Here is a 143,391-nt window from a genome sequence, read left to right as displayed (position 1 = left end):
CTAGCGACTATCATTGCGATTTTCAGGAAACTTGTGTGTTTGACTGTTTGGAGGTGGTTAATAGTCTTATCCGCTATGTTTCTATGAACCTCCACTCATGTACTGCTTATCTTGCAAGGCGAGAGTTCTCGTTGAGCAAGATTTGTAGGTGCGGTTTCAACATGTCCCTAGGAACTTGAATAAAGCATGCTCTTGCTGTCATGGGTCTTTGAGAGAAGGTTGATATGAAGGTATAGAGCTCCCCTCCAATTGAGCTGGTCGTGTTTCTGGATTCGGGTTGTGCTGCTGCTGTTTGTTTTTCCTATGTTGTTTTGTTGTAGTTTATCAATTTACCAAAAGAAAATCATTGTGATTTTCATCCTTGCAATCATTGTGACGAAACAAGCACCAACTCCCGATCATTGTTGCAACAATAATCAAAACTAGTAACTTCCACTTTTTTTTGTAAGGCATCTTGTGTTTTTCCTGTTAGGATGAAAAGGAGATGATAGAAGAACAAAGTCATCTTTAACTAAAGTGCTTTTATGTCAAATCATCAAGAGCATACATATAAATGATTAGAAAGCGGAAGCGTACCCGGATTCATAAAAGTCTAGATGGGGAAGCGGAAATGAATCCATTTAGTTTCTAATTGTAAAACATTTCAAATAGGATTATTTAGACAAATTTAAAAATATCAAGACTTTAAAATTTTGATATAAAATATAAGGAAAAGCACATTTAGTCCTCTTAAACTTTTAGGCTTCTTTAAGTAAGACATCTCCAATTTTTTCACCAATTGATATTGAAAGTGTTACATTTTTTTTCTGCATTGAAAGTGTTACATTTAGTGTAGTACATTCTTTTGTTAACTTTTGAGTAAATAATTTATACGGAATGAATTTGAATTGTGCATTTCAAGTCAATTTCACACATTGTTTCAAGAGAAAAAGTTTGATGCACCGACGGTGTAAAGTTTTTTTACACCGTCAACCAATCAGATTTTAAGGATGTGAAAAAATCTCTCTTTTCATTCAATTTCTTTAATTGACATGTCACATCCTTGAAATCTGATTGGTTGACGGTGTAAAAAAACTTTACACCGTCCGTGCATCAAAATTAAACTCTTGTTGTTTGTGTGTTTGATTATTTGGAGGTGGTTAATAATAGTCCTATCCGCTATGGTTCTAAGAACCTCCACTCATGTGTTGCTTAAAGCTAGGCGAGAGTTCTGGTTGAGCAAGATTGGTAGGTGTGGTTTCAACATGTCCCCAGGAACTCGAATAGCGTATGCTCTTGCTCTCATGGGTCTTTAAGAGAAGGTTGATTTGAGGGTATGGAGTTCCCCTCCCATTGAGCCGGTTGTGTTTTTGGATTCTGGTCAGTTGTGCTGCTGCTGTTTGTTTTTCCTCTGCTGCTTTGTTGTTTCAGTTTCTCAATTAAAAAAAAAATTGCAATTTTCATCCTTGCAATCATCGTGGCAAAGAAGCACCAACTCACGATCATTGTTGCAACAATAATCAAAACTAGTATATTCTACTTTTTTTGTAGGCATCTTATGTTTTTCCATCTTTAGAACTTATGTAAGGATTTCATCTTTTTTTTTTGAAATTGGGATTTCCAAATTTACTTGTACTCTTTATTGTGTTTGTTAGATTAGCACGTGTTGTTCACTTGTAGGCACTATACTAGAAGTGAAGTTCGATAATATGATTGATATTTTGTGAGTCATAAAATTTGTAGTACAAATTTCAAAAGGATTTTTATTTTAGAGTTGAGAGAACCATATAGTTGTGAACATATTTGTAGCTTTGATACTCCACAAGCACGCAAAGGGGGAAATTTTAGTGTGACTCCAAACAATTTTAGTGGTGCGTTGGTTCCCTCTTAAGAAGTGTTGGGTTAAACTCAATTCTGGGGGTTCCTTTTCTTCATCCTCTAATAAGGTTGAGTGTTGGTTGTGGTTTTGAAGATTGTTTCAGAGCCTTCATCTTTGCCTTTGCAAAAGACCCAGGGCTTTGTTATGGTTTACATACTGAAATGTGGGGTATTTAAACCGGATTGAAGATTTTGAAGGGCAGGGGTTTCAATATAGTTTTCATTGTATCCAATTCATCTTGCGCCATTAGTTTTTGTACGTGGGATGTACAATTGCTCTGTGAACTCTCTTCTTTGCATGTTCCTAAGGTTAGTAGATGACAAAGGCAATTTTGTTTGGGTCATATTTTTTGTGAAGAGAATTTAGTGGCAAATGCGCTTGCAAAGTTTGACCACTCTATCGGATGCGGGCTTAAATATTTTTATGTTTTTTTTTTCAAAATTGTTGTATTATCCTTTTTTATGTTTTTTTTTCAAAATTGTTGTATTATCCTTTTAACCTTTGATAGTACCTCTCTAGAGCTCTAGGATTCATAGGATGTGTGTTTATGTGTATTCGTTTTTAAAAGATTTATGTGTTTTTAGTTGTTTTTGTTGTTGCTGAGGTTTTTAACCGTGTTCTTTCACAAAAAGAAAAGGAAAAAAAAGAGATATAAAACAAAGTGAGTGAAAATGACATAAAAAAGAAAATAAATGTGAATGTATTAAAATAGAGTAATTTTTTTATACATATAGATGATAGCTCAAGTGGTAAGAGTTAGAGACATAAGAGTTGAGTGAGATAAAAGGTGAAGAGTCCCGAGTTCGAACTTGGAGGAGAGACTAATTTACTAACATTTCTAACAACTAACATTTGCTTATAAAAAAATAATAACAAAGATTGGTTTTTTCACCCATGTATGTGGATGATGTCAACGACCACTTATGCTCTTAGCCTCTTAAGACTATGAAGAGTCTAGCGTTCCGCTACGCCACTCCAACAAATATATGAAAAAAAAAAAGAAAACTAACAAATGTGATATGTTTTGTGATAAAAAAAGAATAACACTAGAAAAATGGATTGAAGATCATCTCATGGTTTCCTCTTCATAAGTATTAAATGGTTATGAGAATGTTTATGATGTGAAAAAATATGAGAAAATCCTCACATAAAATGATCCAAATAAATCCGGGTATTGTTACCATTTTGCTGTACAAATCGGGCCTAAATTGATAATTTCCCTATCCACAAACCCGTTTTATTTTATAAGCAACAATCCTCACCCGTAGGATCCAAATTGGATAACGGAAAAAGAACAAAATCACAACATTTGACTCGAATCAAAACTGCTCATTTTTCCATCAAATTTCACAATATTGCTGAATAAATAATTATTTATTACTCCTATATTCACACTCACAGTCACAAGTGTTGGTGTGCGTTGTTTGGTGTAGAGTGAGACCGTGAGTGTGGGGTTAGGGTGTCTATTCACATTTCCCATTCTCCACTATCACCACCGTTCTCGCCGCCGATCATTCTCCGTCACGGTCACCGCCGCCACCGCACCACCCCCTCATATACATACGCATGTGATACTGCTTAGATGGTGAACAAAAAGCGAAATCCTCGCTCCAAACAGCCGCCGCCGGCCACCACAACCGACCCGAACGCGGTTTCCGATGAAGCTATCAGAATCGTTACTTCTCAATCCGCCGCTGTGCCGCGCTCCGCGATCAAAGCGGAGTGCGAGCGAGCCCTAACTGCTCTCCGGCGCGGCAACAACGCTCGTGCTCTGAAGCTGATGAAGGATTGCTGCTCCCGCCACGAGAATTCGCCTCACTCGGCGTTCCTCCACCGCGTCCACGGCACGGTGTGTGTCAAAGTCGCGGAGGTTATGGACGACCCGAACGCGAAGCAGAGGTACCTGAAGAACGCCGTCGACTGCGGGAAGAAAGCGGTTGAGCTCTCGCCGAATTCGATCGAGTTCGCGCATTTCTACGCGAGCTCGCTCTATGATACCGCGAGCGATGGCGGCGAGTATGAGGAGGTGGCGCATGTGTGTGAGAGGGCATTGGCGGTGGAAACCCCTAACGACCCGGCGAAGGAGAGTTTGCAGGAGGAGAGCCAGCAGAAGATACAGACGGCGGAGGCGCGTGTGGCTCACGTGCAGAGTGAGCTTCGGCAGCTGATTCAGAAGGCCAACATTGCTTCATTTTCGTGCTGGATGAAGACATTGGGCAATGGGGAGGACAGGTTTCGGTTGATTCCGATTGGTAGGACCAGTGAGGAACCAGTGGATGAGAGGCAGGTTCAGGCTAGAAGGGGGAATGAGATCAAGAAGGTGATCAAGTCCCCTGAAGAGAGGAGGAAAGAAATCGAAGTTCGAGTTGCGGCTGCGAGGTTGTTGCAGCACAACAAGTCTGAGCCGCCGCCGCCGCAATCTCAGGATGATAGGGATGGAACTCATGAAAGGGCAGTGGATACATACTCTTCTGGTAATAGAAGAAAGTATGGACATGCTAGAAACAATGGGTCTTCGGCTGAGAGGGAGGGTTTGGTGCGCTCCTATTGGAATGGGATGAGTTTGGATATGAAGATGGGGTTGCTTAGGGTTAAAGTTTGTGATCTCAAGTCACACTTTGGGTCTTTGAAGGATCCTTTGCCAAAGGAGGTTTTGTCCGAGGCTTTGTCCTATGCTGAGGTTAATAGAACTTGGAAGTTCTGGCTTTGCTACTGTTGTGGGGAGAAGTTGCCGAGTGCAGAAGCTCATGGGCGGCACGTTGTGCAGGAACATATGGGGAATCTCGCCCCCAAAATGCAGAGGCTTTTGCCCCAAAATGTTGGTAGTGAATGGATTGAGATGATTCTTAATTGTTCTTGGAAGCCTGTGGATGTGGCTGCAGCTATAGAAATGATTGTAAATAGAGAAAAATTCAGAGATTCTTCATCACATTATGATTCTTACTTGGGTCGTCCTAGAGACGGGTACATTGATTGTTTTGAAGACGCAAGTGACATTTACGATGATGAAGGAAGTACAAATTATAGTGTTCACAACTGTACAACAGAAAATACTGACTATTGTAAAAGTGAGGAAAATGATATTAGAGGTGGTGTTGAAGCCGAAGGGTCTATAACATGTAACTTCGCTGATAGTTGGCCTATATCCAATGACTCTGAACGTGCAAAACTGCTAGGGAAAATTCGTGCAGTATTTGAGGTGCTTATTAGGCACAAATGTCTTGCTGCTAATCATCTTAGCAAGGTCATACAATTTACGGTGGATGAGATACAGGGTCTTATTGGCGGTTCTCAACTCCTAAACTATGGTGTGGACCAAACACCTATGTGCATTTGTTTTCTGAGAGCGGCCCAGCTCAAGAAGATGCTCCAATTTTTACAGGAAGTATCTTATGCTTGTGGTTTGGGTATCTACACTGACAAAAGTAATAGTCCCATGGATGATTTGCACAATGCCAGTGAAGTTCCTGAGATCAAAGAGAAGATTGTTCTCAATGGAGATGCATCATGCCTCCTACTTGATGAGTGTTCACTACCAACACAAGTCACTCTTGGTAGAGCTCAGGGGATTGTATTGGATGACGCATCTGCCCCGACTTCTACTAATGGGGTTTCACACAATACCGATGCTTTGCTATCATGGATATTTTCAGGTTCACCTAGTGGGGATCAATTGATATCATGGATGCGCACAAGAGAAGATAGAAGCCATCACGGAATAGACATTGTCCAGATGCTCGACAAGGAGTTTTATCACCTACAGAGCCTCTGTGAGAAGAAGTATGATCGTTTAAGTTATAAGGAAGCTTTGCAAGAAGTAGAGGATCTTTGTCTTGAAGAAGGTAATAGGAGGGAGAATGTTGGTGGATTCGTCCAGCAAAGCTATGAGTCTGTCCTAAAAAAGAGGAGAGATGAGCTCATTGAGAGTGAGAATGAGGCGATGTATGTTAGCAATAGGTTTGAAGCAGATGCTATTGCAAGTGTTCTGCAAGAAGCAGAAGCAATTAAAGTTAATCGATTTGGGTATGAGGAAGCTTATGCTAATGTAACTTCTAATTTACGTGATTTGGAATCTGGTGAAGAAGATGAGTGGAGAACGAAAGAGTATTTGCATCGAATGGATAGCTGTGTAGAAATTGCTGTTCAGAAACTGAAGGAGCACTTATCTATAGAGGTCAGCAATAACACTTCTTTCTTTCTTTCCTTCTTTGTTTTTTGATAATAAATATTGTCACAGCTCTACCATATGACAAATGCAAGATTGACCTTGTTTCTTGATGTTCTGACGTGCTCATTTACTATGCAGCTTAGCAAAATTGATGCACGAATAATGAAAAAAGTTACAGAGATGCAGAAATTGGAACTCAAACTTGGGCCTATTTCTGCTTATGATTATCGAGTGATATTATTGCCTCTAGTGAAGTCATACCTAAGGGTTTGTATCCAAACTGCTGAAACTTGCACTGCTGCCTCACCTTTCGTTTAACTATATGTGCCTTTCTTTTGTTTGTTTAGGCTCTTTTGGAAGATTTGGCAGAGAAAGATGCGACAGAGAAATCTGATGCTGCAAGAGAAGCTTTTTTGGCTGAACTTGCTCTTGATTCTAAGAAGATTGTTAAAGGGGGAAGTGAGAACACAAGACATTTGGAGAAGACAAAAGACAGGAAGAAGAATAAAGATCATAGAAAAGCAAGAGATTTAAATGTGACCATCGTGCATATTGAATTGATTCATACTGGGGCTTATTCCTCACAACTGACTGATATTTTTCTTTCTTGCAGGCTTCACGTGGTCATGAGCAGCTCTTGCTTCAAACTGCAATTCCTGAGTCAGTATATGTTTCTGTTCTTAGATCTTTTCATGTTGTTGTTATTATTATTATTATTATTATTATTATTATTATTATTATTATCTAGTCTTTTGGAGACATGGTGACTTCTCATGAATGGTTTTGATGTGCTTCTGCTGCAGTTCCTATCCAGTTTCATCTGATAGCAACTATCTAGACTCTGAGATGGTTGTTTCAATGAAAGGTGATGACTTGGATCCACAAGAAGAGGAATTTAGACGTAAAATTGAGCTCGAAAAGGAGGAAAAAAAACTTGAAGAAACTTTGGAATTTCAGCGGAGGATAGAAAATGAAGCTAAACAGAGGCACCTTGCTGGGCAACAAAAGAAATCATCTGGGACATATTTAGAGAAACTGGCAGACAGAACTCAAGATTATGAATTGAGGGCGGATGTTGATGTCCGAGGTGTAAATGAACACATAAGACCACCTATGCTGGTATGAATCTCTTTTTGAGTTTGTCCTATTTCTATAAGAGAAGAAGATTTCTGGTTGGTAGTCAATAAGTTATTGTTGCTGGGAACTTGGACCTTTGAGGCCTTTTGCAGGAAATACACCTCTGAACTTGCATACTTTTTCAGGTACAGTGCCCTAGCAATACGGATGGCGTGCTTATTACCAAAACAAATGGATCCATGGTACCAATTAAATCTTCACCTGATTTAGCTGCCCAAAAGAATCTTTGTATGCATCATTCAAAAGATAGGCAAGGTTGGTAATCATTTTCAAATGTGTCTTAAAATGTAGTATTTATGTATTTTATTTTCCTTGCTTGATGTTCTCGTCATTCTCTTTATTCCCCAGCAGATTTGGCTAATGGAATAGTTACGGAGAATGGTCTTCGCTTTCCTGATCGTCCTGTAGGAAAAAATCATAGGCGACATAAGAATTCTTCTAGATTAGTAAATGGAAATTTGGAATCTATTGGAATGGAAAAAGAGAATGAGGTTACACATACTGACAATCACTTCAGAGAGAAGGCTAAAGTCCACAACAACCAAGACGCTAATAATGGTTAGTTCTAATCTTGCCAGCTTGCCCATCTCTGGCTGCTAGTTCATGGTACTCTATAGATTTCACTGACAATTAGCGTACATTAATGCACTAAATTTAAATATTTAATGAGTCCTTGTGGAAGTATTTCTCTTGTCAAGGTCATTTCCGTGCTATATATGCTAGGATGCACAGATACGGTACTGGGTACGGATATGGGTACATGATATGAGAATTTTTAAAATCCTAGGTACAGGTTTAGTGTATATAAATAATGAAATAAAAAACTATATATAAATATGATCAAATTTTTTAAAAGATAGAAACAGAGTATACATTAAAATAGCATTCGTGATCTGAGTCACTATTTGAATGCATATTCTTAAGACTTAACTGCATGTTTGGCCGCTAATCTATCACAATTGTGTGATTTGACTCTCTTATGTTTAAAACAAGCGATTTTCGTCCCTCAAGTCGCTATTTGTGGAAATTGGGTCCAGCCGTTAAGTTGCCGTCCAAAATTAGTTGGAGTTTGCTTACGTGACACTGCTATTTACACCACCTTGATGTTTCTTTGCACCACTCTGCTAATGTGAATGTGTATGTGTGATGTGTGGTGCGAATGTGTTTTATGAAACGACACAGTTTAACGCAAAAGTATCCAGAAAGTACCCAAAGAATATCCAATGAGTTCACAAAACGTTCCAGAAGTACCTTTGTATTTTTGTTTGAAATTACTTTTGGGTACATACCGGGACGTACCGACGCTTACTTGGTACGTGTACGCCTCCATGTTTGACGTGCCCGTGCTTTGGAGGCTACATCATATCTTACAATTTGAGGTTTGAGCTTTAGTTGGTTTGTATCATTCATTTTTCAAGTGTTAGAACTGTGGTTTCAATACCTCTACACCGACCTTGTAGTTTGCCTTTTACCTCCATTAGTAAATATCCGAACTTTATTGTGTGACATTGAAATTAAATTCAGGTTAATATCTAAATATTTTAATTAAAGGTATTTTATGAAGATATTTTCGGAAATATGAAACATATTGATGCTTTGATTTGCTATCAGTTTCGGGAGACTATGGATCAAAGATGGTGAAAGTGGTGGAACTTAAAGATGATGAGGAGGAAAGATTCCAAGCTGATCTTAAATTAGCAGTACGCCAAAGTCTAGGTATACTGTTTACCAGTCTCTTAATATTTTGACTTGTTACAATTATCGTATGCATTCAATGTGTTTTATTATGCTGATTTCTATATAACCTTACTTTCATGGGGTAGTGAATGCCTATTTCTCTGATATTCCTTTCTCGTTTTCTGTTTCTGTTGAATCCCACTGTTGCCTTCTTTGCTAAATCTAAAGCTATGAAATCTGTACCGTATTTTGGATATTTGATAAGATCCACAGCGTAGGACCAGGATTATGTAGGGTATGAGCTTCATCAATTGCATATTCAGTTACATCATGATGGATAACAATTCAGATTATTTTTATTATTTTCATGGAAGGGTGTAGGCATCCATAACTAGCGTAAAAAAATGGCAATCCCAACCTATACATTGAATGACAATTCTTATTTTTGAAGATGAGATGAGATAACCACAAAACTCTTTTCCACATGCAACCACGTGATATTTTAAAAACTGTCACATCGGTTCTCTTATTTTTATTCTTTTTTTTCATTTTTGGAATTAAAATTCAAATGAGTTTCTACCACATTCTTTTTTGAAAAGTATTTTTCTTTTCCAAACTATAAAACATTAATTTCAAAAAAAACTATAAAACATTGGCATATTGAATTTACATTCAAATGAATTATCTCTTAATATCAGTGTATTGAATTCGAATTCAAATTAAGTATCTGCGTATATAATTCAAATGAAATATATTATTTTCTGTTGTCCCTATCAATTCAATGTTGAAAATACAAATTTAACTCATAAGCATAATTTTACGGTTTTGTTTTTTTTAAATCAACAAACTAAAATATAACTTTATAGTATTTATCTATGCATATTATACTTAAATATAATTTATATACATATTAAAAATTATTTAACTATTAGTTTAAAATGTATTAAAATATAATTTAAAACTTGTGCACTGCATGGATTAGGGACTACTAACTAGTTTGTACTTTAATTTCAATAAATCGAGTAGGGAGCTAACTTTGGCATGGCCCTAGTGTTGTCAAATATCTGCTATGGCCATGCCATGGCGGTTTCTCGTGGCGGTTTGTTGGCTTTCTTCCATAGCATATATCCCCGCCATATGGCCACCATACTCCTCCATTATTTGTCATTTATGGCGGGATTTCAGCTTTCCGCCATAACCCGCCATCCGCAACTAACAACACTGCATGGCCCTGATCCAAGTCACTGAGCCAATCCATTGTATATTTGATGTTATAGATGTATATTAGTTTTGTGTGTGTGTGTGTGTGTATCGGGGTTGTTAATGGCGGATAGCGTAGTGTAGCGGCAAGCCCAAAAAATGCTATTTCGAGCGCTATTGCGGCGCTATAGTGGCAAATAGCGGTGAATAGTGGAGTCACTCTGAACCCCCAGGGCGCTACGCTACAGGCTATTGCGCCGCTATAGCGCGCTATTAACAAGCCTGGTGTGTATATATATAAATGTGCCCTATCCTGCACTTTAAGAAATGAGGCGGTCACACCCACAGAAGAGAATTTTTTTCCTTAATATGTATTCAAACGTTATATCTGCCCCCTTAAAATATTTAAACTACCTTCTACTATTAGTCGTTGATTTTTCTTAATGTGTTAAATTTTCATTCTCCTGACCATTATTTTCTGGTTCCGTCTCTGTTTACCTGCACTTGGAAAGACTTCTTTTAATAAATGGTATCAAGTACAATGAGTTGTATTTGTATAATATATTCTTTTCCTATTGCCATTTTTCTAGCTATGAAACATTACTGTTGCTTAACTTATATGGGTTACAAGTAAGACTTGATTGTGCATAAACTAGTGACCAAATCCTGACTGTTAGAGCAAATATTTCCAGTTTGGCTTCAATTAAATTTAATATATATTCCAACTGCGTCATAAAGCAATTCTGGGTTCATCTCGTTGAAGAATTATGGAAACATTGATGACTCTCTAACCTTGTAATAATTGATGTTTTTTAGACACACATCAAGCACATAGGAAAGTGCCTTCAGTTTCCAGTTTGAACAAGCCTCAGAGTGCTTTAGAAGTGGATAGTGTGGGTTTTCCATTGGTGGAAGAAACAGCTGAGAATGTGAATGGAATTATTGGTACTGGGCTGAAGAATGAAGTAGGTGAATATAATTGTTTTCTCAATGTTATTATACAGGTTGGTTTTCCAACTCAGTTTTGTTAAAATAGCAGCTGCTCTACCTTTTTTCATTTGATGTATCACTTTCCATAGTGAAATAACTAGTCTCTGTACAAATTCAGTCATTGTGGCATTTAAGCCGCTTTAGGAAGGAATTTCTTGGAAGATCAAGATCAGAGCATGATCATGTGGGCAATCCTTGTGTTATCTGTGCACTGTATGACATCTTTACTGCCATGGATGTTGCATCAAAGGATTCCAAGAGAGAAGCAGTAGCACCTACTTCCCTGAGGATAGCTCTAAACAATCTATATCCAGATAGTAACTTTTTCCAGGAGGTAACTTCATTCACTTAGGTTTGTTTCACTCACTGTAAAATTATTTTAACTTGACTTTTGTCAACATATCCATGCATTATGGGAAAGTGGTAAAACATTTTTTTGTGGACAATGTGACTAATACACTTACATTTGACAGTCTCAGATGAATGATGCTTCTGAAGTACTGGCAGTGTTATTTGACTGCCTCCACCTAGCATTTACTTGTAGTTCAAGTGTTTCTGATATCGAATCAGTGGAAAGCAGCTGCATGGGATCTTGGGATTGTACAAACCGTAATTGTATAGTACATTCACTATTTGGAATGGATATTTTTGAACGAATGAATTGCTATCACTGTGGTCTTGAGTCCAGGCACTTGAAGTATACTTCCTTCTTTCACAATATAAATACCAATGCCCTTCGGACAATGAAGGTATCTTTACGAAGGGTATTTTGTTTTAACATTTAACAATTTATAGATTTAATATTTTTTAGCTTCTGGAAACCTTGTTCAGTACCTTAGCTATGTCCCTTCTTAACTTTCCAGGTTATGTGTGCTGAAAGCTCCTTTGATGAGCTTTTGAATTTAGTGGAGATGAACGATCAGCTGGCTTGTGATCCAGAAGTTGGTGGTTGTGGCAAGCTCAACTACATTCATCACTTTCTTTCAACTCCACCACATGTTTTTATGACAGGTGGCTCAGTAGTTACACGTGGAATGTTGTTCTTTTTGGTTGTTTTTTTGTGTGCGTGTGTGTTTTGGGGTAGCTCCTTCTCTTGACCTTCTGCATTTTTGGAATTTGCAGTTCTAGGTTGGCAAAATTCATGTGAGAGTGCTGATGATATAACAGCAACTGTTGAAGCCCTGAGCACTGAGATGGATATTAGTGTCCTTTATCGGGGTTTAGATCCTAAAAGCACCCATAGCTTGGTTTCCGTGGTATCTATTCGAATGATATTATTATATTATTTATTGAATGTTAATGTTTTACATGTATTGTTTGTTGTGTTTGTCTGAGAGGTGAGACATACCTTTTGTGACAGAAGGGGATACATGCAGCGTAAAACTTCATAGTTAATTTTTTTCAATAGTAGATTTTATGCACAATCCAGCAGCTTTAGGCATTCAAATTTCATATTTCTTCGCTGCTTTTTTCTCTCTGCAAAACCTGCACTCCACCCTAATTTAGTATTTTACTTCACGAGCTTTATAAATCACCCTAATTTTGTGTTGTTTTGTTTGATAAGTAGCCATTTTTCAGATGATGGAGTGAGAGTTCTACATTAAATTACTGGTTCAATGATGCTCTGCTATGCCATTTTTTTCATGCTCTTTATGTGCCTAATTTATTTTATTCAAACTTGTAGGTTTGCTACTATGGGCAGCATTATCATTGCTTTGCATATAGCCATGACCATGAACAATGGATTATGTATGATGATAAGACTGTCAAGGTGAGTATAATCTTTGAACAAAAGAAAATTTGTTTTGTACTTCTTGCTTTGTTCAACGTTTTCCTTCAATGTCCAGATAATTGGTGGATGGACTGATGTTCTTCAAATGTGTAAACGAGGGCATTTACAACCCCAGGTTCTGTTTTTTGAAGCTGTAAATTAGTTTTCTGGCTGAACTGATAACATCATTTACTGGACTGAAGAACATTGAGTTTGACACTTTGGCATCCAACTGGTTTATGGTAAGGCCTTGTTTATGCAGATGCATTTCTGCTTACACATGTGGCTTTGGAAATCAAAGCAAGTTTCAGTGATGTCAACAAATTTTGCTATGCGTTCTCAGTTGGGATATACATTTAAAATTTGTGAAACAATTCACATTCACAGTTTTAACAGTAAAACTGGTTCTCTGGGGAGAATCATATCCAAATCATTTTGTGACTCAGTGGATGAAATTTGACATTGAAGAGCCCGGATCATGGTGTATGGTACTGAGCATTGCTCATCACAATTGGTCTATTTTCAGAATATCTCATTTATTGGATCCATCCAATGGTTTTGGATGAGGAAAAAAGCACCACAATCAGTTGAGGTTTGCAAGCTGTGTGAAGACCTTAGGCTGTTTTATGATGGAGATAATTGCTAATTGTTGGCGAAAACACATACCTTTTGCAGGAGGGTTGTTAGTTGTTACAGTTTTTTCCCCTCTTCTGAACTCAACCCCCACAAAAAATAGAATGAAAAAAAAAAAAAACAGATACTTAGAGAAGATATGTATAGCTCATGTACAATGGTCAATACGGATGAACAAGGTGTTTTGTGTGCTGATCTTTTGATTTACTAGATGCAAGTGTCCCCTCTTTCATGATGCCTGTAAATTGTGAGGAACTTGCATCCGTTGTATCCGTATCATTGTATTCTTTTTTGACTTCCCACTTCGGGTTTGGGGAGGGGTGGTTACACTATCCGTAATCCGCACAAGCTGAGCTAAATGAAATTATAGTATCAAATAGCTTTAGTTACAGATTGATAATAGTAGAATTAGTGAGAGAAAAACAGGGGTTCTGGTAAATTGTGTCCTATATTGCTGACAATTAAGGTGGATTATTATTATACTTCACTTATTTAGATGTGTTATTATATTTCGTTGTTCCATGTATGTTCTGAAGGTGTGTAATGCTGCATCCAGAGGCTGTGATCTCGTTGCAGTTTGAGTTTACCGAATATTTTTATTTTCATTACACCGTTTCCTTTTTTTATGCTGTATACTTGTGTTCGAAAGGAATTTCTGGTAAACATTGACACCCTCTCGCTTGTAACTTTGATGCAACCCATTTGTGCTACTTCCTCGGATGATTATGTTATATCACTAAAAAAAACCTCAACCTAGGTTCCACAGGCTTACATGGAAGGATTCCCTAGTCGGATAATTAGCACTTAGCTATCACACATATTCATGATGGGGAGTGGAAGCTAGAGCTGTTATCCACTTCTCTTCCGCAGTTTGTTCATGACAGGTTAAGGCGATTCTCATTATTAATGACATATTGGCGGATATTTGGATCTGGAAACCACGTTCAAAAGGCTTCTATAGAGCTGATGCTTATAGTTTAGCTATGTTGTCAATGTGCTAGTTAGTTTGGATGATGTTGGTAATCATGGATGGAGGACGATTTGGAAAATTAAGGCTCCATAAAGTGTTCGTTTGGCTGATATTGCAGGGGGCTCTCTAGGTTAGTGCTTACAGGCATAGGTTGAATATCACAAATTCGTCGGCCCGGCCATGAAGTATACACGGGTATGAGAACATCCTTAGGGACCATCCTCAATAGCGGGGAGGATCATGGAAAAAATAAAATTGAGGGAGCCAAAATGAAATTAAAATACATAAAGCAAAATATTTTTTATTAGCAATAAATATATATGAACACAAATAGTAAAAAACACACTCATTAATATACATTTTTTTATAAGCACTAATTAATATACATGAGCATTTGAAAAATAATTATAATTTATTTTAATAACCTTTAAAATTTACTTTTCATTTTCTTCAATTTTGGATTCTTATGTCATTTTTAACCTTAAAAATATTATGATTATTTTATTCTTAATTATTAATTTTTGAGATAAATTTTTTTTATAGGCAAATGTTAGTGGTTAGTTGTTAGTAATTACAAATGTTCTTACTCAAGGTCGAACCCTGGACCTCCATCTCTAACACCTATTTCTACCCTTAGCTCAACCAAGTGAGTTACCCCCCACCCAATTTTTGAGATAAAATTATCACAATTATCTGCTATTATTATATTAAAAAATAGAGATTAATTTATATGCACCGATACTGTAAATAAGTTTTACACAATCATGCAATCATATCCCTCCATTTTGTTAGCTTATTATTACTTTTGAATTTAATGATATTTAAAATAGAAAATGAAATAATGTGATTGAATGACAGTGTAAAACTTTTTACACCGTCAGTACCTTGAAATTAATCACTAAAAAGTATTCCAAAGTCTTTTTTTTTTTTGTTACGCTAAGAAAACATATGTCGATGTAATTTGCTGATGTGGTAAATGATCTAACAAACTAGTAATATAAAATTAAAATCAAGACTAATGACACATAAAAAGATTTAAATGTAGTCTCAAATACATATTTAAAGAGTAATAGAAAAATAAGGGGTTAAAATCTATAATCGTCCCTGTACTTTGAGCGAGTTTTGAAAACCGTCCCTCGCCGGAAAATTATCTGAAAACCATCCTCAGACTATTAAAAATAATTTCAACCCATCCCTCTGGCCGCCTCAGGTCCGGCCAGCTCCTTACGTGGCTGTCCACGTCAATTGGGCTAAAACATATAATCGTCCCTGCACTTTGAGCGAGTTTTGAAAACCATCCCTCGCTAAAAAATTATCTGAAAACCATCCTCAGACTATTGAAAATAATTTCAACTCATCCTACAAAATGCACAGCAACACAGGACATGAACAAGCAACACATGGTGATGAACAAGCATGCATAATTTCAAGCAAATTTCAAGTTTCAAGCATCACTAAACACAAATCGCACACTGTCAATTCGAACAAACGAAACCCTAAAATAGAAACAAGGTAGAAACAATCCGATTCAACTCCAAAATAGAAACCAAGAACAACAGCACACAACTCACAAAACCAACAACAACAACACATGCTGCTCGCAATTCGTATTCAACACCCTCTCAACAACAAAAACTCTAACTTTCAATGGTTAAACGAGAAGGATTGAGAACAAACCTCACAAGCTTCCTTCCCAGTTCTTCGTCGCAGCCTCGGTGTTCTTCGTGTTCTTCGTTGCCTACTTCGTCCTTAGTTCTTGAAATCACCTTACCCAGTTCTTCGAAGGGTTCAAACGATGATGGTGAATGCAAAGGAGAGGGATGTGTTTCGGACATAAGCTCAAACAGAATGGATAATATGTTGATTTTGTTGTTTAGAGCTAATTAGGGGGGAAACTAGGGATTTAGGGTTAATTTGGTTTAGGGTTAATTGTGTTAATTCAGATAATTATGACATATTTTAAATTAAAGAAAAAAGACATGTAATCCTCATTAATTGAAGTGGACAACCACGTAAGGAACTGGTCGGACCTGAAGCGGCCGAATGGATGGGTTGAAATTATTTTCAATAGCTCGTGGATCGTTTTCAGATAATTTTCCGGTAAGGGGTGGTTTTCAAAACTCGCTCAAAGTACAAGGACGATTATATAAAAAAAATCCACGTCGGGTCTCATTAATTGATGTGGACAGCCAAGTCATCGATTGCTAGACCTGAGGCAGACGGAGGGACGAGTCAAATTTGTTTTTAAATGTCTGAGGATGGTTTTTATATAAGTTTTCGGCGAGGGACGGTTTTCAAAACTCGCTCAAAGTTCAGGGACGATTATAGTTTTTACCCCCCACTATCTCTTCCATCTCATATTCCACCCATTTATTTTATGAGTTTAATGGATATGCACTGACAGTGTAAAATAGCTTTACACAGACATCCAATTGAATTCTGCCAAATCAGAAAATATCTTATTCTTTTAATTAAAATTAAAGTCAAATGTAGTTATCTCTCCTATGTGGCATACTTTAATTGGATGACTGTGTAAAACTATTTTACACTGTCAGTGCATATCCATTAAACTCTTATTTTATTATATCTTTCTTACTTTCTTTTTCTGAAAGTTCTTTCTTACTTTCTTTCCACATAATAATCGTATATATCTCTCATTTATCTCATTTTTTTTTCTTATCACATATACAATTTTAAAAAAGTTTGGGAGCCCTAAAAATTGAAGCAACCTACTGCGCCTATATAGAACCCTCTGATCTAATTGTGAATGCCAATTGTGAGTTCGTTCCCCTTCACGAAAACAATGTCAGCAGATACATACTTACCGGAGGAGTGCTGGGAATATATCTTCACATTACTGAATCAGCCGCAGCAGCAGTACTTGGAGCCTGTCTCCCTCGTCTCCAAGCAATTCCTCTCCATCACTAACCGCCTCCAATTCTCCCTCGCCATCCACGACCACCCACTCCCCTTACTTCCCCACCTCTTCCACCGGTTCCCCAATCTCACCTCCCTCGACCTCACGCGCTTCCACGGTGAGCTCGACGCGCTTCTCCTCCAAATCTCCCGCCACCCCTTGCGCCTCCTCACATCGCTCAAACTCTCCCACAATCAAACCACGTTCCCAGCACACGTCGTTAGAGCCGAAAGTAGCAACCTCCGCCAGTTCCTCTGCATAGTTGTTGCTGCTGAGGCGGCTGAGGAGGAAGGTTTTTTGAGATTGAATGTTGTTCTTGGTGATGGAGGAGGAAGGAGAGCTTGGTTTCTTGTCTGGGTTCAATTTGGGGATGGGGAAGATTTGTAATTGGGTTCAATTTGGGGATGAAAGGGTTTAATTAGATTATTAGGTTAGTTTATTATTTAGATTATTAGATTGTTTAGTTAAAGGATTATTAGATTATATTTTTATTAAATTTTTTATTTTATTTTTTTCTGATTAAATAATTGAGTTGGAATTTTTTTTTTTTTTTTTAATTAAAAAAATTATAAAAGCCACGTGTAATTAATGACTATGGCAAAATTGAGGTCTGGCAGCATTTGGCCTTAATTGAATTAAAAAAAATTTCTTAGGGACCTAATTTGATGCGAAAATTTTACATGCCCTAGAACTGAATCCCTTTAAAATTTTAGGGGCATTTTGATGTATTAAGCCTAATATATATGATAGATAATGTGATAAGGAAAGAAGATAGAGATAGGAAAGGAAAATGAGTGAAATTGAGATATAAGAGAACGTGAGGTGAGAATGAAGTATTTTGCCTTAGTTTTTATGAAATACTAGTACTTTTGACCCGTGCGATGCACGGGGATATTTATTTTGTTTTTTGTGTTATTAATTTAAAGATATTTTACTGATTAAAAGAACAAAAAAAATTTCGATGTACCAAAAAAAAAATTGAAAGAACAAAATTTATTTTAGATATAAGAAATCATAAGTTTGTAAGAATTTTTTTGGTAGTGTATGTTTGTTTTTGTTTTTTTAGTTGCTATTTTTTATTTTATCTTTTGTATTCATTTTTGTTTATCACGTGAATTCGTTAAAAATCTGTGTAATTTTTGCTATGTTTATTAAAAAATAATTATGAATGAAAAGAATAAAATAAATTTCAGATATAGAAAAACAGAAATTTGCAGGTTTTTTTTTTTTTTTACTGAAATCCTCGATTGAGGGTTATGTTAAGTAACATATTTTTTTGCATCTACAGCATTGAGAATAATGATTGCTGTGATGATTTTTCTGAAATAAAAGAAAATAAATGGGGAAACATAATATGAAGTCATAATATGTAACCACTAAGTTTTACACTGCTATTCCCAAAATTTCAAATATGAAAATGCATGATCTTGTTCTAAAACCTATGAAAGATTGATTAGCCTTAACTAATCACTGAACATTGTCACTGCTTAATTCATGCACTGGTTAGCTCATTGACATAATTCCCCCTGATTATGGCATCACCTTCTTCAACATAGTAGCTCCTCTCCTTCTTCAATCATCCCAAAGGAACCTTGACCTTAAATGGCCAAAGGAAGGTTGTTTGCCTAGCCCAACAGTGAGGATCCCATGGATAAGGTCTCATAATTCCATACTTACCCAGAGCCTCCCCAATAACAGAGTTATCAATCAGGGCAGTTCTCTGCTTGAAGGTGAAACAATAACAGAGATAGTTATACTTTCCATACTTGCACTCTACAGATTTGGGCTCAACTTCGCAACATGTTCATTGTTGATTTGCTAACTTTAAGAAATACACCATTAAAAATCTGTCTCAATCTCAACAGTTGCAAGATCCTCCTTGTCTTAGGATGCAGGGGATTAATCCCATGGATGCGAATAATAAATAAGAGCTTAGCATCAGGATCAACATAAAATCAACTTTTCAACTTTCCCTTACATTTCAATCGAATCAATTACTTTTTCTGCTCATTGCACTCCTTGGCATACTGCTTAACCTTGTTGTGGCCAGCTTACAGCTCTCAGCTCTTTTCTTCTTAGCAGCTTCAAGCTCCTACTTTTTCACCAAGGCACATTCCTCTACCCACTTATGCTTTTCCGGGGCAGACTCTGGAATAGATGCCTTCACCTCTTCTACTTCTTCAACGCAATGTCCTACCTGCAAAGAGAGTTTGATCAATAATGGTAAACAATATGAGCCAAGAAGAGGTTTTTAACTTAGATGTTCATATAACTTTACTATGGAATATGTATATGCATTTCACATAGTAAAGAAGAACTTACCTAGAATAAATGACCCTTGAATGACTGAGTCCCAAAATAATTTGTACACTTGATGCTACTATTGTTTCACGTTCAACTGCTCTCAAGGTCAGCACTAAGAAATTAAAAATTGATTTGGACCAGTCCTCGTCAAATAACATCAACATAGCTTATCAAAATAGTGATGGCTGAAGAATTACAACAACCCTAACAAAAGTCATGCCATAGACCAATCACTTTTCAGTTTTTGCATCCTTCCATGTCTCTATGATAACTCCAGGAAAGCATGACTTTCTTTGAAGTTGTTCTCAAATCACAACATTAAAATCAGGGACTGTTTTCAAACACACTCAGAAATTGCTTACTTGTAAAAATGGAAAACTGTTCGTAATTTAACATGATAACCTCCGATGTTCAATCTTGAAAATTTATAAGATAAGATCATAGGATTTACCAAGAGGCTGATGAACCTCTCGCCTCCTTCTTGGCGGATTTCAAAGAAACCCTCCTTAAAATTTAAAAAATATTTTAAAGGTCTAGTCTCATCGAAAATGCAAAATGATGCCTCAAATATTACATTTGATTTCTTAGGTGGATATAAATATTGATTATCAAACAATACATTAACACAGAGCATAACTTTTTAGGATTCACTGTGACAGTGATACCAGGAATTCTATGCTCTAGAGCTTTTTTCACTTCATTCATTCATCCTACACATATGTTACATGAGATGATACTCCATTTATTAAAATAGTAATTTATAACCAATACACAACACCTCAATTAAAAATACTAAATAGATAAAGCTAATGCTTAATGGTTAGATAACAAAATAATGGTGGCCCTTAAACATACTTAATGCTCCTTAATGCATAATAACTCATGACCATTCATTTTCTAATTAAAAGTGAATTTATTTCTAACCGTAACTCCCGTTTAAGTGGCTAAACATAGTAATCAAAACAGAAGCCACAATGATTAAATATCAATATAATAAAGGTATATTATGAAGTGGTAAGAATTTTTGTTTAGAATCTCATTTCAACATCACTTTAGTTCTTGTGTGATTGAGTTTCTATATAGGACTAACCTGAAAAAATAGAACTAACCTCCTAGGACTCTTTCTAATTAAAGGCTAATAATCTATGCAGCAAAGATATATATAACATGACCAATATTTTAGTGACTTTCCAAATGAAATCTATAATGGAAAAATTTGTCAAAAAGAATCATATAATCATATAAATAAATGTCTAATAAGTAATAGTAGCTTAATATATATTTGTCTAATATGAAAAAGGAGAAGACTTTCCACTAACGTTTGAAGTTAATCCACTAAGAATTGGCTCGTAGCAACTGTGATTTCTTGAAGCTGAAAAGGCTATAAATGGTTTTTTATAACTTTCATGATCTGTAGTTGATAATCTCCACTACAGATTCATATATCCAAAAAAATTCGTGGCCAAAATAAGAATGGTGAATAATAAATGCAGAAATAGGGTGTAGTTGAAAGGGATCTTACCGGTGTTCTGGTCGGATTGGGCGCCATCACCGAGTCTCTTCAGATCTCCCTCGACCATGCTAGGCTCTTCCTCATCGTCTCCTCCTCCTCCTCCAATCCGATATTGAGCCCGTCGTCATCGCTGGGGTCGGATAAACCGATTGAGTGCAACATAGGAATAATAGATGCAGTGGGGAGCAATCATTCAGAATTGGAAAAACCACTTTACAATTAACGAAACATAAAATAAATAGAAATTGATCATTACCCAACAGTTCAAACTTCAAACTCCAAACATATATAGCAGTACTAAAAAATGAACAGTGCCTCTTGAAATGAAAAATCCACAATTCTTCCTAACCCATTAACCAAAACAAAACCACAATTGGAGAGTTAATGGGGAAAGAACTAAAAAATAAATGAATAAAGTTTATTTCATCACGAATTGCAATCTAAATGGCGGCATCCATGAAACAGAACACGCAGATAGAATTGAACCCTTGAATCTTAAAAGAAAAATGATGGGAAAAGAGAAGAGAATCATGAATAGGAGCACCTTGTTTTTCTTGAGCCTCTTGACGGCTACGCGATCCCCATTGGCCTTTATCTATTCCAATATAGGTGTAACCCAATAGGCTTTAGTTCTAACTTACAATTGAAACGGTTGTCCTGAGAACTCCCTAAAAATTTTGTATTGATTATCCCTACATCAGTAGTTGAGTCCAAACTATCTCTCCAAGTTCCTTAGCCCAACAACATAATCACACATATCGAAAATCTCCTATAATGGATACAATGAAAGATTAAAAAAAATTCATATACAAATGCAAATACTAAATTTTTTCATCTGACATGCTACTAAATTGCAGAATCAAGAGGTTTGCCACACCATATCCTCCCCAATTAAACAGTTCTCATATACATATGCAAAGTTCATTTCTATATTCTTGGTTAAGTGACCTCCTTGCCAACACTCCACCCTTTACCTTACATTTCAATGTTGCTCAATTTGACTATGACCCTACGCCATGTTTTGCCACCACAGATTTCACACTATGTCAAGTGTCAAGGATTGATCAATTCCCTTCGGATAATTTTGAAAATACAGCATGAAGCCATCCACCAAAAATGAATATTGATGATTATACCTGCAAATAAACATGGGCATAGTAAGTCATGCAAATACAACAATCAAGCATAGACTCACACAACATCAGATATTAAGGGTTGTTCAAAAATAAAAACATCAGATATTAAGGGCTCCATATATCAGACCACCACGGAACAAAAATAATAAATGATCACAGCAAGTCAGCAATTGTCCATGCAAGAGGAGAAAATATAAAACAATTATAGCAAAATTCTCAATGTATTAGAGATATGAGATATCTATAGGCAAAAGATCAGCACCCACTTCACACGATATTAAGCTAAAATAAAAGCATCAGGAACACATTATTGCTGCATCTGGCCCCTTTTGCACAAATTCACAATTGGCAAAGCCACAACACTAACTCTTTGCTCAATCTGCAAAATTGAGGAAAATAAGAAAATGTAGGAGTGGATATGCACGCATCAGAAGGGCAACATTCATATAAATAAACAGGCACAAAGAAGGAAAACAAATGATGGTTCTTACCGGAGCAGAGGATGATGAGAAGCATGTATCCTGGTAACTTAATGAAAAAGAAAAATGTGGGACAGATCAGTATGAAAAAGTCACAAAAAGAAGGGATCAGAACAACTAAATGATTGGAATTCGGAATAAATGGGGTGAAATCAAGAGAAGCAATAAGGAGGAAAATCAGACGTTCATACCGGGTGGAAGACGGTTCAGTATCTCCTAATTCCAAAGTTCAGACTGTGAAAACAGAATCTTCATTGAGAGAAGAGGCTCTCTAACCGGCGCATATCTTCCGTAGAGCCTCTATTATAGTCGCCTCCCCTCCGCTTCTCTCATCTTCCTTCATCCCTCCAACCAAACCGAAAAGACATAATAGATGGAGGGCAAGGCTCCACAATTAATTTCTCCTTCAAGTGCCTCTCTCTTTTCCCTTTCAGCTTTTCAGAAACGAACGATTGAAAATACGAAAGGTTGTCTTGTGAAGAATCAAAAAGTAAGCCCAAGAAAGAGAAGAATGTGACTACAGATGAATAGACGGCTGAGATTTCATCTTTGGAGAATAATATTTAACTTTACCAAACTATCCATACATGAAATTAAATCTCATCTTTTACTCAGTCTTTTCCACACCCACCATATCCGGATATTAACTAACTCAGTTCTGATCATCACACCATCACAATAATGCAGCCAATTTCATAACTAATTAATTACAATTGCCTCGATCGATAGTCTAGAATTTCTTCATGCATTTATCATTCTGGATTTAACCATGACCCTTAAGGGTGGAGTAACCCTAGCATGTGCAGCATGCAAACACCAGAGGAGAAAGTGTACCCCAGAGTGCCCTCTTGCTCCATACTTTCCAGCAGACCAACCCAAATTGTTCATGAATTGCCACAAGTTATTTGGAGTGAGCAACATTGTCAAGATATTAAACCAAGTAGAACCTTGTCAAAAGGGAATAGCCATGGACTCTCTCATTGCTCAGGCAAATTACAGGGAAAAATACCCGGTTCACGGTTGCTGCGAAGCAATAAACCGGGTTAGGTACCAGATATGGCAAATGGAAGAAGAGCTTCTTCTTCTTCGTCACCACCTCGAGATGTGTCAGCAACAACATCATCAGCAGTCTATTCTTGAAGATGTTACTTCTCCGTTAGAATTGGGAATGACACCATGTGCTAATTCCCTCCAGCAACAATCTTACTCCAATAGCAATTGTGTGGCCTACAACAACTCATGCATCATGGATTCCAAGGATATTAATGTCACAAATCCATTGTGGGCAAATGATCACAATAGCAATTCCATGTCTGGGCAAAAGCAATTGGTTACAACACAACTTCTTTCAATCCAAGAAGAAGTTGTTGAGAATTATGATGAGATGAATCCGTTTTTTGACACAATTGACGACAGACAATCATATATCTGTTCCAAGGAGTCTTATGAATCAAGGTATTACATTGATCATTTTTTGAATAAATATAACGTGTGTATGTGCGCATTGGAATGGGATCTGAGTGCAATGTGAGTGGGTTTATATCCCAATTCATAAGAATAGTTTTTTTTTATAATGTTAATCTAGAAGTGAAGTTAATGCCTTTTTACATAGGTGACAATGAGTATCCAAACATATATAGTCTAGATAACTTTTTTTTGAACTCATAGTCTAGATAACTAAACAAATAGATTTCATACCTATTATTTTTTATTAAGATTGAGAGTAGTATACCACATAAATTACTCAAAAAGGAACATAGAAGGGATCGATGTATGCAATCAAATTTTTTATCAAGAATAAATTTCAATATAATGAAAATCATGACCTCAAGAAGCAAAACGTGTGAGCTTAGAGATTTTCAAGTTTGATTCCTGCAGCTTATTGAGGCTTATGGCATGCTAGTCTTGAAATGTTCCTTCAAAAATTTTGTAGAACCTTTTATTTAGAAAGCAAAAATTTCTATATATGTATTTTGATCATGTACATTTTCTTGCAGTACTTCAGAAGAATCACTAAAAGATACGCGAAAATGCATTGAGCATGTTGCTGAGAATGAATTGAAGAATGCTGCTGCATGCTTCAGCCTTACAAGTGTTAGCTAGCTGATCAATGAGTTGTTCCCTCCCCCTTCCCTTGAACAAAAAGAGGTGTATTTTATTTTCCATTCTCGTTTCCTTTTTGGATTCTTATTTTCTTGAATTGTAGTACATTATTTCCATTGTCTATCAATTTACATACATGCGAGACGAACACAATTTGAACCTTAATGATGTTATCCTTAATATCTTAATCCAAAAGCAGTTTAAATTTAAGTGCAGTGACATTTGGTTAATTGTTTGAATACTCTTTTTTTTTTTCCTTAATCAAGGTACCGCAAAGGCCACTACAAATCTGTTAGACTGATCATTTACTCCACGGTCAAGGCACTAAGCAGTTGAGAGCTGGTCAATGAGTTTTTTTTTTTCCATTTCAAAACCCATAACAACTTATTTAAGGGAGAAAGTGCTAAATAACTACGTCAACCAACTTGATTAATTGTTTGAATAATCTATTGTTTCCATTAGTCGACATTTTGAATGTGTCAATATTTCACAGACTAAATTTTATAATGAAAGGATAATTGTTAAGTTGATAACGTGTGCAACAACATAAAGGTGTCCACTAGGGTGGACCACCCGGTGGTTCACTGTTAATTACCGTTAGATTTTGGAATTTATGAATATTTCTTAGATGGACGACTAGGATTGAAAGGATGATAAAAGGGTAAAAATGTAATATTCTTTCTTTTATTTTAGAAAAACAAAAATGTGATAATTGTTATGCCTCATGAACCAATTCCAGATCCCTCTGCAAATTTTATTGGAACAGATAAGAAGAATGATTGTATCCGAATACATATTATGTGAGGGGTGTACGCTACAGCTAATCCTCTGCTTTCTTATTTTAATGATTACCATTAATTAATATGAAATATTGGTATTTGGGTGAAATGGAACAGGGAAGAAGCATCATTGTTCATGAGCCACAACATGTGATCGAACACAAGAACTCATCCACATCCACAAAAATGATGAAATGGAAATGCTCCTTCTCCGCTGGAACAGAGGCAGCCACAGCAGTGGTAGTGACGAAAACCCCGCCGCCTGTGTCGTCAAGTGAATTTAATTTGTAATTAAACTAAACTAGTACTGGTTATGGTTATGAACTTATGATTATGAATGAATAGGAGGAATGCTTGCTTGCTTGCCTAGTAGCTAGCTGTTTGCTTGTTTGCTTCCCTCCCTCCCTGTAACATCAAATCAAATTGGGCAGATTAGATTTGTCTTGTTCCTTCCTGGTAAATTACGAGTATTTTGGTTTTGAGTTCAATCATGAATGATGATTCTTCCAATTCATATGTATGTTGTTTGGTCATATTTCATCTTTACAAGTTGAATCCAGATTTCTCGTTCTACTTCCAGATGTTTGGAGCACAAGAACATGATCAATAGATTGGGTTAGATCTGATCTGCTATAGTGGATGGTGTGAAATATTTAGGGTTTAACACCTTTTTAACATTTATCTATGGTAATTTACTTAAACACCCTTGGTCCATGGGTGGACCAAAAAATAAAATGTGCACCCTAGTGGGCACCGTATAAAGTATAACCCCAAAAAGATCAAGAAAACTTTGTTTCAAAAAAGTGAACATACTGCTCTCTCCAATAATTCTAAGGAAGTTGTTATTCGGACCCCCCACATCTATTTAGACCCAATGAAATGCTAGAAACTCGAAAATACCCTTTCGAACACACTCTAGGAGAGCGAGTTTGTCGCACGTGCCCAAGAGCGATGTAGACGCACCTTGTACGTGCATTGTTGACACATGTACAAGGTGCGATTAATTTGTACCAGAAGTGACGTGCCAGTGTCCTCGCACTTTATAAAAGTGATCATAACGTATGCTGAGAGTGCGTGAACAACGCACTTACAATGTGCGAATTTTAACAGAAACTTGACAGACAGTAACAAAAACAGAAACAGTAAGACAACCTCAAACAGAAACAGAAATTCAAACAGTTAAGGACAATGATAATGATAGTCACAGTTTTATATTATACTAATATTACAATGCTACATTACACTTGGACTATTACAACATCACCAAGCTAGTCATCAATGAGATCTACGATTTCATCGCTTTTTGGTATGTTTTCCACGAATCTGGCCATGTGATCCAGGTATTGTTGATTGTTGGTCAATTCGCAAGTGTACGAATACCTCCGGGTTTTAAATTATCGAACCACAGGGAATTGGTGTGGCAATTCAGTTTAAGATCCAAGTTTAAGGTTGAAAAGCAAGTAAAATTCAGTTTTAATAATTGGTTGTTTCTTGAGTTTGTAAAAAGACAAGTAATCAAGTAATAAAACGATTGAAAAACAGAGATGAGATTGCCTTGGGTTCTTGTTCAACTATTTTAGTTTTAGCAAACCTTCCTATTCAATTAATCCCGAGTCTCTCCTTGATGTTCTAGCCTAGTTAGCTATCTTTCGATGCCTCGCAAAGAAAACCCTTCCTAATCAAAAGATAGGTTCAATTCCTTGATAACCTAAACATTTGCTAGAAGCACTAAGCATACAAATCAGGCCAACAAACCCCAACCCTTCCTCTATTCCTAGTAGCAAGTATAGAAGGAGTAATCTCACAACAAGTCCCAATTCTATAACAAACTATCGTTATGATTATAGAAAAGTAAGAAGCTAGCATGCATTCAAGCTTGAAAGATAAAGCATAGAAGTGAGATTCAAGGGTTTACTCAGAACATCATGAATAGAAAAGGATTGATAGCTAAAACATTCAAAGTCTTACAAAGAACCCAAAGCAAAAGGGGTTTTTAGCCAAACATGGCTATGACATTCATGCTAGAAAATAAAGATAAAACCTGGAACATAAGACCTAGGGAAAGCTCCCAAAGCTCCAGAACTCAAGCTCTCTCTTCTAACTTATGAAAATATCATAAAATGACAAAAGGTTACAAAAGAAATGACAAAAAGTCTATTTATAGGCAAACAGGTCGAGTCTGGGCGCTCAGGCGCCAATTAACCACGCCTGAGCGCCAATTCCAAGCCAAAACAAGCTCTCTGGAAGGTAATTGGCGCTCAGGCGCTCAACAGGAGCGCTCAGGCGCCAATTCCTTTCTAGCATCATGTAAACATTGATCCAATTGGCGCTCAGGCGCTCAACACGAGCGCCTGAGCGCTCTCTACATGCTAGAAAACCTCTTGACCTTCTTCTTAACTCCCCTTTAAGCCTCCCTTCAATTTTCCAAGCCTTTGACCTTCTTTCTTCATCAGTTTTCAGACCTAGCTGCTTGGGAACAAAGCAAGGAAAATATCTAGGATTTCCAAGAGTTTATTAGCACAAAAGACCCTCAATTCAAGTAGAAAAGATATGCAAGTCTTAAACTTACTTAAAATGCATGAAAGGTCCCTATAAAACTATGAAATTACCAAAACAAAGTAGAAACACAAATAAAGATAAAAATGCATGAGAATGCATGAAACACTACATGAGACTCAACAAAAAGACTCAAAACAAACTAAGAAATGACCCTAAAAACACTACTAAAATAGGGTCATCACACCACTATACTCAACGGCAGCTCGCCCTCGAGCGTAAAAAACACTCGCTTGCCCTCAAGCGCAAGAAATGCTCCCAAAACAAGTGCCCAACAACGAATACTTATCACAAAAACCGGGGGATTTAGCAACCACAGCTGGTTCCAAAAGAAAGACACAACAATCCACTTCATGCAACTTTTAGATAAAGGAGAGTGTAGAGTCCATCATGAGAAGCATATAGATCTAAAATTCCTAGGATGGTATATATATTAAGTGCACTGAGCACACAAGCAGTTCATAGGTTCTGGATATCATTCACTCAAGAGAAACCAAGATTAAACATGCACAAATTCAATGAGACTTCAAAGGGTTGAAATGTTGGCTTGGTGAAGTACAAGGTGGTTGGTCCCTAAGGAAGTCTAAAGCTTCAAGCATCTTGAGTGTGGTCCTATTAGTAACCCCGGAGCTTTCAACAACAAACTTTTTAAGCACAAGTCTCTTGGCCCCTTTTTCAACTTTCTTTTTTTTTTTTTTTTTGCACTCCAACTTTGATTAGGAGTTCTTTTCTTTTTATTTTTCTTCTTTTTCAATATTTTTCACTTGGGGCAAGAGACACTTTCAACTTTACTTAGCTCCAAAACAATGCAAGGACCAACACTCCCCAAAATCCAACCAAACATCCGTCCCAATCACTTGGCTACAACAAATTCTCCAATAAGGCTCAAATGGGACAACTAAGGACAATGTTCAAACCAACAACTCTGAAGCTCAAAAACCTACAAGTCTCAAGAATTGTACAAGTATCACAAAGCATGCAAAGAGTGAAATCAATACAGAACCAAGAAGTACAAGTGAGTCAGGATCCTCCAGAGAAAATTATATGGTGAAGGGTCAAAGATGGACCCTTATGGACTCACACCAACTCTATCCTTAAGAAACACTCGGAAGACCGAAGTCTCCTCCTCTCTTCCCCAAAGCATGCAATCACTCATCCCCAAAAGAAACACAAGTATTCACAAAAACGTTTTCAAAACTAGCAACATGTTAGAGAGCAAAACAAAGTAGAAACACAAATAAAGATAAAAATGCATGAGAATGCATGAAACACTACATGAGACTCAACAAAAAGACTCAAAACAAACTAAGAAATGACCCTAAAAACACTACTAAAATAGGGTCATCATTGATGACCCTCATTTAGTCTTGTTTTTAGTGTCATTTATTTGGACTATTTGTTTCATGCATTTTTTTTAATATCTTTTTTGTGCTTTTGTTGCGTTTTGGTAATTTCATAGTTTTATAGGGACTTTTCTTGCATTTTAGTTAAGTTTAAGGGTCTTTTGTAGTTTCCACTTATTTTGGGAGCCTTTGTGCAAATTAACCTTGGAAATTCTAGATATTTTCCCTAGTCTTTGTGTGTGCAAGCAATCAGGTTGTAACAGCTGAAGAGGGAAGGCCAAGAGGTTTGGAGGCTTGAAGGAGGCATTGAAGTGGAGTTAAGTTGAAGTTGAAGATTTTTCCAGGTGAACATGTGGCGCTCGAGCACCCCTAATCAGCGCCTGAGCGCCACCTCAACAGATACTCTGGATGACAGCTTTTGGGAGCTAGCGCTCGAGCACCCTTGTCTAGCGCTCGAGTGCAAGTGTGAACAGAAACATTTTGTTTTGGGGCTTGAGCATTGGCGCTCAAGCATGCTATTCTAGCGCTTGAGCGCCCAGTGTCGCCCATTTTGTCTATAAATAAGATTTTGTCATTTCTTTTGAGAGACTCTTGTCATATTTGATAATTTGGTTAAGTTTAGAAGCTGGGGAGAAACTTGGGACTTGTGGGAAGGTTTCACTTTGTAATTTTCAGGTTCATTTTCATTATATTCTTGTATGGATTCTCTAGCCATGCTTGGCTAGTCTTTTCATTACTTTGTAATGAAAAAGAGAAAGAGACGTAAGAGAGAAAGGGACTAAGTGTTGTGTTGAAGAATTCTTGTTATGTATCTTGTCTATTACATCAAAAGATAATGTACATATATAGCATTACATGGTAACGGTAATAATGTATATATGGAAGGGATATTAAGACAATTCATAGCATTAATATGTAACGGTCATACTTTATATATGGAAGGGATATTAAGAGAATTCATGATGGTTATTATGATTTGATTCCATCAATCAATGCTCTGCAATTACTGAGATTTGCTTCCAATGGTTTTGCTTGATTGGATACTTTATTTGTGGGATATTCTTTATTCTCAACATCCCCCCTCAAGGTTGGCAACAATGGTGGATGAATGCCAAGCTTGAAACGAAAAGTGGCATAGGAATCTTTGCATAGAGCTTTTGTGAACACATCAACAATTTGTTGAGTTGTAGGGATGCATTGGACTCGGAGGTTGCCGGCAATGACTTTTTCTCGAATGAAGTGATAATCGATTTCAATGTGCTTAGTTCGAGCATGAAGCACGAGATTATGAGACAGTGAATAGCACTTTGGTTATCGCAAAATAGAAGAGGATGTCGCTCAAGCGGGATGCCAATGTCATGGAAAAGATGTCGAAGCCATGTGATCTCAGCAGCAGTGGTTGCTAATGACCTGTATTCCTCTTCGGTGCTCGAACGAGAAACAATGGGTTGTTTCTTTGAGGCCAAAGATACACAATTTGATCCAAGGAAGATGCAATAGCCTGTAGTGCTTCTCCTAGTTTTTGGACACCTTGCCCAATCTACATCACAAAAAGCATTAAGAGTTAGAGAGCTTTGAGATAATTATTGAAGGCCTTGTGTTAGAGTCCCTTTAATATAACGCAAAATGCGTTTGACTGCACGAAGATCTTTTTTGGTTGGATTTTGGAAATGCTGGCACACGAGATTAACTGCATGTGTAATGTCTTGTCTAGTGAAGGTGAGATATTGTAGAGAGCCATATAGGCGACGATATTCGGTGGGATCCAGAAGTTCATTGTCATCTGATAGTTCAATTGCTTTGGGGGTGATAGGAGTGTTAATCTTTGATGCTTCAAGCATGTTGGCTTTGACTAATAGATCTTGAGCATATTTTGTTTGGGAGATTGTAAGACCTCCAGGGAAGTATCTTACTTCAAGCCCGAGGAAGTAATGAAGTTTTCCCAAGTCATTAATAGCAAAGTCCTTGTTGAGACGTTGGGTTAAATCTGTTATAAAGTTTGGAGCATTTCCTGTAATAATAACATCATCTACATACACAAGAAGAAGAATGAAGACATTGTCATGACCATAAATGAAAAGTGAAGAATCTTCTTTACTGCATATAAACCCAATAGAAATAAGGCAAGTAGATAGTTTAGCAAACCAGGCACGAGGTGCTTGTTTAAGACCATAAAGAGATTTGTGAAGAAGACAAACATGATTGGGAAGTTGCGGATGTACGAAGCCAAGTGGTTGTTCCATGTAGACACGTTCATTAAGTGTTCCATGAAGGAATGCATTTTTGACATCTAGTTGTCTGAGTGGCCATTTGAAACGCACAACTAGAGAAATGACAACTCGAATGGTTGACGATTTAACTACTGGACTAAAGGTTTCTCCAAAGTCAATGCCATGTATTTGTGAATACCCTTTTGCTACCAAGCGAGCTTTATATCTGTCAATGGTGCCATCTTCCTTTACTTTGGTTCGAAAAATCCATTTGGAATCGACAACATTAGTATTGTGAGGTCGAGGAACAAGAGACCAAGTTTGGTTATGATGGAGGTCATCAATTTCGTCTTGCATAGCTGACCTCCAATTTGTATATTTGAGAGCTGTTTTGTAGGTTTTGGGCTCCTCTATGGATGTTATAAGGACATTGTTAGAGTGTGTAGAGTTCCGAAGGGGTGGGTAGTCATAGTCTTTAAGGTGGGAAGGTGGATGTCTAGTTCTATTTGGTCTATGAGTGGGTGAAGGATCATTATTTTGAGAAGTAGTAGTTGTATCATCTGAAGGTGCGATGTCTATGGGTTGAGAGGAAGGAGACATTGCTAGAGGTGTTTCTTCTTCGAGGTTGGAGGTAACATGCTCTTGATTGGTGGATGTTGAGTTCGAAGAAGAGGGTTCAATAGGGTCCAATCACTTTCTATCTCTCACCAAACACTCGTGTCTAACACTATTAATCTTACATTATTCAATCACTTTTTGTTGGATATTTTGATTTTGAAATCCACCATTTAATTTAAAGTTATTTTTTTTAAGAACCATTTAATTTAAGTTACGTTCATGTAGATCATATATATATATATAATTTTACATGTCCTAAACATTTAGTATGTCATTAATATATATCAAGACTAACCTCATAGACATTTTATGTCGTACACTACTAATTTTACACCATAAATATTTTCTTTGGATCGAAAACATATTTGATCAATTCAATATTTGAATACCAACTTATGAGTCTGGTATTCTTATGTGTGTTTTAGCTAACAAAGTGTGAATAATTTCTTTTTGAAAGACCAAATTGTAAATAACTTCTATTCATTTTAAATTTAATTATAATATGATAAAATGGAGAATTCTAATTGAATGACGGGTTCAAATTAACTTGTATATAATTATTAAACTCATAAAAAGTATATTGAAAAATGTGTGTAAAAAATGTGTGTGATTGTCCAATTCAAAAGAGAAGAACAACTAGTTCTACTAGAAGTCACAAAATAATTATTCTTACAAAACAAATTACTTATTTTGGCACAAGTCATGCAAAGAAATCTAGATTTATTTATAAAACTGAAATCTCATTCCCAAAAGTGAGGATATTCACTCACTCCACACTCTCTCAATACCTTTAACACTCTTTTTTCTCATTCTATAAAAACATGAGGATAGAATCATTAAGAGTGTCCCTACTACATATCATCTAAATTCAAGTGCATTCTTCTCATTCTTCATTTTGATCCTAGTTTTATAATTGTTCAATATCTTATCATCTTCTACCCTTTATTTCCAAATCCATGTTACTGTTCACGGGACCATTTTTTTTGGGCAACTACGTTTTACTTTTCCACAGGTTGGGCTTTTACCTGAATCAATATTCTGCCCATATCCTCACACATCATCACTCATCAGCCTAACAGTGTGACGTCGTCCCCTTGCTGCTGCTATTCATTTTCCTCCTCTACTGTCATAGCTTCGTTCAGTTGCAACTTCAGTCCTACATATTGCGTCACTGGCACAAGTGTGGCGTTTTTTGCTTGGCATCATCTGTAGGATCCTCGAAGAAAGGGCATCCTATAACTCTTCAAGCTTCAATTTTGTGGGATGCTACTCTACTCGATGGTCATCACTCATCATCTCCCCTCATGCTGCCAGGACCAGCTGTGTAATTTGCTTTACAGTTGGTTTCCAACAATCTATTTTCAAGGCTCCCCCTCTCCCTGTAAGCAACAAATTTCTCCTATAAATTTACCCCTGTTCTGAGTATGTTCGTATGCTTGGGTGGGGTGTTCAACCAGTTCCCTTCGTAGTTTATTTTTCAGTTTTCTCCAATTTTGTTGATCTGTTGAGTGTTAATTTGTTGATTTGTTCAGTGTTAGTGTGTATTGATTAATTTGTTTTCTCCTTTTTTCTCCAGTTTCGACATAAATTATGCCTCTGATCTTCTTCTTTCCATGTTGTGTGATTCTCCGTGCTTATAAATTGTCCCTTTGATTGTGAGGTTACTCATCCCTGGGCGTTCGTCCAATTCCTGATGCAGGTATGTGCTTGTATTTGTAGTTATGATATGATTGGTTTGTTAACTCTTATTCTCCAGTACGTGTAATAACCAAAGTTATTTGTGTATAAAAGATTATCTTCCTTCTGTTTTCAATAGAGAAAAGGAAGAGATCTGATAATTTATGTGGAGAAAGGATTGATTGTCATGTTTAATTTTTTTTTACACAAATAGGAGGTAAAGAATTAAAACGAAAAATAGATATGTAATATGAACATATGACAACATTAAGTTTCATGAATACAATTTTTGATAAGACATTAAAAAGTGTCATGTACCTAAGCACTTGCTCTTTGAATTTGAAGCTGAGGCCCGAGAGTGGAACTAAGCTCTTGCTTCACATGTCTGCATATTTATTTACAACAAGCTCTTACTACAAGTAAAAGGGATGGCTAGAGTGTGCTAGTTTGGAAAGCTTCATTTTGTTGAATATTACTGATCTCATAGTACTTACACTATGTTTTTTATTCATTTGAGTTCCTAGATGTGCCTGGTGTAGCATGATAGGAGCAGATGAAGTAGTTCCTTGAACTCTTGCAACCAAGTATTAGTATCTGCAAACAACATTCGAGATTTCTAAGATTGACAAGTTGAGAAGATGCTAAGTTTCAGGAGAATAGATTTTTGATTTTTGAGGTTGGTTTATGAAAAAGTTTATTGATTTTCTGTTCCTTAAACAGAAAAATTTTCTGATTTATATAAGCTATGCTTTTGGTCTTTATTGGTTTTGAAAAAATTTCATGCGTGAGGGTCTTATAATAATTGGACATGTAGGTTTGACATGATATCTTACTTTTTCCTCACCATTGAAGTGTACTTTGGATGGTCTTGATTCTTTCAAGCACCAAGGGTTCAATCCTTTCTTTGAATCATCAGTGGAGTTTGAGCTCAATAAATTTAGATCTAATTCACCACCTCCAAAATTCAAGTTCTTGAGGGATGCAGAGGAGAAGTTGTATAGAAGATTGATTGAGGAAGCTTAGAGAAAAGCAAAAACAAATCATGGTTATGTACCAGAACCTGAGGCTAAAGACTCCCCTAATCCAACAACAGTTCCAGATAACAGTAACCGGTCCTTGCTTAGATTCGTCAACAACAAAGAGGGAGAGCAGGTAAAGCTTCAACATCCTTCAAGTTCATCAAAGGTTCTTCCACTGACATCTTCTCCCACAACATTCAAACCAGTTGAGAAAGCATCCATGGTACATTAGATTTTCAAATTACTAGAGGCCTCTGTTAATTCCTCCCCTTCATATGTTTATTACTTTTTTCTTTATGTTTGGATTCTTTATCCAATTGATTCTGCAGTTAGAAATCAATTCTTATGGTATTAGCTTCTACATTTCATAATTGATTATGAAAAAGATAACATTTTAATCGTCTTGAACTCGTATCCAAATTAAAGCTACCAGTTGTAGTTCCTCATAAAAAATGTGGTTGAAAACACATCCAAATATGCACTATGGTGGTCATCAATATTCAGCTAAATTTGTCAACTAATTAAATTCAATCTAACATGTTCTCAAGGTGTTTGTCATGCTGTTATCAAACAAAGGACTTGGTGGGGGCTATGTGTTCTTGTCCATTCCCCATGTTGTTGTGTAATTAAGACCTTAATCATTCATGTGAATGATGCTTATGTGCTACCAATCAATTTTATAAATATAAAAGCCTCAATAATTCAGTTCTTTGTTTTAGACATTTCAGCCATCATTTTGCATGCTTATCCCCATTGCTATCATTTCGCATGCTTATACAATTTTCTATAGCTATATCTTGGTCTTTTTATCATCTAATATCATCATTTTGTTTTGTTGTTTCATTTCTAGAGTGTAGCAACGCGTACATGCACTCCTACGAACATGTGATTTAACTATTTCACTTGTACCTTCTGCACTAGCAAAGGGATATGAAGGAAATGAATAAGCATCAATTTTAGTGTGTGTGTATATAGGCAAGGACAACTGAATGTTGTCATTAGAGTCTTGACACCCAGTCTATCTACATCAAATAAGGGTTATCTCTAATCTTCAAGTCCCTTTCATTAGTTAAAACTTAAAAGCATGCCTAAGGAGCTTACTGAGGTTCCAAAAGGCGGTCAACACTTCTTGCTGGAATGTTAGTGTGGAAGAGAGTATTGATTTTAGAAACAATGCGGAATCGGTAAGATCCTTCTCTGACAAGCATTTTAATCTTTCAATATGCTATGAATGATTCTAGAGGTAACAATACTAATGAGTAATGACATCTCAACATACTAAGATTGAATCTCTTCCTAATGGCTTTGGTATTTGTTTTCAAGTATCAATTATTTGGATATTCACTATTATTAAACGTTTTTATAAAATTGAAACTATTGAAAAGTGAGAGTTTAGTTTCCTTTTTCTTTCATTTTGATGTGTTTTTTTATTACTTACCGAGCAATTTTTCGCATGGCAGGTCAAGCAATAGATGCAACGGACAATGAATTGTACTGTTTCTAATTAGTATTTTTTCCTGCTTTACAATCTAACCATTAGTTTTTCTTTTTAAGCTAAGTGTTATGATTTGCTAACCATGTCTTTTCTTGAAATTTGAATTTTTAACTTGACCTACTCCAATCAAGATCTTCACGGATTTTTTGTAGGTGCTTTTAATTGGACACTTAGGGGATCACAAACACGATAATGAAGGATGACAAGTCTAACTGAGTTTTTTTTCGTCGATAAGTCTAACTGAGTCTAAACAGTGAAGATGGGTGGCTAAAATGGATGGATTCATGGTGGTGTGGTTGTGCGGTAGCAGTTCAGTTTTCAATGGATTCTATAAGAGACATGTTAGCAGACCTATTTAGTAAATTATGACATGTACTTAGGGTTTTTATTTGTTTGTTATTGATGCTTACTGCAAGATAGGTAATGTGCGCATCATGGGTATCTCTATTTGGGAATTCAATTTCAAATTATTGGCAATTGACTTATCCAATTCTTTTGTTTATTAAATGGTGATATTTATTGATTAAAAATATTAGCAATTTTTTTCGGATAAATGTACCAAATAACTTTATAATTTTACACATGCATTCATCAATGGACATGAAAACTGATGTCTAAATTTATTGGCACATGATAACATTGACATACTTGGGTACTGGTTTACCTTCAATCAATGCCCTATTCAGAGTTGCAAAAGATTGTGTTCTTCTTTTATAGACATAATCATTCATTTACTTATGTGACTGTTTATGACAATTTTTATTGTTGCAGTAAGTTTATCAATCTGCAGTTCGGGAAATTCACATTTTTTCTCAACCCTGCTAAGCAATTACGTTTACTTTATTCAATTACTCACTTTGTTTTTCATAATATGATTTTTTAATTTTATTTTGTTACATTACCTTCCCCTATAAGAAAATTCAACACATGTAATTTATTTTTTGAAAAGAACATAGTTATCTACTTCTATTTTACATTCTTGATAATTATAAAATATCAATAATGATATATACACACCTCCTTTTTTAAACATGACTCCATTTTGTACCTAATTCATATCTGACATTGGAACAAGATAATATATATATATATACAATATAACAAAATACTATCATGCGTCCCGATAGTTAATTTAAATTTCATAATATTAATTATAATTATAGAAATTAATGTTAAATTTATATTATGCAATTTATGAATTTGAATTTTAAATGTTAAAACTAGAATGGTAGAAATCAATGTTACTTTGTACTTTGCATTCTTTAACATACTTGTTGTTCCTTTGTTGTCTTGCATTTTGCTAAAAACAACCTGATGTCGAAGCAGATGCCTTGGCATTTGATTTTGTGAAGCTAGGACATCCGTCCTCTGGTTGGCGTGCAAAGTGGGTTCCTTTGTTATCTGTTTAAAGATTTGTTTTGTTGTTACTTGAGGTTCAACTAACTGATTGAAGGGAGTTATTTGTTGGTTGTTTGTTGGAACGAATCTATGATTGAAGATTTGTTTCTATCTTCTATTTGAATGTTGCGCAAATCATATCTTGGAAGATTGCGTTTGATTGTGTGTGGATCAATCATGCTCTTCAGCCCAGCTAACCCTAGTGTCGCCTCTGCTGAAGTATAAAAAGAACAAAGACCTAAAACGTGAAGATACCGAAGCTCGCATTGAAGATCAAGTGTTTTTAGGATTGCTAGTTGTGCTTTGTTCTTGTTAGATGTGAATGAGTCTTGCTCTCTGATTCTATAAGGCAATCATGTGTTCTGTGTTTAGTTTGATTGTTCAAACACTCTTGTGATTTGTTGTCACCAATCACTGTGGCAGTGGTTGAGAGAAAGTGAGAGGGGCTCTCATACTTAGGTTGAGATACTAAGTATAAATGCACTGGGTAGATTAGGAAAAGAACTATGAACATGTTGTGTTTATGAGTGTTTGTAGTTCCTGAATCTTGAGATAGTGAATTTCCTTTCTTTGAGTGCAAACCCTCCAGACGTTGGTGAAGTTTCACCGAACTGGGTTAACAATCTTGTGTCTTGTTTCTCTTATGTTTTTTAGTTTATACTGTTATTAAGTAATAAGTTGTTCTAATCGATTTCCCCAACATCGCGTATGGCATTCATTCTAAGGGAACTAGAATTATAATTGGCATCAGAGCAGACACCCCTGTTCTGTTTGGATGAGCTCCAAGGAGATACTTTCTTGTTCTCATGGATAACAAGGAGGGAGGATCGGTTAACAGGGCACCAATTCTGGATGGCACCAATTATGATTACTGGAAAGTTCGCATGACTACCTTTCTTAAGTCTATTGACAACAAGATTTGGAAGGTCATTGTCAAAGGTTGGAAACATCCTACCAAGGTGCAAGCTGAGGGAAGTACCTCAAATGCTGAAGAGAAACCTGAGGAAGAATGGACACAGGATGAAGATGAAGCTGCTCTGGGAAACTCTAAAGCGTCGAATGCCATCTTTAATGGAGTTGACAAGAACATGTTCACGCTGATCAACACATGTACTGTGGCAAAGGATGCCTGGGAGATTTTGAAGATAACACATGAAGGCACCACCAGAGTGAGAATGTCAAGGCCCCAGATGCTTACTACTCAGTTTGAGAACTTAATGATGACTGAGGATGAGACTATTTTTGAATTTCACATGTGTGTGTGACTTGTCAAATGCTTTGTTTGCTCTAGGAGAATCCATGTCAGATGAAAAGCTTGTGAGAAAGATCTTGAGGTCCGTTACCAGCAAATTTGCTATGAAAGTCACTGCTATTGAAGAAGCTCAAGACATCAACAGTATGAAGGTTGATTAACTCATTGGTTCTTTGCAGACTTATGAGTTGAAGTTGGGTGATAAGCCTGAGAAGAAGAGCAAAAGCATAGCCTTTGTATCCAACACTGATGATGGAGATGATGCTGACTGTGAAAGTGAGAACTTATCTGAAGCTCTGACTCTACTTGCTAGAAAATTTAATAGAGCTCTAAGGAAGATTGATAGAAGAAACAGGCCAAATGTCCAGGACATTAAGTTAGACAGTTCCAAGCCCTTCAATTCCAAGACAAATCTGGTCAGAGTAAAGGTGTTCAGTGTCATGAATGTGAGAGATATGGCCACATTTGAACTTAGTATGCAACTTACTTGAAGAAGCAGAAGAAAAGCATGGTTGTTACATGGTCAGATGATGACACTGAAGATGAGGAAGAACTCTCTGCCAACAGAGTCAATGCCTTCTCAAGAACTGCAGATGATTCAGAATCTAGTGTTGAGGAGATGACATATGATGAGTTAGAGGAGACTTACATGCTTTTGCACACCAAATGGAAGGAAGCTTGCAAACTTCTGAAAGAGCAAGAAGATGAAATAGAGCAACTCAAGTCAGAAAATGAAAAACTGAGAGAAGCTATTGACAAGCTGCAGGATGATCTTGATGAATGGAATACAAAGCTTAAAGATGTTGACACTGTGGAAAAGGCTAAACTGATGTTGATCAATGTTGAACTTCAAGAAAACGTATCGACACTGACAAACAATCTTGAAGCTACTCATAAATCTATGCGTATGCTGAATAGTGGATCTGACATGCTTGATAAGATACTGAAGGAAACAAGCAAACAAGGGAGAAGCGTGAAAGGTATTGGCTTTAACTACAAGACTGCTAACAAGGAAAATCAGAAGGGGCCAAAGAAATTTGTTGGTGCTAAAACCAAATCTAAATTCAAGAACCCCACCAACTATCTGATGCCAGACCCGATGTCCCAACATGTGCCTCAACATGGGGGTTCTCAGCTGAAGAATGCTACATCTACCCCTTGGAGATGTAGGAATGGTCACATAAAGCCTTATTGCTTCAAGATTTATGGTTATCCTCAGACTCAGAACATAGTCAAGGCTTCAAAGGAAAAACAAACAAAGAAGACCTGGAAGCCCAAAGGTAAAGTCACATGCCTCATAGCTCACACATCTTTCAGAGCTTCATCAAGTGAAGATTGATACTTTGACAGTGGTTGCTCAAGACATATGACTGGAAACAAGGAATATCTGGAAAATCTCAAAGGATACTCTAGCAACTTTGTTACCTTTAGAGATGGAGCGAAAGGAAAAATCAAGGGTATAGGAAAGCTGGAAAATCCTGGATCCCCAGATCTGAATGATGTGTTACTTGTTAAAGGATTGACTGCAAACCTTATCAGCATAAGCCAACTCTGTGATCAAGGTCTTGATGTTTTGTTCAGTAAGGCATTGTGTATTGTTACTACAAATGATCATAAAGTGAAGATGAGAGGAGTCAGATCCAAAGACAACTGCTACATGTGGGTCTCACAGGAGAAATCTCAAGTCTCTAGATGTTTGATATCAAAAACGGATGAGCTAAACCTATGACATCAAAGACTGGGTCATATTAATCTCAAGAGCATGCAGGAGATCATTTCTTTCAAGTGAGCTCCTTCCAGCGGGGTAAAGCATCTGAATTCCATAGCTTCTTCCAAAAAACCGATGGTAATTGAGTAATAGACGAGGAAGATGTTGTCGATCCTTCTTTCACTCCCATCACAAAACGATATCCTAGCTTTGTAGAGTATATATGTGCATCTGGCCAAAATAACAAATCTGGTCCTCTAACAATTGGCAGAGGTATAGCCAAAATCATAGCCACCGTATCTGGAGGAAACAAGAGCTCTAGCAAAGAAAGATTCCACCCCCATGTAGAGAGGAGATAAAGTGAGCCATGTGCGTAATGCCATAGTCTGAAGCCACCGTATGGTTATACACCAAAGGGGCCGATTCTATAGCCACCGGTTCTCCCAAATACGGACTGACTCACCATTACCAATCTTCCACAAAACACCCGTTGGAAAATCCATTGAACACCATGAATACTGGACCAAGCATAGGAAGGTCTATAACCTCTATCAACACTAAAAAGGTCCTTCAACAGAAAATAAATTGCCTTAAAAATTCTCCCAAGAAGTGATTCTGGGTGAATATAAATTCGCCACCAATTCTTGGCCACCAAAGCGAAATTAAAAGACTTAAAATCCCAAAAACCAAGTCCTCCACTTTCTTCAGAACACACAACTTCTTCCATTTTCACCAATGCATACCTCTTCTCGTGACATCACCACCCCAATAGAACCTACTCACTATGCTCTCTATCTGATCATAGAGCCCATCCGGAAGCATAAAGCAAGACATCACGTAGGACGGGATAGCTGAGCTACCGCTTTAATGAGAACCTCTCACCCAGCTTTAGAATGAGACTTGTTATTAGAACCCCTACATATATTCCTACCCGATTAAATGAGCACAATGTCCAAAATTCCCTTAATGAATTTTTTTTAGAAAATACCCATAACCCCCCCCCCCCACATTTCCATAACCACCATCTTTCTCCTTCAACTTCTCATTTTCTATCATATCTCCTCCGTCTCTAGCCACCGCCTCCACCACCATTGATGAAAGGATATTTAATGAAGAAGTTTTCCTCCACTAACTACTATCAAATCCCTTTCAAGACTCAATCGTAGTATAGTATCGGGTTTTGTCGTCTCCACAAGGATTGTGTTGCTACGTAGTACGTACTAATCTCACTAGCTAGATATTGTTTGAAAATTTTAAATGTGATATATGTTTTATTTAAGTTTAAATAAAGGAAAACAATAAAGAAAGCGATAAAAGAAGTTCACAGAGGAAAACAAAGAAGAAAGCGTATTTGGAAAATGAGTTCACTTGATTTACAACTTATTCTCAATCAATATACTTTTATAAGATAAAATTAACATTTAAAATGTCGATAAAAGTTATTTACCTACTAATTCCTTAGCTAAGTGAACCTCCCAATTAAGAACCTAGCCTTAATTCCTTAAGCCCTAGTGATTATGAAAGGAGCACTATAACACATATCTACTCGATGAGACATTCCCAAGCTCTGTTCCTAACCCAAGAAGTTCATGTCCTAGTGGATAGAATCTCTGACTGTCACCCTAGAAATCCTAATAGTTCCTACTAGATAATCATATCCTAGAGAGGTGAGTATCCCGACTTGTCACTCAGTATAAATCTTTTTCTCAACTCATGATATTCATACCTAAGAGTTAATGTCTCCTATTGTCACCTAGAAAGCATCAACCCTACCTAAGACATGCCTTTCTTAAGATGACTGATGCAAGGGTGGTTTCACTCATTAACTAAATTCACACCAACTTCTCAATGGTCATGCAAATCTTAAAAAAGCGTCATATTGGCAAAAGATACATGAGCGCGCAAAGAGAATCAATAACCTAAGACATAGGAATTTTTCCCTTTCTATGAACTAAGCATATGTTAACTCATATCTTCAATCTATTTATGAATTAATATAAACTCTTTAAATCACCAATTGAAGCATTAAGCATAGAGAGAAATGAAAAATAATGAAAATTCACAAATTATAATTGCATAAAGATGTATTGAATAAGAGTAAAATCAAACTACATCATTCCAAATACTAAAATAGAGTCAAAAAGACGACAAAAAGTGGTAAAGAGAAAATTGAAACCCAAGATAGAACGGAGCCATGGACGTCCGGAGAAGCTGTCACCTTCCTCCATGATCCTGACACCGGCCTCAAGGGCCTAACCTCCCTCTTCACCAAGAAATTGCCTCCAAGAGTCTCTCAAGTGGTTATTAGGTTTAGAAGAAGAGAAAGATGAAAAGATCCCAAAAAATAGGTAAAAAAAAATGGATTTTATAATGTTTTTCACATTCTGGTGGGGTTGTGGTCTGGTGTGGTTGAGTGTAGCGTAAGAGCATGCACCATTGCAAATCTTGCGCGTCTGATGTAAATCAGGTGGTGCAGATGAGTAATGGTGCATCGTAACAACGGGTTCGTGAAGTAGGGAGCCATAACCACGCTTTTGTCTTTTTGCTGAAGGACTGATTCAGCGCTGTCGCATGGACTCTAAGCCATAGTCACGCGAAATCTTGTGCGTAGTATTCTAGAGAGTTGAAAAGTGGCGCGATCGCGTCGTAGGAACATGGTAAACTCGCGCCGTTGCTATAATCTATTGTACTCATGTGGTAGGAACATGGTAAAATATGACATAGTATGTAAAAAAGTTCAGAATTTACATGGGGGCATTTGCCCCACCCTCTTCCCAACTTCGTCCCTCGCTGGTTGTAATAGTGTAATGTAACCTCGTAATACTATAATCTATTGTACTCATGTGGTTGTGATTTTAAGCTCTCTTCTATCATGTGTTGTTGCATCACTTCCCGTAATAGTGTGATTATGATTTTGTATCACTTCTATTTTTTGCTTTTGGTCTATTATGTATTATCTCGGTCTTTAAAGTGCTTTACAGTTACACAGTTTGAAAGTGTGTAACAGTCGCACTTTGAAAAGGCTCACGAGTTTCTAGCGGTACGAATAGATGTGAGGGGGACAATTCCCTTAAAATAATGCCTTAAATTTTACTCTACTTTTCACATGTTTCTATATGAGTACTCATTTTATCTTTGCTCTCATTCTCACTTGAGGCGCTTAAAGCATGGGTGGATTTAAGGCCCGTCTAGCCTGGGCTCTGTGCAAAAAAAATTGATTTAGGTCGCAGAGGAAAAAATGATTTTTTTTGTTAGTTCAGCTTGGACAAAAAACACATTGTAGACATTCATTTTGTTTTCAGTAAAGCCTGGTCCATCCCATCAACGAAAAAAAAACTTGGTCCATCAAACAAACTTTCAGTCCACCCGTCTCTTCTTTCTCTCTTTCTACTCACCTCCTCCTTCCTCTTTCAAGATTTCCATTGAGCCGCAACACCACACACCTCTGTTTCAGCCGCACGGTGGGCAACCTCCGCCGTCAAGACCGCGTTCTCCTTCGTCGCCGACTCGCCGCCGTCACACTGTGTTCTTAGGTAAAAGCTTTGATTCTTCCATTGATTCCACTCTCTTTTCTGAGTTCTCTAATCTCTCTCACTTTGCCACAGCCCACACGCACTCGCACACACTCCGTTTTATTTTGAAACTAATATCATGTGATTAATTTTTTTTTTGAAAGAATCATGTTATTAAACTTTATAATATAACTTTTAGATTATTAAATTCAAATATAATAGAAAATTGAATTACTGATAAGGTTTTTAATAGATTTTTTTGTTACATTTTAATAGATACTTTACTAGAAACATTGCTCACACGCCTTATCATTTTAAAATTAAGTGTGTCTTTAAATATCAGTTGAGTCACATGAATGAAATTTCATCTCAATCCATAAGAAGAACTTTTTTCACTATTTAACTTGAAGTGAGTTTCAAAAAACTCTCTAACTTGAAGTGCGTTAGCGGTAGAACATTTTTAAATATTTGAACAAACCCAATAAAATAGGGAAAATCAATTTTCTTAAATTGACAAATCAAAAGCATGAATTTTTGTGTATGATGTGTTTCATAAAAGAAGAAAATTGTATCTTGATGAATTTTTTTTGGCTATAATCAAAATTGGATGTTTTGATTTTTTTTAATAGGAAAATTAAACAAAACAGCTACAACCAACAAATTCCTTGCCATAAGAGCCTAAATCCTGTGAGGGGAATCTCCGAAACAATGGAATCACATTGAAGATTAGCTCCTAAGCTAAGCCTACAAGATAATTTTCTAGATCATTAGCACTTCTAAAATTATATTGAAGACGAACATCTCAATTCTGGGATAGTAGTTGATGAATCTCCACAAACTCCCTGCTAACACATGGAAATTAAGCCTATCATTTGCAAGGGTTTCCACAATCTCTAAACAATTTGTCTCACAAATGACATGTTTAATATGAGCCATGGATCATGATTCTATCTTGTGAAAACTCTCTCGTGTACTAGTATGTTAAGTTTTTATGTTTATCTTTCTCTTCATATGTATTAAATATGTGAGACCCTTTAAATATTTACGAAGAGATAAATAGACACAATTTCCACTTGACGTTGTCATGTCACATGAGAGAATTCAAATTCATGAACTAGCCACTTTTAGAGATTAGAAGCTCACTAAAGGCGGCAACCATCTCATTTGAATCCTAGCATCCAAGTCATTTACCCGATGCAGCGATGCTTACTTAAGACTCGCAAATAATCTTTATGCTCGTGCACTATCCACTCAACGATGTAGGCGAAAGATCCTCTCTTAACATCTAATACCATATTATTCCTCTATTTCCAAAAACCCCAAGTAGCAGTCAAGATGGAAGTGAAAACCTTCTTAAAAAGATCTCTTTCTTTTTTTTGGGACATGCATGCCTGATTTCCATTTCGTCTTGTGATTCTTTTTTTTTTTTTCAACTTGAAACATACCAACAAAGCCAAGATGAAAGTGGGCTCAATATGATGGGCCAACGCTGACCCGTCCAAGTTGAGCCCAACGACCTTTCATTACATTCTCATTCTGCGCTGTTGCGGCGTGGGACGCCAAAAACATCGCCGTCTCCGCCGTAGGTACTGCTAGGTAACCACCCTCTTCCTCTTCCTCTTTCAATTCACTTGTAGTGATTTTAATTTTCATATAACTTTTTCTGTTTAATTCCTACCTCTACCACACACTATTTTCGTTTCTCTGTAACTCATATCAGTAAGCAAGCTTATTCGTTGTCTCTGCGGAGTAAGTAACCTTTTATTGTTGTTGAAAATTGATTATGATTTATTCCTAAGTTGGTTCCGGGTCTGAATCAATTCAGGGAACTTGTTAATTACTTTTGTACTCATGTGGTTATGAATTTTTAATAATTTGAATTGTTTTGTCTGGCTGAAACAAACAGTTGCAGCTTCTCCATCCATTGTCTGCCTCCAAGTGCCGCCGGACCGCTCCCACCTTGTAGAAGGAGAACGCAATGAAGCTCGATGTAGATGTCTTGAGATATCTCTCCAAAGAAGATTTTAGGGTTCTCACTGCTGTCGAATTGGGCATGAGAAACGTGCGTCTCTCTCTCTCTCTCTCTCTCTCTCTCTCACCTTTCTCCATCTACAACTGTTATGGTTTTATGATTCGAATTGAATTGCATCCCACTCACTCAATTTTTCCTCCTTGCAGCATGAACTTGTGCCTACTGAACTCATTGATCGAATCGCTCGTCTCAAGTATGTTTCAGTGCTTTTTTTTCGATTTACCTTCTTTTCCCTGCTTTTAATGGTTTGCAAACGTGAACTTGTGCAGGCATGGTGGCACGTACAAGGTTTTGAAAAACCTGCTCAAGCATAAGTTGTTGCACCACGACTCTTCTAAATGTTGGTACCTTCTAAATAACTATTTAATTTCACATGCAAATTGGTCATGAACTTATTGGTACGTTAAGGGATTAAGTTGTATAGATGCAACCAAAGCTACACAAGTCACATCTTTCATGGATCAAATTGTGTATTTACTTTATTTAAGTTTATCTCGACCGCCCTCTGATCTGTTAAACCTTACTTTGCTTGTAGATGATGGGTTCCGCCTTACTTACCTTGGTTATGATTTTCTTGCCATTAAAACTATGGTCAACAAAGGAGTGTTTGTGGGTGTTGGTCGCCAGATTGGTGTTGGAAAGGAATCCGGTACTCTTTTTTCATTTATGGCGTTGATGCTCTAATGTCATATTTCAGTCTTTTCCTAATTATAGTGTTTGTGCTCTGCTAGATATATTTGAGGTTGTCTGTGAAGATGGAACAATTCTAGCTATGAAGTTGCATAGGCTTGGTAGGGTTTCTTTTAGGGCTGTCAAATCTAAGCGTGACTACCTCAGACACCGAAGTAGTTATAATTGGCTGTATTTGTCTCGTCTTGCTGCACTTAAAGAATTTGCTTTCATGAAGGTTTTCCCTCCCTGTCCTGTCCCCTCTTCAATATATTTACCTTTATATTTGAATTATTTTCTTCTTTTATGATTTGCTAATGAGACAGGTTTGCTTGACCAGGCTCTGGAAACACATGGCTTTCCTGTTCCGCATGCTGTTGAAAATAATAGACATTGTGTAGTTATGTCACTTGTCCAAGGTTACCCTCTGTAAGTGTCCTTTTCTTTGCTAATGACACTTTTGTTTCACATCTCACCTTTACCATAATATTTGCTTTAGATCATAAATATTCTTGTAAGCTGTACCATGAAATTCTTGTTACTAGTACATTAATGCTTACAGATTTTAGGGAACTGAAATGTATTTTGGTTCAGAAAAGAAATTTTGGGCCCTCATTCATGTTACATATGTCTGCTTTTGTAAAAATCCTGGCCAATTCTTGTTGGACACGTTTTCCTAGCTGTTAGTAGTACTTTTTGGGGCTGCTGTTTATATTATTGCTGTGACAATTTGTAAACATTATATTCATGAACTTCTGATTGGTATCATAACAGTACATGGATACACTTTAGAGCTTAGATCCTTGAATTCTCTTTATCTCTCATCTTAGGCAGATCGATAAGCATGAAACCATTGTATCATTCTTAAAGCAGTGTATTACTTTATTAAACGTGTGCTGCATTTTTGCCGAAAATCACTGCTTTCAATTCGTATCTTTTAGTATTCTTGTGAAGAGATTACATAATACAAGTTTCTTAATGATCTTTGCATTTGTTAATGATCTTTATTCCTTTTTGTGTTTTATACATTGTCTGTTAAGCTGACTTTCCCTTATTTTGTTGGTTTTTGGGACAAATTTGCTTGAATTTGTCATTGGGTTCTGCTAGTGTTCAGGTGAAGCAATTGGAAAACCCAGAGACAGTTTTTGAGACAATCCTTGGTGTAGTTGTTCGACTGGCAGAGCACGGTCTCATTCATTGCGATTTTAATGAGTTTAACATCATGGTATTATAGAATTACTTCATCTTTATATCTGTTTGGGGGGCTAATGCATTTGTCAGCATAATTGTTAAAGAGTATTCTAAATTTCATGATAGCTGTTATTGCATTGGCTTCTGCTTCTGCTTTACACTCTGCTTTCGTTTCATTTAGATCAATGATGATGAAAAGATTACCGTGATTGATTTTCCACAAATGGTATCCGTGTCACACCGTAATGCACAGATGTAAGAGTCTCCTCCTTGTATGATACAGCATTTTTCTCGTGATTTATCATTGGTTTCATGCTTGTATAAATGCCAACTTTTGTTTTTATCACAATTATAAGCAGAACCTATGACTTGCTGTATTTACAGTTTATTATTATTTGTTAAGGAAGTGTAATATGCACGGCATTTGCATTCCAATATACACCTACATATTTGCATTCTTTACACAATTACACCTATATATTTGCATTATGTGTGAACAGTTCAATACTTTTTTTTGGGGGGGGAGGTTTAATTGTTGATGGATATAACTGTACACTATGTTTCAAGGTAATTTGGATGGATGGAAGTTGGTCAAAAGGAATATGATTGAAAAATAGTATCTTGATGTGTTTGGGTGAGGGATAAAAATAGAGGGGGAAGGAAAACTGACCATGAATAGTAGCATGTCAGGTTTCCTTCCATTCATGCCAAGAAAATGACAATGAAGAGGGAATTAGTGGTAAAATTACATTATGGTCCAATCCACTTACGCTAGGTTGCTTCCAGGATTTTTACTGTCTACACTTATGTGGAGTGGTACCACACTATTTTGAACACTTTCACATAATTCGTATTATTAATTTATAAAATATTAATAGTTTTAGGGAATTTTGTATAAATATTTGTAGATTTTTATATTCAAAAATTATAAATTGAATTTGTCACAATTTATTTTGATTTTTTATTTAGAATATAATTTTAATATTTAATTAAAGTTTGTGAATTTGTTTTCAAGAATAATTTTAAAACTACTTTGAAAAATGTTAAAGAATTTTTTTAAATATTGTAATTTTAATTTGATATAAAATCTACATTATAATCATTTGAAATATAAAATAAAATGTGTAGCAATAATATTTTGTTAAAGGGTAAAATAGTACTAATGAAAACATCACTTTCACTTTTCCGTACACTGTCCCTTCTTTTTCTCTCAATCCAAACAACTTAAAAATCATCTCATTTTCCTTTAATATTCTTTCCTCTTATAATTTGTTCTCTTATATTCCTTCCTCTCATATTCACCTCTGTATCCAAACAAAGCAGTATTTCTAGGTCATCGAATGTATTGTATTAAGGGAAAATCCAAATTCTTTTTTTCTTTCTCATTTTCAACACCTTTATCAAATATTATGTGGCTTAACTGCTTATCATTCCTTGTTTTAGGTACTTCGACCGTGATATTGAATGTATCTTCAAGTTTTTCAGAAAGAGGTTTGTACTTATGTTTGGATAGCTTCTATGAACTTTGGAGTGGCCTTTGCATATATACTGTACCATATAATGGTGGTCTTGGTGACTCATATTGTTGTTCAAAATTTGAAAATGATTTTATCTGATCACTTGTTGAAACTGCTGGCTGAACTTCTATAAGTTAGTAACTAAGTGTGTCTGGTATTTTAAGTTGAAATAACTTGTTAGAAGTTGCAGTTAGTGCAAGATATCAAGGACATGGTTGGAGGACTTGGTATCATGATTCTTCGTGTGTATTTTCTTTTAAGTCCTTTCATTGTCTTGTTTTCTTCAGATAAAGAGCTTCGTCTAACGTTACATTTCAATAAAATGTTGTAATTATATCCTTTATTGTTTTTATGTGGCATGACAGTATGTTGGACTTCTGAATGAAACTATACGTGATCTATGCCCTGAACTCTTTTATATATTTTATGCCTTTAGCTTACCTATTGAATTAATTGTTAATTTTTAGTATATAGTACTTTAAGCATATCACATTACCTATTGATTGAAATGATAGATGTATCTTTGGTTGCTTTGAAAGATTTTGGATCTAGTCTGTGGCTGCTTAATCAGTTACCAGTCTGCACTTCTCTATTTCAGGTTCAATCTTACTTTTCAAGAAAGCATAGATGATATTGATGATTCTGATGAAGGGAAAGATGAAGGTGGAAGGCCCTGTTTATCGGAAATAGACAGAGGCACTGGTTCTCTAGATAGGGAACTTGCTGCCAGTGGCTTTACTAAAAAGGATGCAGAGGATATTCAGAGGGTATAGTGGTTTTCTTGTTCTGTGTGAGAAGGGGAGGAAACCATAGAGACCATTTTGTATCGAAATCCAAGATTATTTTGCATTTGTGTTTTCCACCTGTTATTGCTTAGCTGCCAATAGCCAACATGAATTCTCTATTTGGCAAGCCAAAATATCATTATCATACTTAGGGATTGGATTTACTTAATGCATTGTGAGTTAAGCTTTCATCTTGCATTTGATATTGCCTCAAAGATTGTCAAATTTATGTGCAGTTCATTGAAGGAACGGCAGAGAGTGATTCAAATTCAGATAGTGAAGGGGTTGACTCAGTGGAAGATCTGAATGAAGCAATCATTAAAGATGATGATTTTTCATATTTGTCGGAGCAGGTAATATTTCAATTAGCTTTCATTGTTATAAAAGAGACACAAGCTATGGATCTCATGTTCTGAGGATTTGTGTGGTTTTCTTTCTGAGTGCTTTGTGTTTTGGTGTAGAAAATGGAAACCGGAGTTGCTTTTTATTTATTTCATTTGCTAAATAACTTAGAGGACAGAAGTATGTGTAAAGAGATGGATATGATATCCTTAGCAATGGCAGCTCGAGGAAACAAAAGAAAGAAATAACAAGCTCATTTGTTAGATATTGCCCGGAGTTCTTCAAATTAGTACTGTACAACTGAAACTATTAAAGCCTTTTCTCACTAGGTGGAACTTGATACATTGATCAAATGACGTCACAATTTGCTATAAAAAATCATGCCTAGTGATAGACTATTTAAATCTAAATCTCCCAGTAACATGGTATTGTAACGTGACAAATGTAAGAATTCGGATGTGTTCTTGAAAATGATTACTTTGTTCAAAACATAAACCATAAAAATAGCTAAGATAGCACATTGCTTCCATAATTTTTCTCTCCTATGCTCTGCAAAATCCCTTGAAAAATTGGCCAAGAAGGAAAATGTTCAGCTAAAATGACTGATACACCCAAGATATCAGTCACATTTTTATTCTGTTATTCATGCAAATATCTGAGCTTTAAATTTCTACTTCTGATGCTCAGAATATTCTTAAAATTTCAAAATTTGTATTTTGAAAATTTTGTAAATATCATTCTGATCACCCTCCTAAAATAGAATTTTTAGTAAACTTGAGAACAATTATTCTTGTACTTATATTTGTTCAGGAACAAATAACCACTAGTCTGTTACTACACAGGTTACTCATTACTTTTTCTTTAACTGAATATTTTTGCTAAGAGTTCCTTTTTTCCCCCAAAGAATTTTTTCTTCAGTTGATTGAAAATCATACTGGGTAGACTCCATTAATAATGGGAGAGAATAAAATTCTGTTAGTACATTATCGGTGCTTAGTTTTGTATCTGCAAAAAGGTTGGAGTGGATATGAAAGCCTTGTCGACAGTAGTGGAAGTGGCCATGTGCAGTGGAGATAACAAAGGTGGATATGGACAAAGGAAATCACTTACATTTTATCCAGCAACTTCTGCAAATGAAAGGGGAGGGTTCAAGTTAGCTATTAATTTAATCGTGGTAAATGTTACACATAAGCCAGATTGAATGGCAACATGGGAAAACTTAAGACAGCTTGGTCTTTAACTTCAAATGAATAATGATCTGTTTATGAAAGATGTACTAAAATAGGTTACATAAGTTACTTAGTTTTAAGTAAAGAACAATGGTCGTCAAAAATCTGTTGATGCCTTTACTCAGCACAAGCACAAATATAATCAATTGTGGATGATTATGGGCACTTGTTGAGCAAACTAGTGCTGGAGAGTATAGAACGATCTGTTTTATGTTTGAAGATACCAACTTGCGATCTGGGCTTGAGGAGTTTGATATCAAAGCTTTTGTGATAAGAATATGTGATTTAATGTGAGAACTTCTGTATATGCTAACTGAACTTGTTAGATGTATACATGAACTTCTGATACTTCATATGAAATTTGCGGATAGTTCACCCACCGACTGGTCTGCAAAGATGGTCTGCCTATGATTTTTCTGCTTATATAACTACTTGTGCCATTCTGTTTTCTGCAATCTTTATTAAAAGAATTGGTATTTTACTCATAAAATGAAAACATGTTTTAATTAACCAGGATGATGAACATGAAAGTAAAGGAATAGAGGAGAGCTGTGAAGCTGGTCAAAGCTATGCATCTGACAAGGGAGATGCTAGTGATGAGGTGAGTTATCTCAATTTTACGTTTACTTCCTCTCCCTTATATTTCAAAATGAGGAATTTCAAGTCCTCAAGGGTTATTGATGTGTTCTTTGCGAAATAGCGTGTCTTATCAAACAAGAAATGCTAGGGCTTCTCTTTTAATTTCTTTACTAATGCTGAAGTTAGCCATCAATTAGTACATGATTCATGGAACCTAATATGGGCAAGTTAAAAATGGGAGCTCAATGAGTTTCCAAATGTAGTTTTTTTCTTTATCTTAGGCTCATTTTATTATTGTAACTGTGTTTAGTATAGAACATTTCATCCCTGTATTACCTTTTGAAAGGTCAAAGTATTTAACTATATTGTAAACCATTATCAATGTGGATTTGATTCTTTGTCATGATATAAAGGATAATTTTTTTATTATTTCAATGAATATATGTTATTTTGTTCATATAGTATTTGTTATTTGGGGTTTGCATCAGAATCGTAATGGTAGTGATTCTTATTTACAGGAAGAGCATGACCAAAATGAAATTGAAAATGACGCTGAACTGAATAAGAGCTTGAATAAGCAGAGACGACATGCGATAGCATCCGCCCGTCGGGGACGGAAGACTATTGCATCCAGGAATTCTTACAAAGACAAAGGTGGCAGGTCATCTCACAGTTCTAAAGTACAGAAACAGTTAAGCAGCTGGTGAGATCTGGTAGACAAAACTCGATCACATGGCGGTTGAAAATTTAAAAAGAACTAAAAAGAAAGTTATTTCATCAGTGCCTTTTATGATGTTTGGTTGGTTATCAGGCTCATGTACTATCAATATATGTTAAATTCGGGGATAGGAAAGCAGATAGGTTGAGTCTATTATAAACAATCTTATTTTATTTATGGGATAGTTATATTTATTTTACGTCTGATTTTTTTTATTCTGAAAGAAATTTTTGCCTTTAACATATTACTCTCTGGCCCATATGTGTCCCTGTTTTGGCTTGAGATCTTACAGTTTCAATAAGCCTGAACATAGCATAGAGAATTAACATAATCTACTGTTTCTCTGGCCCATGTGTCCCTGTTTTGGCTTGAGATCCTTCTTATTTGAAAAAGACATCATATTCTAACCTGAAGTGAGTCACATTGTCCTAGCTAAGGGTGTTCGCAGATTAGATTAGATCAATTTTGGAGGGAAAAATCATGTTTTGTTATATTATTTCCAATGGACTTGTCTCTATATTCAAATCCAATCGGATCCAATAGTTTGAATTGAATTTAAATTTTTCAATTTTAGTTTAACATTTTTCCCTTTGAGATTTAGTATATAAATTTTAAAAATATTTAACATGTAATAAGTGCAAAGATAAATAATCTATTTCCATGACATAACCAATATTTTTTTAAAATTATGATTATATAAATATTTGTTTACTAATTACAAAACTATTTTTTTAAATATACTTTTATAAATAAGTGAGTGCCATATACAAAATGTGTGAACATGATTGCAATAAATATGAATCATATACTATACATATAGATAAAATTGCATGCGTGAAAAATATGTAGCTATGAATTATACGAGATGATATTTCCACCCTAGCACCCCAATTCACACACCCATTTTTTAAAGAGTTTAATGGTTGTGCACTATCCGTGTAAAAATGTTTTACACAGACATTCAATAGTTGAGTGCCACATATTCAAAAGTATTTATATTCCTTTTTATTTTAATTAAATTAAAAACTTATTTTCTGATTTGGCAAACCATCATTAAATGTCTGTGTAAAAAATGTTTACAGTGCATCACCATTAAATTCTTTTTTAAAATGTTCTAAAATCACATTCTTCCACTTCCGCGTTCTCATCCTCTCAACCTCCTCATCTATCGGATTTTAAAAAATTCCATTATCTTAAAAACTCATCTATTGGATTTTTGAATTTCTAGTATATTTATGTTTAAATTTCGGGTTCTAAAATTTGGTACATTAAAAACACAACTAGAAATTCAAAAATCCGGTACGTAGGAAGTTGAAAAAAATGAATTGTGCACCTAGAAGGATTGAGGGACTCATGGTTCTCGTTCTATTATTAGTTACATGGGAGAAGCATGAAACGTTATAAAGTAGAACTGCTCTCAATCTAATGGTAATGCGTGCTTTTCACTCTTGCTAAACTGCCTAATGAGGAAACAGCATATATACTATCTAATGAGATCACGTCCTCTCATTAGACATAGTTATCAGAGTGAGGGGTAGTTTTGGAAATTAAAAAAAAAGAGTGGGTATGATTTGGGTTGGGTGGGGTGGGAATATCAATCCTGATTACCAAACTATTCAACTCCCATATTATGAGATATGTCCGAATACACGTCGATATCTACCCAGCCGGAGCTCATAATTATCCAGCCAGAGCACAAACTCAAGAATAAGTTTGAGTTAGATGAAAACATTTGCATTATTCTAACATGTCATTATCATGCCTTAAATAATTTGTAGCAATTTTCATTCATGTATGTTCTCCAATCATAATAACCAATTTGAATTTGAATTCATTCATTGAATCCCAAGTTGATGGAGTGGGTGGCGAATCGTTGGACAGGCGTAGCAGCAGCGATATGGATCCAGTGGAGCTGCGGTGCATCCTACACCTTCAGCATCTACTCCCCAATCCTCAAATCCACACAAGGCTACGACCAATCCACTCTCGACACCGTCTCCGTCTTCAAAGACATCGGAGCCAACTTCGGCGTCCTCTCCGGCCTCCTCTACTCCGCCGTCACTCCCTACTCCAACCGCCGTGACACCAAATGGACCTCCTCACTCGCCGGACCCTGGATTGTTGTTGCCGTTGGCGCCGTCCAGTGCTTTGTTGGCTTCTTCTTCATCTGGGCCGCCGTCGTCGGGCTGATCGACCCGCCGCCGGTGCCTGTTATGTGCTTCTTCGCCTGGCTTGCGTCTAATGGCCAGACGTTCTTGAACACTACCAACGTCGTCACTGGTTTGCGCAATTTTCCCCAATTTAGTGGCACCATCATTGGTATCATGAAGGTGAAATGAAATGTTACGTTTTTGTGCCCTAATTTAACATTATGTCTTTACTGTTGTGTTTGGAATCATTGAAAGTTGAAAATTCAATGAGATTGAATTGAGTCAAATAAAGTGATTCCATTCGATTTCAGTTTGATTTACTAGTATGTAACTTTGAGATTCCGAAGTCCGAACTGAGTTTGAATTAGGTGGAGAGAAGAGAGATTAGAGAATATAAGAGATGTGATAGGTGATATGATTGAAAGAGAAGAGCGAGATAAATAGAAAATTGAAATGTAAATGAGGTGAGAGTGTGAATGAATCAAAGCTCTGAGATTCCACTTGCAAAATGTTGTTCAATCTTTGGATGGGTGCAAATAAAAATTGTTAAGAGGGTTTAAGGCTATGTTTGGATATTCAGCATTAGTGGAAATTTATGTTAGTACTAACTCTGAGACAAAAGAATGAACTGAATTCCTTCTTATGAAATTGGAATTCAAACATATACTTGTCTTTGTAAAACTTATAGGAGATTTCATTTTTTCTTTGTGCAGGGCTTTCTTGGGCTCAGTGGAGCTATCCTGATTCAGCTGTATCACACATTTTGTGATGGTGACCCTGCTACTTACCTTTTGATGCTTGCTTGCCTACCTGCTTTCATTTGTGTGTTGCTCATGTTTCTGTTGAGGATCTATGAAGTGCACGGGGGTGATTACAAGAAGCATTTGGATAGTTTCTCCGTGGTCACGATGATTATTGTTGCCTATCTCATGTTCATAATAATTTTGCAAAACTTTGTGACTTTATCATATTGGGCGCGGATGTTTGTATTTGTGTTACTTGTGGTTCTACTAGCATCGCCTTTTGGCATTGCTGTCAAAGCCCAGTGGGAGGAGTCGCGGGAACTCGCCGCCGCTTCAATGGAATATCAACAGCTGCCTAGTGATGAGGGGGGAGCACAGGTGGGTCCAGATGATGTGATGCCACGTGAAGAAGAAAAGAACCTCTTGCAAGCTATGTGCACGGTTGAATTCTGGATGTTGTTTGTGACCATGATATCAGGATTGGGTTCTGGGCTTGCAACTATAAATAATATGAGCCAAATTGGGGAATCTCTTGGGTATAGTACTATTGAGATTAATAATTTGGTGTCACTTTGGAGCATGTGGAATTTCCTTGGCCGTTTTGGAGGTGGTCACGTATCGGATTATATCATGCACAAAAGAGGTTGGCCTAGGCCCCTGTTGATGGTTGTAACTCTAGGGGTAATGATTATTGGCCATGTAGTTATAGCTTCTGGTTTCCGTGGGAATTTGTATTTGGGTCCTGTTCTGGTGGGCATCAGCTATGGTGCACATTGGTCCTTAATGCCTACAATCACTTCTGAGATATTTGGTGTGAAGCATATGGGTACCATTTTCAATACTATTGCTGCAGCAAGCCCAATTGGGTCTTATATACTTTCTGTGAGAGTTGTTGGATATATTTATGACAGGGAAGCTATTGAAGAAGATAACTCATGCTTTGGCATCCACTGTTTCATGTTGTCATTTTTTATTCTGGCTGGTGTGGCTTTTCTTTCATTTTTGGTTGGTCTGGCATTGTACTTCCGGACACAAAAGTTCTATAAGCTAGTTGTTCTTAGAAGATTAAAACATTATGCACGATGATGAAGGAAACTTTGCTAAGCTCTATGCCATTTTAATATTTTCAAATCTCACTATAAATTTCTCTTCTGTACTTAATGTTCCATCTTCATTTAATGTGTTTGAAGGAAACTTTGCTGAGCTCTATGCCATTTTGAAGGCAACTGACAAGGTTTGTAATCCTCCCACACGAGTATGGCTCAGATTGCCAGAAGTTCATAGATAGCTCTTTTCATGCCCTCAAAGACACACTATTCTTAGCATTCTTATATCTGGGGTGCCTGCCACCATGCTGCTGCTGCTGCTGTCACCTCTGCTTTCACCTCTGTTACTTTAAAAGATGAAAGAATGGATTGCACGGTTAGCTAAGATGGGAGCAGCAGAGTCAGCAGAACAACAGGCTCCACACCTTCACTTTGATCTTGAGTCTTCTTACAATTCCTTTATGGTAGCTCTGTCCAATGCACTAGCATGATTGAATGAGGGTATGCTTGTTAATAAATTTATTTACTGGTAGTTTTTGTTTTTTTTTTTCCCTTTTTTTATTGTATTTGTTGTTGAGGAATTGGCTATTGGTGAAAACTTACATATTTTAAAGGCTGTACTCTTACATATTATTATGGCTTTTTTATGCTTATCATTAAAGCTTTTAATTTGTGGCGTGAACGAGGTTTGACATCTTGATTTATTTCCTGTAGTTGTTTGGTTGAGTTTCCCTGTACTTTTGGCAACAATCCTATATTCAGACACCCCGACCTCGTTTTGGTTTGATATCTTGGTTAAGTTTTCCTATATTCTTCCTTTTATTTTCTTTAATATCTTTTTCTTGATTGAGGGTGCTATGCTTTAACCATGTACTAATGAGATAGAACCAGTGATCATTATCCTACTTATGATTAGAAATCCAGATTGTGTTTCATGTGACAATGAAACGGTTCCATGATTCTGATTCCTTATCCCACTCACTTCTGTTTTTCTGGTTTATCTTCTTTTTTTTCCTTTAATTGTCCATATTTTAAAGATGTTTTGTTCATATGGCAGTGAACATTGGATAAAATGTATAGATATTTGGAATATGTGCTAACTATTTAAGTCCAGTTTTTCATGGTTTCCAGATTGAAGAATCTTTTGAAGAGTTGGCACCTTAAACTCCTAACAATGCCAATTACCCCTGGAAATGTTGATACTAACTGGACTTGTACACGAGAGATGTACAATTACCTCAGCTTCGAATGTCCTGTACTCACTCTTCTCTGTCTAGGAGATTGATAGTGCATAGATAGATTTTTTTAGTTTATTTGACACCAGATGTCATGATTATTTTTTCGTAAATAGTAAAAACCAGATTAACTGTTTTAAACTTGTTAAACCTATGTTGTCAATCCTGGAGGGATGCCGCGGGATCCGGGGATCCCATCCCAGCGATACCCTGGGATCCCATCCCAGCCCAGAATGCTGTCGCGGCCAAAATCGCGACCAATCCCATGCGATCGTGATTTCCCCCTTTTTTTTGAAACTCCCATTTTCCTAAAATACCCGTAACATTTAAACGCTAGGGTTATATTTTTAGGGTATTTTCAATTTTCCCTACGAGAAAAAACCCTGAACCCTTTCCCTCTCACTTTCCCCTCTCACTCAACCCTTTCCCCTCTCTTTTTCCCTCTCATCGCCGCTGATCTGTGAAGAACCAGAACCGGCCGGCGACCACCGCTCCACTTCGGCGAGTTTCTTGTAAGGTAGTTTCTCCTCGCTTCTGCTCTCCTCTGTTATTTTTTCCTGTCCTCTGTTATTTTTTTATTTATCTCCTCATATTTACCTTGCTTTTGATGGTGTTTAGTTGTATACTTGTAATACTTTTTGTTCAAGACCTATGAGTCTATGACTTTAGTATTTAACTAGTTAATATGTTCAAGACCTATGACTTTAATTGCTAGTTTGCTACTATGAAAGTATGCATTTATTATGAATTTTAAGTAATATTTATCATTGATTTAGTACGCATATACTATATATGTATGGTATAAATTATACAAAATATAGACAAAATTTATATCCCAGCCATCCCTCTTTTCGGGATCCTGCTATCCAAGTTTTGAGGGTGACTGGGACGGGCTGGGAACTGTGATTGACAACATCGGTTAAAACCAATTTTAAACCACTCTTTCCCTTTAAACCAATTTCAAGAATCGGTCGAAACCATGTTTACCAGTTTTAAAACTAGTTTAAAACCGGTTCAGCCAGGAAACGGTTGAAAACCAGTTTAAATTAGTTCGGAGCTAAAACCAGTTTGAAACTAAAGCCAGTTCACAACCAGTTACTGGTTCCGAACTACAACTGGTTTTGGGGAAAAAGAAGATTTGGATTACAAAACTGAACCATAAAAGTGGTTTTTCTCTATAAAACTCTCTGAAAAATCCAGTGATGCATAAGAGGATAAATCATATTGATGTGAGATTATTTTACCGTTATTTACGTGATTGTACAAGTCAAGAAGTTTTGAAGTTAGTGTTTTCTGGGACTGGAGAACATGTTGAAGACATTATGACAAAACCACTGAAGTTAGGGAGACATTTGTTAAGTTGTGAGGTTTGCTTGGGATACAAGTTTGAGAAAATTAAACTGGATGGTAAAAACGAGGAACAGCAGATGAAGATCAATAACCTCACGCAAAGGGGAAGAAGAGTGAGGCTTCTTGTTTTCGACACTAACAACTTTTTCCTTGGTGCACAAATAGTTGCAACGGCTTGGACGCGACACTCTATAAACACCAGTGGTTGTCAAATAATAAATGTCTTTGTTGTTATCTTCTGCTAATGAGTAGACATACCCCAGTGAAGGAGTAGCACTTCCCTGCACAAAAGAACATGACATTGGAGAGTCATGCGCACACCTAGAAGGAATCTTAACGCTGGTGAATTTTCCACTGTTTTCAGAACTTTCTGTACCCACCAGCACAGACCCTGAATACATATCTGTGTACAAGTACCTGTAATATCAATAACTGGTGTGTTATTTTAAATTTGAATTACTGAGAGATAGCTTCTAATATGAAGCCCACATTGATGCATATGGGAAAGTAACTAACCAACCTTCCATATAAGCAAGGATCTGTCATGGCCCTGTAAAAATAGCCACCAACTATGGATGCAGAGCCTGATTCATTGTCAATTTCAGAATGATTGTAACCCATTACAGGGAAGATTGGGTGTATGGAACTTGTAGAAGTGTTTCCTCCCGGAGATTCTGATGGATGAAAAATAAAAGGACCTTCATAGACTCGCCAACCATAGTTTTTTCCTTTTTTGATTACATCAATCTCTTCGTACTTATCCTGTCCAGCGTCTCCACAGAGAAAATAGGATGGTCTCTGAGAGTCAAAACTACAGCGCCACGCATTCTTGAAACCAATAGCCCATATCTCTGGCTCAAGCTCCTTATCATCAAGGTATGGATTATCTTTAGGTACAGAGTAATTGCCCCACAAGTTCATGCCACTTATTTCTTTGCTACCTGTTAACAACGTGAAAATAGAATTACCATTGCTGCAGCATCAAAAGGTATTATGACAGAGCAGAACCTCAAAGTAGTTGGTCTCACAATAGAACATAAACCACTAAAAAGGGATTGTAAGAAAAGTCAACCAGGGCATTATTTTCATAGTTGGTCCTCATATTTGTATGACATACTTATTTGGAAGGATTTTGGGGTGGGGTTATGATACAGTGAAATGTCTAGAGATTAGAACTGTTTAGACTAGGGAAAGCTTTTCAATTCTATAGTAGTAAAGACTGCCCCTACTTTAAATCATGAAATATGGGACTAGGATCCTTTCGTGTGAAAACTTCACATCATATTGAAATTTTGTCGCTTTCTTCATAGCTATTATAAAGAGTAGAATAGAGTCAGAGGACTTACTGGGTATATTGTCTACATCAATTCTCAAAATCTTTCCAAGTAAGGATCTCTTGTTTTGGGCAAAGTTGTAAGGATCATCAAGATTTGAGCCATCAGACATCATAAGGTACAAGTATCCATCTTCAGGTCCAAAGAGAATTTGACCAGCATGACCTCCACTGTAGGGAACACCAATTGAAAATATTCTTCTCACCTCATATGGATTGGCACTTACTGCCTGTCAACAGAATACAGATATACCTCATAAAAAAGCAACAGATTATTTGTTAAGTATTACATTGTCTAGAGATATGGCTTATGATGTTCTTATAATTAATGGCAGTGAAATCCTATCTCTGAGCTATCTTTTAGGGTAGAGTTAGCCCCGACCTGAATTTTAATAGTAGTTTTTAAACAAATTCGGAAAGTGGTTCAAATGTCAATACATACATACCAAGGAAGGCTTTGATGATGTGCCATTGACTGTAAACTCTGCTACTACAGAATGGTACTGGCATGGGAGGATACCATGATCAGAACCAAGTTTTGAAGGATCACAATTCACATCTGAGTTACAAGCACACCTACCAGTACATGCAGGGTTTTTCATCTGATCACAGTTGTAAGAGAGAAAGAAGCGGCCATTTTGTGCAAAGTTTGGATGAAATGCAATTCCCACTAAACCATGCTCAGAATCATAGAGAATGTAATCACTAATGTCTAGGAAGGTTTTGGATTCATCAATTTTCAGCATCTCATTGGATCCCTCAACAGGAACCTTTGCCATCCAGATCTTGCCTTGTACATTAGCATAGAAGGCGCGGTTGGAACCATCAGGATGTGGAACCATGGTAACATAAGACCCATTCCCAATTTTCTCCAAACATAGACCCTTAGGAAGGAGAGTTTGTTCATTGTTAAAGAATTCAGCAGAAAACTGATCATCACTTGTCTGCAAAATAGTGATGAAAGAAATGTGATATGCCTACCAAGTTGCACTCAAAACAGCAACATATGAGTATGCAACGCAAAACCACCCTAATAGTCAGAATGAATGCTTACATTGCATAAAATGGAGTTGAGGTAAGAAGCACATTTTGGGTCAGTGGCATTCAACTCCTGGATTTGTATCTTTATCCATGCTTCTTCACTAATGTCACAACAAGCCTTTCCATTGTAAGAACAGAATTTCAAGGGATCATCAATTTCAGAAGGGATTCCTGCTCCATCAATCAACAAGAGCTTAACTCATTATGAGAATGATTAATATGCGCTGCTTGTGAATTAAATAAAACTAGGAACAATAAAGCAAAAATGAATTAGCTGAAGTGCATGGAAAGGAAAAGAGAAGGGTAAGTGATGGCAATGAGAAAACCAGAAGCAGTTGAGTTGGTGCAAACAGCCCTAGATAGAGAGAACTTGAGAAGATGTGACACAAAAAAGAGGCAGAGAATGCAACTCATGATGCCAATATGTCTTGTGTGTGTTTCGGTATCAAATCAGAGCATAAAGCCATAAAGTACAATTATATATACTATGAATAATTAAGAATTTCAATCTTAGACCATATACAATGGATGGTTGAAACCATTGTTTAAGTATGTTGAATTTTGTTGAAATGGTTTAATGGTTGTTGAAGTTTGTTGAAAGGGGGGAGAGAGAAAAAATTTGTTGAAGATTTTCAACAAGTTTAAAGAGCCTGCGGTGTGCCACGTGGCGCGAGGCCAGTGGCCACCGCAGGCGCGTGTGCCACACGCGCAGACAAGGCGCGTGAAGGAAAGAGAAATTATTTTTTTTTGCTCCTGACACGTGGCTCGTTCTGATTGGTTGCTCCAGATTTCGTTTTTCCTTATCTTTTAAACTCGATTATTTCATCAAAAAAAATATTTTCTGAAAAAAAAAATTATACCAAAATTCATGATTTTTTTTTCTCTATAAATAGAGACTTGGTTCGTTTGATTTGGACACAGAAAAAAAAACCAAGTTTTTTCACTCTCTTTATCTCTCTCACCATCTTATTTATCTATATATATATTAGTATTTGTATTGAAATGGATCCCAACAATCACCATTTCAACACCCAGAATTATAGTCTATATTTAAAAAAAAATTGTTAAGTGTTTATTGTTTTAATTTAATTTAAATCGATAATTGTAATTTTATGTAATTATAAAAACAAAAATATAAAATTAAATAAAAATGTGAAATAAAAAAGTGGTGGGGTAGGGTGAGTGGTGAGTGGTGGGGTAGGGTGTTGAGAATTAAGTAAAACCATTGGAGTGAGTAATTGTTGAGAGTTTGTTGAATTAGAGAGAGAAGATGATGTGGAGTGTTGGGAAGAGAAAAAGTGGGGTAAAAAATGGTTAAACAAAACATTTTTTGTTTAACCATTGTATATGGTCTTATATAGATTAGTTTAATGGCTCTTGGTGCGCGCGCCTTAGATCTAAGGTGGTACATGGAAGACAGAGTCATAGTGAGCAAGCATTGTTACTCTACGTTGTCACCATTAAAACTCATGAACTGTGTTGTTTATTTCATCAAACTTCTCAAACAACTCATATGGGAGAAAGGACATTAAGAAAAACAATAATTTTATATTTGAGGATACTTACAGCAGTACCAAGCATGCTATAAACTAAGAAATATTATGTTAAACTTTAATCTTGGCCAACCAACTGAACATGGTTTAATGGCACAAGGAAAGGTTATAAACGGCCAAAAGATGGGTTTCCGACAAGTTTACGAGTCTGGAAACAAAAGTACTTCCCGGCTTCATTTCTTCTTATGCGACAATTTTCTATTGTGTTTTGATGGTTCATGATTTGATGGTGTTGAGTTTATCTTCTTCTCCCTTATTTGAACAAGGACACAGAGAAAATAGCTAAACAAAGAAGATGAGTAGAGAAAAATAAGTGTAAAAGAGAGCAAAATTTTTTAGATTGTTTTTTTTTCTAAAGCAGAATGTATTATATTTTATAGAAAGTTGAGGTCTCCGAATGATAACTCAAGTGGTAAGAGTTAGAGAACATATGAGTTTGGTGGAAGAGGTCCAGGGATCAATCCATGGAGAGAACAATTTATCTTTCCGATGTACCAAAAAAGGAAGTTGAGAAACAACCCCTCTAAACATGGGTAAAGTAATCTAGCTAACAAGTAAAAAACTCAACCACTACAACAAAAGCCCCGAAAAACCTCAAAACAAACCCTAGAAGCATACAACAACAGGTTCAACCAAAGTGGGATCCTATCAAGCCGCACGAGACTTGCAGAATAGAGACCCAGCCATGCAACCTAAAAGACCCACCAATATAAAACCAAAACGCCTAGTGTTGAGACCCAAAACCTAAAAAACAGAAACAGGAAATTAATAAAGACTAGAAAAGACAACGTAACTCGATGACTAAACGAACCACCATCAACATCGTGAACACAGTCTCCAAACCACACCAGCTGCAGTGGCCTACAAAGAGATCGCCAAGCTAAAACCTTACAGAAAACAGTGTTGAGGTCGAAAACCGATTGTAGCCTCAACGATCTACACACAGGTTCGAGAAACGATGACTAAAATATCTACACGAGGACCTACAAGTCGAACCACACTCCACCACCTTCCACCCATTACGGCAAAGACCCAGCTTCACCCCTCGAGCACCACTACCATCGTCAAATTGATGCCTCTGAAATCCCTATTGCAAAACCCGAAAAACTAAAAGCCCACAGAAATCAGAATCGAAGCCAAGAACTACAAAACACCATCCTCAACCACCAAAGTACTCACCAACGACCCCTAAACTACTCACCTTCCACGACCGAAGATAGCCACCACGACGACGCGCATCAATAAGCAAGGCCAACCACATATATGTGGAGACAGAGCAGAGAAGGGAGGCGCTAATAGAGCAACGATAGTGGGGTGTCGCTCAAGCGGCGTTAGAGCGGAGTAAAAAGGCCAACCTAGAGGTGTGAGAAAGCTAGATGGAGAGGACAACGAGGCACATCAGCGTCCGACGGCCACTACTGACACGTCCTTGTAAAACACATCGAGAAAGGAGGAAGGACCAAGGGAAATGAGAACACAAGGAAGAGAGGGGGGATTGCCTCCGCGCAAGGAAGCGTCACAGCTGCCATCTAGCTAAACACTAGATTTGGACCAGAGAAAGAATAGAGAGGAAAGTTCTAGAGAGAGAATTGTCATTAATTCTAGAGTTATTATGATAAAAATAGAGGAGAACTAGAAGAAAAAAGTCAAAAGTAAAATTTTATGTTAAAATACATTTTTATCCAATAAATATATATTATAAAACTTACATGTAGGGTTTAAAAGGAAAAAAAAAAAGGAGAAAAAAGAGAGTTGCAATATGCATTTCTCTCCAAATTGAAGAGGCAGTGAAAAGTTGTTGACACACCTCTGCAAACTCCTCCTCTTTAGTCTTTCTTCACATCATGTGCAATAACCAAATAATGCTTTAATGAATCTATTAGTAGTATCATGGTTTCAAAGTTAAATGCTCTAGAGTTACTTTTGTTTAGTAGCTTTTAATTAAACATGTCTTAAATTGGTGTATACTGTGAAACCAACAAACCATACACTAAATAGGTAGAAGGTTCTTGTCTTCCACTTCTTTATGTTTGATTGTGTTGGTTTACAAAGAGTTTTGGGGACTAGATAACGATTTCCTAATCAACTGATTATGTGATGAAGGGAATCTATTCCTCAATGCAGGTTCCTAAGATACTCAAAAAATATCTTACTGATCGCTATTGGAGAGTTTGTATTGAAAGGATGGCTATTAACTAAGTTAAGACAAAAATGGTAAAAAAATGCTTAAATTAGCTTAAAGTAAATGATATAAAGTTGAATAAATAAAGTGTTAAAAGGGTAAATGGCTGAAAGACTGTAAATGAAACTTAAAGGCCTCAAGAAAAGGCATTGAAATGTAAAGGAAAAGATAAATGCGGGAAATTTGTAGTTTGATTGATTGATGAGTGGTGTTTTTATTTTTTTTATAAATGACCTCTATTTAGTATTTACAGAGGGAAATTCGGCAAACCTACAACAGTTCCCGCCCTTACCCGCATATCCAGGTATAATTACATTTCATGGGGGTGTAGGAAGTAACTTCATCTGATCGGCCTAGAAGCTTTGGTTAAGTTGAGCTTTATGCTTCGGCTGGTTCTTCAAACGGTAACCGCTTATCTTATTTTCAAGGGACGAAACATCAGGTGATTTTCTGCATGTGCAGGCTTTAGTACCTATGCAAAATATCTTCGTTGTGGACCTAAGGCCCGTGCACTTTCCTTCAATTTTGTCCAAGTTCAAGCCTTTAGTCAATTCCCTGATTGACCGCTCACTTCCTTCGGCTAAGAACCTCTCATCTGCCACGTTGACAAGTGAGACGTTTTGACTGTTTGCTAGCTGTTACACGTTTTTGGGTGCCAATAAATTTTTTTATGTCATCAAATTTTGTTTTGAATTTGTTTAATTTTGAACTAAAATAAATGTTTTATTGTTCAAGCATAGTGATAAGTTTCTTAATTCTTTGCAAAGATGAGCAGTGGTTTTATTTTTGTAATGTTTTCATTTTGTCGAACTCTTTTGTTTCTTGGTTTACAATTTCCTAATGCTAGTTGGTCTTAGGTTAATTAGTTTGAGATAACTTTCTATTTTTAAATTTAAAAAATTTCAGAGACTAAAAATTTAAAAGAGAAATTTAATGCAACCTTATATAACAGAGATCTAGAACATATTTAACACTTAACTAATATTTTAACTCGTACAATGCGTGAGAAAAAAGTATGTTTCTAAAATAACTAAAATATAATAAAGTAATAATAATTTTTAATATAATTTATATTCTGTTTAAAATTAAATAGATAAAAATAATAAAAATATAAAATATTATTAGTTTAAATTTAATATTTAATGATAATTTTTTCGAATTAGATTTAATATCCATTTAGAGCAGCTAAGATAAGAATTAAATATTTAATGCTATCATATGGATGTGATAATAAGGACCATATAAAATAAAGTAACAATTAAAAAAAATCGCATCAGTTTTTTGAAAATATTAGTGATATATATTTTTTGATGGTAATATAATGATATATTTGAAATTATTGAAGTGTTGTAATTATAAAATAAAATCTTTAAATTTAATTAATGTTATATATACAAAGTTAATAAAATAAGAATTCATGAAATTAAAAATTATTTCATTAATCATATAAAACTAGAAAAAAAATAGGATAAAAAAATTGAAAATACAATGTTTATTATTTAACAATCTATTCATTTTCTACTTCATACTGTAATGACAGGTTTTTTCATTTTATGTTATACATTTGAATTTCACTATATTATTTCTTTTTCCATGTCTAACAAGATAAATTTCAAGAAAAAAAAATGATTAACAAGATAGACAATACTTTAACATACATGCTACTATCATGATGAAAATAGTAATTGTGTTTTGTTTAATAACCAACATATCATGAGTGCACAAAATAGAATGACAATAAAATATAAATAGATATAAATTAAAGGTAGTTCCAAATGTTGAATAGCAAAAAATATTTTCAATTGCTCTATATAACATGAAAAAATTACCACAAATTACTAAGATATTTGTCTGACATTATCAATATATTTTCTTCCATGAATCAAAGAGGAGCTAGCATCCCCTTGAGTGATAACACTTCCCGGTGGCATCATACCAGCCGGTCCTCTTCTTCTTCTTCGACTTCAGGGTAATTCATGGAAATGAGTACAACTTTGGCTTCAACCTACAAAATAAGGGTAGTCAATTGTATTGCCAAATTATAGTCTCATTTTTGTTCTTTGAAAAAAAGAAGGGTATACCTGTTGCACATAAGATAAAGATGATGTTTTACAATATGCTCTCTTATTCCTCTTCTTGGAACCTTTCTTGTTTGAATGATGCTTCCTTTTCTTGTTTGACATGTGCTCCATTGTTAATCTGGTGAAATCAAAGCAATCTTTTGACATCAAATTTCACCCAATCACAAATCAGTCAATTTACATTAGGGTTTTAGCCATTTCAGACTTTCTGAAGTGTGTCATTTCCAAGATTTGTCGTCCGACTGGAAAACCGCCGCACAACGAAGGACAACATGGGGAAACTACGCAGTTGGGACGGATCCATAAGGACCATGACATCGAGATCGATGTCGATGCCGCCGATGTCGATGTCGATCTCTAGTGTTTTCGTTGGATTGGATATGCTAGTCGGTGATGAATTATGTATATATATACATCATCAATGTACATGTTTTTGTCATTTCAAAAAAATATTGTCATATGCTAACGAACACTGAGAATTGAGGAGAGATTTCATTTTATTTCTTGTACTATTTTTTCTTGTTATAAATACCCTGTGTTCATGTCATCTGGTTTCTTGATGCTGGCTGTTGCGGTACTTTCCGATCTTACGCTTTGAGTAAGGATTGATGATGCTTTGATGGTGATCGAGAGGGCCTAATGCTGGTTCTGGAAGCTGACACGGGTTCCCCTATGTACTCTGTGTACTATGTGTGAAGCTCTTTCCTAGTGATGTCATATTTCTTTTTGGCTTGTTTTATTTGTTGTTGATCTGTTTCTTGTTATTTTTCAAATGTTTTTTTTATCTTTCTGTTTCTTTCTTGTTGATCAGACTTGTTCTCACTTGGTGAGTGTGTTCCCAAGATTTATTTTTTTTATATATTGAATTATGTTTTAAAAAAAAATACCCATGTAATAGCATTCTGATTAACGTCAGAATTACTATATAGAAATTCTATCATTGAGCTGTAGGGTTTGTTTGATTTTTGTTTTTAAAAACAGTTTTTTATTTTGTAACATTTGAAAAAAGAAATTTGTTTGATAAAGTTGATTTCTGGTCTTTGGTGCTGATTTATGGAGCGTAGTGGAGCCAGATGTAAGTGGGGTTGAGTGCTGATGTTTTACGGTTAGTATGTGGTATATATGCTACGGATACAGAATTTGGTAAGGGATTGCAATTGATAAGAAGAGGCTCATATATGATGTCTGCTGTGAGTGTTGGCTTTTGTTTTTTAAATGGTGCTGATGTAGTGGGCTAGTAGCTCAAAAGCAATATAATGTAGGAGGAAGGTTGTGTTTTTTCTTGATCGTAGGCAGGCAAATGGAGTGCTGCAGATTGGATGGTGGACGCATATATGCTTAGCTTTTTGGGGATTGTCTTGGAATGAGTTTCAGATGGAGGGGTAATTATATGGTTTGTTAATGTAAATGGCTCCTATTTAGTGTCGTGGGGTGTTATGGTATAAGGATTGGTTGCCTGGTTTCTATTATTCATTTTGGTTGCTGGTTCTATGGTTGTAGTATCTTGGTGGGTTTTGTTCAGAAATATTAACAACACATTTTGGGTAAGATGTTTATTCATTTTGATTTTAATGAGACACTTATTCAAAGTGTAGTCTTCTTTGTCCCTATTGCATGAGATGGTGGTCCTCATGTATCTAACTTCATTAATAAAGCTTTTGTTGTCTAAAAAAAGGTTGTCTAAATAACCCAAGGTAAAAATTGGGTTAAATAACCCAAACTTAGATGTCCCAATAGTATTATTACATGTGTCTTAAAAAAATTACAACTCATATTACATGTGTCATCATAGAATCCAAGTCATTTCATTATTAATTTTTTTTTATATTTTTGTCAACTTGATTTTATTAAATAATTTATTTATACTTTGAACTCATCAATTAGAATAAACTACACAACAAACCTCTTTTCCCCAAAAAAAATAAAATAAAATCAAGAACCCTAATCCTAATTTTGAATATTCTGTCTCAAAATTCTTTGCAATTCCATTCTAGCAAATCCAAAAAAACCAAACCAATTGTGCTTCAAACGATTCCTCTCATGTCTTGAATGAAGTTAGCCAATGAAAAGAGCTAACAATGATTGTATTTGAGTCTTACTTTTCACTATCTTCACTACTGCAGTGCATTTATAGCTACGCAAAGAACCAAACCTTGATGAAAACTGCCAAACCTATTTGCAAGAAAAATGCAGCAACAACCCACTTGAAGATCAATGCTTTCTAAATTCTATGTAAGACCTTAGGTTTAATGCAACAAAACTAGTTGACGCACCGCACAAAGGAGTATTACTAGAATGAAACTGAGATGAGAAGAATTTTGAAACATGACATTCAAAATTGGGAATTAGGGTTCTTGTTTTTTCTTTTTGAAAAGGGGTTCGTTGGGTAGTTTATTGTAATTGATGGGTTCAAAGTATAAATAAATTATTTAATAAAATGAATTTAATAAAAATATAAAAAAATAAATAATAAAATGACTTGGATTCTATGATGACACATGTAATATGAGTTGTAATTTTTTTAAGACACATGTAATAATACTATTGGAACATCTAGGTTTGGGTTATTTAACCTAATTTTTACCTTGGGTCATTTAGACAACCCCTAAAAAAAGTTGTTTTCTCATAATTAATTTAAAAATTATTTCCTCTATTTTTGTTTTTAAAACAGGAAAACTAGAAGAAGAAAAAAAGTTGTTTTTGTATTTAATTTTGAACCTTTTGTTTTGGAAACAATTTGACACGGAGAACAACTTGTGTTCCTTACTTTCATTAATGGCGCTATTGTAATTTAAAGAAATCATAAAAGAGCTAAAAGTTTGAAACGTAAACATAAACCTCGTTCTTCTCTTGGCTGCACTCTAACTGGTTGGCCTCTGATTGTGGGAGGTTGTGTTCTGATGGATTTCCTCATGAGTGAAGATCACCTGTCTCCTATTCCTGTCATTTTCCCTGTCCTTCCACTAAAATTTTGACACATCAATTAAATAGACACGTCACCTTCTTTATCAAATCTAACATTGTTAATTTTCCGTTCATCTTTTTCAACCTTCATCAAAACTTCAGCCCCAAATCCCAAATAAAATAAAATAAAACCTTGCATTTTATCGCACCGATTTCCAACCTATCTTCAATATGGTTATGGGGCACCCAATTTCTTTCAACCTTTAGCACCTTTCTTCAATTTCCAACTTTCAGCACCTTTCTTCAATTTTCATAAAATTGTATGGTTTATTGGTGCGCATAACGATCCAGAAGAAGATGGGAAAGGGAGATAAACCCAATTTCTTAACATGAAATCTTGGGGCTCTGTTTTTTTGCGATGAAGCAGATCTAGATAGTTTTGCATCATCGCTTGCTTACTGGGTCGACTTTGCGTTGAAGATGATCTGCACTGTCAGCAATGGGAGGATTCAAGTCAAGAAGAAGAAAAAGAAGAAGAAGAAGAAGATGAAACGAGAAAGGGAATCGGAGGAGGAGGAGGAGGAGTTGGGTTATCAAAGAGTGTGCGTGACTTCACCGGATGAAGGTGTGATTTCATTGGATTTGGAACAGGAGCGTGGCTTGGATTCTACTCTCTTGCTTGTTCCTGCGAAACTTGAGAGACAGGTTTTTTTTTCTTTTAATGAGAGACGGTGTTAACCTTTTTTTTTATGGAAGAGAGACGGTGTTAACTTAGATGGATGTATAATGTGGATTAATTTAGTGACGTGTCAAAATTTTAGTGGAGGGACAGGAAAGGAGTCAGGAATAGGAGACAGGTGATCTTCACTCATTGCTCATAATCATTGTCATTTGTTTCTCTTTCTTAAGATACTTTCTTATTTAATGTTTCAGATAGAGAATATATTGACTAAAATTTGCTTCTCCTCTTCTCATACTTTTCTTTCCAAAAGATTAACTAATCTTCTTCTCTTATTTCAGGTGATTTACGAAAATACATAGATAACATGATTGATGATTGATAAAGTTAAAGTCATGGTGGTGCCTCTATAGTCCGTGAAAATTTTGATTTTATATATGTTTGCTGATTGTTGATCTTAAAATCGCTCAATGCTCATAATATTTTTATTTATAAATATATATATATATTTTACTAGTAAAAGATCAAGAGATCCCCTTGGCAGGCCATACATGGGGAGTGAGGATGGGAAAAAATATTTATAAAAACCCTAATGCAATGGTTCAGTAATTGTACCCTGTAATACATTCGAACGATTTTTCACGGGTAATATATGGATACAATAGAAAAACCGTTTCCGTAAAAGACTTAGAAAACCGTAGCGCTATCATAGATAGGAATACGTTTTCTAGTCAGGGTTGCGTTTGATCCAAAAAACCGTTTTCTTAGGTATAGGCAACGCCTTAGACTACCACATATTCAAAAACGTTCCAGAAAGTCTAAGGAAACGTTTTTTCACTTTTTGCCACGGTTTTTCGTGCGTTGCCATAGAACTAAACTGTTGTAGTGTAACTTGTTTGGCAAGAAGGTCGAAGCTAGGGTCTTCCCTCATTCAGATGGATGCTATTTTGGACTTTTGGTTTTAGTATTTATACTTTAGCGTCTGCATTATTTTCCTTCGAATTAGTCATGTTTTGCTTGACTTTAGTAGTTGTCAAGAACTGGACGTAGCCCACCAATAAGTCAATAATGTCCAGTCCTTGAAAACTACTAAGATTTCCACTATTAAGTATCAATGACTTCTCCTTACAAGAATTATGTATGCCTCTTCAGGTATAGATGAGTATTCTTTTTAGACATGCCTCTCCAGGCATTGTTGAGTATTACTGTACGAGCTTCTTCAAGCTCAAGGAGTATTCTTTTTAGACATACCTCTCCAGGCATTGTTGAGCATTCTTGTATGTGCCTCTCTAGGCACAACGAGTCCCTGCCTCTACAAGCATCCCACATATTCTTTGCTCTCGGTCTCTTCATGCATTCTAAGTATTCTTTGCTCCCGACCTCTCCATGCATTCTAAGTATTCTTTGCTCCCTGTCTCTCCATGCATTCTAAGGATTCTTTACTCCTTGCCAATCCAGGCATTCTAAGTATTCTTTACCCCTCCTCTCCTTCTCTCTTTAGCTCACGGGTTCTATGGCTGAAATGGGAGATTTTTTTTTTATTTTTCCCTTTTATAGGGAAGAGAAAATGTGGAAAAAGAAAGATTTCGTGGTTCCGATCGTTTTGGTACTTTGTCCGATGATTTTAGGCGAGTATTCAGCGACAGAATGACAAAACTCAAAACGAGATTCTTTAAATTGGAGAAAACGATCCAAACGCAGTATGAATCAGTTTAAGCCGAAAAACTACTTTTTGTAGCTGACGTCGGATGCAGAAACTTCATTCTGAAGAAAGATTGAAATCGTCGAAATAAATGAGATAGCGCGGATGGAAACTTTGTTAGAAGCTCCGAATAGAAAAACTCTTCATTCAGGGTGTTAATTAAAGTCCCCGAGAAGATAAAGCCTAGCTTCGACGGACTTCCGGGAAGCCAAACCTATTGTGTGTACAGTCTAGAGTTTCGTATCGAAACACTGGTCATGGGAAAAATACCCGAAGGTTCTTATTTTTCTAACGATTTTGAATTTCTCTTAAACAGTGTTCTAGGAGCGGAAATAACTTTTTTTGGACACTCTCGACCTTAGCGGGGTGTGGAAATGGCTCGAGCTATCACTTAAATTGACTACAATACTATCGTTAGTCATTTTTTGAAGTTTCTTCTTCATTAAGTTATCCAAAACAACAAACTCTTGTTCAGGTTCCTTTCACGATACACTAAAACCTAAGTGTGAATAAGAAATTAATTTATTTACTCTAGGTCTAGAATCAGGGTCTTACAGTGGCAATCTCCTCCTCAACCACGTGAACCAAGGGTTGCACGCGGTATCCACGAGAGGAAGTGGACGCACCCAAACGAGTCGAAGGTATGGCGACTGGCTTCTCCTTTGGCTCAACGAGCCTGGAAGCAGACGCGACGTCTGTAGGGTCCAAATCAGCAGGAGGTGTCATCCAGAAGGTGTCTCAGCAACAACATCAATCTCGGAAGGATCCTCATCCTCAGAGGACGACGACGACAGTGGTGTAGGTGGTCGCATCCCACAGCCAGGTCCAAAGCGAACCATTGGTGGCAGGTCAAAGGCTACTGTATACTTCCGCAGTACTCTTGTCGTCAGGTCTCCATGTCCATCAATCACATCCTCCATCAATCTCCCCAAATAGGTCGCGCGGTGGTTGGCGGGGTCTAACTCCCATGCGGCAGGGTCGATCCGGTCAATCATCCCGTACCTGATTCCCCCGAAAGGGCGAACCAACGTGAACCACTCCCCCAGAGGCATCTGGCAGTTTGTCGACCGCCCAAACACAAACAATACAAACAAGGCAGGGCGCGAGGGTCAACTCACAGAATAGAGTAGAGAATACAGACAACAAGTAAAGCATAGGGATAGATACATATAAGTTCGATAAATCTTATCATGACATATATTATCATATCCTCAGGTTACTATGTTAACAAACAGTAAACATCAATTTATCAAAACACATAACGATGTTTATCAACATCAAATCATCAAGTGCGTGGTATGAAATGCAATGTCATGCTAAAAGAATGCTCCGGACAGGCTGGGCACGATTGAGTCGGTCTTTTCACTGGCCTTTGTGTTAACCATAACGCTCGGGTGTCACTTACAACCTAAATGTAGTCAGATCGGCCTTAACCCGTAGGTTAGCTACTAAGTCTGCTACTTAAGAAACACTCTTGGTGTTCTTATGTGGTAACCTGATCTTTTGATCACCACTGGCTCCACTGAGGCCCAACATTCTGCCGTGTAACCTCAAACATGAATGAATGATACAATATGGTTAGCCAAACATCGTATTATCCTCACAAACGTAAGTGTCTAGCTAAGAATATTGTCTCTAAGATACCCTAAGGTAATGGTCAAATTATCAACCTCGAATTCCCATAACAAAGAGGGCAAACACCCTTGATGACTACTCGAGTCATCTGAATCATCTTTTGGATGGTTGAACTGCTCTGTGAGCAAAAAGTACATCGTCCTTAGAAACATATTGGTTTCCCAGACTTATCCTTTAGATAGCCTAAACATTAAACTGTCGGTTGGGCAAAGTGCGAAAGCACACAGGGTTTCCCCTAACTAGGATCATCGACACTTCTCATATTCCCAAAACTCATATTCAAGCTCTAAGCCTTCTTCAATAGGTTATCAATATTTTTAACTGTTCGAATGTTATTTAGCGTATTATGAATTTCATTTGTAAAACGATTTCTAATCCTTTTTGTCTCTAACTCTATAAGTTCTAAGATTTCCCTTAAATCCGTATAATTCCCTGAGAAGGTCTCGATATCCTACAACGTCAAAGGTTCAGACCTTGGTCCGACCTGTTAAACATTCCCTTAAAAGTTCTGTCACTGGCATGGCATAAACTCTCGTTACCCACACTCCGACGATTCCCCAGTATATATGTAAGTAATTGCACAATCAGTTAGTACAATCCAACAAAAATATTCACATATATCAACACATCCTACGATTAGCCACTTAGCACATATAAACATGTGATTCAGTCAACATCAAACATAGAAGCAATCAAATCATAAACACATGTCGGTCGAAGCCCAGAAAACTGAAACAAAAGTCTCAAGTTTAACAACGACTGAAGCCTTAGAAAACATTTTCCAATTCAGCTCAATCAACACGAATCATAATCAAATAAGCAATTCGAAGTTATCGACGCCTATGTCATTAACTAGCAAGTAAGTTTCCCTCACCTCCCACTCTCCAGCTTCACCGCGTAAGGGTTCCTCACTTGGTGAAGGTTTCCCGGATCCGGTCGTCCCGGTACTTTCATCTGCTGATAATAAGTGAATATTTGGCGATAGAATGCCAAAACTCAAAATGAGGTTCTTTAAATTGAAGAAAACAATACAAACGCAATATGGATTGAAATACACTGGAAAACTACTTTTTTGCAGTTGGCGTCGGATGAAGAATCTTCCTTCTGAAGAAAGATCGCAATCGTTGAAAGAAATGAGACTACGCGGATGGAAACTTTGTTAAAAGCTCTGAATAGAAAAACTCTTCATTCAGGGTCTTAATTAAAGTCTCCGAGAAGATAATGCATAGCTTCGACGGACTTTCGGGAAGCCAAACCTACCGTTTGTATAGTCCAGAGTTCTGTAGCGAAATACTGGTCATGGAAAAAATACTCGAAGGTTCTTATTTCTCTAACGATTTTGAATTTCGCTTAAGCAGAACTCTAGGAGCGGAAATAGCCTTTTTCAGACACTTACGACCTTAGCCGGGTGTAGAAATGGCTCGAGCTATAACTTAAACTGAGTATAGTATTATCCTTAATCATTTCCTGAACTTTCTTCTTCATAAAGTCATTCAAATCTGTTAACACTTGTTCACCGAAACTTAAGTGTGAATAGAAAACTAATTATTTAATCTATAACTTAAAAACTAGGGTCTTACATTAATTATGCAAAAAGACTTTTGGTACTTTTTGATTGCCAAGTTAGTGTTGCAGGCTTCTTAATTTCATGCACCATTAAGGTGCGTCTGAGTCGACGCACGTTGAATGTGTGACATACCACTCGCACATTCAACGTGCGTCCGAGTCGCACATACAACATGTGACTCAGAGGCACCTTAATGGTGCGACTTAACTCAGGATACCAGAAACAATATCAGATGCCGAAACATTGCAAAACTTGTTTTAATTTGTTTATAAAATGTCTGTTTTTGAATGGTAAGATGATACATTACAAAATTTCAGTTTTGGAATGCCATGATTTCTGTTTCGGGTCTTGTAGTGTCACGCAAATTCAACGTGTGTCTATGTCGCACATTCAACATGCGGTGTAGATGCTCCTTAAGGGTGCGAGTTTTCTTAGGATACCAGAAACAGAAGTAGAAACAGTAACGGAAACAGAAACAAATACTTCATTTGTTAACAAAATTCATCTTTATTATTAATAATGTTTGATGATACATGATACATTATATAATTTCCTAACATACAAGTACAATGACCCCTAAACCCTAAGCCCTAAACTTAGTACTTTAAAAATACAAGTACAATGACCCCTAGGGGATACAATCTGGAAGATTTCAATCTTCCTCTTCTTCAGGTCCTCGTCCTTGTCTTCTACTCCTTCTTTTTCTTCCGATCCTCCTCCTCTTATGGTCCAACCATGTTCTTCAAGGCCTAGTTGGGGAATCCAGCAGCGCCGCCAACAGAGCCTAGATGTTTCCATCATTACAAATGGTCTCCAAAGAGGCACTTTTCCCAGGAGCTTGGACCATTCTATTTAGCAAGTTTGGGTACTTTGAAATAACCAATGTTGATCACCCCTACATTAGCAAGTTTGGCACTCTGAATTTGAAATATCACTCTCAAAGTACTCAAACTTGCTAATGTTGGGGATAATATCCGCATCACCCCAATCATTAACAACTCTAAACCATAAGAGGTATGGAAAAGAAAGAGTATAAGAGGATGAAGGGAGAGATTTGTGTGAAAATGAAGGAAGGAAGAGACCCTATTTATAGAGCTCGAACCAGCATAGATGGTAACAAAAAACATAGGAAATTACGGAAGCATTTAATGGCTTTTACCGGTTGTTGAGTTATGGTCAACGGCCGGTGCGTTTTAATCGCACGCCCAAGGTGCGTCAACACCGCACTCTCAAGGTGCGTCTCTGTCGCACTGACGAAATGAAGCTTTAAGTGCGACAGAGACCTACTATGAGAGTGCGTTCGAAAGGGGTAATTTCGAGTTTCAGAATTTTCCTTGGTTTTGAATAGATGTGGGGGGAGGGGTCTGAATAGCAATTCTCTAATATTTATATTTTAACATTATATATTTATGTACTTGTGTGCGTGTATATTGCTCCCACGACTTTAATTTTCTTGATCTGCCACTACTGCATGTAATCAATTGATTTTCGCATGTTTGAAGGTTTCTGAGAAGAACTCTGACTACGCAAGCTATCATGAAATGCAGCATAGATATCTTGTTACACAACTAATTACAGCAGTTGGCAGATCCCCTTCTACTTCTCCTGAATTTGTTTTGAAAACCCTTTGTAGGTGCTCGATAGATGGCAAGCATTCAAGTACGTGGAGCCAATAGCATCTAGAGAAATCTTGTATTTTGGGAAACAGTTTTTTATTTTCCATTTATTTTTAGTGCTCTTTACTTGTGTTAAAAAGTTTTTAGAGATTTTGTTTGACACATCACACTCTCTTCCCTGCATAGGACACCTGGTAAGACTTTCCTCTAAATGAGGCTCTATTTGTATGGATATATAGATATGGATATAAATAGGGCCGATAAATTATTAAAAAGTGTTACTTAGGTAGCACTTAGAGCATCTCCAATGGTTAGGAACTTATTTTGGGACTTAACTCACTTTTTGTGGGTCCAGAATCCCACATAAGATTTAAGACACTCATAAGGTCTCAATGCATATTTCACTCTAGTTGTTGTGATCTTATTTTACTTTTGACTGGACACACTGTACCTGTTCCTGTCTAAGGTATGACAATGGTAATAATGTACCCTTGAAAAACCCTAGCAGAGCTAAAAGAGGTAAGTAATACGTAAATAAGGAAATAATCTCATAAATGATTCAAAAGGTGCCTAGTACAAGGTGAGGACATCCTTTTTATAGTAGGAATGATCCTTATCTAGAATGTTCATGGATTTGGGCCTTACATGCAGGCCCAAATCTCTATGTTGAATAAGACAAATGCATGTGTACCATATAACAAGACAAAACAACTCGGGTCCACATCCTCAAGCTGGGGTCCATGTCCTAATCACCTTTCTGTTGGCCTTACCGGGCGGGTCAGTGGACTTATAACGACCCGCCCGGCCCATAAGCCCACAAGACATGAAGCTCCATCTTTTCTGGAACTGAAATGTCTTAGTCCAGATAGAAATGTTCTTGCCGCCTTTTCCGCAGTAAGCCCGCCTTATATGACCTAACCCACAAGCCCACAAGAAAGAGACCACCTCTTTTGGAGTCTGCTTGTCTTATGAAATTCACGCCTGGTCGCCCAAACTGCTTGACTTGTGCGGTTTCTTCTATCGTTGCACCGTTACCGAAAAATTGCCATCATTAGCTTTCAACTGCTGCAGTCTTTTCACGCGGAATCCTCGATTTGTGAAAACGTTTTAAAATGGTCACGTCTTTTCCACTTTCCTTCTCTCTCCTTACTTGACTTCCCTATATAAAACACCAAATCTTCATTTTTTCATTCTTTTACTTCTCCTTACTTTCAACCCTTGCCTTTGTTGAAGCTCTCTGCACTTGACGGCTGCTTGCTACTCCGGTGACCTTTTAGTATTCCGACCACCATTGCTCGCTGCATTCCCATTACTTCTCCTATCTTCGGTCAGTTCCTCTCTTTTCTCTTTACTTTTTCCTCTTGTTTTTTTTTTTATTCATCTCCCTTTCCTGAAGCTTCTCCAAAATGTCTGCCAAAAACCCCTCTTGTTCGTCTCTTTCTCTTGATCCTGTTTCTGATGATGACAAAATTTATAATAACCAAGAGGTTATTACGGTTGACTCTGATTCTGAGTCCCACACCCCGCCCTCTTCCTCGGAACCCGCCCAAGAAAGAGCGGCCTCTATAACCTCTCACCTTTCCACCGATAATCCCTCAACTTCTGAAAGTTGGCGTACTAGTGATAAGTGTATTGATGACAAGTGCCTCTTACGTTCCGTTTGGAACAGTGTTCAAGCACTGAACAATAACCGCCTTAACGCCCGAGGCTTCACCAGGGTGAATCCCGAAACCGGCCATAATGACGACCTGGCCCTGAACGTCGCCCCTTGTGATGACAGTGAAGTCGTCACCCTTAAACCTAATGGAGCCAACGGAGAGCCCGCCTGGTTCTATCTTCATGGGTATATTTTTACCGAGCTTTTCATGAAGCTTCCTTTTTCCAGTTTTGTTTGTGATGTGCTTACTTTTTTAAATGTCGCCCCCTGCCAGCTTCTACCGAACGCCTGGGGCTTCATCCGTTGTTTTGAGTTGTTGTGTGAGCAACTAAACGTTGTCCCCACTTACCCGTTATTTTTCTTTTTCTATAAGACTAGCATCGCCAAACCTTCTTGTGTGTCTTTTGTTCCTTTATCGGCCCGCCCTAACATGGCCATTTTCAAACCCTTGAAGAGTAACTTCAAACACTGGCAAAAAAAGTTTTTTAAGATCGTTCACTCGCCCGACATTCCAAACCTCATTCTTGACCAAAAAGACTGCCCCATGTTTCCTCTACACTGGACTGTGAATCCTCGGCGGGACATCACTGTCGTGCTTGAGGCGCTGACCGAGGAGGAGAAACAGGTCGCCTTTTACATCCTTACCCTCCCTCAAATTTCCTGTACCGACCTTCTTCAGGCCGCCAAAGACGAGAAACTTCCGCAATTTTTTGTAAGTCTGGATTCATTATGCATGCCTTGTAATGAGCTTTCTTCGATCGCCCCTTACTAACTTTTTTTTTTGTTTGCAGCTGAAATGGGCAAGACCAAAGGCGGCGTTAGTGCTGATAGCATGCGAGCCTTAATCGCCAGTCAGATCGACGCTGCTAAGGGGCAAAGGAAGAACGCGAAGAAATATTCGAAGAATGATAGGAAGAATAAGTCACCCTTGGTTGATGAACGTGACCCTAAACGGCAAAAACCTGGCGGTTCTTCCAAGAGTGACCCAAGCAAACAACATTGCATGATGCCTTATCCAAGGCTTCAAAAGACAGGAGGTCTTCTAGCAACATTCCCCCGCCCCCGACTCACACTCCTGGCGCTCTTGCCAATCTGATAGCTGCCGCCAGCCCTGCCCCTCAATCATCTCGGGACACGGTACCTGGGAGCGATACCGGCGCTCTTCATAGCGTCTTTGACCCTAAATTCAATGGCTTGAACTTTATAGAAAGGAATTTCAACACTCAAATTCCGCTTGATGTGGCCTCCAAGGGCGTTCGAGCTGCTGTGACCCTCGCCGTGAACCAAGCGCTCGCCGCTGCCAGCTGTGCCGCCGGTCTTCTTCCTCATTTGAAGAATATTGAATCTGATAAGGCCTGCGCCCAGCAAAAGTTTGAGGATGCTAGGGTGGCCTGTGCTCAATTGAAAACTGAGTCGGAAACCGCCGCCAAGCGCGCAGATACTGCCAAGAAGCAAACTGAAGATGCTTTGGCCGGCGTCCGCCGTCAGCTTCAGGGGGCGACTGAGGATCTTGCTAAGGAGAGGGCTGCCAAATGGACTCTTGAAACCAAACTTCACACTGCTGAAGAAGAAATTAACAAGTTGAAGGCTGAGTTGCAAAAAACTAACGAGACACTTTTAGTGAAGAGTTCTCGCCAATATGTTTTAGGTCATCTCAGCGCCAAAGAGCAACTTCAGATTCTTTATCCGAAACTTGATTTTTCTACGTTTGGTTTCATGAAGAAGATCGTGGATGGCAAAGTTATAGGCGATCCTGATCCTGAAGTGAGCAGCCTCCCTTTTATGCAGGAGTCCGACGACGAAGATGAGGGCGAGGACGCGGAGAAGGTTGCTGTAAGTGAAACAACTCAGGGCGAGGGCGTGGAAAAGACTGTCTCCACCGCCGACGCAAATAACCATGCATAGGATTTTAAGAATATTTTCATGTTTGTAACTTAACCTTTTGTTGCTTCTGTTTGGATTTCGGGCTTTCCCCTTTTATTTTGCAATGACGTATGACATTTGTGCGTTCGTTCCCTTTTTATTTTCAATCATATTTTGCTCAATCATTTTAATTTCGTTATAGCGTGTTTGCTGAGACTTTACTCGCCTTTTGGCGAGGTGTTTGGCTTGGTATGATAACCAAGGCTTAGGCACATTTTACTGGCCTTAGTCGTTTTACGGACGAGGCTTGGTTTCTAGTGGCCACTAGAATTGCCAAGGCTGTGTTTGCTCAGTGATGACACTTTCTGATTGCGAAAGTTTTTTGTCATTTTGGGTCATCGCCATAAGAAATTTGTTTAGCAAAGTTTATGAGTTAGATCTCGTCAATTGTAACAAATATCAAACTTTAAAACATTTTTCATTTCTGTTAACAAGAACTAGGGTTTATAGACCCGTACATGAGAGTTTCCTCCCTTCTTTTCATTGGTTGCCTCATTAAAAACCTTTTTCAAGGAAAAAAGAGTGCGACCTTCTTTTTCTTAACTATAGTATTGCCTCAAACTAGAGGCGTTCCACGTGCGGCGCACTGCCACGCCATCCAATTGTTCTAACTTGTACGCCCCCGCGCCTACTTCAGCTTTAACCCTAAAAGGGCCTTCCCAATTGGGTGTCAATTTGTTCTTTCCTGAAGTTAGCTTCCTTTCGCGCAACACCAGGTCTCCCGCCTTCATTTTTCGAGGGACGACCTTAGTTGCGTACTTTCGGGCGACCCTAATCTTTCCAGCTTCATTACGCAAGTGCGCCTCTCTTTGCAATTCTGGGAGCATAATCAAGTTTGCAATTAAGTTATCATTGTTTTCTTCCTCATTCCTGTTTGTAACCCTCCAGCTTTGGTTTTCTACCTCAACGGGTAACATGGCGTCTGAACCATAGGTTAGCCTATACGGCGTTTCTCCAGTGCTGGTTTGGACCGTGGTATTGTACGCCCATAAAACACCGGGCAACTCCTCCGCCCACCAGCCTTTCGCCTCATCAAGCTTCTTCTTCAACCCATTTAATATGACCTTGTTTGGCGCCTCAGCCTGGCCGTTCGTTTGAGGGTGTTCAACTGAAGTGAATCGCATGTCAATCCCAAGATCAGCACAGAAGTCCCTTATTAATGTGCTGGTAAATTGAGTGCCATTATCCATAACCAGTGCCATTGGGACTCCAAAACGACACACAACACGCCTCCACAAGAAATTCCGCACCTTGACTGCAGTGATTGTGGCGAGTGCCTCAGCTTCTATCCACTTGGTGAAATAATCCACTGCCACCACAAGAAACTTTAGTTGAGCCTTTGCTTTTGGAAAGGGTCCCAAAATGTCCGTTCCCCACATGGCGAAGGGTCATGGGGCGGTCATTGTTGTGAGTTGCTCTGGTGGTGCCCTGTGTAAATCGGCAAAAACTTGACACTTTGAACACTTTTTCACATACTCCATGCAATCTTTCTTGACGGTTGGCCAATAGAATCCCGCTCTAAGGACTTTAACGGCCAAAGACTGCCCCCCAATGTGTCTTGAGCATACTCCCTCATGAACCTCAGCCATTATTTCTTGAGATTTAGCAGTGTCCACGCATTTAAGCATTGGAGACATAATTCCCCGCCTATACAGCTGTCCACCCACCAAAGTATAAAAGCTAGCCTCGCGCCTTCTTTCCTTTGTGTTTTTGCTTTCATCCTGCGGTTGCTGACTTAAAAATTCAATGATTGGATCCATCCAAGATGGTTCTCCATTTGCTATAGCCTTCGCCACTTTGAACTCTACCATGTCTGTACTTGGATGAGGCAACACTTCTTGTATTACAGTTTGATAGTTTCCGAGGCGCCCAGTGCTGGCTAATTTAGCCAATGCATCCGCACGCTCGTTTTGACTTCTTGGTATGTGCTCGATCCTTACATGTCCAATCGCCTGCATAAGCCTTTGAACAATTTCTAGGTATTTGGACAATTGTGCATCCTTCACTTGATATTCACCGCGTACTTGCTTCACTACCAACTGAGAGTCGCCCTTTATGTACAGTTTTTGCACTCCCAATTCAATGGCGAGTCTCAAACCTGCTATTAATGCTTCATACTCAGACTGATTATTGCTCGCCCTGAATCCAAACTTAAGTGATTGCTCAATCAGCATTTTGTCCGGACTTTCAATCGACACGCCTGCACCACTTCCTGATTCATTGGACGAGCCATCCATCGAAAGTACCCACTCTGCATTTTCTTTGTCACCCTCTGTGGGTGTTAACTCCGCCACAAAGTCAATCAGACTCTGGATCGTGACTTGTCCTCTCGGTTCATAGCTAATGTCATATTCCGACAGCTCGACCGACCAACTCACTAGTCGCCCTGACAAATCAGGCTTTTGCAAAACTTGCCTCAAGGGAATATCTGTCTTGACCTTTATCTGGAAACTCTGAAAGTATGGCCGAAGTCGCCTGGCCGTCTTTAGTATTGCTAGAGCTGCCTTTTCTATTTTTAGGTAACGCGCTTCCGCCCCTTGCCGTGTGTGACTAACAAAGTATATGATTTTAAACTGCTTGTTTTCTTCTTGAAGCAAGACTGTGCTAACCGCCGCCTCGGTGACCGCCAAGTAGAGAATTAAAGGAATCCTGGGCGTTGGCCTAGCTAGCATAGGGGGTGAAGCTAATAACTCCTTAAGCTGCTGGAAGGCCTCCTCGCACGCCCCTGTCCACTGAAAAGTTGTATTCTTTTTCAAACACGCAAAGAATGTCGCTGCCCTATCACCTGCTTTTGGCAAAAGGCGAGATAAGGCCGCCAACCGTCCTGTTAATCTCTGAACTTCACGAATATTAGATGGGCTTTTCATGTTTACTATAGCTTTGCATTTGTCGGGATTAACCTCGATCCCCCTTGACGTGACCATGAATCCTAGAAACTTGCCACCTAAAATTCCAAAGGAGCATTTTTCTGGATTCAACCTCATATTGTACTTCCGGATCTGTGCAAATGCCTCCGCCAAGTCTTCATGATGGGCGCCCCCTTTGACAGTCTTAACAATCATGTCATCCACATATACCTCCATGTTTCTTCCTACCTGATTTACAAAAACCTTGTCCATCAACCGCTGATAGGTCGCCCCCGCATTCTTCAAACCAAAGGGCATCGTCCTGTCGCAATAGTTCGCCTGACTTGTCATGAACATCGTTTTCTCCTTATCAGGGTGATGCATCATTATTTGGTTGTATCCGGAATATGCATCCATTAAACTGAGTAGTTCATTACCGGACGCCCCATCTACCAACTTGTTCACATTTGGGAGCGGATAAGAATCCTTTGGGCAAACTTTGTTTAGACTTGTGTAATATGTACACATTCTTCATTTACCATTAGCCTTGCGCACCATAACAACATTTGCCAACCATGTTGGATATTGAACTTCTCTAATGAACTTTCCGTCAAGCAACTTTTGAGTTTCTATTTGTACTGTCTTGTCCTTTTCCTCGCCCATCCGCCTACGAGCTTGTACAACAGGTTTTGCTCCTGGCTGAATTGACAAATGATGGGATATAACGTTGGGATCAATGCCTGGAACATCCTTAATTGTCCATGCGAATAAATCCAAATTATTTTTGAGTAACTCGACCAATCGGTCCTCATGTTCCTTTGACAAGGTGCTTCCAATTTTCAAAGCACGCCCAGATAAGTGAACAGATTTGGTTTCTTCCGCCGGCTGAGGTCTCAACTCTTCTGAATCATCCCGAGGATCCAAATTGAAATTATCATGTGGAAAAATCTCCGTGACGCGATGTGCTTCCTTGGCTGCCTTCTTGCCATAAAGTTCCAGACTTTGTGCATAACATGCTCGGGCGGCCTCTTAATCCACCCTTAAGATTCCCACCTTTCCATTGCAAGCTGGATACTTTACTGTCAAATGGGCGGTTGAAATTATTGCACATATTTTGTTCAAAGTATCACGCCCTAGAAGCACATTATACGTCGCCTTACACGGAAGAACCAAATACTTTACTTGAAATTTATTCACGTATTCACCCTCACCAAAAGCAGTGTTCAACTCCACGTAGCCTCGGACCTTGGCCCGATCGCCTGTGAATCCAACTAGACATCCCGTATATGGCTTTAATTCCGACTCCTTTAAGCCCAATTTTTCAAATGCATCACCATATATGATGTCAGCAGAACTGCCTTGGTCGAGAAAAACTTTCTTGGTAACATAGTTATTCACGCGCAGAGTCACCACTATTGGATCGTTATCATGCGGAATCACATGATCAAAATCCTTTGGTGAAAAAGTAATGGGGGTATGGTTCAGCAACCATTCCCCCTCGTAAGCGTGGTGAACCGAGTTCACTGCCTCCACAAATCTTTTCCTTCCCTTGCTAGATATGCGCCCGCCGCTAAATCCCCCTGCGATTGACAAGCAAGGCTCGGCGGGTACCCCTAACTCCTCAACGACCTCCTTTCCCTTTGCCGAATCACCGCCCTTATTCTTGGCTGCATCAAGCTGTGTATTGTCTCCTGAGACAAAATTGGACAAATGCCCCGCCTTGATCAGTCGTTCAATCTCTTTGCGCAAAGTCCAGCAATTATCTGTATTGTGTCCCATGGCTTTATGGAATTCACACCACTTTGTTGTGTCCACGTTCGCAGGAGGTCGCCTGGGTGGCCTTGGGTACTGAACCACATTAGTTTGCCCTACTGCTCGCAGTATTGTGCTGAGAGGAGCGTTTAATTTGGTTTGATGACCTTGGGCGGGAGCATGTCCTCCTTGGGCCGCCGGATTCACCGAAGCAGGTTGACTGTTCCGATGCCAAGTGTTACTTTGTGGCCCCTGTCTCCCTGCTGGATAGGGCGCTGGCCTTGGCTGGCGCGGTGTCTGAGCGGGTCGTTGATCTTTAGGAGCGCGGCCTTTCTCATCTGGTTGAGCTCGCCAGTCGTCCCTATCTTTTTTAGTTTGCTCATCCTATTCAACCAAGATAAACTCTTGTACCCGTGCACGCAAGTCCATCATATCCTTGGCAGGCCGCCTAGTTAAATCTTTGTTCAGTGAGCCGCATCTGAGCCCATTTTTAAAGGCCGCCACACATACATCCGGACTGGCGTCCTCTAACTGCACTGACACTCGACTAAATCGAGACATGTAAGTTTTAATACGCTCGCCCGCATGCTGGCGAATATTGAACAGATCAGCTGGGGTCGCCTTTTGTGCTTGATTGGCCGAGAATTGTGTTAGAAACTTGGTTGACAAATCAGTGAAGTTGGAGATGGAATATGGAGGTTGTTTAATAAACCAAGTCATGGCCACGCCCTTAAATGTTGAAGGCAACAATCTGCACTTCACAACATCGGTCGCCCCTCCAATGACCATTTTAGTATTAAAATACCGTAAATGATCAATTGGGTCGGTATCCCCCCCATACATGTCCAAAGTCAGAGTTTGCAAATGCTCTGGAATCTCAACTGCGGCGACTACGGGCGCGAAGGGCTGAAAATCCACCACATCCTCAGCGTCCACACGTTGCCCACGCCTTAAGTCACGCATTTGATTAAGGTACTCCACCTGAGCCTGTAAATGTTCATTCTGACGTTGAACCGCCTGGATAGTGTCCAACACCTGCCTGAGCTCCGCAGATGAGGCTCCTACCACATTGTCTGGTGCTCGCACAGGTGTGTCAGCCTGCTGATCTCCCAAAGCATCCGCTTCCGGGGTGGGAAGCTTAGCTTTAAGATCCAGTCCCGATCCAACAGCCGCATCTGATCGTGCCTGGACATCTGGAACCGTGGTAGCATGAGATCGTACCGCCACCGAGGCTTCGTCTGAAGAAGCTTCTCCTTCCAACTCAGGTTGTCCTACAGGAGCCTGGCTCCTGACTCCAGTAAGACGACCTCCACCACGACGGCGGGTAGCTCGCCCACCACAAGAACGTGTCTCCATAAGCAAAAATATGCCTCTCACGTCAGCAGAAGAATAATCACTGAGTCAGAGCCACAGACAGCGCCAATGTTCCTGTCTAAGGTATGACAATGGTAATAATGTACCCTTGAAAAACCCTAGCAGAGCTAAAAGAGGTAAGTAATACGTAAATAAGGAAATAATCTCATAAATGATTCAAAAGGTGCCTAGTACAAGGTGAGGACATCCTTTTTATAGTAGGAATGATCCTTATCTAGAATGTTCATGGATTTGGGCCTTACATGCAGGGCCCAAATCCCTATGTTGAATAAGACAAATGCATGTGTACCATATAACAAGACAAAACAACTCGGGTCCACATCCTCAAGCTGGGGTCCATGTCCTAATCACCTTTCTGTTGGCCTTACTGGGCGGGTCAGTGGACTTATAACGACCCGCCCGACCCAGTACCCAATATATTTATATTATTTATTTCTCTCCCTATTTTTCACTTAGGTCATGGTATTAAAGGAGAAAAAAATATTATTTTATTTAAGATCCCAGATTTGAGAGTACATGAGCTAAGACACGAATCTTAGTTTTTGCTAATATCTCATGCCATGTAGGACAGCTTCAATGGTGGGATCTAATAAGATCTTATTTTAAGATCTTAAAATAATGACTTCATTGGAGATGCTCTTAGAATACAAATTAGAATACAAGAAGAAAGGGGACATAACATGACATACTGTTACTTTTTGTTTTATACCATTGTATCAGTGGCGGATCCAGGACCCCGGGGTCAGGGGTTCAAATTTTTCAAATAAGCACATCGATAAAAATATAATGATGAAGTTTTATGGAATCTTTTACATGAAAGTAAAACACTAAAAGTTCAAAATACTGAAGGATATGAAGGATATGAGTAAGAAAAACAAAAATTATACAACTCAATCAGATTACAAAGTGGAAGCTTAACTTCAAATCTAACACAATAACAATCATATATGCAAAACAAGAATTTATTGAAATAAATTGTAGCAGAGTACAAATTTTCTAACACTCAAGAGGACCTTCAAAGAGACCAATTGAACATTATAAGATTAATAAAACCATCCACTAAAGCCCCAAACTCTTACACGGCCAACAGATACAAAACCAACAAATATGGATCACGAACAAGGGTCCCTTAAAGGGCCAATATCAAATATTCAAATCATTGCCTGCTTAGTTTGAACTGATATCAATGTCCTGCTGCAGACCAAAATCACCTCCTCCAAAGATTTCTTTCAGTACATAACCCACAAATATACCAAGAATTCCACATCTGCAACTGCAACCAGCTTCAATTCCCTCACAGAGAGTCAAGACAAATTAAAGGTTCATTGATCCATTCAAAAACAGAATAAAGGAAAGAGCTACATTTGGCCCTCAACCATTCCCACACCTTCAAACGACACTTCTCAAAGATTTCCTCTGAGTCAAATCCTCCTCCCCTAAAAATCATATCATTCCTTACTGTCCAAATGTGCCAGATTACACATAACCAAATAGTTGATACTCCAACCTTCCTGGACCTGTAAATGATCCAAAAAAGAGAGTAAAATGTTCTCTAACAGAACCCAGAATTACAAAACAGAAGCCAATCCATTGAAAGACCAAGGACCATAATTGCCATGCGCACTGACAAGTGAAAAATATATGCAGAACTGATTCGTCAGATATCCCGCAGAGTGGGCAACGATCATCTGCTACCTTACACTCCCAAGCCCAAATTTTGGTTTCCCAGAGTAGAATTTCAAAATTTCTTTGCAAAGAACATAACTTTACTAAAACCCCATTTGCCTCATAAACTGAGCACATCTAAAAACTATGATTATAGCAAAAATACACAAATATATACTACAAAATACAAAGTGAGAATCAAGCTAAGGTGATGGGTAGAAGGGATTTGAGTATTCTAAGGCTGCGATTATGACCAAATCACAAAACATGTCATAAAAATCCAGCTTGAGAAGAGAAAGGAAATCAATTTAGGGTTAGGGAAATCAGCCATACCTAGGGTAAAGCCGCAACAGAGGGCCGGCTGGACCGGTGGTCGGTGGACGGTGGTGGCGTGGTGGTGGCCGGTGGTGGTGGTGCGCCGTGCGAGAGTGTGAGGGTGTGGTGACTGGTGAGCGAGCGTGAATCGTGAGTGAGAGGGTGAGAGCGTGAGTCTGTGAGAGAGAGGGGTAAGTGAGGGTCTGGGTGCAAATATAAAATCTCAGGGGGTTCAAAAAAAAACATTACAAGGGGTAAGTAGAATTTTTCTTTTTCTCAGGGGGTTCATCTGAACCCCTGACTTGGCTGTGGGTCCGCCCCTGCATTGTATTATGTTTTTTACCATCATCTTAAAATCTATTTTTTTGGGTGAGTCCAAATATTACCGACTACAATAATGACTAATTCTTACGTGGTGGGTGGTAGCACTAATTAACACTATAAATAGTTGATCAAGAAATATACTTCATTTTCATAGGTAATGGTAGAAATTTCATCCTCATTAATAGATGAGGTAAGTTAACCACCATAACAATATCATCCATGTATTTATTTTTGACATTCAAATGAAATTTTTGTCGCCAGCACATGGTGGTTTTCCTTAATTTGGAGGAGGAAACAAACAAAACCCAGGTGGTAGAGGTGGCTAACGAACAACACCCCAAGTTCCAGGTGTCATGACCCAAACGAACCTTAACATCACAAAACGAAGAACCCAGAAATTGAGAGAGAGCGTGTGAACATGAACATGGACATGGATTTCTACCACCTTAATTCAAAGTGGGTATCAACAGTAGCAAGCATATGGATTCAATGCACAAGTGGGTCACTCTACACATTTTCCATCTATTCCCAAACACTCAAGTCAACGCAGCACTACGACCAGTCAACGCTCGACATCGTCTCTGTTTTCAAGGACATCGGAGTCAACGTCGGAGTTATCGCCGGTCTCCTATATGATTTCCTTGCCCGCCGCCGCGGAAACACGACTGGACCTTGGGTCGTTCACTTCTTGGGCTCGGTCCTATGCTTCTTGGGCTATTTTCTCATGTGGGCCGCCGTCGTCGGCGTCCTTTCGCCGGTTCCGGCGCCGGTGATGTGCTTGTTCATGTTCGTGGCAGCTCATGCTCAGAGCTACTTTAACACTTCTAATGTTGTCACCGGCGTTCGTAACTTCCCTAATTATAGCGGAACTATCGTTGGGATTATGAAGGTTTGTTTCATTCATTCATTTCTATTTTTAATAGTGTATTTTCTGAGAGAAATTTTTAATGAAAAATTGTTCATTGCTATTTAACATGTTAAAGGTATAATATGAAAAATAAATGTGTTTAAATAAGGTTTTAGGCTATCGTTTTACACAAAATTGGTTTTGGTCTATCATACTATCATCTAATTTTCATGATTTTGGTCTCTACTATCATAGATAATTTTAGTTTCAGTATCTATATTCTAATATCTTACCGTTAACCAGTGTTCAGAGTAATCCTATGTGACATTTTCAATTAAATCATATCAATAACTAGCCCATTTTATAATAAAGAAATTTTACTCTATGAAATTTTCTCATAGTTGGTTTATGTCTTAAGAATTCATGATAGACTTAACTCTGCCCAAAAACTGAGAATAGTTGGTTTATGTCTTAAGAATTCATGTTAAACTTAACTCTGCACCAAAAACTGAGAAGAGTTGGTTTTTGTCTTTAGAATACATGTTAGATTTAACTGCTCCAAAAACTAAGGTTTATCTATGCTCCAGAAACTAAGGTAAGCTGCAAATTTTTGATCTAGTGAATGTCATAACTTAGGAAAAACTTTTCATATAAAAAATTCCCCTTTGACTGATAAATAAAACATAGGGAAAAAACATTCTGTAGTGAACCAATTGTTTTGTATGTTTTCTGCAACATTTTATGGGTACCATACGAATTGTTTTCTAGTATCCATGCTTCTTATACACTAGAGCCAATATGTTGCTAAACTAGACAGTATCTCTGCCTTTAACTACTTGGTGTCTTGCATTGTTTTCATGTTTGGCATTGCATTTTTCCCCTCCTTAATAGGGCTTTCTTGGTCTCAGTGGAGCAATATTAATACAAGTGTACAAAGCAACATTCAACAACAAGCCTATGAATTATCTGCTGATGTTAGCACTCTTACCACCTATCAATACTCTGTTGCTTATGTGGTTTGTAAGAATCCACAACACTCATGAGGGAGAAGAAAGGAAGTATCTAAACATATTTTCTTTGATGTCTCTGGTTATTACTGCATATCTTATGGTGGTTATAATTCTAGAGAACATCCTCAGCCTGCAGTTATTTGTTCACATCGTTATAGTCATTGGGCTTATGGTGTTGCTAGCCTCACTTCTTTGCATTGCATTTAAAGCACAAGAAAGGAGCTCAACTAGTGCTTCAGAAAGTTTTCTTGATGAGGGGTCCCAACTAATTGTGGAGCCTGAGCCCCTGGATACCGAGAAGATGGATGCAAGGCCGGATTCTTCCAGCAACCCTTTGCTTGATACCAAGAGTCAAAGGGCCCTGCAACTAGGAGAAAACCTGAATCTTGTTCAAGCAGTGCAGACGGTGAACTTTTGGATCTTGTTTGTTTCTATGGCATGTGGTATGGGAGCCGGACTTGCAACAGTTAATAATATGGGCCAAATAGGGGAATCCCTTGGTTATACCAGCCATGAGATAAGTTCCTTGGTCGGTTTATGGAGCATTTGGAATTTTCTCGGCCGTTTCGGAGCTGGTTATGTGTCAGATTATTTTTTACACACTAGAGGATGGGCAAGACCTTTATTCATGGTCATCACTTTGTTGGTCTTGAGCATTGGCCTTGTGGTGATTGCTTCTGGACTGCCGAATGCGCTATATGTTGGTTTGATATTAGTTGGTATTTGTTATGGCTCTCAATGGTCCCTAATGCCCACAATCACTTCTGAGATATTTGGTGTGGGACATATGGGTAGCATATTCAACACCATTACAATAGCAGGTCCAGTGGGATCTTATATATTCTCTGTAAGAGTAGTTGGGTATATATACGATAAAGAAGCATCAGAAGGAAATACATGCACTGGAACTCATTGTTTCATGTTTGCTTTTCTCATAATGGCTTCTGCCACTCTTCTAGGTTCTCTCACCGCTTTAGCTCTGTTTTTCCGGACCAAAAACTTTTATGCTGAGGTTGTACTCAGAAGAATTCGAAATATTCTGTGATGGAGTAAAACATCATTTGGTAATATACTGTAAAGGAGTGATGAATTTGTTGGGGTTCAGTGACTTATTGGTAAGGTCTTTGCTTCTTTTACTTTGTGTGCTCACGTGCAACTTTGTTAGCAACTCACTTTGATTCTCATGAGTCATGACACATCACCAAAGCAGGATACAGATGGGGTGAGGAAAAATTTGGGATTAAAATCACTTTGTACTTGTATGGTACCCTTATAAAAATGTGGAAAGTTGGAAGTACAAAAACAACTCATTTTTACTTTAGACCATCTTTTATGGCTACTCCTACCATGGCATATGAAGTAAGATGAACATTAGGGCTGGTTTGATCTTTGATTATATTCTCCATAATATCTCTTACATATTTTCACTTTTTCACTCACACCAAGGAAGAGGGGAAGTAAGTTATTTCAATCTTTTTTTTTTTTTTCTACTCTTTTACAAGCCCCGTGGATTACCCACTTTTTGCCATATGCACTGTGGGGGTGACAGGGTATGTGCTTGAATGATTCCTCAGATGTTAAATGGATCAACAGGGATAGGGGAACAAAGTCCAACTAGTACTTCTCTGGTAAACACTGCAGTAACACTGTAGCTATATATGCACTTTTGTTTGAGCCATAATTTTCAGATGTGGTCCTTGTATAATGAATGGAACACCAATTTTCGTTTTTCTTCCCTTATGCGCCTGTTCATATTTGTTACTATACATTTTATGTTATGAGCTAAGGAAGCATTTGTATAGTTTGGCAATTCACACCCGAGAAGCAAGTCTCACTCACATAATTTGTTTGACTCAGGTGAATGACTTAGTGTAGTGTCTGATTGGTTTTTAGTTCAAATCAACATTCGGTACTGTGAAAATCCAGATCACGAATTTTCGACGCACATATACCCAATGGAATGCAATTATTGGATTGGACGAATGTGCTTTCACATTCACCAAACACAATCACATTCACCAAACACAAACCCAAACAAATGGGTTGCTCATAGTTTCTTGTAACTTGATAAAAAAATGAATATCATCATATACAGAAACCATAGAAACCTAATAAATACACTGTAGTCTGTATGTGTTTATAAGATTATTTGTACATAATGGAATGGCATATACCAGCATTGAATATGATCATCATTTGTAAGCATCATGAAAATTCACAAAGTACAATGATCTTTAAGAACTTGTCTAGCAAGATCAAGAGCTCCACTCTTCTTGTAAATCAGATGCAGATTAAAAGCCGCCTCTCTACGAAGGTCGCAGTAACCGGGTTTACGATTTTCCATGACATCTGGAGCCTCATTGGGAAGTTTTGGGATTGGATAGTCTTTCTCGCAAATAGCAATCACTTTCTCATAATATAAAGCTGCCAGAGTTACTAATCCAACATGATGGAATGCGCGAGCTATGTTGTACAAGGATTCCTGTATAAGAGCATAGCTTAAACATTGCTTAATTCAAAAAGGTATAAAGAAAGAAACTCATGACTAGAACCAACAAGCTATAGTTTTATATCTGACAAGCTACACGCCTACACCAGTTATTTCAATGTGTTTATTCATTCATTGAACGTGACTCAATGAAAATTTGAATATAGTGAACCCTCAAAAGGAAATATCAGCTGATTGAAATTTTAACCAAATCAGAGTTCATACACCCATATCAGGTTAGAAAGTAGAAACCAACATATACGATGAAAAACTATGATGAGCCAAAATCATGGTGTAAAGAATTAACTTTCCCTAGCTGTCCATCGTGATTTTCGACCATGTATTCAAATTTCAAACATGCACTAAAAATGTGTTAAGTTGTAAACATTTGATAAACTATGATTCTAAATGGAACAAAATTGCTATCCCCGGAAGTTAGAGTTCAGTCGCCAGTGGTGGTGACAACGTTGGATATAGTTCACTAGGGAGTGTATCAAGTGAGAGCAATGTTTATTGTGAGAGATGAGAGCATTAAATCCTGACCGTTTGATATATATATAGCCCCGATTTCTCGAACGTCACGAAAAGCCAAATAACATAATTTTCGTAAAGAATTTTCGCCGATTAATTTGCTAATCTTTACTTAGTGGTAAAAGTTCATTTTACGTAAAACTCTTCAATAACCATTAGTTTCAAAACGCGCGGAATCATTTAACAAAGGTAATCGACATGTCCAAAATTAAAACTTCATAAATAAATAAAATCCGCGGCCACACCCAGGTGTGTAAATAAACCACATTGTAATACTCGTTGATTTGATTACATCAAGAATTCAAAAACTACTTGCAAACTAAACTTTAAAGATAAATCAACGCTCTCATTTCCACCCATGGTCCTGATTACAGTCTGCATAGTGTCCAGCCCACATATTCGAAGGATCTGGCGTTTCTGCTCCCTGTTGAATCTTCGCTTGCATTTCCAGATTCCACTGCTTTAACTCCTCTATGGTCCATTTGAAACCTGGCGGCACATCTGGTACCTCGGGTGCAAGATCCTTGAGTCCCTCATCGAGTCCATACTCGGGTGGTGCCACTGGGCTCATAGGCTCCTCCTTTGGTATCAGAAGTCCCTCCGCAGGGTTACGATACTCCGAATTCACCGAAGGCTCTCTTCCCTCGCCTGGTTCATATATCGGAATCTCCTCTGGATCGGACTCGTTACTTCTTGTTTTAAGGTATTTTGAAAGTTTTCCGCAGTGAGGATGGGTAGAATTTTGTGTGCTAAGATGTTTGAAGTGTGATCTTATCTAGAGTGGAGTATCATTGCCATGATGCTTTGGTTGAAAGTTTTTACTGTTAGATGATCTCTCTGACTGAGGAACTGACGTTTGGTTGTGGTTTTATCAACAAGCAGGTTTGACATCATGCCTCCTAGACAAGACCCAACCAACGCTCAGCTCGCTCAGGCCATGGCTCAATTGGCCCCCAAGTGGTGGCTCAGCAGGCCAATGCTAGTGTTACGATGGCTGCTGCACAAGCTCAGAGAGAGGCTGAAGAACATGCCAGGAGGGCGCAGAGGTTGGAACGGGAGCTGAACCAGGATCAGGTCAGGATGAGAACTGATTTCAATCGGCAAAACCCGCCAAAGTTTGAAGGGGAAGCTGAACCCGAGAAAGCGGATCTTTGGATCCAAGAACTGGAAAAGATTTTTGAGGCTTTGCACACAACTGATGGAGAGAAGGTGAATCTTGCTTGATATAGAAGTCTTGGATTGGCAATTCCGATTTATGAACCAGGCGAGGGAAGCGAGCCTTCGGTGAATTCGGAGTATCGTAACCCTGCGGAGGGACTTCTGATACCAAAGGAGGAGCCTATGAGCCCAGTGGCACCACCCGAGTATGGACTCGATGAGGGACTCAAGGATCTTGCACCCGAGGTACCAGATGTGCCGCCAGGTTTCAAATGGACCATAGAGGAGTTAAAGCAGTGGAATCTGGAAATGCAAGCGAAGATTCAACAGGGAGCAGAAACGCCAGATCCTTCGAATATGTGGGCTGGACACTATGCAGACTGTAATCAGGACCATGGGTGGAAATGAGAGCGTTGATTTATCTTTAAAGTTTAGTTTGCAAGTAGTTTTTGAATTCTTGATGTAATCAAATCAACGAGTATTACAATGTGGTTTATTTACACACCTGGGTGTGGCCGCGGATTTTATTTATTTATGAAGTTTTAATTTTGGACATGTCGATTACCTTTGTTAAATGATTCCGCGCGTTTTGAAACTAATGGTTATTGAAGAGTTTTACGTAAAATGAACTTTTACCACTAAGTAAAGATTAGCAAATTAATCGGCGAAAATTCTTTACGAAAATTATGTTATTTGGCTTTTCGTGACGTTCGAGAAATCGGGGCGTTATATATATATATATATAAACTGTTAGGGGTAATTTTGTTAGTGTAAAATATTGTAAGTGTTCATATGTATGTTCTCTTTGGTTCCACCATTTTCGAGAGAGGCAAAATATATTGTTCCAAAATCTTATGTCCTATTATGATTCATCCTAAACATAGGACAAACCTAGAATAGAACCCATGTCTCATTCCAATCTGTCTACTAAATGCTACCAAGACCGCTGATATTTGGGTTGAGGCAGGTGCGACATTTTCGTATGGTAACAGCTAGCTTCAGTGGCGTATGCTTGCTATGTAATAGGTAGACACCAAGTGTTAACTACAGGTACATAGTTTTGTATTGGTTAAGAACTAGAACAATATATAAATAAAGGTGATGTCTTCCTTTTTCTTATTTTCATTTTTACTATCAATCAAATATTTTCTCAAATGGGCACAAGGAAACACATGAAATATTGAGCTAGACAAACCTGGCTGTTCTCACAGATCCTCAAATTATTGTAGAGGAATGCTAAACCTTGTAAAACACATTGATGCTTATTTTGAAGTCTCAAACCCAATGCCAAGTTGATCAAGGCTGTTCCTGAGAAATATTGATGCATGAAAGTTTACTAATTGCTTGTTCTTGGCTAGGAAAGAACTATGCAAATAGAGCATGAAATGAAAGAACATACCAACACAAAGATTAACCAAAGGATTCTCAGGCAAAAGTTTATAAGCTTCAAGGTATTTCCTTGCGGCATCTTGGTGATGGCTAAATATGGTAAACTGGTGCCCAGAAATGAGGATAGGAGGCACACAATCTGCAAATTTTCCTTGCATACCACGTATAAATTTGTAGTGTCTTGTATCTCGATTTTCCAATCTATCAAACAGGAGAAAAGTAAATGAAAGAAAAACTAGGTCTAACTTTTTCTTTCTATTGCAGCAAAGTAGGGAGCCAAACTAATGTTTGGCCAAGAACCCAGGGTTCCTAGCATCCACATATTTACCTCGAGATAACCTTGTAGTAGCAATTCCAAGCTGCGACACTGTGTGGATACTGCTGAACAATGTATTTTACACAATCAAATCCATGTTTAGGATCTGTGTTGTTGTATGCCATTTCTGTGGAGAACACAAATTTGCTTTGTCAGCAAGATATGCATTTACCATCCCTAGAACAAATTAATTTTCTCTCTTTAAAATAGCACTGACATTATGAGTGGCAATAAGCCAATAACAGAAATATTCAAAGAAATAGATGAGAAAAAACAAACAAATAAGTAACAATAGTTATTTTGATTTCTTGGAAACAGAAAAGCCGGATGCAAATAATCAACAAAAGGAAGAATAAGCCTGTCAGGATTCAGGACTTACGAGCTCCAAGAGATCGAAGCTCCTCTTTCTTCTCAGCAGATAGGGAAGTATGAGCCAATCTTAGAGTGAGATTAATAATCTCCAGTGCTTCCCCATACCTTCGCAAGGATGATAAAGCTTTGCACAACTGTAAAATAATATTTTTGAGTTGCACATTACAAAGGAAAGGGGGTGCAAGAAAGAGAGATAGAAGTACTAACATCAATTATTAGCTGGTGATGTTCCTCAACTTTGAGAAGATTATACCTGGGAGGTTCTTTGTTTTCTTTCTGAGAGTAACCCAAGCAATATTAAAAAAAGGTAGTCAGCACCTTATTGTCCTCAAGACGTTTGTTCTAAAAAGAGAGTATAGACAATACCGACAGATTACCTGAGGCTCATCATCTGAATCATCACTTAGCCAGTCAACTCCAGAGGCTAGTGCCTCAGCCTTTCTTTTCTCCTTCTCCATTGCCTTCTTCTCTAGCAACTTCTTTGCCCTGGAAGCTTTCAACCTGATTATATAAAGCAGTAATAGAAATTATTCACTTTGTAACCAAGAGTCGTGAGTGCAAAGATCATGCAAAAAAAAATCCACTATGTAGATTATTTACTATTAAATTTGTTATGTGAAATCTGCAATGGATTTAAAGAGAATAGTGACCATTGATCTATTTGAAACACATACTAGAATAGAGTTTTTCTCTTTCCTTTTCTATACTTCTTTAAGTATTACCAAGATACAGTGTAATTATTAGAAACATTTTTATACTTTCTTTCCTTATTTACATTAATTAAAACTCATGTAAGCCTATACACAATAGAGTTGTGTGATGCATAAATCATCACTGAATTAAAATACTATTATACAGACTTTTTAACCTTAAGGGTCAACACTAACTGACAACATTCTTTAATATTTTTTATGCTCAGCAGCATTAGATTTAGATGACCAATATTAGAGCAACTGCATACATCAATTTGCCTCATTGACTGAGTGTACATGTGATAGTAGAACTAGAAATATGATTACAATATGAGAAACAACACTCACAGATCAGCAGGTGTAGCTATCGGCCTGAATCCTTGAAATACATTATCCTCTTCTTGAACATCCAGTACCCTGACCCTTTCAACCAGATCTCTCTTGGAGAGGCGCTTTTTTGATTTACCCTTCAGCAGTAAGGACATGTATTGACTTTCTTTTTGTTTTCATTTAAGAAGAAATAATTATAAAAGCAGGAACAGAGAATATATTGGCAGAGAACAAGAACCAGCAAGTTAATAGCCAAAAAATGGAAACAAGATGGCCAAATTTTTGCATATTCATAGAGATATAAACCATTATAGAGCCTGCAGCTAAAAGCGTAAGCTCTCAGAATGTGTCGGTCCTAAACATAATATAAGAGCCTTTATGTTCCACTCGTTCTTTTATTTAAAAACACAGAAGAAGGTTTGAGGTAGCCAGTTTTGTTCATGACTTCATGCTTTAAGCTCAGAGCACTTTAATATGAAAGAATATGTTAGATATAAGAACCACTCCTAGGGCAGCCCCAAACAGGTAAAGCTCTTAGATCAAGTAGGTCCTCAGCTCAAAAGATTCAAAAGAAATTCTCTTAAATAAACCATGAGCAGATCATGAGAAGAAGCCATAGACTCAAATCAATTTACCCGAAATGTAAAGGTAAAAATCACCCTTGATAATATAGTCACTCACATCCAAGCAAATACACGACAAAACAGAGTAAACCATGCACTGCATAACTGCAGTAGCATTGCTCCTTAAACCTTCCTAATGGAAAGAAGGAATCTAGGATCCAAATGACACAAAATTAACTCCACCCAACTTGTAATGCCCCGATTTCTCGAGTGTCACACAGTAACCAACTTTCACAAATAATTTTCGCCGATTTCATTACTTATCTTGATTAGGTGATAAAAGATCATTTTCTCTTTAGAAAACTCTTGAATATCACGTTTTAGAAACCTCATTAATGTTCCTCCGATTTACAACTTTAACCAAAAACAGCGGATTAATGAAAAACGGTTTGAATTAAATTCATGAACGGATTCGAACATAATCTATCACTGTCATAAAACCAACTGTAAATAAAAGAAATGCCGTGTCCACACCCAAGTGTGGAAAAACCACGGTGAAAGTAAACTGTGTACATCAATTAATCAAAGTTTCCATAAAGCTTAACAAAATCAAAGTAAGGTTCTAAAATGAATGCTCGCTCTCATAGGGTCCCCCAGTCATGCCATCACTGTCCCGGTCGCTCTGCAGGGTCGTCCTTTGGTTTCTCGTCCTCAACAGCCTGTCTTCTCTTTCTTGGTCTTGGTCCAACCAAGTTGTTGTGTATCCACCGTGCGCCTCCACCATATCGACGTGGTCCCGTAACTGAAGCATCAGACTCGTCACAGGGCACGAACTCAGCTGGCGACTCCCCGAATCCCTCGTTCTCAAGTTGGTGGAATCTAGCAGGCGGATAGGGCATATCAAATGACTCCCCCTTCAATCGTTCGGACCTCCACCAAGTTTCCGTCCCTGTCCATCCCCATGAAGCTCACATCCCCGACATAGACTTTTCGAGTCCCGGAGGAGTCGGCTCTCCAGGCCCGATCGTCACGCTGACTATCAAGTCTTAGTGTCCAGTGATGGACGTGCGTCGTCGTCGTGGACGTCGTCTACCCCCCAAATAACACATAACACAAAAAGCAGGATCAATGTTGGTCTCGGCCGAACCCAACTTAAAGGGGGTTTGGTGACTTTTTCCTTGGTTGGTTGCTTACGTACATAACAATTTTCCTTGGTAATTTTGTAGCATCTTTATTTGCATTGATCCTGCTTTTTGTGTTATGTGTTATTTGGGGGGTAGATGACGTCCACGACGACGACGCACGTCCATCACTGGACACTGAGACTTGATAGTCAGCGTGACGATCGGGCCTGGAGAGCCGACTCCTCCGGGACTCGAAAAGTCTATGTCGGGGATGTGAGCTTCATGGGGATGGACAGGGACGGAAACTTGGTGGAGGTCCGAACGATTGAAGGGGGAGTCATTTGATATGCCCTATCCGCCTGCTAGATTCCACCAACTTGAGAACGAGGGATTCGGGGAGTCGCCAGCTGAGTTCGTGCCCTGTGACGAGTCTGATGCTTCAATTACGGGACCACGTCGATATGGTGGAGGCGCACGGTGGATACACAACAACTAGGTTGGACCAAGACCAAGAAAGAGAAGACAGGCTGTTGAGGACGAGAAACCAAAGGACGACCCTGCAGAGCGACCGGGACAGTGATGGCATGACTGGGGGACCCTATGAGAGCGAGCATTCATTTTAGAACCTTACTTTGATTTTGTTAAGCTTTATGGAAACTTTGATTAATTGATGTACACAGTTTACTTTCACCGTGGTTTTTCCACACTTGGGTGTGGACACGGCATTTCTTTTATTTACAGTTGGTTTTATGACAGTGATAGATTATGTTCGAATCCGTTCATGAATTTAATTCAAACCGTTTTTCATTAATCCGCTGTTTCTGGTTAAAGTTGTAAATCGGAGGAACATTAATGAGGTTTCTAAAACGTGGTATTCAAGAGTTTTCTAAAGAGAAAATGATCTTTTATCACCTAATCAAGATAAGTAATGAAATCGGCGAAAATTATTTGTGAAAGTTGGTTACTGTGTGACACTCGAGAAATCGGGGCGTTACACAACCTCATCCCTCTTCCTCCTATAAGAACTTCTAAATAAGTAAAATAGATGAGCAAAGAAAGGGCACAATTTAAAATATTTAACCCAGCTACCACTCTTCGGCTCTTAGTTAAGTTGATTTTCAATCCTACCCAGGGATGTTAATCCTGCGCTATAGCGGTGCAATCGCATCGTCGCGCAGCGGAGCGGCCCTTAGCCACCACATCACCTTCTATCATGGAGCGTTTTAGAGTCGTGGCTGTCGCGACCCTGCTTCCACGGCCGAATTCGCAGGCATCGCGACGCTACAGGAATTAGGGTTGCTTTCTTCTTCACAGAAGAGAAGAAGGTTCTAGGAAACCAACACTACCCTCCGAACTTGTTTACGAGGGCTATTAAATGGGGTGTTTAGGGTTTTTTGGTTCTATTAGTTGGGGGGTATTAAAAGTTTTTGGTTCTATTAGTTGGGATATTTTAGGGTTTTTAAGTACTATAATAGAGAACAGACCCTTGAAAGTCATTTTGTGTCATCGTGCGAACGTCAACAAAACAACCTTCCAGCGTCTTCCGGTGACTTCTCTTGCGTCCTTCAGCCTCCTTCTCACTTCTTCCTTCTTCCTCCTTCTTCTCCTCCTTCACGGTAGCGGCCATCCCGCTATAGCATTATTTGGGTTGGCTGGTATTCACGATTGACAAGCGTGATACCACCACAACACTGAAACAAAACTGACATACCTTTCCCTATGCTTTTCCTGAAAACAATATCATATCATATCATATGCATATTGTAATTGGGAAACCATAATATCCTAATCTATCTTCAAACCACGACCTATTCTACCACCACCAGCCAATCATGAGACTGTTGCTAACTATCCTCATGAACCAACTCCTCCCTCTCCTCTTGCCATGTCCCCTAAAACTGTTGGTGATGTGTTATCTCACTCTTGTTGGAGACGAGCTATGTTTGATGAGATGAATTCTCTTTATAACAGTTGCATGTTGTCGTTGGATTTTCACAATCAAAGTTGGGCTTGCTGTTCAAGTTGATCAACTCTAAGGCTCGTTTTGTGGCTAAAGGCTATACATAGTTGTTTACGGTTTTGATTATGGTGACACGTTCTCTCATGTGGCTAAAATTGCCTCAATCAGATCATTCCTATCTATTATAATTTGAGTTAGGCCTAACTGTACCCCAAAAGCTAGCTTAGGGGTGGCGGTTAATCTACCCTTTTTTGCCATATCTCTAGTCAATGTGGGATTTCTCAACACACCCCCTCACGCCCAAGGCTGGACATCTAGAGCGTGAAATTTGCAGGAATGAACATCTGCAAGTGGCCCCATATATGGGTGGTCTCCAATAAATGAATAGGATAGGCTCAGCTACCATGTTAGAGTTTGGGATAGGCATAAACCGACCCCCAAAAGCTAGCTTAGGGGTGAGAGTTGCTCTACCCGTGTTTTAAATTGAGGATCGCAACACGTGTTGTGGTTGCGGAGATCACCGCATCCACGTCAGACTGCAATTGCAGGACTTTCTAAAATCACGCCAGAATCCATTACAGAACCGCATTTAGACCGCAGTGGGGTTCAAGCGACCGCAACGACGTTTTCCAATGAAGAAAATTCATTCTGTTTAACTTAAGATGCAAAAAAAAGAGGATTTATCAGAAACAACCATTCAGGCTTATCCCTATCAGATCTAAAAAGTAAAACCCTATCTTTTTGCTTTAGCTTCTTTCTCTTCTCTTGCTCAGTCTCCCTCTTCTCTGGCCTCTGCTACTCAACTCTCAACCTGCTGATTCTGTGGTCTCTATTTCAACTTGCAACTTCCAAGTTTCCTTCCAAGACTTATTCTTTTCAATCTGGTTCAGGGACTTCACTCTTCAGGTCTTCTCTCATTTTCTGCTTTGAACTTGGTAAGCACAACCCAGCCCCTAACTCTATTTCACTGATCTGTCTGATCTGATGTCTCTGTTTTCAGTTTTTGGTCGGTAACAGAGGAGACTAGGTGAGGAAAACTGAAAAAATTGGAAAATGGTTTTGCTTGTTTTGGGTATATGGTTTTTTTTTATAGGAAAATGTTAATTGTTAGTAAATTAGTACAAATTATCCCTCCTCAGGGTTCGAACCCTGCCCCTTCACCTGCAATTACCCTTAGCTCAACCATGTGAGCTACCCACATCTTTCATTTTCGGTGCTTTTATTATTGTCATTGGGTTTTGGGCATATGTTTTGTCTCCCTTTTGACTTCTTTTAATTTGAGAATTGAATTGATATCACTTGGCTTTGGGTGGGACCGTGATATAAAAGGTATCACAATAATGACATTGGCTAGATATATGGCCAAAACAGTCCGTATAAAGGGTGGAGCAGGCAATGCGGTTGCGGTTGCTGCAGATGCAGGCAATGCGGCTACCACAATGTGTGTTGCGGTCGTTGCGGTGTTCCGTCTAGTCAATTTGGGACTTATCAACACACCTCCTCACACCCAGGGCTAGACATCTGGAGTGTGGAATTCGCAGGAATGAAAATTTGTGGATGGTCTAAATAAACGGGTACAGGATAGGTTTTTATACCATCTTAGAAATCGGTTAGGTATAACTTTACCCCAAAAGCTAGCTTAATCTATAGACCCACTAATATATAGACAATACAATAGTACATGAATCCCAATTAATCTATCATGATATTACAGCAGTATATACAAGAGAATATAATCTAATACTTTAACACTAACTACAGCAACATAAACAGTAAAAACGAAAGTCTGATCTGATGGTTCTTCTTAATCCAATAACTGCAAGGTTAAACCAACAGCCTTCTTAAAGAATGACTATTATCAACCTAAGGCTTCAACTAATAGCAAACAATAGCAATATCCTTTCCATACATTGGGGCAGGGTGCTGGCATATTTTTTTTTACAAAACCAAAATTCAAATCCAAAAATGGATTTACAAGTCCCCAGCTGTTCTTTTGAACAGATGGTAAATTTTTTGTAGATCTAGTTGAAATCATTTAATTTATCAATTTATAACATTCTGAAAGAAAGCACAAGATGTGGACTTAGCATGCATGTACATGGAAGTGTCTATGTTTGTATGAGAGAGAGAGAGAGAGAGGGTTCACATTTAAATTTTAGTTTCTCAAATATTACCTTTTGTCTAAGAGTTGAAACATACAGTGATTCACGTATCAAAGGGAAAATCGCATCCACAAAATCATCAAGCATCCCTTTATTTTGATATATGTTGCCAAGTTTCAGTTTTATTTTTACATCAGTCCACCATCTATTTGACTTCACAGAATGTGCTTCAGAAGACTCTGCATGTAGCTAAAATTAAAATCTCCAAGGAAGAATTTCAATCACAAAGAAAGTGAATTTTTTTGGAAGTACCAGAATCCTGTGGAGGAGACAACAAGGAGATGGCTTCATCTTCTTTCGCTTCTTCAAGCAGAAGGGAAGCCAAATTTAAGCGTACATCAACATCATCTTGTAGTGTTTCTAGAGCTGAAACAATTTCATTTAGCGACTGATGAATATGAGTATGAAAAATACACGTAAAAGACTAAAGACCTATCCAGGCACAACAAGAATCAGAAATCAATGAGAAAAAGGAGTATTGCATGGCCAGCGCATGATTTAAACTTCTGATAAAGTATCATTTGCCCAACATCCAATTCTTTTTAAAAATAAAACCTTGCCTTTGGAAAAATAGAGAATTGCTTGTAATCTTTCTTTCAAGGATAGGTAACATCTAGCAATTTTCAGATACAGATGATCCTGCAAGAAAGAAATTCAATATCAATATCATACTTTCCTGATAACATAATGACTATCGTTGAGATCCCACATCAACTAGAGATAACACGGACATAGAACTAAAGGCGTTAGCAATCCTCACCTTACGAGCTAGCTTTTGAGATAATGTTAGGTCTAGCCCGAATTCTAAGAACTATATTGAAAGACACAAAAAAATAGAGTTCTGTACTAGCTAAAAAGTATCACACAACCAGAAGGAACAAAAATAAATCAAATAAATAAAATAGAAAATAGTGGAGTATTTCATCTAATTCATATAAGCAATACGATTCTTCTAACATACCCTCTTAAAAGACTTCACCAAAATATGGGAAAAACACAAAGGGAAAGACAAACTACAAAATCATGGCATTCATGAACTCCAAAGCAGTAATGAGTGGAAAGCAAAATAATCTATTGAAATAGATCTCAATAGTCAGTGTTACGAAACATTGAGCTTCATCTCTGTTTATACGAAGATATGATGACATGATCAGCAAGAAACCTATAAAACATTCATAAATACTCCATATCACTACCCCTCAAGCCACAGCATACAGAAGCTTTTAGCTTGTAAAATAGAGAACTCATACACAACAAAAAGGCAAATTTTGACTATTACAAAAAAGATACAATACATCCATTCTATGCCAGAAATTTGGCAACCAGCAGTCAATCCCTAGTGTCCTTGATAGACAGCTACCAGAGGTCTGCAACCTGCTAATCCTAGCAGCCAGCTCTTTCCTGACCTTCTCTCAGCTTCCTCTCAGTTACATGACATGTCTAGTCTTCTTTAACTCCCACACCATGTCAACACATAACCCAGCAACAAACCCTAAGGGGGCGTTTGGTAAAAGGTATGAAATTATATTCCCGGGAATGCTATATTCCTAGGTACAATTTACTCCACGGTAAGTTATGTAAATGTGTTTGGTAGATTGTTTAATTCAAAAAAATTAAAATTGAAAAAATTTGAAACACATGTGAAAATTGTAGAAATGGGAAGTTATTTTCAAATGTAACTTCCATTCCCGTGGGAATATAACATAGCCATCTTTTACCTTGGGAATAGAAATGAGACAAAGTGTGTAATCAACTTTCCTGGGAATAAATTATGCCCGGGAATATTTTTACAAAACTTCTACCAAATACTGGAATACAACATTCCCACACAGACTTTCCAGGGAATGTTTTTGGATACCTTCTAGCAAACGCCCCCTAACGAAGGACAATAAACAAAACACGAGATCTTTACCAAATCACACAAGTAAGAAAGTCTTGTAAGAAGCCAATTTTGTGCCTGAGCCATTTGCTTCTTGTGACTATTTAGGCTAGAAACCACAATATCCGTAAGTGACATCCAAATGACCAAGACACAATCAGATATCCAACTTCTATAAACCAGTTATTGACAGAAAAGAAAAAAGAATAGTATATTGATGCTCAGGCTGAAGTTGCAGAAATTGCATTTTTTATTCCCTTTCAGAAAACTAAATAAAGGGTACTTGAGGTACAGTGCCCCTCTATTAGCCTTCTTTTTTTAAGCGAAGAGGGAGTTTTGACTCTAGGATCTTCTCAGCACAAAGTATCTATTTCCAATTTTCCACCCATGCAATAGAGTTTAAATGAGACTCGAAAAAACACGTCTGAAATGTCTCGGAAGTATAAAATGAAGGAAATATTTCAAAAAAATACTGTAATGATATTTGTGATCACGTCCGGAAAATGTCTCGGAGTGCTTGACAATTGACATCACTAATTTGAGAGTTCTTTGTGAACATACACAAATGATTATTTCTACTGTTATCTATGAAATTAATTTATAGGTTGTGTCAATTGAGCTATAGAAGGGCGTGGAAATGTTGACAACATTTTTAAAGACCCTGTGTGTACAGCTCAATATCAGATTGCAAGAGAAAAATATTAAAAGTTGACTACCCAAATAACTACCAATATAAATAAATAAAAGAAGAGAACTACAATAGATAGGAGTGAATTAACATACATTTTCGTTTCCACACGGTCGTTCCAACATCAGATAATAATTCAATGCAGAATTATAATGTTCAAGAGCCATTAATGAGTCCGCAACCTCAGTGACCAAGTCAGAATGCTCCCTTGCATTCTCTGGTTTCAAATCATTGAAGAAACCCTGTTAACCATGTGAATAAATTTAAGTACTACATAAAAATTATGCAAAACCAAAAGAAAGGTCCATCCATAAACTGCAATTGCATGACTTGGACACATCTACTTGCATTTCACCATTCTATTTACTGAAGCTAATTAGAAACAGAAAAACAGTTATAAAAAAACTGATGATATACTACTAGCGACCTGTGGAGTGAAGAGGGGGTCGTCGTGTTGTGAGTGCAAAGACAAATAACCTAAACTTCCTTTCTTTAGTTTTAGAAAGTAAAAGATTATATATTATATAACAAAGGACTAGAAGTGTAATATAAAAAAATAAATTGAAACAAGATGGAAAAGTTCTTCATAACATAGAATAATCAGCACAAAATTACATATAATCTCCTTTTAAATTCAAAAGGGTTATACTAGACTGATATAGTAACATATTATCATGGATAATATTAAGCAACAAGCTTTGTTACCTGTAATTTGACAAGTACAAAGGAAAGAATGCATAAAATGAAGGAGGGGAAATTAAAGCTAACTGAGAAAGTTCCAATTTGGAAACTCATTCATAGATACCATCAAATATCAATAAATCTAAAACGATATTCTAAGGTTCAAGCAAGGTTAAAAATGTCAACAATCAAGTAAAACACAGTTAATTTATTTATAAATACGCATGCAACACACCTGTGCCGTCTCCATGTTTCCAAGATGAATATGGCAGATTCCAGCTTTAATTTTCAAACTCAAAGGAAACTCTTTTCCTGAATTTACCATTTGAGCATGTTCAAAATACTGAAGCGCTTTGTCATAGGCCTTAGTTTCCATCAATATGGCACCCAGTAGATCAAGTACACTTGCATTTTCTCCATCAGGTTGAGTCTTAAGATAGTCTTCAAGAATGCCAACTGCGCATTCAACTTTACCACACTTTTGGTAGAACTAACAGATAGCAGAATAAATTCAATTAAACATTGAAAATCAACCACAAAATATAATCAAAATAAAATATGACCGTTCCTCATGAACAGTATATCTCTAAATCATTATTCCAGCTGAGGAAAAACTGGTTTTGTCAATGATAAATGCTGGCATATGTACATCATATTTTTTCATATGGCCCCCCACTTTAAGGATGCAAGCTCCACCTCTGATCAGGGGTGCTAATGATTGATATAGGCCATATGACATTGAAATACAAACTTGTACATAAAGTTTAGCAAGCAATTCAATTTACAGAACATTAAATGTGTCTTCATATCAAATCTGGATCATAGTCACCGCAAAGGACCAACCTTAGCTGCTGCTTTTAGTGCATCAACATTTTCATGACAAAGTTGATATAATTGTTCACATTCCATAGCAGCTTTTTGATAGTCTTGAAGTTCAACATAGAGCATTGCACGATGACTTCTAAGAGTCATATCTTTGGGATCTGCTGTTATTGCTTTTGATAGACAAAAACTAGCTTGGCCAATATAACCACGTTCTCTGCATTTGAAAATGGTTGTCAACTCATTAACTAAACTATTTATTTCATATATAAAAGCATTATTTAAATGAATGTATGCTTGAACTCAGTTTAACTAAAAACAGTGACAAACTCCAATAACAACATCATAACCCTTTTATCCCATTAGTTATTGTTGGTTAGATTGACCAAACGTCAACTTACTGACAAATCAATTAAATCTAAATATTAGGGCTCGTTTGGCAGTCAGCATCAGAGTTGTTAATAGTGCGCTATAGTGACCTGATAGCAAAGAAGTGGAGTGGACTAGAGTGGCCCATGGCTTCTAGTCAAACTAAATAAGGAAACAAACTAACAAACTACAACAATAAGATAACAATGAATAATGACAGGATAAAATCCAATCCTAACAAAATTTGACCAAAACATATAACATAATTTCAACACAGCAGTGTAATCAAATCGCGATTGTGGACCATCGCGGTGAGCCAAAAATCCGCTATTTCGGCCGCTATTTGGCGGTGAATAGCGGAAATAGCGCGCTATAGCGGGCAATAGCGGTGTCGCGATTAGCCAAAAATCCGCTACGCTATAGCGGCATAGCGCCGCTATTTGATAACACTGACACATAGCATAATAAAGGATAAACTGTACTATCCTTCTCAAGAGACTTGTCCACCACCTTCTCCCTAACAAAAAACAGATCAAGTTCCATGTGCTTTATGCGAGAATGAAGGACCGGATTGTGGCTGAGAGCAACTGTACTCTGATGAGCGGATAAAATTACAGAAGTTGCAAGAGAAACCTGCAGTTCCTTGAGAAGAGAATGTTACAATAGAAGTTCTGCAGCTGCGAGTGCTAAACTTCGACATTCAGTTTCAGCACTAGAGCGAGCAACAGGTTGATATTTTTTGGACCACCAATAAAAAAGATATCGACCAAGAAATACACAAGATCCCGATGTAGAGCGTCATTCATCTGGATCTGATGTCCAATCAGCATCACAAAAAGCATGGATAGGCATAGGAGATGGTGATGATGAAGCAGTAATAGAATTAGGGAGGCCCAACTCAACCCAAAAGCTAGATCAAGACTTGAGGGTTGCTCTACCCTTTATAAGCACTTGCTTGGCCACATCTCTAGCCAATGTGTGACTCTAACACACCCCCTCACGCTCAGGGATGGACATCTGGAGCGTGGAATGAACATCAACGGGTAGCCCAAATATGGGAGGTCTCCACAACAAATGGATCTAGGACAGGCTCTGATACCATATTAGAATTCGAGAGGCCTAACTCAACCCAAAAGCTAGCTCAAGAGTTGAGGGTTGCTCTACCCTTTATATATGTAGACGGCATAATTATCAGATCCAGATGAATGTCACTCTACAAGAGACACTGAAATCCATTCTTTTAGATGAGCAAATAAGGATTGCATTTATCGAATCTAAAACCGACTCTGAGAAGAGTCATTGTGAGACGTTTCATACCAAGACCTAGGAGTCCTTTTAAGGCCATAAAGGGCTTTATTCAACACAGGCGTGTCAAGCGCGTGAAAGCGGGCAATTGCGGTGGTGAGAGGTCTCCCGCGAAGGCAGCGGCAGTAGCAGCGCGGATAGCGATTGCGTTTGCCCAGTTGCTTTAGCGGCCAAAGTCGCAACCGTCTCAACGCTATTTTGCTACTATGGGAATTAGGGTTTTTTTCAAAGAAAAGAAGGTTCATATAGTCAAAAATGCCCTTGGAATTAGAACGGCGGTATAAGTTGAGGTTATTTTTTGTTTTTTGGTTCTATTAGATGAGGGTATTATTGGTTTTCAGGTTCAAATAGTTGGGGTATTATTGCTATTACGATTATTATAACCTAGAGGGGCCCTAAAAAACAAAACACACAGCTGCCTTCCACCCTTCTTCTCCCTTAGACCCTTATTCCTGCACCTCCGCCACTAGGACCACCTTCGGACACCTTCAAGCGTCTTCCAATAACTTCTTCGGCGTCGTCTAGCCTTCTTCATCCTTCTTCCTCCTCCTTCTTCCTCCTCCTTCTTCCTCCTTCTTCTTCCTCCTCCTCTCTCCTCCTTCCTCCTTCTTCCTCCTCCTTCTTTAGTGTAGTGGCCATCACGCTATGTGCTATACCGCTATTGCATTTTTTGGGTCGGCCGCTATCCAAGATTGACAAGCCTGATTCAACTTACAAACAAGTTGTTTCTTTGAAATTTCAAAACCGGTGGCAGGCAGGCACAAGTAAACTTCTAGAAGATCGTTTAGGCAGGCGTGGTTTACAACAACTTATTGAAGAGGCCAACCATGTGGGAGAGCAAGAGTTAAAATAGCATGGATTTTAATGGGCTTAATAAAGACACGCGAAAAGGTCTTGGCAAAATCAAAGCCAGTTTACATATGAAAGCTATTGGTTACAAGGTAAGCTTTATACTTGGTAATAGAATCATCGGCATTCGCCTTTACATAAAACACCCATTTACATTCAATAGCAAACCTACTAGAAGGAAGAGATACCAAAGTCAAGGTCTCCATAGCAATGCTAAGTGTCTAGCATAGGTAGTGATAGTGTGCCCGGCAACAGTTGGACGATGGTGGTGGAAGGTGTCAGGTGGTGCTGGTGAAGAGTGACTAGTGGGGACGTTGACGGGGATGGGGAAGGTGTCGATCGTTGGTGGTGGAAGGTTTATGACAGCAGTGACAACTATGGAAGGCGTTGGGCGGCGGTGGAAGTGGTGATGAAGGGTGTTGGTAGTGGTTGAGGAGGGAGTTAAGTGTAAACGACGCATGGTGTCGAGCAATTGTGTTGGTGGAGGAGGGTGTCAGGCAACGGTGGTAATGATGGAGGGTGAGGGTAAGAAGGAAAAATAGGAGCCTATCCTATCTTACTCAATTCTAAATCAGCTCCCTCCTCATGATAAAAATTGTACTGGTGAGCTAGATAGGATAAGCCAACAAAATAAGTTGATCCTATCTTATTGGTTCAACAAATACTGAACTAAACTAAAGATAGAATAGCTTATCTTACTTTGTCCTCTTTATCCTGACCATCAAACAAGGTATTAAAAACGCTGACAAACACCAATGAGATAAATATAAAAAAAGGGTAGCACGGTGCATCAAAGCTTCCGCCTTCCGCTATGCGCAGGGTCCAAGGAAGGATCCAACCATTTGGTCTATTGTACGCAACCTCCCTGTTTTTACACAAGAGGTTGTTTCCATGACTTGAACCTGTGACCTCAGTCATATGGCAACAAACTTTTGCCGCAGTGTCAAGGCTCCCCTGCTCCCCTTCTAAATATAGTGAAGATGTATTTTAGAATGGAAACGAAGTTAATTCTGAACCATACTCTCCATTAAGACACTACATATGTAGGTCATGTATTTCAAGAGTGCACTACGTGATGCAATTTGATCCTCTTTCATCATTAGTGTGAAAATATAATGTCATGAACTAAATACTTCTAGAAGAATAACTTCACACAAATAAAGATGGCAAAAGAAATAGGTAATCATTCGCACATGGAGTGGGGAAAAAGTTGTTTCCAAAGAGATGAATCTTTCAGACTCAACTTTTTAGGCTCTCCTTCTAAACATGGCGGTGAAGTATTTTAGAACCGAAAATGAAGTTAATTATGAACCACACTCTCGATTAAGAAACTAATATGTAGGTCATGTATTTTAAGGTGCACGACTTGATGCAATTTGATTCTCTTTCACCATTAGTGTGAGAATGTAAGTTCATGCGTAGAATACTTCCGGAAGAATAACTTCACACAAATAAAGATGGCAAAAGAAATAGGTAATCATCTCACATGGACCAGGTAAAAAGTTGTTTCCAAAGCGATGAATCCTTCGGAGTCAAGTGAGCAGCAATCATGTAAAACCCCATAGCTTTTTTGTAATCTCCACGTGAATTATAGACAAGTCCAAGAGTGTGATACGCATCCTGCAAATTGGGTGCCAGCCTAACAACTTCATGCAGCACAGCTATAGCCTGCAAATAAAAGGGGGTAAAGCCAATAGAGCAAAGCAAAGCATAACAAAGTCACAAAAGCTAATGCAATAGTGAAGTCCATGATGTATATCAAGCTTAAGCAGACATAGAAAGCGTGCAGAATAAGAAGTATTTAACAACCAGCTCTAATTCCACCACACATTGACAATTTCCCTTTGTTATTTTGACAGTTTAGACAATAAAAAATGGGTAGTATTAGAAAGCCGTTCAATAGACAGGAATGCAACTTCCAGCTGATGTGTTTTTGCTAGAGGCAACCTCGTCTCTTCAAAAGTAAGACATAATGTGTTTAGAAGTGAGTGAGTGCGAGTATGTAATCAACTGGATGAACGTGATTTTTAACATTGTCTTGAGTAGGAAGGTTTTGAGTGACAAAGCAGGGTAAAAATACAAATTTATATATACACACATACACCAAGCCAACAGAAGCAACTAATACCCCACACATTGCATAGGTAATCATGTGCTCAAAATGCTAAGGTACTTTTATTGTAAAAGAAGTAATGTTGGTCAAAGAACATGACTATCCACCAAATTTTTCCTCCACGTGCTTGAGAACTGTGACAGCAATTAGCAAATAATGTAGATACTATCGCACGGCCATGAACGAATAATGTACCTTGTCATAATGGCCACATGCATAGTGAAGTGTGGCATCACCCAACATTCGTGTTAGCTTTGGGTCGAGTTTTTTCTTTGATCCTTTTCGCCTACCTCTTTTTTTAGGCTCCATCTGGAAAAAAAACAATATTGAAAAGGTGTCATGAAATTTATGTTAAAAATAAAAGATCCAAGTAAATACAAATCTTGTAGCTGAAAATGCTTAGTTTCACACTTCCGTCTACATCCTTTGAATATGAATAAGAAATTAAATGACCAAACGTTTACAGAGAAAGAGGTGTAAAAGTAAAATGGTGAAGACATATTTAAAACAGGAAATTCAAGAAAAGGAACAAGAGGGTTAAAAATTAAAGAATGCAGCAAAGCTATCTTACATTCTAAAAGTGAAAACTTCCAAGAAACAGCTATGAGCAAAAAGATGTAATTAGCATGAATATAAATCTCAATTTTTCTTGTGAATGTCCACTTCCTTCTTTGCTGAAGTCTAAAAATCTATGTTTCTCAATCTCAAATTTTAAAGGTCCATTGAAGGGGGTTACAAGTTTGTAGTTTTTAGTTTTCAAATGCAAATTTCTGAACAAAATGGGTCAGCAAAATTATGCAATAATAGTTTTTAACTCAATTGCAAAACAACTTTTTCATCCTAGTTTAAAAAGTGACATAACCCCATGTTAGAAATAAAATATAAAACTATTTACGTGTCACCGAACAACTTAAACTTTCGCGATAGTTGATTCACCATATATTAACATAGTATCCTGAACAGGGCCTAAATGAACTATAGAAATGTTATCAACTTCTTTCAGGAAACTAATAGCAACTAAAAAGAATAGAAGAAATGAAATAAATCTACTATGCAATCTGACCTAATGACCAAACTACCAACTAACTTATAACAGATATACACATCGTATAAAGACTTTCTCATCATGATATTGCACAAATGTTAGTGATCATACCTTCCTTGATCTCTTGTGCGGCCTCGAATACATTGTTTCCATTATCTCAGCAAAGCATGCACCAGAAACATCATCTTCCCTACATTCACAGAGAAATCATGTTTGAACAAAAATTAAACTAACTCTTTGGCATTAGGGTTTAACCAATTAGAGAGAGATGAAGTTACTAGTACCGCTGGCATTGTTCAAGTGCATTTTGTTTGTTGCCGACGAGAGATTCGTACTTATCAACAACGTCGAAAGGGCTGATCCCGTCTTTGAATCTGAATTCCCCTTCCCCCTCTCCCTCCTCCTCTTCTTCTTCTTCTTCATCCACATCATCTTCTTCCTCTACTGCAGTTTCTTCTCCTCCTTCTACATAATGATCTTCTTCTTCTTCCATTCTTCCATTCACTTCGTCATCAAGGTCACTACCCATCATCAAATGCTTCTCTCTCTCTCTCTCAGCTATATGATCACTTTCAGTCAAGGTAGACGATGACGGTTAAACGATTGGCACGTAGCTGTGGTAACCTGAAAACGACGAGAAGAAGACGATGGAGTTCAATAGAATTGGGGATTCCTCTCCCTCTTCCTGTTCTTGGTTCCTCTTCACTTTTCTCTTCTGGTGTTTGCGACGGCGGAGGATCCCAAAGCCTGCGGTGGTGGTGGTCCGAGGAAGATCACGTGCTTGTTCGATAGGAGGAAGGAGGTTCGATTACAGGAAAGCAATTCGCAATGGTGGTTCAGACTTGCGGCGGCGCTTGACGGCGTGGTGAGGAGAAGGAGATTGCACTGGTGTTTCTGGGTGTATTTAATTAGGGTGACATGTAATTTGGGTGGATATAATTTCACACTCTATGATCATTGAGAATGCAGTTGGAATTTCATATAATTGAAACTCCGCTAATCAAAAAAACAATTTAATACGGAGTAATAATAATAATTGAAACTCCAACCAATCCTTTCGTCTTTAAAAATTTTTATTATTCTCACTCTCATACTATTTAAGCTAATTATATCAATTGTCAATTATTTATGTTTCTATTCATCTTCTTCTCAACTTGCGTTGTCAATTATTTATATAATATTCAAGCTTTTTTTCATACATGGTTTGTCTACCCTCTACTCAATTCACTATTTTAATTTTAGGATAAAGACGAATCACTTACACAGTGTAACACATGGTACCAATTGCCCCCTCTGTCCTCTTATCAATTTACCGGCCATTTTAATTTCAGGAGAAAGAAGAAGCATTAGCAGGTTCAATGACCATCTCTCTTGAATGCTCAAAACATGGATCATACTGGAAACACCAAGAAGAATTAAATTAAAGCTCTGCTACTAATTAATTAGTATAGAAAAGAAATTCTTCTATCTTGATTTTGTCCCCCAAATAGTTTGATTTTTTTTTTTACTGCATTCAACCCTCAAATATGGCTTCTAATCATAAGTTTTTTTCACTTTTAGAATTATGTTATTGCCAAATTTAGGTTTCGTGAGGAGTGATATAGAGTGGTTGATGAAATGAAGCCTGATCAGTTTCAGCAGACAATAAAACCATATGGTTTGATGATCGTTGCAACGTACTTACGGAGGTGTTTGAGCAAAACTCCAAAGCAACAATATGGGTTTTATTCAAATAGGATTGAGTTTTATTCAAATCTTTGTCTTTGAGTATTGATATGATGATCTTTTTTCATTTTTCATACTTAATTTCTTCATCAAAACATGTATATATGCTACTATTATATATATATATATGATGCATTCCCTTCATAGTGCTTTGATATTATTTGGATTTTAAATTTTGTTGCCCAAAATTAAAAGTAATGACTCATGAATAAACATAGAATTAAAATATCAGTACATTACATTTTGATATTTGGAGTATTTTGTGTCGCAAATGACTATTTCTCTATAATATATCTAAAAGAAGAGTTTGATTGTGTATTTTGACTTATATGCTCACCTTTTTTTTCTTTCAGTAAATAATTATACTCAAATTTTTATGGACCAAATGCACTATAGGGTTGCCATGGGAGCTTACTATGTTTTGGTATGTTTGATACTAAGTCAATTGTTATTTTTTTTTTTTGCTTATAGCAATCTTGGTTTACAAATTCATCTTAAGTCAAGGATATGATTCTTTTCTATTACTCCATTTTCTTACTTCTCTTTTGATATTTATTTCTTTCCCGATTGGCGATTTCGGGAGCGTATCAAGTGAGAACAATGTTTATTGTTGTGAGAGATGAGAGCATTAAATCGTGACAATTTCATTAAATCGTGACCATTATATTTTAATCTTGATCATTGATCTTAGATCAAATTGTCACGATTTAATGCTCTCATCTCTCACAATAAACATTGTTCTCACTTGATTCACTCCCTAGAGATTTCAATATATATATATATATATATATATATATATATATATAGTTTTTTTTTCATATGCAAGGGTTATGTCAAGGCATGAATTGTCTCATATTCTATTGTTGTAAAACGATTTCATGTCTTATGAAATTTTTTAATAAATATAAAATAACAGTAAGAATATATATCATTTCAACATCTATTTGAACCTACAAGTGGTTCACTTAAAAAAGTTGTGATAGAACTTATCTAAATTTACCAAATCAGTTTTATAATGAAGATTCTCTTAGAGAAATAGAAATACGGGCTCCTTAAATTTAAATTACATAGTTGATCGATGACATCAAGTGTTATATTATTCATATGATTTAAGGGACAAAATATTATTACAAGAGTTCGTGTGAGATGGATAAAGGAAAACATAATATAATCGAACAAGAATTCATGTATTCGGCGAAGTTCTTAAAATCTTGATATTTAATAGGATATCTAAAATATTGTATGCATCTGAAAATAGGAATATTAATTATGTTACTCCTGAACATTAATCCACTCATAGGAAGGCACAATGGTAAAAGATTAATCATCAAACATATAGAAGAATGGATAATAATAGATGAAAAATACTATTGTCGCTATAGGTTATAGCACGAGCTTTATTCACTTCCGCCTTAGGGCGAAAGCATTAGTAAAAGGCTAATCCGCTCTTAAAGCACTGTAGAAGCGGAATTCAAAAATATTTAGAGGATTATAAGAATTTCTCTTATTCCTTTCCCTTACGAGTGTTTCGACACGAAACCCTGGAATGTACGAATGATCGTTTTCGATTCTCGGAAGTTTTCCGAAACTGGATCCCTGATAGCTCAAGAACCTTAAAATAAACGGTCGATGAAGATTTTTTCTATTCGGAGCTTCAAACGAAGATTCCACACGCGTACACCTATTTCTTTCGAGTTTTCCAATCTTTCTTCAGAAAGAAGTTTTCTCATCCGATATCAACTGCAAAAAGTAGTTTTTCGGGTAAAATCGATTTACACCGACTTTGGATCATTTGCTTAAATTTCAAGAAACCTGTTTTGAGTTCTGGAATTCTGTCGCCAGAACCTATCTTAGAATTCACAGAGGAATGCACAGGAAAAATCGGAATCGCAAATTTTCATTTTCCCGCGTTTTCCATCTCCTATAAATAGGAGAAAAACTCAAAAATCCTCACCATTTCACCCATGGAGGCCGCGGCTTGGAGAGGAGAAGGAGGAGGGTAGATTTTTTCCGATTCTTGCCTGATCGTCGCACTGACAGTTGCTATACGTAGGCCTCGAGGTACTGATGCTATTCCTTACCTCTGATCGTCAATTCTGTTGCTTTTCTCTATGTCTTTCTGTGCTCAAAGTTTTGAGCTTTTTGTAAAAGTGTTCAAATAGCTTGATTTCAGTGTCTAAACTTATTGCCTACATGCCCAAGAGCATGAATATCCAGTTGTTTTCTGCTGAATCTCGCTGAATCGCCGCGGAGCTTCAATTCTGTGAAAATACCCATTTTCTGACCAAAGCTTCGTTCTTTGGATTAAAAACTCTCGACTGAGCTTGGTATCAGTAGGATTAGTTGTCATAAACGTCGTTAGGGACAACCCCATCAAATTTGTTTTTCGAAATTCTGACTTTGAGCTTTCGGGCTAAAAACACTGACAAAAATACCCCTGTGTTAGTTTTCGACCCGATAATTTTTCTGAGAGTTTCCCTGGCCTAGATATCGCCTAAGAATACCTAGGAATTAAAATAGATCGAAGAAAAAGTTCGGGAAACCCTATTTTGATAGTGGCCGAAACTTGTTTGCTATGGTACCGTGTCCAAAAATAATTTTTGGGTCTCTATGACCTGAGCTATAGCGTAGCTCTTTCGATTGTCGAAATTTTGGCTTTGGTTTCGTGTCATTCCGAGCTCTGTAGCTCGAGTTATGCGCATTTTAGCGAAAACATGTCTTATTGTCCATTTGTGCCTAAATGTCGAACTCTAGAGCTTCGAAAGCTTCTTTTCGGGTTTTGATAGTGTTATTAGTTGTTTTGTTTCTTAGCGATTAAGCAATGATACTTTGCTTAAGGTTTGGAACGAGTTGAGCTGAGGAAAGAGACTTTGGAACAATTGGTAAGGTTTCACAACTGAGGAGGACGCCCGGGGAACTTGCTGGGTTCGAGAGCTTTATTTTGGATTGGACTGGGATGTTGAGCTTGGATGAAGAAATTAGCTAAGGTAAGGGTAACTCAGTTTTAGCGCGTCTTTGAGTCTTGCCTGCTTTTACCGCACTGCCTGCGTTTGAGATGAAGATGTTTATATTGATTGGCATTGGATTATGATTATTGTGCTGAACTGGGAAAATGTTTTCTGGAGGCTTCGGCCGAGTGAACTTATTGAGACGTGTGTCTCCGTTTTGTGAGAGGCTTTGGCCGTTTACTGGTTTCCGTCATTACTGCTTTCTAGTGGATATGACATGATTATGTTTTATAGCACTGAATTATTGTTTCATCGCTAAATAGAGCTTGATGTGTTTGTGCAAATGTTGTGATTATGAATAACATGTGATTATGTTGATTTGATTATTGAATTTGAGATTGTTGTTTGAGTGACTACTGAGTTGGATGAGATGTTTTGACTTGCTTGAAGTGGGAGTGGATATTTTCACATGATTGTCCCGTCTTTCGAGGCGTTATCAAGTGGTAGTGGAGTGGATATTTTCACATGACTATCCCGTCTTTCGGGGCGTTATCTAGTGGTAGTGGAGTGGATATTTTCACATGACTATCCCGTCTTTCGAGGCGTTATAAAGTGGCAATGAGGTGGGTGTGGTCCCGCGGGATTGTCCCATCTTTCGAGATGTTCTAAAGTGGCGATGAGGTGGGTGTGGTCCCACGTGATTGTCCCGTCTTTCGAGGCGTTATAAAGTGGCAATGAGGTGGGTGTGGTCCCGCGGGATTGTCCCATCTTTCGAGATGTTCTAAAGTGGCGATGAGGTGGGTGTGGTCCCACGCGATTGTCCCGTCCGTAGTGGCGCTAAGCGACGATGAGGTGGGTGTGGTCCCGCGTGATTGTCCCGTCTTGCGAGACGTTATCAAGTGGTAGTGGAGTGGATATTTTTACATGACTATCCCGTCCTTCGAGGCGTTACTTAGTGACAGTTGAGTGGATATTTTCACAGGACTGTCCCGTCTTGCGAGACGTTATTGTTTGATTGATATTGTTGAGGATTGTCGATATCTGATTTGACGTTATATTGATGAAGTTTTTGATATCTGGATTAACTTAAGTTGCTAGTTTATTTACCATGCTAGGTAATTATATTTGAATAGCATGATTTTCTCCTTTCATATGTGGTAATGGCATGGAGTTAACCCTTTCTATTTGCTACTTGTTGTTTGGGCGCTTAACGCTATTAGGCGACGGAGAATCTTCGATGGAGCTTGACCTTCGTACGAGTCGGAGAGGAGAACTTGAAGAACTGTGGAAGACTTGAAGAATAAAGTCGGGTGTAGAGTTAGGGCCTTGAGTTAGAGATCTAACCATTATTGGTTTAAGCTTGCATAACGATTTTAGAAATTTATATTTGGGGTTTCGGGTACTCGCCTTGTTCAAGGCTCGATGTAAATCTCTTTGTAGTTGGGAGTATGCATGACATGTTTTGGAAATACATTTCAAAAGAAAAAAAATATACTTGTGTTTATACATTCTTTTGGAAAATATTGCATATTCACCTTATCATATTGTTACCGTAACCCCTGAAATTCGGGGCGTTACAGTCCGCATCAAAGAGACTTCAAGAGCCTAACGTGATGATGAAGGAGTATGTTGCAGACCCGGCCATTACAATTCCTGCATTTAGGGCTTTCAAACTTGTTGTTTTGTTCAATTTCTTGTCAATTTCTCATTTGATGTAATTTCTCTTTGTTTTTCGATTTACGTTTTCTGTACTTTGCACTTTGATTAATGAAATTCAGTTTCTAGTCTTTATAAATTGCTTGTTTTCTTTGCAAATTAACCCGTTTACTCTTGTTTGTCGAAAAACACCCTTTGCACACAACACTTTGGCAAGACGTTTTCCCAAAGGAACCCCTAATCTTAAACTTTTTCCGGTCGAAATTTGAGAATGTTTGTTTACCAAATATCACCGTAAACAGAGAGACAATTTGGGTTGAGCTTGCCAAGTGTAAAAGGAGCAATGAAATCGTTTCAATTTTTCACGCATCCAGCTCCAAGATTTGAACTGCACCAGGTCTAATGCCTTATCCAAATCTGCAACACCTTCTCTGAAGACACAACTATTCCTGTGTTCCATAAGGTCCAGATTACACACAACCAGATCATCCAAATCCCTTTCTCTTGTTTTTTCGACCAGCAGGGGAATACATGTTGGAATTACAGTGGAGAAACCCAACCAATTGTAGCATGCCATCCAAAGATTCCAGGCCAAAATACAGAACAGAAGGTGAGAAGTGGATTCATTGAAACCGTGGCATATCTAGGGGAGTACGAATTTTCCAATTCAGTGGAAAGATAAGTGAACCAAGAGTTTAGAAAAATGGAATAAAAGAACTCACAAACTGCACAGGAAATTTAAAAGACATTTAGATATACTTGATGTGATTAATTAGAGAACATAAAAAAAATCAATTCTCCCACATACTGAACAATGTATCGGTTCTGTAAAAAAAAAAAACATTGTATCGGTAAAGATGTGAAATTAGTAGTGTGAGTGTGGAAAATGATAAAGGAATGTTTGACATGAATGAAAAAAATAGGGGTATTTTGGTGAAAATATTGATAATTAACTCTTAAACTGTGTGCAAATCTGTACCAAAAAAAAAACTGTGTGCAAATGCTAAAACAACAACCAAATTAAAAAGGAGGGAGTATAGTCTGTATAACAAGAGAGAGAAATGTCAGAATCTACTCATGTTGATAAATACTTGCATGTATGTTTTCGAGTTTCTGATGCATTCGTAAGTTAAGTTTAAGTGTTGAAGAACATGAACTGTATAATTGAATCCCAACAGCCATTTTTGTGAGTTGGATGTTGTGAGGTTAAGAATATAGTGTGGTTGAGTAGGTTACAAATTAAGTTAGAAAACAAAAATTCACCTAGTCCCTAAGATCTTTTGTACTCTCAATGTATAATCAAGAGGCATTATGGAACTCTAAGAATAGAAGTTTTCACATATAAAACCTATGAGCGGCATTATGGTCACAATGTGGATCGATGTAAATAATTGAAATATAAAGACTTACGTGTAAAGTTTTATTCCGCGGAGTTTTACTAACTCTATTTTATATAGAAAAGTAAGTTTCTTATAAAAAGAGTATAATTTCCATAATAAAATTATGGTGTTACACGACTAGTGTTGGTACTTGGTTGACATGCCAACAAACTAGCTCATACAATAGTGCTACCTTGTCTTTTTCAACTATTTTTGTAGTCATTAATTCAGGGGCGTATCTATGGAGGAGCTGGCAGGGGTCATCGCCCCCTCCCCCCAAAGAATTTTGAAATGTTCACCGGATATAAGTATTTTTCCGAGCCAGAAATAAGGAATTAGTCGTTCCAACCAAAACATTATCATTTAAATGTTTCTCGAGATCCTAATTTAGAAAAAAAATTCAGTTTATATGAGTTTTACCAAAAGTTAGTTGAAACTGGAAAAGCAACAATATTTCCACTTGTTAAAAGATTGACATGTCTTGTTTTAACACTCCATGTTTCAACAAAATCTACAGAGCGATCTTTTTCTGCAATTAAAGTTGTTAAGACTCGGCTTCGCAACAAAATTGAAGATGATATTCTCAAAAAAATTTTAATTGTATAAATCGAGAGAGAAATTGCTAAAAAAATCTCTGTTGATATATTAATAGATAAATTTAGTACTATGAAAAAACGAAGAGTTATATTTATATAATTTTTTATTATTTAAAATTTATATAATATTCAATTAAGATTTTTTTTTGTCTTATATTTCGCTCCCCTAACAAGAAAATCATAGATATGCCTATGGTCATTATGAATTTTTGAGTGTTAACAAAATGAAATATTGTTGCTTTTCTTCATCGCACTACTTACTTATTGCATATTAAATTATTAATAACAATTTTTTTTTAGCTTAGAAGGGATATCATGTTTATGATATCCATCTAAATTAATTGTATTTGTTATAATTTCAATTTCATTGTAATATGTGATTTAGTTCAAATTTTTTTTAAACATTCAACTTGATAAAAAAATAATATGATTTGATACTGATCTCATTATATGATTTGATTCTGTAATCTTTTCTTTTTGACATACGAATCCAAGATCAACTTATAATATCCAACGAACTAAGAAAGGAAAACCCCCTTGGGTGAACATTTCATTACCCAAGATATGTGAAACTGTAATATATAACTTGTATAATCAACTCCAGTGAGGGAGGGATCGACTGGAGTTGATCCAACAATTTCAAGGCTGCAAGAGACAGCGGAAAGAGAGGGCTCCGGTGGTTATTTCACTCGAGCAACAAAAGCATGGTTGTTAGGGAAATCTGCTGGCTTGCGGTTCCTAGGGTCTGATGAGGAGGCTATAAGAGGTTTGGCTGAGGAATTGGAAACTGATTGGCCTGCTACTTTGAGGCCATAATGGATATGAATTCCCCCCCTGTCATATGGAGAATTTATCTAGTTTTGCTCGAGAATTGGCGGTGTTTGGAGCTGGTTAGATCGTCGTCTTCTAAGTGAAGACTTGATGCGCGAAGTGGAAGGTGTGAAGTGTGAACCAATCTATAGCTCGCTGGAAACTAGCTGACTACCGGGCAGTGATCTTATCCATGGGGGTCGTGGACGCTTGTCCAAAACCATTTAGGTGCTGCAATAGTTGGATATTGGAAGAGGTTTTTAAGATCATGATCAACACATGGTGGGTCTCCCCAACTACAGCTGGATGGTCAGGTGCAAATCCAAATCAAAAAATGAAAGCTCTGAAGCAGAAGATAAAAAATTGGAAAGCAGTAGGGCGATCGCAGGGGGTGAAAGGATGGCTCAACTTGAACAACAATTACAGGATACAATGGACCTAATGGAGAGGGAGAAGGTATCGAATTCTTCAAAGTCAAAAAGGGCTCAGACATTGGATAATTTGTGGCAAGCATACAGGGTGAAGGAAAATCGTTGGATGCAAAAAGTTAGATCATTCTTTGTGACAAATTGGTTTTATAATTATTGGATGTGGAGAGGGGCTATCAAAACATGCTGCTATAAGGCTGGAAAGGGGGTCAAGCGGTTGCTAGCGGTGAGAAAAGAGCTAAATTGGAGACAGCACTACAAGAGATAATGAACCAAATTGAAAGGGTAGGATCTTTGAATTCTTTGGAGACTAGTACATTGAACTACTAGTGTTGGCTCTTGCTTATATCTTATATCCGTTAAATGCTTGTCTCATACTCTTTGCTTGTGCTGTTTTTTGAGGGGTTTTAAAGTTGTGCTATTGTCTAGTGACTATGAGTGGGCTTTGTAGTGTGATTGAGTACTCTGATCTTTTTCCTCCCTAAGGTTATTCCCATTGGGTTTTTCTTAGGGAGGTTTTAATGAGGCTCTCTCATACGGCATATTAAACATCAAAATAGCACAAGGGTGCTGGACTATTTGTTTTATTTTTGTCAAGGCTTGTACCTAATCTTCATGAGAGGATTGTTCTCATAATTTATTTTTTTTATCAATAAATCTTTTTGTTCTCAAAAAAAAACTTGTATAATCAAAGATTTCATTCATTCTAACATAATGAAGAGTCATCTCACAACTTTGATAAAGAATATAATTTCAAAAAAAAAAAAAACTTTGATAAAGAATAGTCCAAAGCATCTACTAGAAAATATGCATTCTTATTTAAGATTCTTTTTTTTACGTAAATGTTTTATGTATTGGATTGAATTGTTTATAAAAAATTATTAGATTGAATTAGTTTGTTATAAATCTTTTATATTTAAAGTAATAATTCAATAAGAACATTGGTTTATAAATTTTAAGTAAATTGAAACTCTACTAGTGTTTCTTACCCGTGCGTTGCATGACAAATTTTATTATTGTATTTGATACATTAATTTAAAAAAAATTATAAAAAATTTAAGATGTTATGAATAAAAATACAATTACGATAAGGATGTGTACCTTTAAAAACATAAATTGCGATCTTCAATTCCTTATACATCTATACATCAAATATAAAGATACCGAAAAATAAAGGAATTAATTGATCAAAATCTTCAAGTCATTTCATACATGTGAGCTAAAAAAAAATTTGCTTGCTAAGGTTTAAATATATAAATTTGGATATATTAAGTTGGGACTAACAAAATAGAACAACGCTATCAGCAAATGATTAAATTTGATTTAATAAAATATTTATTTCATATGACTTCATCAACCGTTTTCTTTCCATAACAACCACAGTGATCTCTTTGCTTCCTTATCATTTTGTTAACAATCATTGTTGGAGTTTTTTTACAACATATTTTCACTATCATATTAGAGTATATTACATATATTTACTCATATTTTTTTAAAAATTATGAAAAAATATCTAAGTCATATAAAAATTTATTATTATATTTAACATATTTACATATAAATGTTCCTTCGCGTGAGATTTTTATAAAAAAAAATCAATCATATAGCATAAGATGCTTTGTAGCCTGGAGATTGAGAGAGAGCCTCTGAGTGACCAGCCGCCTGGCGGCGCTGTAGCGGGTAAGCCACCGGAACCACCGGGTCCTCAAGCCCGGAAACCCACGTTCAAGGAGAAGGTCCTGGGCTCTGAAAAGGCTCAGGAAGCAGGAGGGTTTGTGAACCTTGTTGAGAGTGGTGTCATGAAAAAGGTGTACGTGGAGAAGAACAAATCCTTCCCTATGTTCTCAATTGATCCGGCAGCGAAGGCAGAAATCTGTAGACCGTGGGAGGATTGCCTAGTGGTTAAACTACTGGGAAAAAGTATTGGCTATAGAGCGCTGTGTGAGAAACTTAAGATACTGTGGAAGATGACAGGGGGTTACGAGGTTCGTGATGTTCATCACGGGTACTTTCTCATCAAGTTTGATAAGAAGGAAGACAAGGAGAGAGCAATTTCAGGAGCACCATGGCTTATCTACGACCATTATCTTGCAGTGAAGCCTTGGACCCCGGATTTTGTAGCAGCGAACTCGAAGATTAGCACAACTGTGGTGTGGATTCGCATCCCAGGGCTAGGGTTCCAATACTATGGGAAGAACATCCTCATGATGTTGGCATCGGCGGTTGGTACTCCGATCAAGGTCGACATGAACACCACCGACATGCAGCGTGGCAAATATGCACGTATCTGTGTTGAGATTGATCTCAACAAACCTGTCCTCGGTGTTATAGGGCTGGAGGGAACGTGGTACAATGTCGAGTATGAGGGTTTACATCTTCTCTGCCACAAATGTGGATGCTATGGCCATTTAGCACGTAATTGCACTGCTCCACCCCTTCCGAAGCAACCCCAGGGGCAGGCCACCAATGGTAGTGCTAGCATAGCGGCAATGGCGGAACAGGTTAGTGATCTATCGCATGAAACCCTAGCGTCGTCGAACCTGGCGGCGGGAGTAGCACCAGCGACTGCTTCAGCAACCCTAGCTCCTGTAACCGACGCAATCATGGGCGCCATCAGTGGCCATTCAATTCCGGATATTAAGTGCCCAGATTTAGCACATGGGGATTGGTTAATTGTGGACAAAAGAAGGAATAAATCGAAAACAAATCTGAATTCCAAGGCAATTAAAGATTTAGCAGTTAAAAAGGAAATGACCAGTAAGAAGGAGGAAAAGAAGGGCTTGAATGGGGGAAACAAATTCTCTATTTTAGCAACGGTTCCACAAAAGCAGCAAATTTCCTCAAATAGCTCTATGCAGTTTAAAGCTTTGCCTAGTAAAACACATCCTGGAGCTAGTGCATCAGTTACTAATGGTAAGAAAAGATTACGTAAAGATTCTGCCACAAATAATGTTCCACCTCCTCATGCAGGGTCCACGTCAACCATTCTCCAAGCGGCAAGCAATGGAGCTCGTTCGGTGGATATGGGTGGCGTCCCTATTCACGTCGCTACGGATGGTGCGTACTCCACGATGGCACTTGTTTCCCTAGGGGGAGCAAGATATCAAATGCCTCTGGATGACAACAATCAGATTTGTTCAATGTCAAACGTCAAGGATTATGCTCGTGACATTCCCTTTGATCCAGGTGCTGGAGGCTCCATGGCCATTGAGCCACGCAAGGCTTAATGCCAGTCCTCTACCCCTGTTGCAGTGTGTTTATGGATAGACAAGCATTTAATTTGATCGCTTGGAACATTCTTGGTGGAGCAGGAGCTCGAGGACAGCGTAGAGTGAGGGATCTGGTTCAAGCATTTCACCCCTCAATCTTTGCAGTATTTGAAACTCATTGTCCTTTTATTAGGGTTCAGTCATTCTGGCGTGGTCTGGGCTACGAATTGTGTTGTGAATCGGAGGCTCAGGGGCATAGTGGAGGTATCTGGATACTAGTGTTAGTAGCTCGCACCTTCAACATGCGTATCATTGATGTTCACCCTCAAGTGGTCTCAGTAGAAGTAACACAAGGCAATCAGCGATGGTGTTGCTCTATAGTCTATGGCAGCCCTAACCCTTCTAGGAGAAATGAACTATGGGCACACCTTAGAACCCTCCGCCAACATCTACGAGACCCTTGGTTGGCAGTGGGGGACTACAATGAAGTGTGCACACCGGCGGAGGTGGTGGGTGGTGAATTTAGTGAAGCCCGTGCCGCAACAATGCTTGATATGATCGATGATTGCAACTTCATTGATCTGGGGGCTGTTGGCAGCAAACTCACTTGGGAGAGACGGGAAAATGGAGTCCGCACCGTTGTCAAACGCCTTGATCGTGCCCTAGGCGATGTTCCTTGGCGACACCTCTTCCCTGAAGCATATGTAGAGCATCTAGCTCGTATATATTCCGATCATAGCCCGCTCCTGGTCCGTCTGGTTGTTGACCCTGGAGATCACCGTTCCCGACCTTTCCGTTTTCAAGCAGCCTGGACAACACATCTAGCTTTTGAGCCTCTAGTGCAAAATACTTGGGCACGACCTCCAGACTCGGTGGTAGGCAAGTTGGGAATGATGAAAGAAGCTTCGCTGAAATTCAACAAAGAGACCTTTGGTAGAATACATATACGTAAGAGGAGGGTTGAGCAAAGGATACATGGCCTACAACGCGAGCTAGAGTGGCGGCAAACAGAATCCCTTCTCCGGCTTGAGAAAGCTCTACGGGAGGAGTATGAGCAAATCTTACTACAGGAAGAGCTCATGTGGTTTCAAAAATCCAGGGAGAACTGGGTGAAATTTGGTGACCGGAACACAAAGTTCTTCCATACTCAGACAATTGTCAGGCGCAAGAGGAACAAAATACATGGCTTATTTGTTAGACCAGACACATGGTCAACTGATCAGGAGGTCTTGAAAGTGGAGTGCGAACGCTTTTTCACTAACCTTTTCTCTATTGATGTCCAGGTCAGCAGGAATTATATTTTGGAGAATGCTACACCGGTCATCTCTCTAGAGAGTAGAGAAGATCTTGTTCTTCCTGTCTCGTTTGATGAGGTTCGCCAAGCGGTCATGGCAATGCACTCTTATAAAGCACCAGGCGTGGATGGGTTCCAGGCACTATTTTACAAACAGTATTGGCACATCATAGGGCATGACCTGCATCAAATGGTAGCGGAAGCATTTCGGGTGGGCAAAGCTGATCCCAAACTTCTTGAAACCTTGCTTGTTCTTATTCCTAAAGTGGAGGACTCCCTCCGCTTCAAGGACTTGCGACCGATCAGCTTGTGCAACGTGGCTTATAAAGTTATAACAAAGGTCTTGGTGAACAGATTTCGACCTTTGCTTACTGATTTGGTGGGCCCTTTGCAAGGTAGTTTCATTCCTGGAAGGGGTACCAAAGACAATATCATCCTAGCTCAGGAAGTCATGCATACAATCCACACTTATAAAAAGTGTGGGGGGCTTGTGGCGTTGAAGGTGGACTTGGAGAAAGCCTATGATAGGGTGAGTTGGGTTTTTTGCGAGCAACTCTCCAAGATTTTGGCTTCCCTCCGACTCTTGTTAGTTTGATTATGTGGGGTGTTCAAGATGCTAGTATTTCCATCCTATGGAATGGTGCAAAATTACCCTCATTCACTCCTCAAAGAGGGCTTCGTCAAGGTGACCCATTATCTCCTTATCTCTTTGTGCTTTGTATGGAACGCCTTGCCATCCAGATACAGAAATTAGTTGATATGGGCGCGTGGGAACCAATTAGAATCACGAAGGAAGGCATTGGCATATCTCATCTCTTCTTTGCGGATGACGTGTTGCTCTTTAGCAGGGCCAACAAGGATCAAATGCGTTTGATAGCCAAAACCTTGAATGATTTCTGTCAAGTGTCTGGCATGAAGGTGAACTTGGAAAAATCTAGAATGTTCTGCTCAACCAGTGTGGAGGATCGCCTTCAACGAGAGCTCTCTGACATCATGGGTATCTCACGCGCTAGCAATTTGGGTAAATACCTTGGTATACCTCTCCTCAAAGGTAGGGTCACAAGAGAAAATTTTGCTCCCATCATTGACAAGGTGAATACACGGTTGGCTTCTTGGAAACAAAAGCTACTTAATAGGGCAGGACGCTTGTGCCTAGCTAAATCAGTGTTGTCCTCTCTCCCAGTTTACACCATGCAAGCGCTTTGGCTCCCTGAAGCTACTTGTGACTATATTGATAAGAAGATTCGGAGTTGTATTTGGGCCAAGGGTGGCCAAGCGCGAGGATGGAACCTAGTCCCATGGCGTGATGTGAGCTGCCCCAAGGATGCCGGGGGGCTCGGTTTGAGAAGTGCCCGCTTCAACAACACTGCGCTCTTGGGGAAGCTAGTTGATAACCTTCTACATGACCATGGTAAAGCATGGGTGCGTGCGTTAGGGGAGAAGTATTTGCCTAATAAGCTAGTCTTGAGCGGCGAGTACAAGCATGGTGATTCTTATATTTGGCAAGGGATTGTTCGAGCAAAGAATGCACTCAAAGATGGCTTTAAACCGCTCCTTGGAGATGGCAAATCATCCCTTTGGTACGATGATTGGCTAGGTACCGGCAAGCTCTGCCACCGTGTTCCCTATGTTCATATCTCTGATACAACTCTCACGGTTGCTGACCTCTGGATTCATGGGGCCTGGAATCTGCATCAGTTGTACACTCCCCTCCCTGATAGCTTAAAAACCGAAATTTGCTCCATACCTGTCCCTGCAAGCCTGGCGGATAGTGACACTATTCAGTGGTGTAATGCTGCGGATGGAAGATTTTCTACGCAAACAGCTTATGCGTTTCTCACCGGGGAAGGTACAGCTACGACTCACCCATGGTGGAAGCATATCTGGCGTGCCAAGGTGCCGGAACGAGTTAGATTCTTCTTGTGGCAGATTGCGCGCGAGGCGCTCCCAACAAACTCCAAGCGAAGATACAACCATCTTGCAGCTTCCTCCTCTTGCCCACGGTGTGACGCAGATGTTGAGGATGTGGATCACCTCTTCCGATGTTGTACAGAGTCGCGAGATTTATGGCGGTTGTTCCGGAATAGTCTCCCGTCACTGGCTAACCACGAACCCTTCCAGGTCTGGTTTCGTAGGCTCCTTGCCTGTAATGAGCATGTTTTGGCAACGACAGTGTTATGGTGGGATTGGAAGTGGAGGAACAATCGTGTGTTTGGGGATACTCCTTGGAACATCAGCTATGTCTCGCGGCAAGTCATAGGAGATGTCCGCAGCTGGAAACGCTGGCCTGGCGTGAGTGATTTACCGTCCTTCCTGACTGATGCACCTCGGCCTCAAGGTATGGCTCGCGTTACTGTCGATGGAAGCTGGAATCCAGAGACTTCGCGTATGGGCTGTAGCATGTACGTGTTTGATGTTGCGGACCGGTGGTTATTGGGAGCTTCTGAAAGCCATGGTGCGGGTGATGCTTTCCTTGCGGAGCTGTTAGCAGTGGAACTTGGTTTACAGGCTTGTTGGGATATGGGACTGCGACAAGTCATGTGCTGCACAGATTGCTCTATGGTGGTGGAAGTCATGCAGGTTGATGCCAGCGTTGGTCAGTTTTGGGCTCGCGATGTTATTCGCCGTGTTCAAGGTTTGCTCCGTCGAGATTGGCGGGTGGTTATGCAGCTCATTCCTCGTGAGAAGAATTCTGCAGCAGACTCGTTAGCACGACAAGCTTCCCGGGAAGCTTCTCCTAGATGCTACTGGCGACATCCACCTGTTGGTGTTAGTGCTTTACTGATGCAAGATGCTATAGCGTAGTTTTTCCTTTTCTTTCCTTATGTAACCAAAAAAAAAGATGCTTTGTAGCCATACCATATCTACTCCGGTGTGGTTACATAAAACTATTATCTTTTGTTTTTGTTACAGGAAATCACATTAAACTATTATTTGGTACAAATAAAAACACAGCAAAATGATAAAATTAATTAAACTGATAGGATAAAAAATAATTAAATTTATAAAGCTTTATTCAAGTGGTAATTGGAACAATATTGAAATTTAATCGACAGCGGAAAAAGTCCGCATGGTTCAACGAAGAAAAATGAAAAATTATAAAACACATAAGTAGTTGGTTCTTATTGTTATGAATATTTGGATGCCCATTAGAGTTAGGAGTCCATGGGCCAGGCCCACATGCATACTTGTTCAACACTCTAAACCTAATAGTATAAATACAAGGGAGTCTGCACCTAGCAGAGCATCCTCATCACATTATTCTATATCTCTTGTTCCTCTATTCTCCTCTCTTATTTACTTGCTTACTCTTTATTCATATCACGTTATCAGCACGATAGTCTCTCCATAAAATTCTCAATTCCTAAGTGAAAGAGTAAGTACCAATTCCAGAGTAAGTACCACATCCATGTGGAAGGTTATAATTTGTTTTTATTTTCTCTCTTCTTTCTTCTTCTTCGAATCAATTTTTTTTTCTTTTATATTGATTCATAACTATGAGTCTAAAAGTACCTATTTTTGCATGTATATTGATTCATAACTATGAGTCTAAAAGTACCTATTTTTGCATGAATCCTGAAGATTCATAGCCTTACAGTCCAGAAGTACTGTAATTGAATTATTATGCATGAATCAGGAAGATTCATAGCCTTACAGTCCAGAAGTATTGTAATTGAATTATTATTCATGAATCAGGAAGATTCATAGCCTTACAATAATTGAATTATTATGTATGAATCAGGAAGATTCATAGCCTTACAGTCCAGAAGTACTGTAATTGAATTATTATTCATGAATCAGGAAGATTCATAGCCTTACAATAATTGAATTATTATGTATGAATCAGGAAGATTCATAGCCTTACAGTCCAGAAATACTGTAATTGAATTATTTTGCATGAATCAGGAAGATTAATAGCCTTACAGTCCAGAAGCACTGTAATTGAATTATTTTGCATGAATTAGCCTTACAGTCCAGAAGCACTGTAATTGAGTTATTTTGCTATGAATCAAGAAGATTCATAGCCTTAGTGTAATTGAATTATTTTAAAAGAATCATGAAGATTCATAGCCTACAATCCAGAAACATTATAGTTGAATTATTTTGAATGAATCATGAAGATTCCTAACCTACGAGTTTAGAAGTACCGTAGTTGATTTTTACAATATGAATCCTGAAGATTCGTAACCTACGAGTCTGGAAGTACCGTAGTAGAACTTTTAAAATATGAATCATGAAGATTTGTATCCTACGAATCCATAAGAATTGTATTGAGATATATTCTCTTTGAGCTATGAGTCTAGAAGTACCATAGCATGAATACACAAAGAGTTCTTGGAGAACTAGGAATTTATATGAATATTAAATCCCAAAAAGATTCAATCGATTTATTGGATACATTTGAGAGAAATTACTCTATGATTTAGTTGACTTTATCATTCTTCATTCCTTCCTTGATGTGAATGAAATATTATTGAATCTTGCCACCAGAAGTGGAAGAGACAAAAAAAAAAGGTCATGAGATATATCATAATGGAAAGAGATCAAGAAAAGATTCATAAAATACACTATATTATTAAATTGATCTCTTTATTGAATTTACTACTTTTCATATGATTTGTTACATAAATTCTCTTATGATAATTGATTTGTGAAATACTATCTTCTAATTAAATTTTTTTTTACATCACGGGTGTATTTTTATTGGTGTCAATATCAGTTTTTTTACTCCATGAAAATTTTATACTTATATAATCATATATTTAATTTTTGTTATAATCAGTTCAAATTCAATTCAAATTATATATATATATATATATTTAAAAGAGATATGATCATGATGAGTTTATTTTTATCTTCAATAAATTGGATACGGTTCCTAAATAAATAAATAAAAATTTACATAAGTTGTGCTTTTTCCAGTCTTTTCATTATAATAATTGATTAATTTTTTTTTTAGTAAAAATGCAGAACATTGCAAAGCTTGATTTATGGCTAGATAATATGGGAAGAGTTAATCTAATATCAATTGATTTTGGGACTCTTAATAAATTTAGAATTTAAAGTTTTTTTAATATGTGTAAATATTTATGAGATCATGAACAGAGTATTTTAGGAATAAATCTATGGGTTTGTGATAAAATTATTTTAGTTATTTATAAAAAAATTTATTTACATATATTTGGACTTCCTTCTTGTATCATAAAGGAATAGTTAAACAAACTTAGCCTTTTGAAATAAACAAAAGAAGAAGACTCTATAGTCTTTTGTCAATATTTATATTGTAGTTCCTGAAGAACTATATCGTTGTCATTATAAATGATCAAGTTGATTGAAAGACATGTGTCTATCATGTAAGCTACAGAAGTAGCTATATTAAGGAAGGATTGAGATATTTCCTGAAGTGAATATTTCAACAAATATGGCAAAAGTTGTGATCATTAAGATCAACGCATGGTCAAATGTCCCTGAAGGACATCCAATGGCATATATGGTATTGTTTCATGAAATGAAACTTTTGTGGTGGCTCTCTAGAAGAAGCCTATGAAATTTCAAAGCATTATCTTAAAATGGATCACTGACACTCTTGAAAAGATCTATTGATCAATAATCTTATATTTTCTTTTGAAGAAACAACACCAGATGCGGTTGCAATCCTAAAAATGGTATTTGAATTAATGGTTGATGTGACCATGATAATGACTCCTCATATCGAAAGTCTTCTTGACACAATGTGGTGGTCAGACAACATGTCCTATTGACACGGTGATGAAGCGAATTCCAGTGCAATTGCTAATAGTTTGTTGAGGGGGAGCATAATAATATGGTTGTGACTCACACTTAGGGGGAGAATGTTGAGAATTGAAGTGTGAGTTAGAGTCTCACATTGGCGCATGATCTCATGCTTTCTGCTCCCTTTATCTTCCCCTAAATTGGTATCAAAGTATAGAAATATAAGGAGCAATATAAAAACTGTTGTTAGATATTGCTTGGATCAGTAGTAATCCAGACATGTAAATATGTCAAACCTATTGCGTTTTCCATGCGATGGATATGAGTTAAAGGAAATTATGAGATGTAATACTCATCTTGTGACACAATTGTCATGTACACATATTCCTTATTAATTTGAAAGTCTTGAAGGACTTTATTTACATCTAATTGATGTAACGATAAACTATGGGTTGAAAATATCAAAATCCTTGAAGGATTTAAAATGCCAGAAAATTTTACTTCAAACATTGAAGTTTTATTTTGAATGATAAAGTTCTATATATGGAACAAATTGAATGTGATTGGCATGCATGACCGGTTAGACCATCCCGAGTCTTATGATGCGAAAGTATATGAATTCATATGAGTAGACATCGAAGAACCTAAAGATTCTTCAATATAATGAATTCTTATATCTTGTTCTCATTACCAATTAATAATTGGTAAAATATATGGGTTTGAATCCCGCATACTCTTGAGTATATTAGATGCGATACATGTGCACGTATTCACTCTTTTTATGGGTCATTTAAGTATTTCATAAATTTATCGATGCATCGACTAAATGATCAAATATATGTCATCAACTCTCAATATTGATAGAGTGAAAATTCCAACCTTGATCAAGTTGGTAAATGACATGATTTTGAATATCTAGTTGCACATGTTCGTATTCAAATTATCTAGCTAATTTGTTTAATTAAATGTCTCATATTTATAGCTAGACAATTACATATGAGAAAAAATATCCTTATTTATGGACATGTGATATTGCAATTAGTAGCATTGACACGCATCAAGCCAACAATTCATTAGAATTCTCCCCATTGCAATCGGTTCATGGTCAGGAACCTAATATCTCTCATCTAAGAATTTTCAATGTGCGTTATATATTTTGAATCGCTCCACAACAACGCACTAAGGTGGGACCACAAGGAAAGCTGAGATTATGTAATAAATTTGAGCCAGTACCGATATATATTTTATATCTTACTTGTTGTTTCTCAGCATTGGGGGGAGAGAAAATTAAGCAGCTCTGAAAATTTGTAAAGAATGCATATGTATACTCGCACTATGAACCAGAAGTTCAAAAGATGTATTCTCTGACCTAAAATGAATTATTAAATTCCTTATATGCTGCAAATACTCTTCTCTAACTTGATATCCCAGTTGGAAAATTTGTCATTATTATTAGGTTAAGGCATGCCTAAAACTTGGTTCAAAAATATATATCCTAGAGAAGGATGATGGTCTTGTTGAGGAGACAAACTATCTTGAAAAGTGTAGAGACTACAAAAATGTTTATTCCTCCTGAAGAGGTTCAGGTACCTGTAATTATTTATTTAAGAGATCTCATATGATTATTTCTCTACAAGTTAACACAAGGAACCAAGAACATGGAGAATTGTCGACATGATGAAGTAGCGCCCAATATTAGAAATATGTGTGAGAATCTTGAGCCCGAAAATGAATGGGTGTGATTGACCATAAATAGAAAGAAGCAATTCATTTGTTGAATTTAAGGGTCTTTGGACCTCATATCTATACCCTAAAGGTATAAAGACGATAAGGCTTAAAGAGTCTTTGTAGTAAAGTGAAATAATGTTGTCATATTTAAGACAAACAAGTGACAATCGTGGTGGATACTTGGAGTTACAACTTATTGGTATGACTCACTTGAGATTGATATCTCTATAAAACTCCTTGAAGATTGTAAGATGCCTAAAGCACACAATTCATGTTCTCAACAATGAACAAATTACTAGACTGAGGCAATCTAGATGATTATTTTCTTAAGGACGGTCACAAAATAACCCAACAAACTCATGCATATTTATGATGAGATAGGAGATTGTTTATGTCATAATTAATGTTTATGACAATGATTTATTGAGACTCTAGAAGAACTCACAAAAGCTGTAGATTTGCTAAAGAAAGAATTTGAGATAAAAGAGTTGAGAATGAAACTTTTGTCTAGCCTTATCAATTGAGTATCTAAAGGATGAGGTATATATGTACCAAAGGACTTATATTGCAAAGGTACTAAAAGGATTTTATATGGACAAATCATGTCCACTGTGTACTCTATTGATTTTAAGGTCATTAAATGTAAATAAAGATCCTTTTAGACCTTGAGAAAAGAATGAAGAATTACTTGGTCCTGAAGTACCATATCTTAGTTTATCAGAGCATTAATGTATCTTGCTAGTCATACTCGACTTGATATATCATTTGCTATTAACTTATTAGCAAGATATAGTTCTTCACCTACACGAAGACATTGAAATGGAATAAAACAAGTCTTTCGTTATCTTAAATGCACAATGGATATGAGTTTATTTTTCCCCTCTGTGTCCAAGCTTGATCTAATTGGTTATGCAGATTCTGGATATTTGTCTAAATATCTCAAACAGGTTACTTGTTTACATGTGGAGGAACAACCATTTCATGGAGATCTGTGAAAGAAACTATGATAGCCACCTCAGCTAACCTTGCAGGAATATTAGCATTACATGAGGCAAGACGAGAATATGTTTGACTGAGATTCGTGATTCAATGCGTACTTGATATTGGTGATTTGTCCTCTTGAAAAATGCCGCCAACAACTATATATGAAGATAATACTACATGCACTACTCAAATCAAAAGAAGGATACATCATGGGATATGGACAAAGCAAATATCACCGAGGCTTTTCTTCACTCATGATCTACAAAAGAATGGTGACATAGACATCCAACAAGTTCGTTCAAGAGATAATTTGGAAAACTTATTTACGAAGGCTCTTCCAACTACAACATTTGAAAAGCTTGTGCAGAATATGAGAGTTTGTCGACTCAAAGATCTCAATTAAAATGCATTGTACTCTTTTTTCCTTAACCATGTTTTTTCCCATTGGGGTTTTTATGGTAGGGTTTTTAATGAGGCAATGTATAAAGACGAACTATAAAATGATGTACTCTTTTTCCTTCACTAGGTTTTTATCCCACACTAGGTTTTTCCTAGTAAGGTTTTAATGAGGCACATTCTTAAGGGATGGTCATCCAAGGGGGAGTGTTATGAATATTTGGATGCCCATTAGAGTTAGGAGTCCATGGGCCAGGCCCACATGTATACTTGTTCAACACTCTAAACCTAATAGTATAAATACAAGGGAGTCTGCACCTAGCAGAGCATCCTCATCACATTATTCTATATCTCTTGTTCCTCTATTCTCCTCTCTTATTTACTTGCTTACTCTTTATTCATATCACTTATAACCTCTTCTATATATATATATATATATATATATATATATATAAATACTTCATTTCATACTAGCAATTTCTCTATAGTAAAGAAAAACAAAATTACATCTTCAGTCTAGAGATTTTACTATATTATTGTGCCAAAAAAATCAAAAAAGAGAGAAACTTATAATGTTATGCAAGTTGCACTCTACTTAAAGGAGTCATGAGTTAGCAACATGAATGGGAGCAATTGTTTCTTAAATTTGATCCATGGAAAAAATAGATGTTCCTTTGATGAACTCATAGCAATCTGCAAAGGCTTCTGCATTGATTGTTCCTCTCAAAAGATAAGACTCTCTTGCTATAAACTTGGCCCTTCATTCTTTCATCACTCATGAAAAAAACCACTTCTGCTACTATTGTTGTTTCTCTTGAACCCACTTTGTACACTAATTAATTATCTTTTAGCACAGGTACACAGTATGATAGAGAAAGCATTGATCTTGCATCGTGAGAGATTCGGATGGAGTCTTCCCAACCAAGTATCTCATTCAAAACCTGTATACATCAGAACCAATAATAGTAAGCATGGAAGATTCTAACATGTTGAAATAGAAATAACTTGAAAGAGTGTTTTGAAACAATGCACAAACAATGGCAGGTATGTTCAACCTGTCAATGAAACTGAAATCAAGTGAATAAAGGATTTGGATTTCAGTTTGTGCATTGTTTGTACAAGCATTGACGTAAACCCTAAACCCTAAAAGCTAAAAAAGGGTATCTTGAGCAATTTCAATAATCGGGTTCATTGATATTCCTGATATAGTAGGCAGCGCATCCGTTTTTCTCGCTCCTTAGCACAAGCACTGACGTAAGCCCGTGAAGGGGGTTGGATAATCTATCAAATGTTGATTAAGTGTGGAGGATATAGGTTGTTTTAGAATAGAGAGTCGTTAAAGAATAAAAATAGAAAGAAATTTTGAAAATTTTCAAAAAAAAAATAGAGTATTAGTGAGCAGGAGGGGGTCAAACTAGGTGTATATAAAATCGAATCGTTATAAGATAACTCTTTCATTTTTAGAGATTTCAAAGCATGATTCTCGAATTAGATTGAATCTAAGATACTACTAATTAGTTTACGATAGGTAAGAAACACATGTATATGTAATTATATATATATATATATATATATTAACTAGTTATATATATATAAATATAAACTAGATATCGAAATTTGACCTGTTACTACTGCAAATTTATCACAGCTAGAAAATGAAATTAAAAGTGTACTGTAAAAATGAAAGAGCAAGAGAGACGTTCTTGAAGTTAATAAAAGTTGCTTCTTTTGATCATATTTCAAAGCAGCACAAACATTGTTAGGGTGAGCACACCAGCCAGCAATTGTCTCAAATGAACTCCCAATTCTCGGATCTTCTCCTTCAACAACACTTGCGCTCTGCCCAGTGTTTCTCTCTTGTTCACAATTTACTTATGTTCAGCCCATAATTAGATTGATAAATCAAGTCCAAAAAATTTATGTAAAAAACTCAAACAATTAATAAGCCTATGCATCATAACCAACTTGAAAATAAATATAATGAATTATTAAACATAAAAAGATCTTTGTTACCAAATACCCGAGTTGAAGCCATAGGGAAAATCAGGAAGGAGCTCCGAGCACCTGTAACTTGGGGTCTCCACAATCTAGCATGAATCTCACAAATGAAGAAGTAATCATAATCTTGAGGGAAAAAAACTTATAATTTTTTTCACATCAAACCTGAATCAGAAACTCACCACATACTCACACAAACTCATATCATTCTTTCTTCTCTTCTCAATTATTAGGTTCCTCAAGTTTCTTCTCGTTCGGATTCTCTTCCTCCTACTCAGAAAAGAACAAAGAAAAAAAAATGAAAGCAGAAAATAAGAATCCAAATCAATAATGATAATTCAAAGCAAGAAGAGAAATTTTAAATAAATTCTTACCAACCTTTATCCAAGCAAAGCCCACCATTTTGTTTTATCTAACAAATTTCTCTTTCATTGTCTATGAAGGATGCTCCAGACAATTCGAATAAACATAGAAAAATCTTCTTTGGCTTAAAGAATCGCTGTCAAATGAATGGCATTAAGAAAATTGCATAATGGATTACCAATGCCGCTAAATAAAAGTATCTTGCATCTAAAATAGACATCTTAATCTTAGATCAAATAAAAGTTCTGGTTATACTTACAAATAGATCTTTGATTTAACAAAATACAATAATACAATAATTGTATCTAAAATATTTGCACAAAATGATGCGCCTTACACCGGTTACTTTTCATAAAACTGGTAGGGGAGTTTCAAGATAGGTTAAGGAATTATGTGCTGACTATTGTTGAAATAGATAAAAATGCAAAATTAAATAAGAAGAGCAAGAAAAAGCATCAATAACACATCTATGAATAACTTACTATTGAAAAATTGAAAAAAAAAACAAAATAAGAATAAAGATAGCTTATACCGGACTTTCAGTGTATCTTAATTGTATTCTCTGCATACCTACAAAACGAAACCAAATAATTAACATTCAAAACCAAAAAGACATGGTAATCATCAGAGCCTCTACTCCTTTGCCATGCAAATCAGGTAACATATCTTCAACCCCTAAAGAACCAAAGACAAATTAAGAGCCAAAATCCAAATCTGAAGGGGAGGGGAAATCATCACAGAAAACTAAAGAGATGAGGGAAGGGGAGTCTCAATCGGGGCAGATGGCGATGTTGCTGGTGTAATCGGAGAAAGGGAAGGTTGAGGGGAACAGAGAAGAAGAAGGTTGTCACTGAAATCATCACAGAAAACTAAAGGGTTTTTAAATATCAAAATCGAATAGGAATTGGGGTTTGTAAGGATTGGGCAAGAGTGGAGGATAGTGGGAATGAAGAGAACGTATTGGGCATCGACGGAGGTTGAAGGGGGAGAAAATCCGAGAAAAACAAAATGCATATGAAGAAGCTACCAAAATTTTAAAAAGGTACTAATTAAAGAGAAATAAAAACTACCAAAATCTAGCAATCACAAAAAAAACTCATAAAATCATAAATTAAATAAAATTCCGAAAATTCGATAAAATATCATAAAAATTAATTAATAATATCAAAATAAATTTAAAATAAAATAAAAAACCCATAGATAAAATCAAGAAATAAACAACATAAATCCCAATGAAATCTAAAATTTAAAAAGGTGCTAATTAAAGATAGATAAAAACTACCAAAATCTCGCAAATCACAATAAAAATTCATAAAATCCTGAATTAAATAAAATTTCGAAAGTTCAATAAAAATACCATATAAATTAATTAATACTCTAAAATTAAATCAAAGATAAAATAAAAGAGAAAAAATTAAGAAATAAACAACCTAAATCCTAATCAAATCTAAAATTAAAAAGGTAATAAATAAATATAGATAAAAACTATCAAAATCTAACAAATCACAATAAAAACTCAGAAAATCCTGAATTAATTAAAAATCTGAAAATTCAATAAAAATATTATAAAAGTTAATTAATACTCTAAAAAAATAAAAAATTAATTAATATAAAATCAAGAAATAAACAACCTAAATCCTAATCAAATCTAAAATTTAAAAACATATTTTTTTATGAGAATTAACCTGAGAATGACACGTGTAATTTTTTTTATTAGAATTAACGTGAGAATGACACGTCACTAAACTAGTCTGAGAGAAGTTCTTCTTTTGTAATATACGAGTGCTTTTTACCCGCGCGTTGCGCGAGGAATATGTCTATTGTATTTGATATGTCAATTAATACATTGATTATTAAAAATATATTAAACAACAGATGAAATAAAAGAGTCAGAAATGCTAAGCAAAATGGACATAAAGACTTCTCTTCTAAGGCTTATTGAGATCAACAGGAACTCGTTTCACATTATCGTATTTTGCTTGATTTCTTTTTCGTTGCATTATGGGTTGGAGTACCCTTTGTACTCCCTTTTAATACATCTTTGGCTTATCAAAAAAAAAAATTCTTCGTGAATATGAAGACAATAGCACAAATCATAGATATAAGAAATTACTAACATATTAATCTTAAAAAAATGAATGTGATAGTAGCACAAATCAGGATTGTGAAAGATAAATCATAAAGTATGACATTATTGTGTTTATTCCAAGTCATCCAAGTTTGAGTCAATATTACATGGAACACCTACTGAAGTTTTAAAGGTAAGTTCCATTGATAGAAAAATAGAAGTTAGAGTACTCTTTGCAGATTTTTTTATTATGTTTATTTGCAACTCTTAAAACTTAAAAGTAATGAAAGAATCAAAGAATAGAGATTGAGGTGGTCCTTCTCATGAATTAGTAAATGGTTGACTAACTTGACCAAGTTTAATCAGTTCCAGAATCTAGGTGCTTTTAAATTGCTTCTTGATCTTGCTTATTATGAACTGACAACACTATTGATAGAAAAGTATTGCCAAACCTATCATTAACATCTGTATTTACATGTTGACGCTGAAAGCAACTTCCATCAACTCCATATATGATAGAAATTTTTTATGTCTGCATAATATACATAATCAGTAGCTAATTTTACAGAAGAAGGTGGAAAACATTGCTTTCCAGCAGCCACCTTGGACCAACGCAAAATGCAATTGAAGCAAAACTCATCTGCAATATTAGGAATGAAAGCATAACAACATCAGTAACATTATTCAGTCAGCTCTAATTGTTTCAGAAATTTCAACTAATGAACCCAATAAATCTTCTTTTGATATATAAATTCTTTCCAACCAAAAGTAACTCGAACAATCAAAAAATTAATGTAATCAATTTCAATTGCTTCGAATTCGACTAAGCCAGTGCTGGAATCAATTTCCATTACCAAAGAAAAGAAATAAAAAATTGAGAAAAGGAAAAACATTTTGGGACCCAGGGGATATGATTATATACACATCATAAAGTTTGATAATTATAGATAGAATAGAATAATAAGCAAGTATGAGCAAATGTTTTACCTTGTTAAAAACTGGGAACTCGGTTTTGAAGTGAGTTCAAACAAACTCTTGTATCTGTTCATTATCTCCAGGTTCCTGTGCTCGAAACTGATTACATGAGAATGCTAGAATTTCAAGACCTGAGTAAAGAAGACCAATTTTTTTAGATAGACAAAGAGACCCTACAGTTTGTGAGTTGTTTGAACCTTGAAAACATGAGAAGCTTATTACTATGTGGTATATATAGCCAAAATCTCGA

The 143,391-nt window shown here is 37.4% G+C and overlaps 11 protein-coding genes, 1 long non-coding RNA gene and 1 pseudogene across 20 annotated transcripts; 7 read left to right on the top strand and 6 right to left on the bottom strand.

Moving 5' to 3' along the window:
• Positions 1–3,240: 3,240 nt before the first annotated feature.
• On the top strand, positions 3,241–13,114 carry LOC130734595 (uncharacterized). Of its 6 annotated transcripts, none has more exons than XM_057587081.1 (15): positions 3,243–6,032; positions 6,165–6,293; positions 6,374–6,547; positions 6,640–6,686; positions 6,830–7,145; positions 7,289–7,418; positions 7,512–7,721; positions 8,775–8,879; positions 10,857–11,044; positions 11,149–11,364; positions 11,504–11,794; positions 11,894–12,041; positions 12,153–12,286; positions 12,715–12,801; positions 12,878–13,114. In XM_057587081.1, exons 1-15 carry the CDS (start codon positions 3,441–3,443, stop codon positions 12,962–12,964), a joined length of 4,854 nt encoding a protein of 1,617 aa, XP_057443064.1. In that variant the 5' UTR covers positions 3,243–3,440; the 3' UTR covers positions 12,965–13,114. The 6 variants fall into 6 exon arrangements, with proteins under 6 accessions (XP_057443065.1, XP_057443064.1, XP_057443062.1 ...); XM_057587079.1 differs by having other exon boundaries at positions 6,374–6,562; positions 11,510–11,794; XM_057587078.1 differs by having other exon boundaries at positions 3,244–6,032; positions 6,374–6,562; positions 7,515–7,721.
• Positions 13,115–17,207: 4,093 nt separating this feature from the next.
• On the top strand, positions 17,208–18,650 carry LOC130734376 (uncharacterized). The gene is made up of 2 exons (XM_057586751.1): positions 17,208–17,613; positions 18,610–18,650. Exons 1-2 carry the CDS (start codon positions 17,208–17,210, stop codon positions 18,648–18,650), a joined length of 447 nt encoding a protein of 148 aa, XP_057442734.1.
• On the bottom strand, positions 18,625–23,260 carry LOC130734594 (60S ribosomal protein L7-4-like; annotated as a pseudogene).
• A 111-nt stretch (positions 23,261–23,371) lies between these two features.
• On the top strand, positions 23,372–26,135 carry LOC130734593 (LOB domain-containing protein 27-like). Its single transcript, XM_057587075.1, has 3 exons — positions 23,372–24,208; positions 24,751–24,901; positions 25,753–26,135. The coding sequence occupies exons 1-2, from the start codon at positions 23,523–23,525 to the stop codon at positions 24,854–24,856; spliced, it is 792 nt and encodes a 263-aa protein (XP_057443058.1). The 5' UTR covers positions 23,372–23,522; the 3' UTR covers positions 24,857–24,901; positions 25,753–26,135.
• Positions 26,136–44,303: 18,168 nt separating this feature from the next.
• Positions 44,304–53,684, top strand: LOC130734592 (serine/threonine-protein kinase rio2). 3 transcript variants are annotated; one of them, XM_057587073.1, is made up of 14 exons: positions 44,304–44,444; positions 46,330–46,485; positions 46,602–46,648; positions 46,725–46,795; positions 46,991–47,104; positions 47,187–47,362; positions 47,465–47,553; positions 48,232–48,349; positions 48,497–48,570; positions 49,759–49,806; positions 50,431–50,599; positions 50,854–50,970; positions 52,703–52,789; positions 53,286–53,684. In XM_057587073.1, exons 2-14 carry the CDS (start codon positions 46,402–46,404, stop codon positions 53,472–53,474), a joined length of 1,383 nt encoding a protein of 460 aa, XP_057443056.1. In that variant the 5' UTR covers positions 44,304–44,444; positions 46,330–46,401; the 3' UTR covers positions 53,475–53,684. The 3 variants fall into 3 exon arrangements, with proteins under 3 accessions (XP_057443056.1, XP_057443055.1, XP_057443057.1); XM_057587072.1 differs by lacking the exon at positions 44,304–44,444 and adding an exon at positions 45,877–46,019; XM_057587074.1 differs by lacking the exon at positions 44,304–44,444 and adding an exon at positions 46,138–46,172.
• Positions 53,685–55,122: 1,438 nt separating this feature from the next.
• Positions 55,123–58,057, top strand: LOC130734591 (protein NUCLEAR FUSION DEFECTIVE 4-like). Its single transcript, XM_057587071.1, has 2 exons — positions 55,123–55,815; positions 56,349–58,057. Exons 1-2 carry the CDS (start codon positions 55,339–55,341, stop codon positions 57,462–57,464), a joined length of 1,593 nt encoding a protein of 530 aa, XP_057443054.1. The 5' UTR covers positions 55,123–55,338; the 3' UTR covers positions 57,465–58,057.
• A 1,752-nt stretch (positions 58,058–59,809) lies between these two features.
• On the bottom strand, positions 59,810–62,832 carry LOC130734590 (HIPL1 protein-like). Its single transcript, XM_057587070.1, has 6 exons — positions 62,710–62,832; positions 62,397–62,554; positions 61,789–62,286; positions 61,356–61,572; positions 60,530–60,950; positions 59,810–60,426 (listed from the first exon to the last, which is right to left on the bottom strand). Exons 1-6 carry the CDS (start codon positions 62,795–62,797, stop codon positions 60,015–60,017), a joined length of 1,794 nt encoding a protein of 597 aa, XP_057443053.1. The 5' UTR covers positions 62,798–62,832; the 3' UTR covers positions 59,810–60,014.
• A 20,438-nt stretch (positions 62,833–83,270) lies between these two features.
• On the bottom strand, positions 83,271–85,001 carry LOC130734362 (uncharacterized). Its single transcript, XM_057586731.1, has one exon. It carries the CDS (start codon positions 84,999–85,001, stop codon positions 83,271–83,273), a length of 1,731 nt encoding a protein of 576 aa, XP_057442714.1.
• Positions 85,002–86,864: 1,863 nt separating this feature from the next.
• On the bottom strand, positions 86,865–87,836 carry LOC130734351 (uncharacterized). Its single transcript, XM_057586720.1, has one exon. The coding sequence runs from the start codon at positions 87,834–87,836 to the stop codon at positions 86,865–86,867; it is 972 nt and encodes a 323-aa protein (XP_057442703.1).
• A 2,561-nt stretch (positions 87,837–90,397) lies between these two features.
• On the top strand, positions 90,398–93,408 carry LOC130734589 (protein NUCLEAR FUSION DEFECTIVE 4-like). The gene is made up of 2 exons (XM_057587069.1): positions 90,398–91,047; positions 91,897–93,408. The coding sequence occupies exons 1-2, from the start codon at positions 90,577–90,579 to the stop codon at positions 93,058–93,060; spliced, it is 1,635 nt and encodes a 544-aa protein (XP_057443052.1). The 5' UTR covers positions 90,398–90,576; the 3' UTR covers positions 93,061–93,408.
• Positions 93,409–94,058: 650 nt separating this feature from the next.
• Positions 94,059–115,802, bottom strand: LOC130734588 (uncharacterized). Its single transcript, XM_057587068.1, has 18 exons — positions 115,136–115,802; positions 114,963–115,041; positions 114,002–114,115; positions 113,180–113,361; positions 109,192–109,387; positions 108,584–108,838; positions 107,763–107,909; positions 105,661–105,739; positions 105,353–105,466; positions 105,113–105,279; positions 99,310–99,428; positions 98,647–98,770; positions 98,477–98,545; positions 98,277–98,403; positions 97,910–98,024; positions 97,592–97,782; positions 97,388–97,500; positions 94,059–94,497 (listed from the first exon to the last, which is right to left on the bottom strand). Exons 1-18 carry the CDS (start codon positions 115,381–115,383, stop codon positions 94,231–94,233), a joined length of 2,706 nt encoding a protein of 901 aa, XP_057443051.1. The 5' UTR covers positions 115,384–115,802; the 3' UTR covers positions 94,059–94,230.
• A 10,204-nt stretch (positions 115,803–126,006) lies between these two features.
• On the top strand, positions 126,007–127,620 carry LOC130734343 (uncharacterized). Its single transcript, XM_057586712.1, has one exon. The coding sequence runs from the start codon at positions 126,007–126,009 to the stop codon at positions 127,618–127,620; it is 1,614 nt and encodes a 537-aa protein (XP_057442695.1).
• A 10,604-nt stretch (positions 127,621–138,224) lies between these two features.
• On the bottom strand, positions 138,225–141,126 carry LOC130734587 (uncharacterized). 2 transcript variants are annotated; one of them, XR_009018008.1, is made up of 5 exons: positions 140,631–141,126; positions 140,114–140,234; positions 139,918–140,005; positions 139,751–139,824; positions 138,225–138,678 (listed from the first exon to the last, which is right to left on the bottom strand). It is a non-coding gene; the product is annotated as an uncharacterized LOC130734587 (long non-coding RNA). The 2 variants fall into 2 exon arrangements; XR_009018009.1 differs by having other exon boundaries at positions 139,758–139,824.
• Between the last annotated feature and the right edge of the window lie 2,265 nt (positions 141,127–143,391).

Source organism: Lotus japonicus, chromosome 1 (assembly GCF_012489685.1).
Source record: "Lotus japonicus ecotype B-129 chromosome 1, LjGifu_v1.2".
NCBI classification, from domain to species: domain Eukaryota; kingdom Viridiplantae; phylum Streptophyta; class Magnoliopsida; order Fabales; family Fabaceae; genus Lotus; species Lotus japonicus.
Note: the sequence above shows the minus strand (reverse complement) of the source record. Positions and strands in the feature narration are given on the sequence as shown.

What these genes read in the sequence shown, in the direction of transcription:
- LOC130734595 (XM_057587077.1), top strand. Translation starts at nt 3,441, where the DNA reads ATGGTGAACAAAAAGCGAAATCCTCGCTCCAAACAGCCGCCGCCGGCC. An exon ending in AGGAGCACTTATCTATAGAG is followed by an intron (nt 6,033 to 6,164) that starts GTCAGCAATAAC and finishes TTTACTATGCAG; the next exon opens with CTTAGCAAAATTGATGCACG. An exon ending in TGAAGGTATCTTTACGAAGG is followed by an intron (nt 11,795 to 11,893) that starts GTATTTTGTTTT and finishes TTAACTTTCCAG; the next exon opens with GTTATGTGTGCTGAAAGCTC.
- LOC130734376 (XM_057586751.1), top strand. Translation starts at nt 17,208, where the DNA reads ATGTCAGCAGATACATACTTACCGGAGGAGTGCTGGGAATATATCTTC. An exon ending in TGAGGCGGCTGAGGAGGAAG is followed by an intron (nt 17,614 to 18,609) that starts GTTTTTTGAGAT and finishes TTGCATCTACAG; the next exon opens with CATTGAGAATAATGATTGCT.
- LOC130734593 (XM_057587075.1), top strand. Translation starts at nt 23,523, where the DNA reads ATGACCCTTAAGGGTGGAGTAACCCTAGCATGTGCAGCATGCAAACAC. An exon ending in AAGGAGTCTTATGAATCAAG is followed by an intron (nt 24,209 to 24,750) that starts GTATTACATTGA and finishes ATTTTCTTGCAG; the next exon opens with TACTTCAGAAGAATCACTAA.
- LOC130734592 (XM_057587073.1), top strand. Translation starts at nt 46,402, where the DNA reads ATGAAGCTCGATGTAGATGTCTTGAGATATCTCTCCAAAGAAGATTTT. An exon ending in TCACACCGTAATGCACAGAT is followed by an intron (nt 48,571 to 49,758) that starts GTAAGAGTCTCC and finishes TCCTTGTTTTAG; the next exon opens with GTACTTCGACCGTGATATTG. An exon ending in ATGCAGAGGATATTCAGAGG is followed by an intron (nt 50,600 to 50,853) that starts GTATAGTGGTTT and finishes ATTTATGTGCAG; the next exon opens with TTCATTGAAGGAACGGCAGA.
- LOC130734591 (XM_057587071.1), top strand. Translation starts at nt 55,339, where the DNA reads ATGGAGTGGGTGGCGAATCGTTGGACAGGCGTAGCAGCAGCGATATGG. An exon ending in CCATCATTGGTATCATGAAG is followed by an intron (nt 55,816 to 56,348) that starts GTGAAATGAAAT and finishes TTCTTTGTGCAG; the next exon opens with GGCTTTCTTGGGCTCAGTGG.
- LOC130734590 (XM_057587070.1), bottom strand. Translation starts at nt 62,797, where the DNA reads ATGAGTTGCATTCTCTGCCTCTTTTTTGTGTCACATCTTCTCAAGTTC. An exon ending in CATCATCAAAGCCTTCCTTG is followed by an intron (nt 61,573 to 61,788) that starts GTATGTATGTAT and finishes TTCTGTTGACAG; the next exon opens with GCAGTAAGTGCCAATCCATA. An exon ending in GATCCTTGCTTATATGGAAG is followed by an intron (nt 60,427 to 60,529) that starts GTTGGTTAGTTA and finishes TTGATATTACAG; the next exon opens with GTACTTGTACACAGATATGT.
- LOC130734362 (XM_057586731.1), bottom strand. Translation starts at nt 85,001, where the DNA reads ATGGACAAGGTTTTTGTAAATCAGGTAGGAAGAAACATGGAGGTATAT.
- LOC130734351 (XM_057586720.1), bottom strand. Translation starts at nt 87,836, where the DNA reads ATGGAGACACGTTCTTGTGGTGGGCGAGCTACCCGCCGTCGTGGTGGA.
- LOC130734589 (XM_057587069.1), top strand. Translation starts at nt 90,577, where the DNA reads ATGAACATGGACATGGATTTCTACCACCTTAATTCAAAGTGGGTATCA. An exon ending in CTATCGTTGGGATTATGAAG is followed by an intron (nt 91,048 to 91,896) that starts GTTTGTTTCATT and finishes CCTCCTTAATAG; the next exon opens with GGCTTTCTTGGTCTCAGTGG.
- LOC130734588 (XM_057587068.1), bottom strand. Translation starts at nt 115,383, where the DNA reads ATGATGGGTAGTGACCTTGATGACGAAGTGAATGGAAGAATGGAAGAA. An exon ending in ATTCAGATGATGAGCCTCAG is followed by an intron (nt 98,546 to 98,646) that starts GTAATCTGTCGG and finishes GGTTACTCTCAG; the next exon opens with AAAGAAAACAAAGAACCTCC. An exon ending in TACTACAAGGTTATCTCGAG is followed by an intron (nt 97,783 to 97,909) that starts GTAAATATGTGG and finishes CCTGTTTGATAG; the next exon opens with ATTGGAAAATCGAGATACAA.
- LOC130734343 (XM_057586712.1), top strand. Translation starts at nt 126,007, where the DNA reads ATGCTTTGTAGCCTGGAGATTGAGAGAGAGCCTCTGAGTGACCAGCCG.